At 36.0% G+C, this 116,498-nt stretch overlaps 1 protein-coding gene across 4 annotated transcripts; it reads left to right on the plus strand.

The window, feature by feature from the left end:
• The first annotated feature begins 10,694 nt into the window (after positions 1-10,694).
• LOC126964532 (FMRFamide receptor-like) lies at positions 10,695-106,359 on the plus strand. 4 transcript variants are annotated; one of them, XM_050807720.1, is made up of 4 exons: positions 10,695-10,855; positions 12,058-12,161; positions 89,328-89,445; positions 102,431-106,359. In XM_050807720.1, the coding sequence occupies exon 4, from the start codon at positions 102,493-102,495 to the stop codon at positions 103,741-103,743; it is 1,251 nt and encodes a 416-aa protein (XP_050663677.1). In that variant the 5' UTR covers positions 10,695-10,855; positions 12,058-12,161; positions 89,328-89,445; positions 102,431-102,492; the 3' UTR covers positions 103,744-106,359. The 4 variants fall into 4 exon arrangements, with proteins under 4 accessions (XP_050663677.1, XP_050663675.1, XP_050663678.1 ...); XM_050807718.1 differs by lacking the exon at positions 12,058-12,161; XM_050807721.1 differs by lacking the exons at positions 10,695-10,855; positions 12,058-12,161 and adding an exon at positions 68,479-68,628.
• The last annotated feature ends 10,139 nt before the right edge of the window (positions 106,360-116,498 follow it).

The raw sequence follows: 116,498 nt of genomic DNA on the forward strand, positions 1-116,498 counted from the left end.
AATTCTTTTGAATAACGTTATACTTTTGTTTTGAACATTTTCTGGGATCTTGTTGTAAAAGCATATACATCGCCCCACAAAAGACTTACTAACTCTACTTAGCCGAGCAGTAGGCATCATCAGTTAATGTCTGTTCCTGGTGTTAACATTATGGTTATGACAGTTTCTGGCAAATTCACTTATGAAGTGCGTAATTTCCAAAGTATCACGTCAATTATATTCCGGGTCAGCACCGCACGGTGAGGGCTGCGGGGAGAGAGCACACGTCACTCCCACATATGAACAACACAGTACGCATCAGTTAGTGACAAATTGAGTAAATTGATAGTGACTACGATTAATATGAACCACAATAGCATTCCGATATGCCGCGTGAAATTATATTGTACATAAAATATAATATAGTATGCTTTCGGGTTACACTGGGTTTAAATAAAAAAAAAGTGTGTGTGTTATACGCAAGAAGTTATACTTCTTTGGCGTAACAAAGCAAAAATCTTTAAAATTATTTATTTATTTTATTATTTATTATTATTTTTAGAAAGAACAATTTTGTAAAAATCTTGCAAAGATGGCTTTCACAATTAATTATTAAACAACGAATACGGCTGTATGGGTCAAGCCCATTGCTTGTCCTAGTAATGGACGAAGAAACAAAAAAAAAATTACAAATGTCGCAAACGCCAGAAAATTTTAGGAACCAACTTCACCCTGTTACTTTTGTGTTACAGTGATGCTCGCTCATCTTAAAACTTCACTCTTCTATTCACTATTCTTCTTCTTCTCCACTCGATATTCAATCAGAAATAAGGAGATCCCTAGGAGAACGAAAGTTACCGACATAGGCCAGATGATTGCGAAACTGAAGAGGCTGTGGGCAGGACACAAAGCTCGACGGACATCTGTCGGTTGTGCAGTAAATTCCTCGAATGTTGTCATTGTAACCTAATGTAGTATATTACATTCAATTGTCATTTGTTTTTGTGAATTGGCGGTAAATCTTAAACTCTTGTTACACTTGAAAATGAACCTTTTCGGTCAATTATTTATTATGACTTTCGTTGTGGCCTTACTCAACAACAAAGCTATGATCCGCCATATCCACATCCGCCATACAGTCCTGACCTGCGACTTTTATTTATTCCCAAGAACTAAAGATAAGAGTCGAGCTATTCGCTTTACAAGCCCTGAAGATGCGGTGAAAACGTACGAAAATGCCATAGAAGAGACACCTAAGGAAGAATGGGCCCACTGCTTTTCTCAGTGGTTGCATCGAATGTGACGATGTGTAGAGAGGAACGGAGATTACCTCGAAAAACAATAAAAGTATTGGCAACTTTCTACATTAAGACGTTTTTCATTTTCTAAAGTTTCGGCATTCCATTCTAAGTCCTTGTCAGGAATTCTTCTTTCAGACCAAAACGCGCTCGTGTTATTCGGTATTCTATCAATCAGTCTCACCTCACACACGCAGCGATCGCATCTCAACTGCGTTAATTCTGCTTTTCTTATTTTTCAATATTTTATTATTTAGTTTCTTCAATATTACATAATTATTACAGTAGACAACTAACGGCCGTTTCCAAACACTTATCAACAGATAGCATTTTGTATTGAAGTTCTACTGAAGTCTATCTATCTTTGGGAGGACGGATAGTCTACTAGAGATAGGAACTCACATACACATCTGGGGGCACGGCAGTACCCCCGCCAATTCGAGCAGAAATAAGCGGCTCGGCCGTACATCCTTTTCTCGATGCAGTACAGGCATACATACCTACTTCTACCCAACAAGAAGGCTTTCATTAAATTTAGTCACCTTACATATTCTACCAGGACCTGGTGTGCAAATTGTTAGTGACTCGTTGGTATTTTAACTATGTTAGTTTGTTACATAATAAAATTAGAATTTTAAACATTGTTCATCATCAGCCGGAAGATGTCCACTGCTGGACAAAGGCCTCCCCCAAATATTCCACGACGATCGGTCCGTCTTGTGGGGGGGGGGGGGGCATGAAAACACTATGTCTTCCGGTCCTGGTCGCCATTTGAGGACTTTACTGCCCCAGTTTCGCATTCATTTGGGCTATGTCAGTGAATTTGGTTCTCCTACGGGTGTCCTCATTTCTGATTTAATCTCGCATGGAAACTCCGAGCACAGCCCTCTCCATTGCCCTCTGACCGACCAAAAGCTTTCTCATAAGGCCCATAGTTAGCGACCACGTCTGCGTACCGCAAGTCTTTGTTTGTGGTAGCATTGCCGCACCCGGGGATTCTTAGTAATCCCTGCCCTGTTGCTGCCACCGTGGCCATCACGAGCGGGGCCGCCGTTGACTGGGGGCCAGGGCCTTATAGTGTCTGTCATATTTGGGGTCGTTTGCATTAATCGGCATGCGGATTGGCGATCGCAGTAGATGTTGTGCTCGTGTACTTTAACGAAAGGTGATGCTGCCCATCCTCCGTTGTTTGTATCCCTTAGTCGCCTCTTACGACACCCACGGTAGGAGATGGGGTGGTGCTATTCTGGTGCGACACCACACACACAACAAACATTGTTCAATTAGATAATATTCGTTACATAATTATTTTCAAAATTGGTTCATCAGATCCAGAGATTACCCCGTCATCTTACAACCTCACAAGCTCTTAAACTTTACCTTCTCTAGTACTAGCTACTACTAACAGAAATGTGACAAAACAGATTTAAGACCTCCGTTTGTTATCCGTAGGTAAGACCGTAACGCGAACAATATAATAAATATCGCAGAATTTCGTTACAGCCACTCAACTCTATTAAAATCTCCGGTGTCTGTTTTTAATAAAAAAGCCGTGAATAGCTGCAGCGTATTCAACGAATAAATATTAAATGTTAACGAGAATAACAGCTGCTTATTAAAGTTTCCTGAACGTTGAAAATGTTTCAATTCATTTTGATAGTTTTATACATATGTCTACTGTGGTTTTATGCAGCGTGACTTCTATATATTTAAATTTATTGAAGTTAAAACTTCTATAGCATCATTCTGATTTGAAAGTCGATGAAACGAAAAAGCGCGACAGTAAAAAGAGACAGACACGTAAATTCATAAGATTTAACGTGGGAGAAAATGAGATAGGAAGCATTATACAGTGTTTTGGTACCAGGCGATCATAGTTGAAGAAGAGATTGTCGCATGTATGACGCGAGTATACCTTAATATATTCTGACGTCATGCGCTTGACGTCTAACAATGTCGTATGGATGACGCGAGTATACCTTAATATATTCTGACGTGATGCGTTCGACGTATAGACATAAACACCTGCAGAACATAAACATGGTAGCGATGGTAATAATGTCTTTCATAGCGGTTGAAATCATGTGTCATCCAGCAACATGTACCAGGACTTCATATGCAGTTTAGAGGTTCATGCACAATGCAGGTTTCACTTCTGACATGTGTACTTTGTACGCACGCAATTTTTTAATATTTTTATTATTTATAATTACTTGAAGTATCTTTCGCACCGAACACTTACTATTTTTTATTTGGCTGTTAGCAAAATGCAACTTTCTTGGTCGTGAAAATCAACAAAATACTAAAAAAAGGCACACTTGAGGGACGTTCAATAAATAGCGAGAATCTGGTGCAAACTTTGAAACCAAACACTAAATACTGGCTAGTCAAGCTGCAACATTGATTGGATCTTTTGTTTTTAAAAATTGAAGCCGTTTGTTTGTTTTCAGTTTGTCGGAGGTATATTGTTTTTAAATACCGCCATAGTTTATTATAGTTTAACAAGAAGACACAAGTTGCGTATTAACCGCTAAAAAGTCTCCCTGAGTCCCTTCGATTAGAGATCACTCCCGCAGCCTGTATCGACATACTCAGCGACGTATTATCGAACGACGTTCAGTTCCGTGGTCTTTAGGAAGGGGAGACCATGTTAAACAGCACTTCGAAACACCCCCGTGATAAATGTATAAGAAAACAAGCAATGGAGCGACGTCACTACAGAACACCAAGTAATCTAGCCGCTGATTTAGTTAAATGGTTAATGGCAATCCATATGTAGCCGTGCCTACGCTTTGTAGAGCGCTAGAATGTGGGCTGGCTTGAAGTATCGCCGTGCTTTATTTATGACGCCCAGCTTCATTGAAGCCATTTCTTCCAAACTTTGGAATCGGAATCGCTCGAGATCCACCCATCCAGACCCAGTTTTGAATACTAGATGAGACATTAAGGATAGTGTTGTTGAAGAGCGGTGATACGACAAATGTGGCTTGTTGTGGTTAAAGCCTAAATTTCAGTCTGATTCTTGAATGAAGACGGTCACCTTTTTGCGCTCTTAATAGTGATTTTTATTATAATAACACTAGAAATAAAGGATTGCTTGTAACTAATTCTAGTAGGCTTCATAAGATACATAAAAGCTTTAAGGATAAATCTGTACACTTTTATAATAAAATCGCAGCCACTGTTCATTATCTATACTAATATTATAAAGCTGCAGTGTTTGTTTGTTTGTTTGAACGCGCTAATCTCTGGTACTACTGGTCCGATTTGAATGATTCTTTCAGTGTTGGGTAGTCCATTTATCGAGGAAGGCTATAGACTATGTTTTTTTTTTTCAAAATTAGGTATCCGTAATAAAATTGCTATTTTGTAACACAAGGTGTAAAATCGAAAACCTATTTTTGCGTGCGCTGCAAAAACTATTGACAATAGAACAAAATGATGTTGAGGCTATAATATAGGCAATATTTTATTACTTATAAAACTATCGCGTGAATTATACTTTATATGGCAAAACAACGTTCGTCGGGTCAACTAGTCGTACATAACATTTATCGTACTACAATAATATTGTATTCGAATGCCGTCTTGCAATCCTATTGTGGATCTGTGGATGGAACTGAATAATATAATAAATAGTTTACTAGTGGGAGGCTCCTTTGCACGATGGCGGCTAGATTATGGGCACCACAACGGCGCCTATTTCTGCCGTGAAGCAATAATTTGTAAGCATTACTGTGTCTTGGTCTGAAGGGCGCCTTAGCTAGTGAAATTACTGGGCAAATGAGAGAGAGATGATTAACAACATATGTCTCAAAGTGACGAGCGCAGTTGTAATGCCGCTCAGTATTTTTGGGTCTTTCAGGAATCCAGAGTGGCATTGCATTGTAATGTGCAGGGCGTATCAATTACCATCAGCTGAACGTCTGGCTCGTCTCGTCCCTTATTTTCATAAAAAAAAGATCGTAATTATAAAACAGGGGTTGATTGTACAAAGGTTGAAAGTTTGAAGTTTAATTTATTTTTTTATGATGAATCATAATAAAATATACCCGATATGCAAACAAAATTTTATACAAATCGGTTCAGCCGTTTTGGAGGATTTTGGTAACAAACACCGCGACACGAGAATTTAATATATTAGATAGTATAGTTTTCATTGAGATAGTTATTCAGTGTACGGCAAGCTGATAATAGAAATAGATTTTAAGTAAAGAATATTAGTATTTTTTTGATTAACGAGTGGTACACATATCGTATCGTATCTAGCACCTGGGATCGAATAATATCCAAATTAAAACCCACTACTACATATACCAAAAAAGAAGAAGATACTGTTAAGTAAATTTTCCCAAAAACCATCTGTATGTGTGTATCAGCAAATACTATCTACGAGACATTAAAAGGCGCTAAACTTCATAATGACAACTATGACAAATATTATCTTTGACTCATATCATCTAAAGTCCCCCTGAAAATCAGATCTGAAAAGATCTTGAAACGTCGGGTTGACAAAAATAAAAATGTAACTTTTACGCAAAAATCCAATGAAATTCCATACATATGGACATATCAATCGCAGTCTGATAACGGAACGGCTAAAGTGTGCTTAAATACAATGTAACACACTTTTCTCCTTAGTCGTGTGTCAATCAACAAGCGTAAGTGTGCAATAAAAAGTGTAAGTTAACGACTCAAAAAAAGATGGTGTGACTTATCACCGGTAAGGTTTTTTTATTTATATTAGATTGATTTGCAAAAAGCGTTAGTACTTTATTAAAATGGTACAATTACTAAAAAGTCCCCAGACATGACCCGCTTGTCAGAATGGGACAGATGAAAGGACTCAGTCAGAAATGAAAACTATAGAGTCGCTCTTATTTTTAAAGGCCTAGATTAGCAATATTGTATTCCTTGTAATGTGAACGGCTTACAAGAACGTGAACAACTACATACTATACATCATCATCATCATCAGCCGGAAAACGTCCACTGCTGGACAAAGTCGGTTACTTTGGTTCTTCTACGGATCTCTTCATTTTTGATTCGATCTCGCAGGGAAACTCCGAGCAAAGCTCTCTCCATTGCCCTCTGAGCGACCATGAGCTTTCTCATAAGGCCCATAGTTAGCGACCACGTCTGTGTACTGTAAGTCATCACTGGCAACACACACTGGTTGAAAACCTTCGTCTTTAGACACTGCGCTATTTGGGACGAGAAGATTTTACGGAGCTTCCCGAACGCTGCCCATCCGAGTTGGATTCGACGAGTAATCCTTCTCAAAATTGGACCTGCCTAACTGGATTGTTTGTGGGTGATGATGAGGTGAGTGATGTATTCGCCGTTGATGTTGATGCCCAGTCCGTTCCAGTCCAGAAGCTTAAAGACATCTTCCAACGCAGCGGTGAACAGCTTGGGCGATATAACATCGCCTTGTCTGAGTCCCCGCTGAGTCGGATAGGCTTCGAGATCTGATCCTGGAGACGGACTGACATGGTGGCGTTTCTATACAAACACTTTAACGCTTCGATATATCGGTAATCAATGTGGCACCTCTGGAGAGACTGAAGCACCGCCCAGATCTCGATCGAATCAAAGGCTTTCTCATAGTTCACGAATGCCAAGCATAGTGGCTGGTTATACTCTTCTGTCTTCTGTATAACCTGCCGCAGCGTATGTATGTGGTCTATGGTGCTACAGCCTTTCCGGAATCCGGCTTGTTCGGGAGGCTGGAAGTCGTCGAGCCTACGCACGAGACGATTCGTGATAACCCTAGAAAAAAGCTTATATACATGGCTCAGAAGTGATACGGACCTATAGTTCTTCAAAAGCATTTTATCGCCCTTTTTGAAGAACAGCACCACTATACTTCTGTGCCATGCTTGCGGCGTTTTGCCCTCGAGGATGACGGAATTGAATAGTTTCTGGAGGGTCTTAAGTACAGGGGTACCACCAGCTCTTAGAAGCTCAGTTGTAATTCCATCACCACCCGGCGCCTTGATGTTTTTAAGCTGTTTTAGGGCCATACTAATCTCGTACAGGCAGACGTCTGGGATATAATGTCGGGTTAATTACATAAATACTATACATACTAATTATATACTAGTGCTATTTACACGTTCTCACGGAAGTATCGTAACCTAGTTATAATTGATACTTATTTACACTGAAAATATGTAAAAGCTAATATTTTTCAGTTTTCCCATACAGAAGATAATGAAAGAGAATTGGTGCCAGTTGGTAGCAAGAGAGAGATTTACAAACCAAATAAGTCGAGTGTCATTGGCTCGATACATTCCCTCGAGGCATATTTATATTTCACCACTAAAGGAATTAAGTGTTTTTTTAAATTCATGCTCAAAAAGTATGATAAAACTTTTTTAACATTAATAATATTCAAATCTCTTCTTGCACTCACAAAAGCCTAATTCAACCACATTTATAATTTGACCAATTCAGCTGTCATACAAATATATGTTGATGTTCGCTTACACTACTTAAGCCAAAAAGAAACCCTGGAAAAAGATATCTAAGTCTAAAAGAGAAATTTTATTTAATTCAGGAAACTTAACATTTTTATAACCAGTTTAACTAAATGTTTTATGTAAATAAAAATATGATATGTTGGAGTGTTACTTTCTCTCATTAAAGGTTACCTTAACTTATTAAATCTAAATCCCTTTGGAACGTAAAGAAGTAACAATATACACACACACCAATAAATAAACATACAAACTTTCCCCTTTATAATATGAGTGTGATTTTGATTAAAAACGTGTAAAACCTCCGACTGTACAGATCTTGATCTGACAAACGTAAAACTTAAAGCAATTTTTTTTTGTCAGGGCTTAAGGAAATACCCGATTGCTACTCCACTGATGTCGCTGTCCAAATCGGGTTCTAAATTCAAAATACGCAGCTTAAACAAAATGTTTACATTGCTGTCTATTGACCAATAATATTTTAAATAACTGGAGTAAACGCGGAAATGTATAGAAATGTCAGTTGAAGATTATTATAGTGTAATTTGTGGCATGTGCCATATTTCAGCTTTGTTTTTGTGTGACGTGAATTGTCTATATGTATAAAACTTCTTTGCAAAAATCTAATGTAAAAACACAGTTACAATTACTCGCGTTTTAATCCTTTATAAGTATTTTATTTAAAGATTATTAATTGCTCTCACAGTTTCTGGGTCGCTCTACACCTGATGCTGATGGGGCAACACTAAACAGACCGACACTCTCTCATCACTCCACATGTACCGCCTACTGTTGAAGCGAGTTATTACAGCGTTACAAAAACTCAAGCGGCCTTACAAATAAAATTGGCATAAAGTTATAACTAAGCATAAACCAAGAATATGTAAAATGTTTATAAATAGACATTTTGCTTACGAATGGTTTGTTCGGACGTATAACGTTTCCCGCGTTTATTTGCAAGGCAGCTTGTCATTCGGAAAACTTCAGAATTATCATTGCATTGACAGTGTTGTCAACGATTTTGTAAACATTGTGCATTTTCTTTGTTTATCATTTTATTCTATATCAACATTTTATTCCATAAATTTTTTATTTATTCCTTCATGCTCACTAATATTATAATTGTGAATGTAAGTTTGTTTGTTACGCTTTCACGCCTAAACCACTGAAAAGCTTTTTGATGTAATTAAATACAGAGATAGACTAGAACTTGGAAAAGGATATAAGCTACCTTTTATCGCGAATAAGAGGTGTGGAGGGGATGAAATAAGGGTAGGAGTTTGTATGGAAGTTCGTTAGTATCAAAGCTGATACCATGAAACTTTGTATTTAGGCAATTGATAAGAAATAAATAGGGGATGAAGGTTGAAATATGGAAGTCCAAGCAAGCAAAAATTACAGAAATACTTTAAGAAAGAAATGTTTTTCCCATAGGAAACTATATTATTTGTCGTGCTTACGAATATCAAACACGCAGAATGTTTTGGCAAAGAATGCAAAAACAAAATAAAATAGTTTATAAAAGTGTATTAAAATAGGGAATTTATAGTTAACCGCAGCAGTTTGTATTACTGGCAAAGTATTAAAAAAGTGTGTGTGTACTTATGTATGGTTATATAACACCAGAGGAATCACAGGAGCGTTGCCGGCCTATAAGGAAGGTGTACGCGCTTTTTTTGAAGGTACCCATGTCGCATTGTCCCGGAAACACCGCACAAGGAAGCTCATTCCACAGCTTTGTAGCGGTCAATAAAATTATAATACATATTATAGATAATAATAGTAATATTAAAGATCTCATATAAAACTGTATACAGTATGTACGAAACAAGTTATACTGCTTTGGCCTAACGAAGCAAAAATCATTAAAATGATTTATTCCTCGTGCTATTCTACGTTTTTAGAAAGAACAATTTTATAAAATCTTCCAAAGATGGCTTGACAATTAATTATAAGATAATGAATACGGCTATATGGGCTTGAACCCTTTGCCTGTCCTAATAATGGACGAAGAAACCAAAAAAAAAATAACGAATTTTCGACAAAAACGAACGAGAAAATTTTAGGAACCAACTTCAACCTGTTAGTTTTGTGTTATAGTGATGCGCGCGCATCTAAAATTTCACTCTTATAATTTTATCATAACGCGCCTAAAGAAGTATAACTTAAAAAAAAATAACATATGCTGCCTAAAGTAACCATTCCACGTGGGCGAGGACGCGGGTAAAAGCTAGTGTTACAACGTCAAGTAGAGCTAATATTTAGTAGAGCTTCAACATGAGTGTAGTGGCTCAAAGGAGTTTGTTACAGAAAATGATATTCGCGAGGGAATAAAATGTAGGTTGCGTCTTAATTTGATGTGAATTTCTTTTGAAAGTTGTGTCTTCATTCATACCCGGGTACATAGGTCCCGGGTGTACGAGATCGCTCGTATCTAAATATTAACTATAACTTTTACCAGTGGAAGGCTCCTTTGCACATGATGCCGGCTAGATTATGGGTACTTCGGTCTGAATGGGTGCCGTAGCTAGTGAAATTATTGAGACTGACAATAATGAGACTTAACATCTTATGTCTGAAAGTGACGAGCGCAATCGTAGTGCCGCTCAGAATGTTTGAGGTTTTTCAAGAATCCTGAGCAGCATTGCATTGTGATGGGCAGGGCGTATCAATTACCATCAGCTGAACGTCCTGCTCTCTCGTCCCATGGCGCCACAATCGATGGAAAACTGCTAGTGTGGGGTCAGCTACAGGTTTGCATATTTCTCCCTAGTATTTTGGAACAGAAACTGTAACACACGACAAATCAATAACTATTCGTCTGTTAGCCATTACTTTGCATAATTTTTCATGTTGATAATTTGGTAAGCGGGTGTCTTAGAGCGTACGTTAGTTTTTCCCGCGCCGGGTCCTCGCCAGCCGGCAGTCAACGGACAGAGCGCACCGCAAGCGGACGCGAGTTGCGACCAGCGGTGACGGCTGCCCCGACATACGCGATCAACTCCCAGTGACACGTGCTCAGTGCTCGAGTGTTGTGAACAGTGCGGAGTGGACGTGGGTTGAGGGTTCTGAGTGACTCTAGAAACTGACTTGTTGGTGAGTTGTAACTTACACTTGTTTCATGTTTTTTATAATCACCTACCATTGAATTTATTATGATATTTGTGATTGTTAAGTTTGTCAAGTCATCCATTCTTTTTGAGGACAAACGAGCGTAAGGGTCACCTGGTGCTAAGTGATCACCGCTTCCCACATGCTCTTGCAACACCAGAGCAATCACAGCGTAGCCGGCCTTAAAGGAAGGTGTTCGCGCTTTTTTTTGAAGGTACCCATGTCGTATTGTCCCGGAAACACCGCACAAGGTAGCTTATTCCATAGCTTTGATGCTGTCAATAAAATTATAATAGATATTATTGTAATGTTAAAGAAATATATAAAACAGGTGACGCACGAGTACTAGTTGATAAAGCTGACAAAAGTTTTGGATTCATAAAAAATCACAGAGTTTATACAATTTGCGTAAATTGGAAAAACTCTACGATAAATAAAGCTTAATTGATAATAAGTGATTTAAGAACTCACGTCACTCATTTAAATCTTTATTTATAAGTTTATAATTACCAAAATACTTATACAATGTATTCAAAGTGATACAACAAAAACACTTAATTGTTTCGACTTAGGTTTTTGAGTATATAAATCATAAAAACAAGTCAAGAGTAGGTATCTACAGCAGATGTATCCAATACTATTTAGAAACAATATACATTTTAATAAAGGTTTTATGCGAACATTTCAAGTAATGAAATAATTTAATTCATAATTATTAAGAAGTATAGAACACTATTATTTATTACTTTTACCAGTGAGAAGCTCCTTTTGCACATAATGCCGGCTAGATTATCAAGTACAACAATGCCTATCTCTGCCGTGAAGTAGTGATATGTAAGCATTACTGTGTTTCAGTCTGAAGGGCGCCGTAGCTAGTGAAATTACTGGACACATGATATTTAACACCTTTTGTTCACAGTTTTTGGGTTTTTCAAGAATCATGAGCGGCACTGCATTGTAATGAGCGTAAAAGGCGTATTAATTAAGATCAGCTGAAGGTCCTGCTCGTCTTGTCCCTTATTTTCATAAAAAAAATATTATTTTGAACCTGAAGCATGAACTGAACTTATTATTGAATATATATATATATATATATATTTATCTTACTGTAGAAATGGTAATGCGCAATTCTCGATGATGCTATCAGCAATTGCATTTTTAATAGCCAGTATTCCCTTTTTTATTAGGGTTCAAGCCGATTGGAGATGACTTGATCGTCGATGATTCGAACCGCTCTTCGTTGTATGCGGTCAAATGGAAGAAGCTGGTACTGGGGAGCACCCGCCCAGAGGTGAGAACAGTACTCCATGTGAGGCCGAATTTCCGCCTTACAAAGTTGCAGGCGGTGGCTTTTAGTGAAGTACTGTCTCGCCTTACTGAGCTACACCAAGCTTTTTAGAGGCCAGTTTGGCCTTCTCTTCCAAGTGACCACGGAACTGAACGTCGTTCGATATATCGACGCCAAGTATTCCAATACAGGCTGTGGCAGTTAGAGAAGTGATCTTGAATCGAGGGGATACGACAAAGGGAAAATTTTTTGTGGTGATCGCACAAATTTCTGTCTTCTTGTGGTTGGTTAGCTATATCGCTATCATTTTATTTTATACAATCAGCCAAAAACTTGGTGTATCACACTGCTTCTATTGAGCAGTCTAAATTTGACATTGATAATAAAAATAAAACTTTGGAAATTATTCCAAACAATTTAAATTAATTTATAAGACAAAAGGGAATACCTCTTGCCATGAACCATGTTATAGTATAGTATCAAACAAATCAAAATTTATTTGTTGTAATAATGTTGTTAATCTGGTACACCAAAATATTCAGGGTATGTTAAATAACGAACTTGAAATTGAAATATACATGAATTGCAATAACATACATATACTCTGTATTACTGAACACTGGCTTAAATCACATCACATCATGTTTAACTTCACTAATCACCGAGTTGGTAGTTCATTTAGCCGAGTTAATTCAATACATGGTGGCTCATTAATATTAATTAATAAAAATATTAAATTCAAGGAACGAAAGGATATTGTGAGCCTCTCTGTGGAACTAGTGGCCGAGATAGCTTGTATACAATTAGATCAGTTCATTATTATAAGTGTGTATAGACCTCCATCAGCACCATATGAGGATTTTGAAAATGTGATGGATGCAGTCTTGTCTAGAGTTTGTAAGGGCAACAAAAGGATTCTGATTTGTGGAGATTTTAATATTAATCTATTAGAACATTCCTCCATGTGTACTAAGTTTAAAAGTCTGTTCATGTCATATAATCTCAGTAACTTGTTTATAGAGCCAACTAGAATAACACTAACCACAGCTACTTGTCTAGATAACATTTTTACAAATATAAAGCCTAACAGCAAAAGTATAATAAATCAACTAGAATCAGATCACTGTGGACAACTTATTAGTTTTGATTGGCCGACAAAGAAAACTATAACTAAAGACATCACTGTTGTACCAATTACACAGGGCCGTCTGAATTTATTTAAATCTTACCTATTTAATAAATTGCAAGTAATGCCTTTAGAGGAAAATAACCCCAATGTTCTATATAATAATTTTTTAAATTTATTTAATACTGAATTTAAAAAAATATTTACATCGAAGACCATTACAATTAATATTAATACCAAATTTAGTGAATGGGCTACAACTGGAATTCATAAGAGTAGAATGAGGCTCTACAGCCTCTATGATGAAAAAACTTTCAACCATAATCCACTCTTTCTGGAATATGTAAAAAAATATTCAAAAACATTTAAACATGTTTGTCAAGCAGCAAAATCTTTATACTTAAGAAATAAAATAAGACATTCTAACGATAAAATCAAAACTACTTGGAAAATTATTAATAATGAAACTGGTAAAACAAAAGATCAAAACTCTGAGTTTAATCTAAATATTAATAATGTAATTGTAAAATCAAACTTAGATGTTGCTAGAGCTTTTGAAAATTTCTTTACCAATGTTCCCATATCTACCACTAAACATTTAAACTTGTCCAACCAGGGCAATATCATTACTTTCTGCAAATGTTACTAAATGTTCAAATAATTTCCAATTTAAGTATGTTAATATCTCGGATATCATAAAGTCATTTAAAGAGATTAATGTTAAAAAGACAGCTGACCTCTGGGGTATATCTGTTAAAGTAATAGGCTCTCTGATTGATATAATAGCGCCTGATCTAGCCCTAATATTTAACAAATGTATAGACTGTGGCACATTTCCAGACCTCATGAAGCATAGCAAAATAATACCTTTATTCAAGTCGGGTTGCTCATCAGATCCCTCTAATTATAGGCCTATCTCAATTTTGCCTACCCTGAGTAAAATATTTGAAAAACTAATACTGTGTCAACTACGCGCTCATTTTAACATAAATAAAATTATACATGATAAACAATTTGGATTCACTCGGGGACGTTCAACTGTTGACGCAGGTGTTGCATTAATGGAACATATTTTTAGTGCTTGGGAGGATTCACAAGATTCTTTAGGAATCTTTTGCGACCTTTCCAAAGCGTTTGATTGCGTCCAACATGAAATTCTAATCAGGAAATTGCAACACTATGGCATAAGAGGAAGTGCATTAAATTTATTAATCTCATATTTGAATAACAGGATACAGTATGTTGAAGTTAATAGTGTAAGGTCTTCAGGCTCCGTGTTAGGAATGGGTGTCCCGCAGGGTTCAATTCTCGGACCATTTCTGTTTTTAGTTTATATCAATGACCTACCCTATCTTATAAAGAACACACATGATATAGTATTGTTTGCGGATGATACATCACTATTATTTAAAGTTAATCGACATGCAACTACTATTGAACATGTAAATAATGCTATTTCTAAGGTAGAACAATGGTTCAAAGTAAACAATCTTCTTTTGAATGGTAAGAAAACGAAATGCTTAAAATTCATATTACCAAATGTAAAAAAGATTAACACACATATTAAATTAAATGGAGAAATGTTGGATCTTGTAAATAAGACAGTGTTCTTGGACTCTAGATGAGAAGCTTCAGTGGGGTGACCATATATCTGCCTTAGCAAACAGATTAAGCTCTGCAGCATATGCGGTTAAGAAGATAAGAGAACTGACTGACATAGATACGGCCAGAATAGTATATTTTAGTTACTTCCACAGCATTATGAGCTATGGTATCCTTTTATGGTGTAATGCTGCTGAGATCGATACGATATTTGTGCTGCAGAAGAGAGCCGTTAGAGCCATTTATAACATGGGATCTAGAATTTCGTTAAAGAATAAGTTTAAAGAAATAGGTATTATGACAGTGGCCTCACAATACATTTACGAGAATTTGATGTTTGTACAAAAGAATAAAAATAAGTTCACAAAACTAAGTGACTTACATAGTATTAATACTAGAAATAGGGGTAGACTTGTCATGCCTGCCACAAGTCTCCATAAAGTCAGTAACTCCTTTAGGTGTCAGTGTGTTCGCTTCTATAATAAACTCCCCGAACATATAGCAAATATGTCTATAAATAAATTCAAAGCCTACACAAAAAGTAAATTAAGCAGCAAAGGCTATTACAATATCCAAGATTATTTAAATGATAAAGCAGCCTGGAATTGAATTGATCTACTTAAAGTGTGATTTTAATTGTTTGATGTTATTTATATTACTTATTTGATTTGTTTGATTTTAATTTTATCTGTTTGATATTATTTATTTATTATTATGAAATTTAGTGTATGACTGAACTTAAGCCATTGTAAATCAATGTTATGAGTTCAATAAACGTTTTGATTTTGATTTTGATTTTGATTTTGAATTGGACTAAATGTTCTCGGCCCCATTCCGAGACTTTGCAAAGCATAGTCTCGATTTCAGAAACATGTATGTTCCGCTTCTCGTCGACGCTATCCCGGGACATGTTGGCACGGCCGGTGTAGGAAGCATACCCTGTGCTGTCGTCTGCATAGCAATGAATACTGCTAATTTGCAGCATATCATTGATATGCAGAAGAAACAGTGTAGGGGATAGCACGCAGCCTTGCGGGACACCAGCGTTTATAGGTTTTTTAAGTCGGAGCATGCACCGTTGACAACAACCTTGATCCTCCGATCGGCTAAAAAGCTTGCGACCAATTTGCACAACTTCTCGGGAAGCCCATACGATGACAGTTTCGCTATAAGCGCTTTAGTCGGGAGAGTTTAGATCGGGAGTGGCACTCCCGATCGAAGGCCTTCGCTATGTCCAAACTCACTGCCAACGCCTCTCCTTTCGACTCCACCGCTTGCGCCCATTTATGGGTGAGGTATGCAAGAAGATCACCAGCTGAGCGACCCTGACGGAAACCGTACTGCCAGTCACTGATCAGCTGGTGCTCCTCTAGGTGTTCCAAGAGCTGGCAGTTGATGATCGACTCCATTACTTTGGAGAAAATGGAGGTAATGGCAATGTCGCGGTAGTTGGACGGATCCGAGCGTACACCTTTCTTAGGGATCGGGTGCATTAAAGCTGCCTTCCATAATTTCGGGATTACGCCTGATGAGTAGGAGAGCCGGAAAAGTCGGGTAAGGACCGGCGCCAGTTCCGGAGCACATGTCCGCAGCACTATCGGGGGAATGCCATCGGGCCCGCTCGATTTGTGAATGTCCAAGGTGAGAAGCGCCTTAAGCACGGCGCCATGCCGAATTTTTACCTCCGGCATGTATGACTCACACTGCGGAATATGCGGTGGTGGTGCACCTTGGTCATCTAGAATCGAGTAGGACGCGAAGAGGGAGCCCAGGAGACCAGCTTTCTCTTTCGCGTCATGGGCCAGCGAGTTATCTTCCCTGTGCAGTGGCGGAATGGCTGGCTGGCAGAAGTTTTCTTGTACAGCCTTGGCGAGCGACCAGAACACACGAGTTCCCGAAGGAAGGCGTGCAAGTCTCTCGCCAATTCTGCCAATGTGCTTCGACTTCCGTCAGCAATAACTCTTTTGACGGACCTGGAGGCATGATTGAAGTGTTTATATGATGAATTTTTATATGATGAATATGGATGTTTGTTTCCGAGTTTGTATGTATTTATGTATGTTTTACACAGGCTATAGAATATGCCTAATTTGGTGCAAGTTAATTTGTGTAAAATGTGTGTCAATATCATTATTATTATTTGGAAACAAGTACAGATACATCCGTAGACAGAAAATACACGGAATGAAAAAGAAATAAAATCATAAGCATGTCTCCTCTCCTCTCTCTCACACTCAATTTACATATAATATCATAATATGTTCCCAAATTTACTAAATACGATAAAATATGTTTATGTAATTGTGTCCGTATATAATTATTATTTATAATTATAAATAATAATATTATAATTTCTATAGTTTCAAGGAATTTATGGACAAGAAATTCTCATGTTACTTGTACTAAGTTAAACATTTGCATGCTAAGTATAGTGATAGCAAAACTCATTATTTTAATATCACACAAATGTATACCTTGTTTTATGCAAATAAAAATATTATTATTTTTAATAGCAATCAACCAGTAAACAAAATAGTTCAACATTAAATTTACAGTATTTCATAGTTATTTATGCAACTGTTGTGTAGGGGTATTAGGGGTATTAGGGGTATTAAGGGGTATTAAAACACGAATGTGGACTCGGCTTCGCCTCGTGTGATAATAGCATCACATGAGTGTTTTAATACCTAATTATCAACAGTTGCATACAAGACTTTATCTACACCCATAATATGAATCCTCTAAAAGATTCTGAAACAGTTAGTTCTAGTAATAACCTAATATCATCCCTTACTGATTATATACAAACAAACTAAGTATTAATGAAAAAAATATTTATTTTAGTAGTAATTTACAGTTTGTATAGTGCAATAATTAAAATTCACTTGAATATTATGTTATTTTGCAGCGTTTAATATGAATCGCTCATTTTTTGTAAACAAAACAATAAAAATATCGAAGAAAATGGCGGGGATTCGAATAACCTACTTTTTTTACGGCGCGCGACGTTCTGGTAGTGTGGAACGCGCGTAAACGAAAATGTTCTTTTTTTGAAAATCATACAGATACCACGCATCGTGCAATAAGAATGTGGCTGTCTGTTCAAACTCTTTGAGCATAAAAGGATTGAAAAAAAAATTGGAGTGTTGTTATAAAATTCAGTACAACATTACAACACTCGTTTGGATGATGTAATGGTTATTAGAACATTGGGTGTTTTAATGTTGGCAATAAGCGTTTCAGAATCTTTAATAGAGAATTTAAAGCATCGGTGTAGATAAAATTATAAATAAATCTGACAAAATTCCACATACGTTACTATCAATGTTACTATAGTAAATTTACAACTAATATGTATAAATATTAAACACGGAAATTGTAAATTAATATTAACTTTTAACTAAATAAGTATAAGTCAAGATTTGTTTTGTTGAGACTTTACAAATATAAGAGCAACATGAAAACATAACTAAATTATTAAATTTTGAGTTTTGAAGAGCAATCATTTTGTGCGGTGGCGCATTTTGTACCAGTATATGTCACGATTTGTTTAGCCCACGCTGGTGTATGAAAATCTATTACATTAAGGAATTCTGAGGTTACAGTAAATTTACTCTCACTTATTTTTCTCCAAGAGACACAGTCAATTCAACTGCGTCGCTGGCTATTGTATTATTTTAAAAGTTTCTGTTAGTGGCCTCGAGATCCACTTAAGCGAACATTTACAATGTGTGCAGGAATTCCTTTGTATCATTTCCACATGATATTTATAATCTTATAAATAGATTCCATATTGGAGTGATATATTCCTGTTGCGACTGCACAAGTGCTCAATACAGACAAATGTTTGCATCTTTGTCTTTAAACGACTTAGAAACAGTTATGATAAAGCCTAACATAATATGTATTTGATGTGATAATTGAGTGTCCACTTGGTATAAAGGTACACCACGATCACGAACATAGGTAACTGATTTAAGTTCATAATCGTCTTGTGTAAGTCTCGTAGTAACTTTGTTTTTTATAACGTTAAAAATAGAAATCTAACCTATTGAAGTCGTTACACATAAACACATCAATAAAATCAACGATGTGGGAATACATTTGCAGATCAGGTGCATAATTATATAATTTATTTATTAAAACTAACCATAAATATAAAGATATAAGATATCTCACTGAATAAAATTAAAAGAATTGGGCCAAATATGGAGCCCTAGGGTATACCTGACGTTACGTTAACTAACTATAGGATTTGAAACCGATAATAGCTACAGATTGTACATGGATACTTAATAAAGCAGCAAGCCATCGCAGCAAACCCTCAATACCGTTGAATGAATTTATTTTATAACAGTAGGTGGTGTATCATCTCAAATGCTTTTTCGAAGTCTATATAAATTGTTTGAATTCGTTTTTATCATCAAGTCCTTTAATAAATAATCAGTGAAAACAATAATCTTTGACAAGGTAGACCTGCCAGCCATGAAACCGTGTTGCTGTTCTATAAAAGCTCGAAATAGAGGAGAAAATCAAAATAATGATAGATGTCTCGGAAACGTTGCACTATATTGCTATAATACTAGTTAAGAACGTCATATAAACTAGGATTCTCGATGCATAAGTTTTTTAGCATTAATATAATTGAAAATAAGAGATCGAAGCGCAGAATAGGACAGCTCAGAATACAGTTTTATCTATCACAATATACTCTTGAATGAGTAAAATTTAGGTATTTTGTTTTCAGATTTCATTTTTATTTTTCATTCTAATATAGTATATATAGCTTAGTATTCTAATATTTAAAGATTTTAGTTTTTAAATTATTAAAATTTTAATGTCTCAAACCGCAGTTAAAATTATGATGATGTGGGAACTTATAATTGAATTAACTTCTATTCATAATATTACTATATATGAGTATGCATGCAAAGAGTAATACATGCAATACATATATGAAAACCTTGTTTATGTAAAAAAAATATACATTCGTTTAAAAAAATTAGTGACACTCATAATGTCAATACTAGAAATAGGGATAGGCTTGCTGTTCATGTAAGTCGACTCCAAAAAGTCACAAATTAATTCAGAGGTCTGTGTATACGTTATTATAAGGAGGTCCCTATTGACATTCAGAACTTACCTTTAAATGAATATAAATCAGTGCTAAAGAAAAAGTTGTATACAAAAGGGTACTATAAAATATCTGAATATCTGGATCTAAAGAACCCTTGGGACTGAGCTGCTGGGCTGTTACATGTCTGTCTTAGTTTGATAAATGTCATTATAGTTATATAATTTAAATATTAATATTGTTTCTGTTTTTTAATTAATTTTAATAATCATTATCATGAGTTATGTAATTTGAAACAAAATTGTAAGTAGAGGGATTTAGTAAGTATTGCATAATATGTAGATGAACTTGAATTGTTTTGTTATTCAGTAGATTTCTCGTGACAGGTATCGTCATGCTCGCTTAAATGCCTCTGCTTGTGGCGGCGACGTGGGGCGGGTCGTTCCCTTCCCTAAAATATGGTCGAGGGAGGCGATGGCTGGTCCATGCGTCATGCTCGTGAACGCGTGCTACTCGTGGGGGCTGGATGATCTTGTTACCGGGAGGTCTGCTTGATGTGTTTTTTTATTATTATTTCCTTTAAAGTTAAAGTTATTACATATTTTATTTTATGAAATGCTCACATAATGCCTCTATTTATTTACGGTGTGTGTGGATTGATGCATCTACTATACTCAATAACTCTTGTGTTTATAAGTTTTAATTTACTTTTTTTTTCTTTTTTTGACTTCCTCATGTAAGCCTTTAAGTTTTTGACATTTGAGTATTTTTGTTGCGTCACTTTGCATATATTGTAATTGAAATGATTTGTAAAACAACTAAATTGTAAATCTTGACTTATAAGAGTGGCAATGAGTTTCTTGCTACTTCTTCTCATTAGCTCAACCCTTTACGAAGTAGCGGTAAATTCAATAAGAAACAATATTTTTATATTTTTTTTTTGACATTCATAAGTGTCATTTCTGTGACCTACATGAATAAAATGTTATTGAATTTGAATTTGAATTTGAGTGTAATTTGTTAAAGTCATGTCAAAGTCAAATAAACTTTAGACAATTACCCTTAAACTAAGCGATTCTCGTATCGTTTATTGCTTGTAGTGTTTGGTATTTTAAGATATACAAGTAAACATTATCTGAGTTATACATCAGCATTACGCGTCGGACTAAACAACTTATCAGGAGACCGAGCACCACTCTCAGGTTATTTTTGTCTACAATATAATATTAATGAAAATAGTTATTATTTGATACGTTAGCTGTATTATGTTTTATCTTATCAGGGGTCGTGTCTCCCACGCACCACCATCGTACACACGCTCCAACCATGTGTTAATGTCCAATCCACACACAACTTGAGTTGTTTCAATATCATCTGTCAATGTATCCTCTCATACAACTAAACAAAAGACATAAAAGGCATTTATTTTCTCAAAATTGATTCCTTTAGAATTTTTTTTGATGTCATTTCTAATATACTAGATACTACTACCGCTTCGGAAACAAATAGCGCTCTCAGAGATAAGAACCGGGGCAAGAAACGCTCCCAGCATTTTGTTTTGCGCTCTTTTTAAATCAAATTTACAATATTGTATTGTCATTGCTATTGCTATGAAATAATCATTATCTTATCCCGGGCTGTCCGATCACTTAGATATTCAGCTGTTGAGTAGTGGGGCTTACGATAGAGCAAAATTAAAAAATTAATAAAACGTTTAATTTTATTTATAGATAATGCTTGAACAGTGACTGTGACTTTATTATTAAAGTGTATACATTTACACTTAAAGCTATTATGTATCTTATGAAGCCTACTAGAATTACTTACAAGCAATCCCTTATTTCTAGTGTTAAAACTACATTATTTACCCATCTTTCTTTTCAAATTTAATAATAAAAGTTTAGTTACTTTACAAATTGCTATACGATTTATATCTGAATTTAAATTTTTACTAAGACAGTTCCGCCTCTTATTGCGTAGTATTTAAATCCTCTTTCTTCAGTACATAATGCAACATCATGTGAGTAATACATGAAACTGTTTCATTAAGGCGACACTAAATGCCAGCGACCTTGAGCGATATGAGTTCACGGCTGCCGGCCCGCCATCTATGTAACAAAGCCCATATTTTCAAAATTCTTGGGTGGAAAACAGTTTATATGCTTACAATCCTCGTTATTCACTACTTATCTGAATAAATGAACCTATACAAAAAAGTACAAGCTATAAGAATAACTTTTCTGAGAGAAGTAGGGGAGACCGGGGTTCGACGTTCCGATTTTGTAGTCGGAGGCAATATAAATGTAATAGAAATGTTTAAATCAACGATTCCTATATAAAATGGTGCATAATTTATCCTTGTTTCAAATTGTAAACTTAAGTTCTTTGAAATAAGCATATATTATTTCTCAGGATATTTTTTCTGTAAAAAGTCGACAAGGAACAACTCGCCCCACAAAGGGGCTGGTTGTTCCTCAGCTGAGGTAAGTTGTTCCGCTTATCAACTCCAGTCCCTAATAATGTAGTATTAGTTGGAAAGGTATTATATAAAATAAATTAGGTATATGTAATTGAATATTTATTAGAGTTTTATTTAGAAAAGTACAAAATCATAATGTTTTTTACAAACTTTTCAACAAAATTAAAAAATGTAATGAACATAACTGCAAACATAAAATAATAACAAGCATTAACTACCAGTTAATGGTGTAGTACAACCTAATTAATAGATTTAAGAATAATAAACATTTTTAATATTACTCAATCAACTTTGACAAACGTTTGCTTGTCAAAAAAAAACAAAATTATTTCTTTTAATGAAAACACAAAAAATAACAAATTTTAACATTTCGAGTTATAGTTTCTTAATTCAGTCTTATAGCAATGACTTTAGTGAGATCAATAATCTAAACTTATAACCGACTCTGTAAAAACAGATTCATTTCAGTAACTTAAAAAAAAAATATGCAGAGTCGTCGTCAGAATTACAATTTTGACAAACATAAGAATGAACATCTTCAGATTTCAGGCATTTTGAATGAGCCCAATTCTTACACATGACGCATTCAATCCATTGTTCACCTGGTCGTGAGTTGGAATATAAATCGCAACATATTAGACAATACCGTTCCATGGTCTCTTCTTCACTATCACTTCCATGATTATCTTCTTGCAGTAGTTTCCAATCAGCCCAGCATACCTAATAAGGCATGTCAAATTTGACAGCGCAACTATATGAAAACTTCCTTACTTCTTCTGGCAAAAGACCGAAGTAAATTGATGAACATTTTAATAAATAATCCGCCAATGTCTTCTCTTGGTCTTGGTTGAACACCTGTCTAGAATATTAACCCACAGTAGGTGTTACACCAGCTTTCAACTTTTTGACAAAGCGAAACAATGTCATATGACATATCACTAATTCCCGAGCTACCGTCTTAAGTTTACGACCGTCTTTAATAACGGCATCAGCAGCCCGCTGCAAAAGCTCAATTGAAACCTTGCCCCGTTCGGTTTCTCATCCTAAAACAAAGTTTTAATTTTATTATTCACGTGTTCGCTACGGGGCAGGTTGTTCCACGGAACAACTAGCCCCCCACCAGAGGAACTTGGAACCCCAAATTCCATTTTCTAAAGTAACATCCAATTATGATAGAATACGTTTGAAAAAGCTAAAAACGATATTAAAAAGTTAATCACTGTAGTTTGCTCGACAGATAATAGCAAGTAACACACAAATAGCTAGAAAATTGATTGAAATAGACCAAAAAGTATGATGACGAAAAAATTTACTTACGTGATGTTTGAGTGTCACCAATCGACTACCACGCTAACACGCGGGCAGACCGTCACTAAAATGACTGACGCAATGGCGCGATGATATGACGTTTCGCGATGCACTTCACACTTATTGCTATCTCTTTTCTTCGCGGAGCTATTTCAATCGGAACAACCTGCCCCTGGCACTTTGAACCCCGGCCTCCCCTACCAAAAAAATGCGTCACGCCAAGCCAAAAAACTTGTTTAACTTCAAAGAAAGGTGGTAGTTCAAAAAGGCTCGGCAGTGTTAACTATAACCAACAGCAAGCATTAGCAACCTACAAATAAGACATAAGGATATGTGTAACAGGATTAAGTAGTGTTCATAGCTCGAAATGCTATATTTTCACCACAAAACTTGTCTAAAAACACCATGTTTGCGTGTTTTCTGCTTACTCTTCGCCTTAATACCAATAATGGGTAATCATAAATCAGACACTTTATAAAATAACTATTGAAAGCTCAAAAACGAGCATCTATTTCTTTTCCCTCTTATCGAGACGATAAATTATAGAAACAACAGGGAAGTGACGTAGCTATGACGTCACGCGCAACAGATTAAGCCTGGAATAGATAGATTTGGCAGTGGCTCCCCCCACCCCGCCGCCTAACCCTTCGGATTACCGCCGCTCCAAGTAAATGGAATTTATTTCGAAAGTTCGCGGGCTTTGTTCGTTAACAATCAGTGTTGTTATTGTAGATATTCACAACAATGTGGAGTGAAGCTCGACTTATTTATTTTTAGTTTTAAATTGAACCGTTACGACCGTACGCTGCCCACCACTTATAGAAGCTTCGGAACTGATCCGGAAATACAGCGAGTTACAATCGAGTTTCGTTCAACGTTTGTTTTATCAAACGGAATGATTGGTCGGGCGCATCTTGAATCAATATAACGTTTAGGCCTCTATCCCAAGAAATATAAATAATATTCGCATAATTGAAACCATTTCTTGACGATTTATATAAAGCCTTTATTTATACAAAAAATAATTAGATACCTACAGAATATGAGAAGTAAATTCATTTTCTCTTTTCCTTTCTATTTTTTATAGACAGTGCGAAATTATCTATGGTTTGACCCATGCTAATCATTCAGTCTAGATAAAAATTGTACGAAAATTTATTAATTGTTCACCAAAACTATATAACATAACATAGTTTTGTTAGTTTTGTAAAGAAAATTGTATTATTTTTGTAACAAATTAAAAATGCTTCTAATTCTGATTTAAAACTATGGCGATCTTGTGCGAGAGAGGTAACCTAGATCCACTCAATTCCTCAAGGCCATCAGCTCAGTTCCCAGCCTTAACGGCTGTTATGATCACCTGGCGGCGGGTGTGCAATTCCATAATTTGGTTGAACTGGGAGAAAGTGTTGTGAAAACTGCACTGAAGAGAGAGGAATGGACATCCATATTGGAGGGATGGGAGATCCATGGGGAGGATGTTGTTCAAGTCAGTGTCGTGTCATGTGATTTTAAGGACCTTCATCGTTTTTCTGATGTAGGTGGACCAGTGTTTTTTTTTTCTGTTTTGACAAATCTTAATGCGGTTCACAGATTACATCTACTTATGAAGTTTCAACAGTATTGTTCTTATACTTTTACGAGAGGGAGCCTCCTTTGCACAGGATGCCGGCTAGATTATGGGTACCACAACGGCGCCTATTTCTGCAGTGAAGTAGTAATGTGTAAGCGTTATTGTGTTTCTTTCTGAAGGTAACTAGTGAAATTACTGGGCAAATGAGACTTAACATCTTATGTCTCAAGGTGACGAGCGCAGTTGTAGTGCCGCTCTGAATTTTTGGGGTTTTTCAAGAATCCTGAGCGCAACTGCATTGTATGGGCAGGGCGTATCAATTACCACCAGCTGAACGTCCTGCTCGTCTCATCCCTTATTTTCATATTTTAAAAAATAGGTAGTGAGGCTCGGCACTGAGGCACGAAGACATATTATATTATGTTATGGTGGTGGCTGGATGATCTTGTTACCGGAAGGTCTGCTTGATGTGTTTTTTATTAGATATTATTTCCTTTAAAGTTTTTATATATTTTATTTTATGAAATGCTGGCATAATTACTCTCTTTATTTACGGTATGTGTGGATTGATGCATCTGCTATACTCAATAACTCTTGTGTTAATTATAAGTATTAATTTAATTTTTTTTTTCTTTTTTTGACTTACTCGTGTAAGCTAGTGTAAGTTTTTGACATTTGAGTATTTTTGTTGCGTCACTTTGCATATATTGTAATTGAAATGATTTGTAAAACAATTGAAATGTAAATCTTGACATAAAAGAGTGGCAATGAGTTCCTTGCTACTTCTCCTCATTAGCTCAACCCCTTACGAAGTAGCGGTAAATTCAATAAGAAACTATATTTTTATTTTTTTATTGACATTCATAAGTGTCATTTCCGTGACCTACATGATTAAGTGTTTTTGAATTTGAATTTTTCAACCAATGCGTAATACGACCGAACAAACACATCCAACGACAACACAACATAATATAGGTATGTATCATACGTCCGCTACCGACCTGTGGGCGACTTGCATGAATTAGCGGAACATTAAATGTGCCGAAACTAGTTTGTATAAAAATAAATATATTAACATAATTGTGCGTAGTATATGTTGTTATGCTGACTGACCCTCGCTACGTATGCTGGGTCGTGCTCTAGACGTCGTCGTCCGGGGCAGGAGGTTTACTCGCAAAATCGACAACGATACATTCGGAACGATACTACTCCGAATATATCGCAACTATCCTACTCTAACAAATGTTCGGATTCCTTATCGTTTATCGTTACCATAGACTAATATTTAGATTTTTTTACGATGTTAGTGTGAATGAAATATGTTCAAACCTAAACATTATCTGTGCTATGTCGCTGTTAAGTGTCGAAAGTCAAAACATAGTTTAGGCGCTAAGGACCATGCCAGACTCTGCACCACCAATTTGGTATCATTAACACATAATGTAAATGTTAAAAAAATATGTGATGAATATAATATTAACATTTAAAATTGAATAAATAATACAAAACTTGCGGATAATAAAATGTAAAAAAAGTAACTCAACCCTTCTCGTCGACTTCCTATTTCTCAGGCGGCCATTTGCATTATTTCTTCGCATAAACGATCAACAAAATGACTTAAATGACTTAGTGGAAAAAAAAATCTGTTGAATAGTAAATCACATATAATTATTTCAAAAATATTTATTAAGTATGTATATTGTATGGGAAATATATATATACAACTTGGAACGATAATAGCATCGACAGCCTAGAAGGTGTCGTTGAGATTATCGTAAAAGTGACGTTTGATTATTTGCGAAAATAGAATATTCGTCTCTCACATTTTCAACAAAGAGTAGGGCTAGGACCGATAATATCGAATAATGTTTCGTTCGTTCAATCATCGTTTCGACATTGATTACGATGTAACTAAGAGTAGGACTCGACACGACTAAAGCCACGATTTATCGAATATCGATTTTAAAAGTAGGCCCCCTGTATCGTCCACTGCGTGATCATTAATTAATGTTCGATGTAGACTACTGTCGCCTGCCTCTCACCGACAGACATACGCTTCATGTTAAGTTACTCCGAACGATTCTCTTATCTATCTCCTCGTGACAACAGCAAATTGTCTTCACACTGGCCTCTACTACATACCACTCGACTGGCGGCTGTCAAAGTGCTTTTGTGCCTGTTTGATATTCGCCATGTAGCGAGAGTCTGCGGTACTAAAACTAGTGATGACAACCTCAGCAAACATCAATAGATGGTGGGAAACTATTTACAAAAAAAAATTGTGTACTCTATTATGTTTATTCTTTAAGTATAAATAACACGAAAAACGAACGAAATTAATTCAACATGCAAAAATACTTCAGAGTATTATAGGTACGTTCCTTCGCAGCCATTTGTATTTTACGTCAAAACTAGTCCATGGACGATCGCGAGTGGCGCTTCAAATAGGCACAAAAAATTTGCTTTCAAACATATGGAAAAGCGTGTCCAGTGGTATTTTTATAGATCAGTATCTTCACACCACCTGTCTCTCAATGATTTCATGTCACACTTTGGTCCATCGATTGCAACAAGTTGACATGACAAACGATAAAATTTTCAAAAACTGACTTCAATTGAAAGTGACGCCATAAATTATTACAGTATGACCTTCTATCATCTTTATATGAACACATAACTCTTTCCTCAGTGGTGGTGATCTTGTACACAATTTGTCAACGGTTCAGCCTTGACACATATCCCACTCATTACAAAAGAGATCATTAAAATTGGTTCACTTGTCGCAAAGATGTCGGATAGCACATAAAAACAACACAATGAAACACAAATATAAACGAATAATGACCTATTTGAAATCTTGTACTTAAAAACACTTACAAATTAAAATATTTTTATATAAAATAGGATGTACTATCACTCATTAAAAGTCAAAAACTACCACCCATTCTAAAAGGTATGCCTCAGACCTGAGAAGCACGGGCGCAACAAACACAGCGGGCTTTTCCTTATAAAAATATAGTTACAATGTAATATCGTACTTTATATACGTAAAATTTATTGTTTAATAGCCCGAGGGCGCTCCATTCCCATCTGTGGTATCATTAAGAAAGACATTTATGTTATAGCAACATTTACCACACAAACGTTTTTTCAATTCAAGCAATTCTTTTGAATTTCGTAATACATGTGTTTTAGTTATTTAGTTTTGGTTATTGTAAAAGCATAACATATACAACGCGGCACAAAAGACTAACTGATTTGACTACATAGTACTAGTACAATTGTTATATTAAATGATGTTCTATCTTTTATTTTTTTGTGACATGTTGTGTTCGCTATAATAGAATAATATTGTCAACTGGTACAAAAAGAATATTCGAGCTGGAACAAGCTGTGTGGAGTATTTTTTATGGCAATAAGGTACGAGACGAGCAGGACTTATAGTAATTGTTACGCCCTGCCCATTACAATGTAGTGCCGCTCAGGATTCTTGAAAAGCCCAAAAATTCTGAGTGGCACTACAACTGCGCTCATCACCTTGAGACATACGATGTTAAGTCTCATTTGCCCAGTAATTTCACTAGCTACGGCGTCCTTCAGAACGAAACACAAAAATACTTACACATTTCTGATTCACGGCAGAAATAGGCGCCGTTGTGGTACCCATAATCTAGTCGGCATCCTGTGCAAAGGAGCCTCCCACTGGAAAAACTGGAGTGAGGCGTGGGTTTCGAGGAAGAGAGCAGAAGTAACATAAGGGGATGTTGTTGCTTCAGGTCATCTATAAATAATAACTGCGAGTATTGTACATTAATAAGAATCAATGAATGGGGTAAAATGCACAGATGTAATTTTGATAATTGTGAAAGTTTTTCCTTGGTCTAGGAGTCTTAGGAGCGATACTTAGTTGTCAAATTAAAAAAGCTCCTTATGGTCTATTTAGTCTTTATTTTTTTTTGACGTGATAAATTACCTTGATGCATTTAGGAAATAAACATAAATGTTTTGGTTGCTTATAAATTTATTGAAGTGAAAACTTCTTTACCGGCTTTGAACATTTTTCTTGGGATGGGTATAAAATGTTAAACTCGCGTCAGGAAGGCCTGATCGAAAATTCGTAAGACAGGCGTTGAAATTATGGATGAAAGAATATTTTTCTGAGAGATAATCTTTTTAATTAAAAAAAAAAAATGTACTAGTTCTGAAGTGTAAAATTTTTTATGAAATATAAATTGTCATTTATGTGTACGATAGCACAATAAATCAATATTGTATTTTACCACATATATGATAGTACTTTTACACTGATAAATAATTATTCCTTAACCATTCCAAAATATTCAAAAATGTTAATGTTCAAGTTTTCACTTCTGCCGGCACTCCCGGGGTGGAACCCGTATTTTTTTTAGTTAATTTTGAAACACAGTTATGAATTCAACCATAAAGCATTTGCAAGCAAAGCAATAATATTTTATATTCTGTTTGTGTACGTTGTTCAAGGAGCTACTATAACTTAAACAGCCAACAGTAAAGTTCTAACCTCCAGCGACACTTATTACCCGCTCGTACGCGACTCAAAAAGCGTCTCTAAAATATATATAAACCACTAATCCTGATATAAAGTTTGAGTTTAGATAAGTTTTCTATTCACATTTGAGACAATAGAATAAATAAATGAAGTTGAGTGTCTATTGTCAGTAATGGTAAATATTTATTTATTGCCAGGTGCTATAGAAGTTAACAAAATATCGATAAAATCATTAAAGTGTGTAGAAATAAAGTAAAAATATTTGTGTTAGTCCCTTTAGCTCACCACTGCTACCTATATTGTGCTACTGCCACTCCTGTAAGTACACGCACAACCCTTCCGTTTCTCTTGCATGGCTGCACCGGCTTTTTCTCTTTCATTTTATATCTTTCGTTCGCGGTCGTCCATCATATACCGACCCGGCTTTATGAAAAGGACGGAGGTTTCATTCGGTTTGGTTGGAAGAGAGCTGAATGTTATGTAAATGACGCGAGTACCGACCCTACTCTGTGGTATGATTCACTCGAATGGAAACAGGAACCGACTGTAGTGCAATAATTTATAGGGCACGGAAAATACGAACCCTTCAAGAATGAGTGTTTGTGAATACTTAGTATAAATCTTGCATTTTATATTAAGAATAATATTCTATTCTTTTGTTTCTATTCTCTATCTAACAAATCAGGTGGTCTCTTGTCATTTAATGATTGGGCAACAGCTGGCATTCATAGGAGCAGACAAAGACTATAATATGAACTGTAGTGTAGAGTAGTAGTAACTGAGAGATCATTATATAATTATAAGTATTTAAAAAAATACTCTACCTATTATATATTTTTATAGTGTTTGTTCTATTGCAAAGTTGCTGGGAATCTGGAAGAGTGAAAGACTGCAACATTGTACAATCTAACAACAGAATACAATCTATCAATAAACGATGCCATAATTCAATCTCAGCAGGAGGATTGCTAATGCTTTTGAGATTTCTTTTTCTGACATTCCAGTTTCTATCTCAAGCACTCTTGTCTCCTCCGCCAGTGTTGCTGAGTCACTTCTTCTGGAAAATGTTAGAGAATGTCAACAAATTTTCAATTTTAGTTTTGTTAGCCCTGGAGAAATAATTAAAACTTTTAATTCTCTAGACATGAAAAAGTTGCTAATATATGGGGCATTTCTGTTAAAATAATAAGTTCAATAATTGTTGTCAAACCAACATATAGTCTTTAATATTTTTTTTAATCGTGACGTTTTTCCTGACCTTCTTAAACATAGTAAAATTACACCAATATTTAAGTCGGGATGCTCTTCTGACCCGAATAACTATCGTCCTTGGTAACTCTCGTAAGTTACTTCATTTGTAACAACTTGGCTTTACTAGGGGACGTTCAATAACGGATGCAGGTGTTGAGCTAATGAAGAATATTTTTTATGCCTGGGAGGAATCGCAGAATGCACGTGGCATCGTCTGTGATTTATCTAAGGCTTTTGATTGTGTTCAACACTCAACGCGGGTCAGGAAGCTAGGTCACTATGGCATAAAAGAAACTGCGCTCGATCTTCTGATTTCATATCTATACAATGGAATTCAGAAGGTCGATGTAACTGGCAGGAGATCTCCTGGGGGTACGACAAGGGTCTATTCTCGAACCATTCCTCTTCCTTATCTATATAAATGATCTTCCTAATCTTATAAAGAAAAAACATAATTAGGCAGTATTGTTTGCGGACGACACATCACTGATTTTCAAAGTGAAAAGAAACCATGCTATGTATGACAAAGTGAACGATATTCTATCGGACATCCTGTACTGGTTTAGCGCTAATAACCTATTGTTAAATAGCTAGAAAACGAAATATGTAAAATGTACTATACCAAATGTCAAAAGTGAAGATGCAAGTGTGTTCTTAAATGGAGAGGTGATAAAACCGGTGGAATCAGCTATATTTCTTGGCATTACTCTGGATTCCAAATTACAATGGGGCCCTCATATTGAAGGATTGGCGAATTGACTTATTTCTGCAGCATACACGGTTAAAAAGATTAGACAAATAACTGACATAGATACGGCGCGACTAGTATACTTTAGTTATTTCCATAGTATTATGTCCTATGGTATAGTGCTATGGGGCAACGCTGCCGATATTAATACAATATTGTATGCTGCAGAAGAGGGCTATTCGCGCTATTTATAACCTAGATCTTAAAGAATTAATGAGAGCAAAATTCAAAGAAATTAACATCTTGACTGTTGCTTCTCAATATATTCTTGATAATGTAATGTATGTTCATAGGCACATAAGTGTATTTGCTAGAAACTGTCGTAACCATACCAATGTTAACAACAGGAACAAACAAACTTATAATGCCTACTACTAAAAGAGTTAGTAAGATCCCAGATAATGTTCAAAACAAATGTATTACGAAATTCAAAAGAATAAATAAAAAACGTTCCTTTGGTAAAGGTTACTATAACATAAATGAATTTCATAATGATTGGGAATTGAGCGACCGCTCATAGGCTATTAAATAATATATTTTATTGTACGATTTTACATTGTTATCATATTATTATATAAAAAAAGAAGCCCGCTGAGTTTGTTGCGCCCGTTCTTCTCAGGTCTAATCCGTACCTTTTGGTGGTAGTTTTTTACTTTCAATAAGTGGTTTTATATCCAATTTATAATAAAAATATTTGAAATTGAATATATCTGATTTCAAACGAGATAAATAAAGAGTACTTACGGACTTTCAAAAAAGAGTATCACTTATTTCATATTTTTAAAAACGTATTTCTTTTGTTCTCTTTGCAGCACATAACATTCTTTTTAAATGAAATGTATAAAAAATGTATTTTAGCATAAACTATTAATGTTATAGATTATAGTGTACGCCTACATAATAAAAAGAGTACAATACTCATTTTAGAGTTAGGTTGACAACCCTATCTCCATCGTATGACGAAGCCATTGCCTGCTCGAGTCGTTTGCAGCACGTAATTAGATCCTGCGAAAACCTCCAAAATTTTCAGACCTCTTTCAGTTTTTGGTTTATAATTTCTATAGTTAAATTCATTCTACGGAAAGAAGACAATATTTGCTTAAATAAATTTTAACAAAAAAACAACCGACTTCAAAACACTATTCCAGGCCAATAGATATAATATGCACTAAAAGGTATGAAAATAATTGCGTATTTTTATACAAACTAATTAATTGATCTAATTCTACGATTATTGTTGTTTTTGGAATCGGTGTCATCCAAGATAGGTTTGTAACTACATACTGTATAGTTGTAGGTGAGATTTGCTTGAGTCGTGAGGAGGCGAGAGCGGGTCGCGGCGGAAGGACACCGATTCCAAAAACAACAATAATCGTAGAATTAGATCAATTAATTAGTTTGTATAAAAATACGCAATTATTTTCATACCTTTTAGTGCATATTATATCTATTGGCCTGGAATAGTGTTTTGAAGTCGGTTGTTTTTTTGTTAAAATTTATTTAAGCAAATATTGTCTTCTTTCCGTAGAATGAATTTAACTATAGAAATTATAAACCAAAAACTGAAAGAGGTCTGAAAATTTTGGAGGTTTTCGCAGGATCTAATTACGTGCTGCAAACGACTCGAGCAGGCAATGGCTTCGTCATACGATGGAGATAGGGTTGTCAACCTAACTCTAAAATGAGTATTGTACTCTTTTTATTATGTAGGCGTACACTATAATCTATAACATTAATAGTTTATGCTAAAATACATTTTTTATACATTTCATTTAAAAAGAATGTTATGTGCTGCAAAGAGAACAAAAGAAATACGTTTTTAAAAATATGAAATAAGTGATACTCTTTTTTGAAAGTCCGTAAGTACTCTTTATTTATCTCGTTTGAAATCAGATATATTCAATTTCAAATATTTTTATTATAAATTGGATATAAAACCACTTATTGAAAGTAAAAAACTACCACCAAAAGGTACGGATTAGACCTGAGAAGAACGGGCGCAACAAACTCAGCGGGCTTCTTTTTTTATATAATAATATGATAACAATGTAAAATCGTACAATAAAATATATTATTTAATAGCCTATGAGCGGTCGCTCAATTCCCAATCATTATGAAATTCATTTATGTTATAGTAACCTTTACCAAAGGAACGTTTTTTATTTATTCTTTTGAATTTCGTAATACATTTGTTTTGAACATTATCTGGGATCTTACTAACTCTTTTAGTAGTAGGCATTATAAGTTTGTTTGTTCCTGTTGTTAACATTGGTATGGTTACGACAGTTTCTAGCAAATACACTTATGTGCCTATGTACATACATAACATTATCAAGAATATATTGAGAGGCAACAGTTAAGATGTATATTAAGCTATTGCATAGCTTCTATCGCGGGCCTTGAGCGTGGAGACCGAATCCAGAAATTCCGTAACGAAAATAACCTAACACTTACTAGATCTATATAGATATTTCGCTACGGTTGCCGTGGAAAAGCGGTTATCACGTATGCTTTTTGTGCAGAAGGTCTCAGGTTCGAGCCTTTATTTTAATTTGTTTATTTTATTTATCACGTTTTTTAATTTTAATTATCATGACAAGAATTTTTATTTAGTTTCACCTGCCCCGTTGTCTGTCTGTAATCAAATCTTGCTAGTTAAATTTTACTCACTTCCCGTTTGCTTTTTTTAAATTAATTTTATCAAAGAAAAAATACTGCATAAATAAAATAAATAATTATTTATAATTGCATAAATTGATTAAAAATGCTATGCAATTTTTTAAATTTTAAAAAATTTACCGCGGCAGTCCCCGAGTGCCACACGTCTTTTTTTTTTTTAATATTATAGTTGGCAACCCTAGATGTAGGGCTGTGTGCGACGAGTTTGTAATGACATGCAACAGGGACAATAGCTGAGTAACATGCATATCGCATACATTATACTATCACGGTGTTATTTAGTGAGGACAACATTAATTAAGTTTTTTGTAAAGCGACTTGTTTGATGAGCCGCGGTATAACCCCCCGGCCCCCGCCCGCCGGATTCTTCCTCCATCGTAATATATACAAAATGTATTCAGCGACTTTATTGCTCGCGCTTGTATAACGCGCTATAAATTATCATTTTAATAGTTTCACATATTTAAATGATTTTAATAGATTCGCAATTTTGATAAAATATTATTAGTTTAATGTGCCGCCTTTTTTAATGATATTAAGGGGCAAGACGAGCAGGACGTTCAGTGTTCCATTACATTACAGGATTTTTGAAAAATACAAAAAATAAAATCTAGTCTATCTATCGAGGGGCACTACAATTGAGCTCGTCTCCTTGATACATAAGGTGTTAAATCTCATTTGCCCAATAATTTCAATAGTTACGGCACCCTAAAGACCGAAATACAGTAATGCTTACACATAACTGCTTCATTGCAGAAATAGGCGCCGTTATAGTATCCATAATCTAGCCGGCATCCTGTGCAAAGGAGCCTCCCACTAGTAGTATGTTAGATAAACGCCGAAGCTTTATTAAACGACTCATTAGAGGCGAACTTATTATATATGCCCGCGATTTCGCGCGTGGGTTTTTAAAAATAATAAGCAAATTTTGAATCTGGATCCTCCTGGAGCTCCTTTTCAAGGAGCTTTCTTCCTCGTACTACAAAGCTGTGGAAAGAGCTTCCTTTTGCGATGTTTCCGGGACGATACAACATGGGTACCTTCAAAAAAAGCGCGTACACCTCCCTTAAAGGCCGGCCACGCTCTTGTGATTCCTCTGGTGTTGCAAGAGAATGTGGGCGGCGGTGATCACTTAACACCAGGTGACCCGTACGCTCGTTTGTCCTCCTAAACAATAAAAAAAAAAATTCAATGAAGATTATCTCATGTCTTTTCCAGTTCCGGTTCCCGTTTTCGCTCACAAAATATTATATGAATATTATTTATATATAAATAAGGATAAAATTTCGTCCTATGTCCTTTCCCAAGCTCTAGTCTATCGCTGTACCAAATTTCATCAAAATCGGTTCAATAGCTCCGGCGTAAGAGTTATGCGCTAAAGAAACTTACATTCACATTTATAATATTAGTAGGGATTATTAAATGGTCTTATAGTGACCGAAACACAGTAATGTTTACACATTACTGCTTCACGGCGGAAATAGGCGCCGTTATGATACCCATAATCTAGCCGGCATCCTGTGCAAAGGAGCTTCCCACTGGACTCCAATATACGCTCTTAGATGGACACACCTCACACCGCACCGATGTGTTAGTGCGGACGTGACGTCAGCTAGAAGGTGTGAGGAAGTTAGTTTGAGTGAGTTAAACGCGCTAACAGGGACCGCACCCGCAACAGTAATTTGGTACAAGTTACGAACTTACTATAATTGATGCACTGACAACTTCTACTATTGTGATACGTGGACTACTAGTAGAAAAGCGTTCCAAGTTTATTATCCGTGGGCGTCACCGCACCACCCCACGCCCCACCACGTCGCCACCATACAACCACAACACTCGCCTCAAAACAGTTACATACAGAGCTCCCTTTCAACTTATTAACGCGACAGAGGACATTCTATTGTGGAATACAATATTATGTTATAATAGGTGTTAAAGTATGAAATATGTACTTCAAATTGACATACAACCTTCATGGTTTGAGATTTTTGAGTGAAACTTTTATCACATTGTACCTATGTAGTTATTTTTTTTTAAATCTGCAACATTCGACTATCGATATTCAGTTGTTTTTTTTATTCAGCTTAGACAAGAAAGATGGATACTTCGAAAATTTGTGTGATTTTGTAAAACGAGTTCTGACGCGGAACTAACGCGCCAGAAACAGCTCGCAATATCAATATTGCGTTTGGAGAGAGGACTGCTAATGAATGCACCGTGCGATTTTGGTTTTAACATTTTCGTGATGGAAACTTTGATTTGAAGAAGGAACCAGGTGGAAGTCCGCCCAAACAGGTGAATAACAATGTATTAAAAGAGATCGTGGAAGCTGATCCGAGCCAAACTACCCAGGATTTAGTAGCATAGTTACTTTACCAACACTTTTGACTCATTTGCGTCAAATCAATAAAAAGATAGGAAAATATTAAGAAATGTGAAAAATGGATGCCTCATGATTTGACTGATCTGCAGAACATTTTGATAAAATTAATATGTTAAATAAAAAAAAAAACAATTCAATTTTTCAGTACAAATCGGCAATTTCATACTATAACCCGTAATAAAATATTTTACGCCGGGTTCACATAATATAACAAGCAGAATGAAAGCCAGGCCATATTCAAATGTTTCGACTTACTTGTGTAAGGTAAGGAAATAATAGATGAAAAATTTGAAAAACTACAAAAAACATGAGTATTGAAGATGCACACACACAACACACACATACTCACGCCTTATTCCCGTCGGGGTAGGCAGAAACAATAGAAGGCCACTTGTTTCTATCCTTACAAACCTCACGCGCTTCCTCTACATCCATTACTCTTTTCATACATGCTTGTGCTGTTTGAAAACGTCCCTCAATTTGGTGGATTAATGTTATACGAGGTCTCCCGCGACCGACTTGCCCACACACACTCACATCATGTTCATGAAGCATCCTTATACAAACAATGAGTTCAAGGTCTAAAGATTGATTCATCGAGTATATGATAATTTATATTTATAGATTTAACTCTTTATTACTTTTCATGAAATAATTTATATTATTTCATCACGACTCATATATTGGATGCAGCACCTTACAAACTAATTCGTTATGGATATTACAGCCATTATAAATACTCTATTTGATTAAAAAGAGTGGCCATTGAGTTTCTTATATGTTCTTCTAACGAGCTCAACTTTTTATGAGCATACGGTTAATTCAGTAATTTATGAGAAATATGAATAGTGACGATTCAAAAGCGCTCAGTTTTAGCCTATTTGAATAATGTTCATTTGACTTTGACTTTGAGAGGTCGCTGACTCGGTACTCATGCTATTTATTCGATAACGCAACAGAAGAACAGACAGAAAACATACGCCGATATATTTCACCAACTCACTCGGTCAATTACATTTTTTGGTAACGAAGTTGTAGAGTAGCGGAGGAAACACAATTAATAAACGTCTGACGTCAAGGAATACGAGGAAAGTTAAATTTGTTGGTTGAATGTGTCGATTCATTTCGATGTCATTATTTACCGAGTCTTATTAACTTAGTCGTATTACTTGTTTTGATACACAACAGAATTTCAGAATTTGAAATCAAATATACTTCAAACGGTGTCATGATGACAATATTATCCCACATGTAAGCCCAGTTGAGACCACTCTGCTCTAGCTGAGAGCATGGTCACATAATAACGCTGTAGGAATAATCTGTGATTTTTCTAGAGCATTTGATTGCGTAGATCATACTAGACTTATTCGTAAACTTCATTATTATGATATTAAGTTGAACACATAATCTTATAATTATTACTTCACATATATTTAATTAAACTCAGAAAGTAGTAATTAACAATGAACATTGATCCGGAACTATGACTGCGAGTGGGCATACAGTATCATACAGGGTTCAATCCTTGTGTCTATCATATTCATCGTTTACATCAATGATTTGAAATATAGAAAGGTTAGCCTAGTCTCGAAAGATTGTGAAATTGTTATTTTTGCTGACGTTACTTTATAAGTGTAGATATTTATTGTAAGCCACACATAATAAACATTTTTTTTAAAGAATTTGTAATTTTTTTCTCACTTTTTGTTAAGAATTATATTAAGTAAAACTTCTTTACGCACGCTTGACTTGGGGAGTAAACTGGTGAAAGAATGACGAGAGCGTTATGAAAAGTGTGATCAGGCGAGGCGAATAGAAGTTGAGGTTGAACATAATTTTTTTGTAATATGGATATTTAAAATAAAATATAATTTCTTAAATATTTTCCTGTCATAGGTATATCTTTTGAAATATTTTTTGTTGATAAGTATAATATATTCTTTTACTCAAATATTATTATTCGAAACATATTTATATTATATAATGAAATATTTATTTATAATATTTTTCCTTTTTCTGCAACTTTTGTATGCTTTTGGCACGTTTGCGAAATATGATGAAGTGTGAATTTTTACGTTGCGCGCGCTCCGGTCATCTTAAAATAGCATAATGAAATGGGTTTTTAAGTGTCTCTTAAATTATCTTGTTAACTATTATGAATACTAGTAATAAACTTGAATAATAATATATTATGAATGTTTGTCATAAAGTGGTCTATCTATTATAAACTTTAGTATTATTTTTTTTCAATTTAATTGTATATAATATATTTGAGGTATTAATATCGGAATGAATAGGTAATTATCGGAAAGTAGTCTTTTTATTTATTTACATTATTACATAAAAACTTGTTTATTAAATAAATGTTGAAATTCGTTATAATTAATATTTTATTTTTTATGGACTGTAGATAAATAAAATGATTTTTATCGAAAATTTTATCATTTTTGCTACTTTAAAGGTTTTACGCACACCGTTTTTTCATTCCATACACGAATCGAAATTTGATCTCATGTTTCTAGAGGTCTATCTCTTACCCCTAATCAATCCGTCTGATAGCGTATGATTCATTCGTATATCTTGGTACGTTTGTTCAAATGTTTAATATGCATATGTCTGCTATAGCGTTAGCCGCAATTAATTATTGGTTTCGGTAATTTAAATGTAATCAATAACTTTTAAATTCAGCGAGCGATACGGAGATCACGCTTGGCCGGTCACTAGCTGCAGTAAAGTTAGGAAGGTCGCTTTGTGATATTACTGACGACCAATTCATTCTCTCGAGAAGGAAATCCAAGGACAAAAAAATTAAAATTTAGGCTACGCATCATGGTTTTCTGGAAGTCCATGGGGGCTTGCTTCATCACTTTCTATCACCTCTTTCTATAATCTATTTCTATCACCTCTTTCTATCGTCTTTACATATCACCACTTTCTATTAGATTTTTCTATCACCTTTGTATATCACCTTTTATATCACAATTTTCTATAACCTCTTTCTATCACCACTTTAAATCACCACTTCCTATCATCTCTTCCTATCACCTCTATCTATCAAATCTTTGTATCACCTTTTTTATCACCTTTTTCTATCACCACTTTCTATCACGCCTTTATAACGCCTCTTTCTATCACCTCTTTCTAACGCGTCTTTCTATCACCACTTTCTGTCGCCTCTTTCTATCACCACTTTCTACCACGTATTTCTACCATATCATCTATTTATATCACCTCTTTCTATCACTTATATAATTTATTTATTTATTTATTTTGATTAAAACTGTTACAACACCAATTACAATAATTAAGTACATTAAACTATAAATGTTAGACGCTATTATGCGAGGACTCACAAAGTTGGAGCAGTAACTGCACCAACACTTCAAGTCTATTAGTAAATAGATCACAATCAGGGCGGGCTTCTACGAGGTGATTAAACAATATCAAGACTCGTGGCACGGGCGCCGCAGTGCGTGCTACCGTGTGACACGCGGGTACCGCCAACAGACGGTGACTTCTACAACGAATATAATAATTGTCAGGTGTATACAATCGAATCAGCTCATTATGAATATCAGGGGCATCTATTAAGCCCCGGCTAACTTTCAGCAAGGTAGTTGCCTGGTCGAGAGCCCTTCTGGTTTCCAGAGTGTTGTATCCAAGGCAACCGACGAGATACGCCGTCGGGTACAAGTACGGGTAGTAACCTAGTTTCCGCTTATGCAGGAAACGCAAAAATGCTTTTTGTACTTTCTCCAGCATAAGGGAGTAGGTTACTTCGTAGGGATTCCATACGCACGAGCTCGCTTCTAGCTTACTAGTTCCTTACGTAAAGCAGTTGTATAATATTGACGCTGTGGACATCGCGCGCATTCCGTACGAAACCCAGTCTCATAAAGGACTCTTGAGTGACTGTTATTATATGGTCGTGAAAGAAATCACGTGAGTCTCTTGCCTGTTTGCCCCCTCTTATAAAACTAATTAATTAATTGTATTTATTACAAGTTCACAAATACATTTTTGTTCCATTTTTACAAACACAGACGGAGCACAGTCTGCCGGGTCAGCTAATGTTAGGTATATATACCTAGCTCGATTGTGATAGTAAACAGACATCGTCAAGGTACGGACCGGGGTTACGATATTATCCAACTCCACTTTGATCGAACACTGAGTCAATAAGTTAGTCAATTATGATGTCCCTTCCAACCGCACTGTGTGTCAAGTGGGCTGCGAGACAGTCAGTACCCTCGAGCCAGTTACAAGTAATATTCATTGTCAACTGTAGAATTCGGAGTCTCAGGTCAAATTCAAATAAGCTTTATTCAAATAAATTCAACAAGAAACTCAACGGCCACTCTTTATATCAAGTAGATTATTTTACAATATACATAACAAATTAGTTTTGTGAGGAGCATCGAGTAAAAGTATATGAATTATATTCAAAGTTAAGCGTATTTAATATCAAATCTATATATAAAATATAAAAATGAATTGCTGTTCGTTAGTCTCGCTAAAACTCGAGAACGGCTGGACCGATTTAAATAATTTTGGTCTTGAATTATTTGTGGAAGTCCAGAGAAGGTTTAAAAGGTGAATAAATATGAAAATTTTCGGAATTAAATAAAAACAACAATTTTGTTTTTCCAATGTGTCCCCCGTCGTTCAGAAATCAAATTGAAATAATAGTTTAAAATTAATAACTAATTAGAATCTTTGTTTCTTTCTTACTTTCTCGGGATCTAAAAAACATACTTAATTTTAGCTACCTATACTTGGTAGATTTACTACAGTTGTTAACTATGATGGCAATACATCGTTTGCTGGGTCAGCTAGTATTAGTAATTCATAAAAAGTTATAAAGAATGAACTGTATAAATATAAATTATCGTATATTGCATCAATCTGTAGAGCTTCAATTCATTGTTTGTGTAAGGATGCTTCGTGAATTTGATGGTCGTGATTACTGTCATAATTAGTAATCGCATCCAACAAATACACTGATTTTTTAACAAAAATAGTTCGAATAGGTACAACAAATATTACTAGTTTAAGACATCGTTTCCGTCGGACATATTTGAGAGAAGTAGACGACCAGGCACACGAAGTCGCCACAAGGAATATTACTTACAACAGAAGCAGTTTTCCGAACTGCTTTAAATCGTACTGAAAATATCGCCATGCTTTATAAAATAAACTAAATTTACAAAACTTTATCAAAATTTAATTTAGATTGAGAAGACAAAGATAGAATACATTTATTGTTAAAATGTTCACTACCTTCAGCAATTTAACATGAAGTCGGAGGCTCCTTTGTACAGGATGCCGGCTAGATGGTGGGTAGCACAATGGCGCCTAATTCTGCCGTGAAGCAGTAATGTGTAAGCATGACTATGTTTCGGTCTGAAGGGCGCCGTAGCTAGTCTAGACATTACTGATCAAATGCGACTTAACATCTTATGCCTCAAACGAGCTAACTATTACGATTATTGTAGGGCCGCTCAGAGGTTTTGGGTTTTTTAAGAATTCTGAGCGGCACTGCACTGTAATAGGCAGGACGTATCAATCGACGGAACGTCCAGCTCATCTCGTCCCTTATTGTCATAAAAAAAGTTTAATTAAACTGAAATTATTTAATTGTGCGTGATGCTTCATGCACCCGATGATGGGGTTGTGATGATCTCTTTTCTATAGGATCCGTGCACTCACCACCAGACTACATCACACAGGTGAAAAAACCCTGAGCGGCACTACAATTGCGCTCGTCTCCTTGACATAAGATGTTAAATCTCATTTGCCCAGTTATTTCACTAGCTACGGCGCCCTTCAGACCGAAACACAATAATGCTTACACATTACTGCTTCACAAAATAGGCGCGGCTGTGGTAACCCATAATCTAGCCGGCATCCTGTGCAAAGGAGCCTCCCACTGGTAGTTAATATAGTAACTGTTATAACTCGCAGTTTCGCTATAAGTCACAGTTGATATTAATTTGTCGTTCCTCAGCGGACCTCCAGTGAGCCGTCAGCCATTACACCGCGATATATCTTGGCGACACATTTATCAGCTTCTTAGGTGGGAACGAACATGTGTTTAACGAACGCTGCCATCGGTCCATAGCATTGACACACTTTAATTGTCTCAATTGGCAAAAGTCCATCTCTCTCGGACTTGGAACTAGTTATAAAGAAAAATGTGTTGAAAATTGTGCGACATTATCACGACATTGTACCGGCTGACGTGTCATATGTATATTATGTTTAAGAATAACATTTAACGACTTTATAATGATAATAATATGTACAGTCAGTGTCAAAAAGATAGAGTCACCCATTGTATTCAATAACATTGCAACAGCATCGTTACCATATACATCGATTCACCGAAAGTGACCAAATTGATAACGTCATCCAAAGTAGTCAAATATATCTGACACCATAATTAATATCATAAACATATCTAAATTCCACCCAAAGTGTTTAAAAATATGGAAACATTTGTGGAAAATGATCATTGGGTAATATTATAGGATTATAAATATATTTTTATTATGAAAATGAGGGACTAGACATTCCCATGCATTACAATGCTCCGCTCAGGATTCTTGAAATACCCAAAAATTCTGAGCAGCACTATAACTGCGCTCGTCACCTTGAAACAGAAAATGTTAAGTCTAAGTTATCATTTGCCCAATAATTTCACTAGCTACGGCGCCTTCAGACGGAAACACAGTACTACTTACACATTGCAGCTTCACGGCAGAAATAGGCGCTGTTGTGGCACCCATAATCTAGCCGGCTTCCTGTGTAAAGGAGTCGGACTGGTAAAATATATGCTTTCTTTTTGACGCTGATTGTACACTAGCATAGATTTAATGGTGACGATCGCCAGATTAGTTAATATGTCTGGTTACTGAACTAGATTCATATCTAGTGGAAGCTACTGTTGTTACGTGTACTGTGAAAAAAACATTCAGAGTTAAATTAAGGCTAGGGATCGAGCCAACAGCCTTGAGGAATCCCGCGGAGCTAGGTTACCTCTATCGCACAAGAGCCATAGTTTTAATTCAGAATTAGAAGCATTTTTATTTTATTACAAGCAGAATACAAATTTATTTACAAAACTATGTCATGTTAAATAGTATTGGTGTACAATTAATAAATTTTCGTACAATTTTATCTGGGTTGAATTATAAGCATGGCTCCAACTGTAAAAGTTAGGGGTATTTTGGTGAATTTTTTTCGCACTTTCTATAAAAAATAGAAATGTAAAGTAAAAAGGAATTTTCTTTTTATATTCTGTCGTTATATAATTATTTTTTGTTAAAAAAGCTTTATATAAACCATCAAGAAATGTTTTCAATTATGTGCTATTGTAGCGATTTCTTGGGATAGGTCTTAAATTTGTAGCCAAAATTATGAGGCCTTATCTTCCTCATAAGTCGCTCAGCGGGCAATGGAGAGGGCTATGCTCGAAGTTTCCCTACGAGATCGAATCAGAAATGAGGAGATCCGTAGGCAAAAGTCGCCGACATAGCCTAGGTGGTTGCAAAAGTGAAGTGGCAGTGGGCAGCGCACATAGCTCGACGGACATATGGCCGTTGGGGTAGTAAAGTTCTCAAATGGCGACCTCGCACCGGAAGACGTAGTGTTGGTAGGCCGACGATCTGGTTAAGAGCGCCGGAATACGTTGGATGAGGGCAGCGCAGGGCCGATCGTCTAGGCGATCTTTGGGGGAGGCCTTTGTCCAACAGTGGACGTCTTGAATGAAGCCACAACCTGGGAGTTAAACAAAGCATACAAGAATTTATCAACGATACGTCACTTGAACGATTGGCTCAGTTGGAAACAGAGCACGGAACGCGAGAGGGAACGGGTTCGAGTCCCGCATCGGACATAAAATTATGTTATCAGTTTTATTTGTGTTATTAATCCCAGAAGTGAGGGTTATCACTTTGAAAACATAACAAATTACTTAATAAATGTTTATTTGAATTATGTTCCTTCTTTTATCGAAATTGAGGAATAAATGTAGAGTTTGTAATCGGGTCAGAGGTATATTTAATTGTCGTTTTACTTTATAAATCAGTTGGTATTAATTTACAAATGTTTTCATGGACTACATCCGTCAATCACTTCTGCTATTTACAGATATTTCACATATTATTTGACGGCATCAGTTGAGCCGTTTTGCTCTTAATAGTGATTTTCATTATTATAACACTAGAAATAAGGGATTGTTTGTAACTTATTCTAGTAGGCTTCATAGGATTCATAATAGCTTTAAGGGTAAATGTATACACTCCTATAATAAAGTCATAGCCACTGTTCAGGCATTATCTATAAATAAATTTAAATGTTTTATAAAAAAATGGCTCTGTCGTAAATCCTATTACTCCACTGCTGAATATCTAAATGATCGGACAGCCTGGGACTAGATTGTGATTATTTTATAGCGATAGAAATGATTGTACAATATTGTATATTTTTATTGAAAAAACGCAAAAAAAGAATGCTGGGAGAGTTTCTTGCGCCGCTTCTTCTCTCTCAGAGCGCCATTTGTTTCCGAAGCGGTAGTGGTATCTCGTAGTTATTAGAAATGACATCAAAAATAATTCTAAAGGAATCAATTTTGAGAAAATAAATGCCTTTTATGCCTTTTTGGCACATGGCGGCCGCTACTTCCACGGCGTCTGTGTTCAATACATTATCAGAAGGAGGGGTGTCAGGAGCAGGGTCATCCATCGTCCATCCGACACTATCTTGATTAGCTGTTCATTACGCGGGTCTTGCGAACTGATTGATGGATGTCGATGTGTGACGTGGGGAGGGTGAGAAGAGGCTCTGAGGGATGGTGGAGGGTGGAGGGGGTGAGATGAACTAGAATCACATCCAAGTGACTCGTAACGCTGAGAGCGACACATTACATGAAATGAGGATCAGTGAGCATCCATTTATCACAAATGTATTTCATTAGCCCGCATAGAAGGTATTGGAGGGCATTTGAGGACCAGTTCGAGGTTCAACCTTAAATCGGCGGCTGATAAAAGGCATAAAAGGCAATTATTTTCTCAAAATTTATTTCTTTACGGCCGTTCCCAATATTCAGTCTATCTCTTACTTGAGATAAAAATCGTAACTATGGTTGACTTTTTTGTCCCAATAAACTTATCGATGGTAACTCACCTTATCCGTACACGCTGTCTGTCGATGGGACAACGTATAGCTTACCAGCGATAGAAGTTTGTATGGAAATTTCAAATCACGCGTCCCAATATAAGGCGATAAGAATGATTTAAAATATACCTACCCATATTGGAACAGCTTCAGGTTATTGACTGCTAATTACTGACAGTAGTAGGTAGTAATTTATCTCTATCTGTAGATAGTATATTGGGAACGGCTGTTAGAATTCTGTTTGATTTCTAATATACTAGATACTACATCCGCTTCGGAAACAAATGGCGCTCTGAGAAGAAGTAGCGGCGTAGAGAAGTAGAATTTTGTTATATGGCGGTGATTGATCGACTTAGAATTATTTACTACACAAATAAAACTGAAAACAAAATTTTATGAACGATGTGGGCCTTGACTCCGCAACCTCTCGCGTTCCGTGCGAGTGTTCTTTCCAACTGAGCCAACCGTTCCAGTGACGTATCGTTTTTAAAATCTTGTATGATTTGTTCAACTCTCAGGTTGTGGCTTCATCTGCAGGCTCTACTTTACACTTGATAACCTGCTCAACCCCAATATTTGCATATTAGGAAATTGACTTGAGATTTCGCTCTTGCTAATCTAAACAATTTGTAATGTTTTTTAAAGTGATACAGAAGAAGTGAGGGTTATCACTTTAAAAAACATAACAAATTGTTTAAATTATTCATTAATTGCAGTTCGTATGTTACGTGAGGGATCGTCTCTATTGACGTGATCAAGGAGAGTGGAAATATGAAATGACTTGCAGGTAGTTCTAGAAATCGTCGCTTCCGATATCGTAACGACGAGAACGACACGACATGCTAAATTTATTGTCGCACAGGCGCCCAAATCTTACATAATACTAATTCTATAACATTTTCTTGTTCAAACAATGGTCACATAAATCTGTTGTGGCCTAAAGGGATGTCCGAATGTTTACACTATCAATAATTCACACGAGATTGACCGCGACGTGACGTCACGTACCGGTTCCCTCGACACGGATACGCGTGAAGCTCTTTTCATACTACTGTTGTGATATATGGCAAATAAGGACCTAATGCTATATAGCAGTCCTTCTCAAAGTGGGCGATAACGCGCCCACAAGGGGGTCTTTAATGGGCTCAGAAAAAAAATGGGGGCCATTGGTGTGGTTTAGGGGAGCGATGGTTGATTTGTAATGACATTTAGAATTTTTTATATTTAAAATTTCGAATAAGGTGTTTGTGCACTCAACCGTGATTTTACGGATCCATGAAAAAAGATACGATTTTTTTATATTTATATATTTAAAAAAATCGTATTTGTCCTTTATCTTCATAAGAAAATAAGTAAAACAATGCAGTGCTCAGGATTATTGAAAAACCCAAAAATTCCGAGCGGTACTAAAACTGTGCTTGTCACTTTGAGACATAAGATGTTAAGTCTCAGTAATTTCACTAGCTACGGCGCCCTTCAGACCGAAACACTGTAATGATTACACATTACTGTTTCATGGCAAAAATAGGCGCCGTTGTGGTACCCATAATCTAGGCGGCATCCTATGCAAAGGAGCTTCCCACTGGTTAAATGTTCGTTTTTGTATGACGGCCATATTGTAGAATCACGGATTCGAATTGAATACGCACAGTTTATATTTCTGCCCTGTATGATGTTATAAAACTAGGAATACATGAACTATCAGTGTATAAAAATTGGGTGCTCTGAAAAATAGTTGATTTTAGACAGGGCGGTAATAGAATTAAGTTTTATAATCTCTGCTATGCATGGCGTTCTCATTACGCGTTATAATCGCAATTAGTGTTAATATTATAAGGCAAGCTCAGTTGACCACCATCTTTGATAAGTGTGTACACGATCAACTCCATTGTGATTTAATACTGGATAGTCTTGCAAGAGAAGAGAAGTATTCTTAATGTGAAAAGATCAGACAGACTAAAAAACCGCGTCATCAGAAGTAAAACAAAAGTCATTGATGTCAAATCTAAAATTAGAAGACTCAAATGGAGATAGTTTGGGCACATGGTAAGAGGGCATGACAAATGAAGTAAGAAAGTGACAAGATGGTATCCCAGGGAAGGGAAAAGGAAAAGAGGTAGACCCCAGAAAAGATGGGAGGACGATATCAGGGAAGTGGCAGGAGTAACTTGGAACAGAGTGGCTCAAGAAAGACACGAATGGAAACGGTTGGAGGAGGCCTTTGCCGATTGGCAAACAGATCCACAAAAAATTAAAATAATACAAATACTAGAATAAGTTATTTTGTTTCTAATATTTTATGTTTGCTTTAGAGTATTGTTAGTTATCTATGTTAGTTAAGATTTGAATAAAGACTATATTATTGTTATTATTAGTCTTGCAAGCTTATCGAATAATGATGAAAATGCGGAATTTGACACTATCTTGTCATCAATGCTACGAAAGAAGAAAAATGCCAGAATATGGATATCAAATCATATAAAGTAAAACAGAACGTGGTTATTGGAAACTTTTTGAAAATAATAAACAAATAAATAATAATATTGACACAGTTTTACACAAATTGTCTTGCCGCAAACTAGGCATAGCCTGTACTATGGGCACAAGACAGCGATAGCTACTACTAGCTGACCCAGCAAACGTTGTATTGCCGATATAAAAACCGCGATACAAAAGTAACTGTTGATCGTAGATGGATGAAAATTTGGAGTTGTATGTATTTTTTAATGCTGACTCATAATAAAATAAATTAAAAAAAAAATGTCAAAAAAATAAAAAAAAAATCGTGTGGACCACCCTTAACATTTAGGGGGATGAAAATTAGATGTCCGATTCTCAGACCTACCAATATGCACTCAAAATTTCATGAGAATCGGTCAAGCCGTTTCGGAGGAGTTCAAAGTTTAACACCATGACACGAGAATTCTATATATTAGATAAATTATACATATAAACAGCCAAGACTCGGAAACAACCTATTATATTCTTATATCAGGAATATTCATCGTATAAATGATTGCACCTACCGGGATTCGAACCCGGGACCTCTAGCTTAGTAGTCAGGGTCACTAACCATTCGGCTATATGAGTCGTCGATGGAAGAAGGAAGAAGAGGGTGCCGCACGATATAGTACAGCATGAACTCACGAAGCACACACTCAATTTTATTGCGTAGCGTAGTTAATATTAATATTAATATTAATATTAACATGAATTATTATGACAGTATACTGCCAGTACATATACGAGAACCTCCTATACGCCCATAAATATATTAGCCAATTTAAAAAGAATAGTGATGTGCACAGTGTCAACACTCGAAACAAACATAAACTCGCAATTCCATCTACTAGGCTCCGTAAAATTGCTAAATCTTTTAAAGTGGATTGTATTATATTTTATAATAAACTCCCAAATGAAATTAAAATATTACCTATTAAAAAAATTTATGTATCGTAAAAAAAAAATAACATCTAAGGCCTATTATAATGTGAAAGATTATTTGAATGATAAAGATATTTGGAATTAATGTTCTAAATTTTGTTAATGAATATTGTTATACTCATTTGAATGCTATTGCAACTTTTGTACTTCATCCTGACTTGCACTAAATAACTTATAAAGTTTTACAGTGAATAAAGATTTTTTGACTTTGACTTTGACTTAATGTATTGTGCGCGATATTGTTGTTCTATGAACCACACCACCATCAGTGGGAGGCCCTTTTGGGTAATTTCACTAGCTAGGCCAGCTCCAGACCGAAACATAGTAATGCTTACACATTACTGGTTCGAGGCAGAAATAGGCGCCGTTGTGGTACCCCATAATCTAGGCGACATCCGGTGAAAAAAAAAGAGCGCATAAAAAGAATGCTGAGAGAGTTTCTTGCGCCACTTCTTCTCTCTCAGAGCGCCATTTGTTTCCGAAGCGGTAGTAGTATCTAGTAGTTATTAGAAATGACAGCAAAAATAATTGTTAAGGAATCAATTTTGAGAAAATAAACGCCTTTTATGCCTTTTAAAGGAGCCACTGGTAAAATTGCAAATTGAAACATTTAATTTTGTTTATATGAGATTCACGAAATGTTTATTGTATAATATAATGTCTCTGTATAACCAAGACGTTCACTACACTTGGCATATGATCGGCCGCCGCCCGACACTCAACTCGAAACTAATTTAAATGACATTCAACTGAGGTCATACCTGCGCGTGGTGGTTGAATGACAAGAGCTGAATGACCTCCTATTACCCATCAGAGCTAATGACCATTAGCAGTTGAAATTCAATTTTAAATATTTTATTCAAAATGGGATTTATAATCATTAATTGAACGTCAAGAACTATCCAATAGCGTGCAAAAGCGTGCTTCAAACCTGAGGAAAATGGTGCAAGAAATTATTAAAACATTACTGTGTTTCGGTCTGAAGGTCGCCGTAGCTAGTAAAATTACTGGGCAAATGAGACTTAACATCTTATGTCTCAAGGTGACGAGCGCAATTATAATACCGCTCAGAATTTTTGGGTTTTTCAAGAATCCTGAGTGGTACTGCATTGTATCAATTCAATCAGGGCGTATCAATTACCATCAGTTGAACGTCCTGCTTGTCTCGTCCCTTATTTTGATAAAAAAAATGCGGGCTTCTTTTTTTATGGTTACGATCTTAGATTAAGGATTGGTCCACGCTGCGCTCCAACTAGATACCGCAGGCATAGTCGCAAAGTATGCCCTACTTTTACTACGCCCAAGTGGGCGTACTTAAGCCAGCCAACAATGTGTGACGTTGACGTGCCACATGTTCAGTTAAACTTAGCTAATAATTGAAACTAAAATGCCGTGCGTAGTAAAACTTTGTAAAAATAATACTACAAGAAAGATGAAAGACACTGGGATCACGTATCATCAGTAAGTATTTTGTATTTTATTAATTTCAATGTGTTAACACGAAGCGTATGTTACAAAATTAAAATCCTATATATAGATAACTAATTAATTACGGCAAATGATTGTAATCTTCGTTTTCATTATTCTTTGTATTATGCTGCCGCATTGTAAATTTTATATAAAAATATGATCTATTGCTAACTTTTTGTACATAAAACAATTTATATCCTTTCGTGTAATAATACCCTTCACAAGTAAATCGATTGTATCGGCAAATTATGTAAACTTGATATGCTCATTTTTCGGTTTATGTAAATCGGTCTAATATAAGTATTTTAGTTGATAGCTATTTCGAGCACTACACAATTTATAATTTCTGTTACAAAATTTGGAACTCTAGGTCTATTTGTTTTCATATATTTATTGTCATATTTGTTTAAGACTGTATGTTTCCCAATAAATGAAAAAGAAAAAAAATATTGAAAGATGCCATTGAGTGTCAAAATGCCACGCACACAAGCATCTAATAGTTGCCGTATTTTAGAAGCTATTGTCCAGCAGTGGACGTCTTCCGGCTGATGATGATGATGAGAAGCTATTGTTTTAGGTACTACCTAAAACAATAGTACTGGTATCTAGTTGTAGCGGAGCGGAGACCAATCCTTAATCTAAGGTTGCAATGTAATACCGTACCTTAATAGTATATTGTGATCTCATTACACTCGAGGCTGTGGTTTGCAGTAATCGTAAATCAGCCGAGTGTCTAGTGAGTAAGTTGCTCGCGAGTTTCATACGCACTTTTTCAACACACTTGCAAGGAAACAACAAACACGTATTGCATACATTTTTAAATTATCGTAGGAATTATCGTAAGAAGCTAAGTACTTTTCATTTTTCTCGCGGGGTTAAATCTATCAATTGTTCATCTTCTCTACTAAAATTGTCGTACAAAGAGGATGTAAATCTATAAATATAAAAATGAATTTCTGTTCGTTAGTCTCGCTAAAACTCGAGAACGGCTGGACCGATTTGGCTTACTTTGGTGTTGAATTATTTGTGGAAGTCCAGGGAAGGTTTAAAAGGTGAATAAATATGAAAATTCTCGAAAAAAATTTTTGTTTTTCCTTTGATGTGTCCCCCGTCGTTCAGAAATCAAATTGAAAGCGTAATCTATATATTATATAAAAATGAATTTCTGTTCGTTAGTCTCGCTAAAACTCGAGAATGGCTGGTCCAATTTGGCTAATTTTGGTCTTGAATTATTTGTGGAAGCCCAGGGAAGGTTTAAAAGGTAAATAAATGTGAAAACATGTTCGGAATTAAATAAAAACAACAATTTTGTTTTTCCTTTGATGTGTCCATACATAATTTCTATGAGATAATTTATTGACGCACGGTTTGACAGTTCTGCTGTGAATCAATTTCATTACAACAACAGAGAGCATATTTTACGAAATAATTCTTGATGTTATGATATATTATTGGCAAATTAATAAAAAACATTATTTTTTTTATTATATACAGAACAACGTCTGTCGGGTTAACTAGTCTAAAATAAATAACTAATTCCATTTTATATATCTTTCTTTCTAAATAATACAAAGCACTTCTTGGCCAACATTCAGAAATATAAAAGCTGTTTCCAGATGACATCTATTTTGCACACCCGTAAATGATTAGCCTAGATAATTATAAAATAACTATATAACCTAAATTATATAGTTTGAGATTCGGTCGTCATCTATTTTTTATACCTCAAAAATTTTAATTATTAATTTTCTTATTACTTTATATAGCAATACAACGTTTGCCGGGTCAGCTAGTTATGTTATATAATTACTGTATGGCGATTGCCGACGAACGTATAATCCGGCTAAGTTTGAAAGCGAACAGTAGTTTACAACGTAGTGGAATTCGACTATCTCTGCTTTTTACAAGACCATGCCGCAAATTCCTGGGTAGTTTGGCTCGGATCGGCTTCCACTATCTCTTTCAATTAAATGTTGTTAACCTGTATGGGTGGTCCTCCACGTGGTTCTTTAAAATAAAATATAAAAAATTAAACTCAACTTACAACTGAAAGTCGGTAATCGAATGTTGCACATTTCTTAATAGAAGAACTAAATAATCTCAAACCATAAAGGTTCTATGTCCATTCGAAGTACCAATTACAATAAACATGGCAATTTCATATTTTAACCCCTATTATTTATACTAGCTGACCCGACTGACTGTACAATATAATAAATAAAATACTGTTTTTTTTTTTGTGAATTTGTCAATCATATTTGATAACATCAAGAATTATTTCGTAACATATGCAAGGAGCATTGAAGTTGTTATAATGAAATTGTTTCATAGCAGAACTGTCAAACCGTGCGTCAATAAATTCTCTCATAGAAAATATGTCCATACAAAACAAATACTGGAAATAAAAATAATTATGGGTCCCAAATCGAAATAAAAACTATCCTATCTCTCAAGTTGGACCAAACTGCTCTGCATGAAGTAATCCCCATTAAAATTCGTTTATTAGTTTAGGGGTCCATCGCGGACAAACAACGTGTCACGTAATTTATATATATTAAGATAATAATATAATGTTATACATGAACATGTTGGTATATTAGAAATAAATACACAGGGAAACGAAAATAAATAATTTGATCCCATATTTAATTTGTCCTACTTACAAGTATAACAAACACACATAAACAAAGACACACACACACACACACACACACACACACACTGAAACACACATTACTAACACATGTTTTTACTTTCTTTTAAATTAAGTATTAATAAATTTGTAGTTATTTTATGATAAAAGAAATTTTTGAGGAGTTGTTATCATTCAAATTCAAATTCAAATATTTTTATTCAAAATAGGATTTAAAATCACTTATTGAACGTCAAAATCTACCACCCATTCAAAAGAGACTGCCTCAGACCTGAGAGGAATGGGCGCAAGAAACTCAGCGGGCTTTTTTTTTATATAAAATATGGATTATAATGTAATATCGTACAATAAACATTTATAATTAAAGAGCCTGAGGGTGTTCGCTTTATTCCCAGTCCGTGGTGTCATTAAGAAAATCGTTTATGCTAAAATAACCCTTACAACACTAACGTTTTTTAACAATTCTTTTAAATTTCGTAACACATTAATTGTTTTGTACATTTTCTGGGATCATATTGTAGAAGCATATACATCGCCCAACAAAAGACTTACTAACTCGACCCAACTGAGTAGTAGGCATAACAAGTTTATGTTTGTTCCTCGTGTTAACATTATGAATGTCACAGTTTAAAGAAAATTCTTCGATGTGCTTATGAACATACAGAACATTAATTTTAAACCATAGATATTCAAAATAGCAATACAACATTCCTTTTCTCACTCAAAAAAAACAAAATGAAGAGATTGGTTTTCAGCTAACTTCCTGACAATGGTCAAGAATTCAACGAAAAAAAAAACAAAATGCGTGTTCATTGTTCAACGTCAATCAAGCACTGGATTGACCGTTCGCACTATTCCAGTGGCACTGGAATGGGCGAGCTGGAATGCAAAATAGATCGTCAATCCAGTCAACCTGACAGGATTGATCATTGAAATAGTACGTTCCAGTGCAGGTTCACATTATTCCAGTAGCATTCCAGCGATGGACATGAATAATGTGAATCGAACATTATTTCGTGAAATATTTTTTTCTCTTAATGATGCTCTAGGTTAGGTTATAATTAACGTGAATAACCCTCTTCTGCAGCTCAAAGATGGTATTGATATCGGCAGCATTGCCTCCAACTAAATAGTCGCCCCGTATCTATGTTATTAATAATTCTCTCATCTTTTTAACTGCATGCTGTAGAAGCCTATTAGCCAATCCTTCAATAACATCAAAAATTGAAATTCAAAATTCAAATATTTTTAATCAAAATGTGTTCGCTTCATTTCCAGTCTGTGGTCTCATTAAGAAAATCGTTTGTGCTATAGTAACCTTTACCACACAAACGTTTTTTTTTTACAATTCTTTTAAATTTCGTAACACATTTGTTTTGTAAATTTTCTGGGATCATAGTGTAGAAGCATATACATCGTCCATTAAAAGACTTACTAACTCGATTTAACCGAGTAGTAGGCATAACAAGTTAATGTTTGTTCCTGGTTCATGGGGATAGATTCAGTGAAACCCAACTAGGCTCAGCGTGGTGGACGCTGGAGTTGTAAACAGAACGGTCCCCTCTACCATGTCGCTACGTCAGCGAATCTTCCAATTGTATTTAACAGCCCTCTCCCCCTACACTCTACCTTCCCCCCGTAGCATTTTCCTCCCACCATCAATCACAAATATAATCTGTCGCCTCACAATCGACGTTCGTGGAGCAATATATCTGATATGAAGAAGCCATTACATTACAATACGTTACTCCGCGCGTATCTGAAGACCCGCCATCACTAATGGCTATACTTAATATCGGTATCTTCCTCAGCTCCGTCTGATTTACTGGATCTGTTTATTCCATCCTTGACTTTTCTATTAACAAGTTCAAGAGTATCATTACTCACGTTGTTGTACAAATATCTGGGTGTAACAATATTAATTTATCTCTTATGTGTTACTATATTATATTTTACCTTGGTCGACTTATGTAGGACAGATATCAAAGTATTGTAAGTAGTATGTAGTTTGAAGCTGAGGATTTTCTTATACAAGTCTATTGCTCCCGCTGAGACCTTCGTCAGAATCCACAAAGTGTCACACAGACCCGACATTGTAATCAAGAATATCAAATTTACATGATTACGATATATACCAATTTCCATAATTTTGTAACATTTATGTACCTGTAGTATGTTTCATTTAAAAGAAATATGAAGCACGCGAGTAATTGACACAAACATAATTTTCACCATACAAAAAATAATTCAATGTTTTTTCTCTTAAACTAATGCATATCTCAGAAAAACTACATCAGTAAAAGTAATAGTTTCAGCAGTCTACCAAAAAAAAAATCTGTTCGATTCCTTGACCTTCAAAGTGACCTCACCCCAAGCCCACGATTTCGTGATATGAAACCAGTGTGCGGCGCCTATTTCTGCCGTGAAGCAGTTATGTGTAAACATTACTGTGTTTCAGTCTGAAAGGCTGCGTAGCTAGTGAAATAACTGGGCAAATGGTACTTAACATCGTATGTCTCAAGGTGACGAGCGCAATTGTACTGCCGGTCAAAATTTTTGGGTTTTTCAAGAATCCTGAGCAGCACTGCATTGTAATGGGCAAGGCATATCAATTACCCTTATTTTCATAAAAAACAGCACTAACTGATGTTCTAGAGACAAGACTCACTAATATGGAGCGCGGTGCACAGAATTAACTTTATACCGCGCTTGTACAAAGTGAATGAGCTGCAACACTGACAGTAATTACAGTGTATGAATAGGGGGTGATTGTGATGTCGGTGAGGGATTGTGCACTATACGAGTATTAACATAAGACTAAAAGTTGAATGGTGTAACTAAATACAACCTGGGGTCTACTTGTTAGATACGTTGTGCAAAACCGCCTCATACCCGGCTTGTGAAGTACCACGTATAGCGGGCTTATTACGCATATTACCAAAGATTAAATAATAGTACAAGTACGGAAGTCTCAATCTGCGAAATCAATTAAAGAAAAGGGATTCTTGCCGTCAATAAATAAGGTGTAATTCAGATCGCACAACGCTATTAAACTACATTTTTATTCACATAGAGGTTGCCTCTCTTTCTATCGCATGATTCTTACCTCTTCTGACGACATTAGGGTTGACTTCTTTACCTAAACTGTACCTACCTAGTATATGGTCATCTTATAAAAATAGCTAAGTTTTTCTATATTATAAATGGGTATGTAATCGTAATTTTAAATCAGTATTCTTTCGTTGTCAAACTACATTATTTGCAGATACAGATAGTTATGTATATGTTGGAAGAGATAGAAATAAATTTAAATTTTTATCGCAATAACCTTAAAATATGCTTTGCTATTTTATGTTTCTCCATTTTAAATGATCGGTCGGTGAAGTATGTGACAACAAAGCCCGCCCGTGCTTCAGTCCCTACTAGCTGGCTTACTGTGTAGAGGTGTACTTACGATTTCGATACCTACGCGGGGAGTGAGACAGGATTGATATTACTTGCGTTCCTGAAACTTTAACGTGGCTAATGTGTGGTGTGATCCGTCCCATACTCTCTGGTGTCGTTTTACGTTATGTACGCGTGATTTTCCGTATTACATTTAAAGTAAAGCTGCAGTAAAAAATAAATCCCTTTTACGTCTAATCCACTGAAACAATTTTGATAAAATTTAGACTAGAGCATGAAAAAGGACGTAAAGGCTAGGCTACCTTTTATTGCAAAAAAATTAATGGAGGGATTCAAATAGGTAATGTGCAGTTTGTATAGTAATTCGTCATTATTGAAAATAAAAGCATAAATCTTTGTATTTAGGCACTTGAAAATAATAATTTATAAACATTTGTTCGAGGATTTTGAAAACTTTGACCTACATGGGGATGAAATGAGAGATAAAAGTTCACAAGGTAATACAATTAAAGTGACTGTCCACGATGACAAGGGATATTCGCTGTATCATGGAAGAGCGCTGCCAGCAGCGGAAAGAGCAGTTTGTATTTGTATTATTTGAAAAGCTTCTTAAAAAATAAAAAAAATTGCCCAATGTAACTATTCAGCACGGACGTTGTGAGTTAAAGCTAGTATTAAAATAATTAAATGGAGATTGCAGATACAGTACAATGAAATGAATACGAACAAAAGCTCGGATCAGGCTGACATTACTTCAGTCAGTGTACGTGACATATCAGTCGCAACAATGTGACAAGTCTGAAAAAAAAACTAACCGCACATTTCTGTTCGTAAATAATAATAATATGTTAGTTGATATTCAAACAAACTATTTCTTCGTTATATTGTATCTATTGTTGTTAGTAATTTGCTTAAAATCCTTGTTAAATTTGTAGGTCGAACTGTATTTTGTATTTAAATTAATGTCTTGCAATGAGAGTGGTGTATGCACCAGTAACTGGCATTCATACCAGATTATAAACCTATTAGACCATAATTATTTTTAATGTTTTGTATGTAATGCTGTTGGTGTGTCAATAAATAAATAAATAAACAAAGCCCAACATGTCAGAGACTTGGTTCAAATCTGTAGAACAATCAGTGTTACGCCAAATGTGTTTAACTTAATGTTTACATACAGTGTGGATATTTGGCGTTCTTGTTAGAGATACCGCTGCAATTAATTGAATTTAAGATAAGTAAACCTTGTTTGTAACGATTGTAAATAACAGAATTAATTGTATACTCGACTCTTCGTTCAGCTGATGATAATTGATACGCCCTGCCCATTACAATGCAGTGTCGCTACAACTGCGCTCGTCACCTTGAGACATAAGATGTTTAGTCTCATTTGCCCAGTAATTTCACTAGCTAAGGCTCGACCGAACACAGTAATGCTTACACATTACTGCTTGACGGTAGAAATAGGCGTCGTTGTGGTACCCATAATCCAGCCGGCATCCTGTGCAAGGGAGCCCTTAAACATATCCCGGGTGTGCCAGGGTTTAGCTGGGTGTTACCTGGTTCAGACTCAGTCAGTACGTTCCTCAACTAGAATCCAAATCTGTCGAGCGGCAACATGGCGTCGATAATTGTCTACAGAGTTATTGAATGGTTCGCTAGTAAGGATATTTATTATAATAATATTGACAATAATATAATAATAATATTGACACACTTTTTACACAAATTATCTTGCCCCAAGTTAAGCATATATAGCCTGTGTTATGGGTTACAAGACAATGATATATTTAATGCAATATACTTACTTAAACATACATAAATTCATATAAACATACATAAATACATTTAAACATCCATGACTTGGAAACAAACATTCATATTCATCATATAAATGCCTGCACCTACCGGGATTCGAACCCGGGACCTTTAGCTTAGTAGGTAGGATCGCTAACCACTCGGCTATACAGTCGTATTATATATTATATGAACTAACTAGCTGACCCGACCAACATTCGGGAATATGTACTTTGTGCCATCGGAAATATGTAATAAAATTTATTGAGTTAAAAATGAAACAAAAACGTATTTCTGAACGATTTCATACTATGTAGTAAATGGTTATAAAATGGATACAGTATGTTATCCTAAAGAGATGGACATATATCATCGGGGACATTTTTGTAGACCTATATAAGATACACAAGGGCTTACACAGCATTTTTGTTGAAAGCTCCCAGACGGCTTATTTTTACGACACCTACAAATATCGTGAATGTATACGAAACTTAACATATTATATACTAAAACCTTCCTCGACAACCAATATCCATTGAAATAGTGAAAACAGCATAAAAATCTGTGCAGAGGTTTTTGAGCTTATCGCGAACAGACAGACAGACAGACGCGGCAGAGGACTGTTTTATAATATGTAGTGATACATAGAGCCTACCAGATTTTTGTAATGCACTTTTATTTTAAAAAAAGTCCCGCTATTTTTCTTGCGCACGTTCTTCTCAGATCTGAGGTATAAGCCTTTTGAATATGTTTACGTTTAATAAGAGATTTAAAAATCTTTTTTTTTTATTTTTTCAAAATACTATAGTTCAATTTAATTGCTCTAAAGTACAGACAGCATAATAATGCATCGATAAGAAACAATAATTTAAAAAGTCAACCGCGTAATGATGTACGTAACTCACTAATACTAAGCCCCTCGAAGCCAACGTCCATTTTTTGAACTAGTGGAAGTTAATACAAACCTGGGTACAAATTCTCCAATCGAGCGAATGTCAAGAGCATAATATAATGAGTATCTAAATAAAATACCAGACTTGGACATTGGTGCAGATGGGCTTACAACATTTATAAATAAATGTACCAAAATTCATTATTGTTGTTTTGTATTGGACTTAAATTTAAGTTTAGCATAATATTTGCCGTTCCGCCCGATTCGCTGGGCGAATTTGAAAGGAAATAAATTTAATTTTATTCATTTTATTTCAATTACAATAAAAAATTAAGTAGCCGTAAACCATCTAGGATAAATTTCGCATCGAATGGTGATAGTTTCATGTCGATACGATCAGTGGTTTAGGCGAGAAAGAGCCTCAAACAAAGACCATTTTCACTATATATATAGATTTAAAAATCTTTATATATACGTATATTGTATGTAATTTATGTATTAGTGTACGATTCTTGGCTTTCCGAATAAATAAATAAATTTCGTAGTAGTTCCACGTACTAACAAAATGCGACTTGTAAAAGAATACGGCAGCACTGACATGACAATATAATAAAACTTTACTTCAGCAAGTTGCCAAGTTGTTACTTCCCCACTCTCCCCCCACGTGATACATGTCCACCTCGGAAAACTTCAACTGAGTGTTACTTCCAGCGAAACTTAATATTGAATTGAGATTGAGACATGTCGCCATCCGAGTGTTTGTCCGAGTATGTATCGGAACTGGCGCGTGACGCTTCATGTACTCCGTGACAAATACAGGTGGTGCCTTCTCTAATATATTATATATTTAGACTGGCGATAAATACTGTTACAATTAAAAATAAACAAAATCTTACGTTTGAATTTGGAATCTGTCATTTTTATATGATTGTTCATTGAGTTTTACCAGTGGGAGGCTCCTTTGCACAGGAAGCCGGCTAGATTATGGGTACCACAACGGCGCCTATTTCTGCCGTGAAGCAGTAATGTGTAAGAATTACTGTGTTTCGGTCTGAAGGGCGCCGTAGCTAGTGAAATTACTGGGCAAATGAGGCTTAACATCATATGTCTCTAGGTGGCGAGCGCAATTGTAGTGCTGCTCAGATTTTTTGGGTTTTTTGAGAATCCTGAGCGGCACTGCGTTGTAATGTGCATGTCGTATCAATTACCATCGACTGAACGTCCTGCTCGTCTCGTCCCTTACTACCATAAAAAAAAAGTTTTCTCATTTTGGCGCCAATATATTGTACAATATTCTGCGATATTAAAATGACGTTGGGTTATAAAGAGAACCAAATCGCTGTGATTGCATTAGACGAGGTATGGAGCCAAATGAAATTTTTAAAACTCTCCATACGCTTGGAATTAGTGAAATGTTTATGTACCGGGCTATTAATAGGTACAATGAGACCTCCTCTGTTTGTGACAGAAAAAGATCTGGCCGTCCACGTAGTGTTCGTACGAAAACGGTGGTCAATGTAGTAAGGGAAAGAATTGGAACAAATCCTGTCCGAAAGCAAAAGATTTTATCTCGGGAGATGAAGATCCCTTAAAATACGCGACATGGCACCTTTCTAGGTGCCTTAGTACTTGCAGCCTACTAGAATTTACTAGCATTTCTTAACTTATACTTAAAAAAGAATAGGGTGGTAAAATCGAAACAACTGCTGCAGTGGTACGCAAAGGGAGGTCAAGGAAAAATTTTGTTTATGGGTGAGAATTATTTTACAATTGAGCAACATTTTAACAAACAAAATGACCGTATTTATGCTCAAAGCTCCAAGGAAGCTTCCCAATTAGTCAACAGAGTGCAACGTGGGCACTATCCGACTTCAGTGATGGTTTGGTGGGGTATTAGCTATGAATGAGTGACTGCTACATACTTTTGTGAAAAAGGTATCAAAACATCGGCACAAGTGTCTCAAAATACCATTCTTGGGACGGTAGTGAAGCCCTTTTAACAACACCATGTCCAATAACCAAGAATGGTCCTTCCAGCAAGACTCGGTGTCGGGTCATAAAGGGTCTATGTAGACTTGGTTGAAAACGAACGTTTCGGACTTCACCAGAGCTGAAGACTGGCCGTCGTCTAATCCCGATCTTAATCCGCTGGATTATGATTTATGGTAAGTTTTAGAGAGAACGGCTTGCTCTAAGTGCCATGATAATTTGGAGTCACTAAAACAATCTGTACGATAAGCAGTAAAGGATATTTCCATGGAAAGAGTGCGTGCTTCTATTGATATCTGGCCTCAACGTTTAAAGGACTGTATTGCAGCCAATGGAGACCACATCAAAAAAGCTTTTTATATTTTAAAGTGTCTTATAGGTTTTTATGTATTAAACTAACATACTGTAAAAGTAATTAATGGAAAGTTTAGGTAATCGTACAATCAAACACTCATTCAATTTTATAATAATAACTAGCTGACCCAGCAAACGTTATATTGCCGATATTAAAATCGCGATACAAAATTAAGTGTTGATCGTAGATGGGTGAAAATTTGAAGTTGTATGTATTTTTTAATGCTGACTCATAATCAAACAAATTAAAAAAAAATGTCAATAAAATTTAAAAAAAAATTGGCGTGGACCACCTTTAACATTTAGGGGGATAAAAATAGATGTTGTCCGATTCTCAGACCACAACCTTGAGTGCATTTTGATGCACTCAAAGTTTCATGAGAATCGATCAAGCCGTTTCAAAGGAGTTTAACTACAAACACCGCGACATGAGAATTTTATATATTAGATGTGAATGTCGATGAGAGTCATTGAAGAATCGTGTTTTTCTTAATTAAACTATATTAAAAAATAATTATAAGCTGTTAATTTATTAATACTATGTTAATTGAACATTCGGGAGCCTCGTCCGGTCATCATCACAATCTTACGACTTGATGTCGGCCATGACGTCACGCTCCAACAAGAAACACAACATTTATAATTGACCGCGAACACAATAACCATTAATTATATTTTTATTTCGGAGCCGTCATTATAAATTAACAAAAAAGTATAAAATATATTAATATTATAGTCAGAACAACAACTTACCTGCGTTACCGGTAGCAACGAGCGGGCCGCGGGGTCCTGTCGGTGGTGGGTCCGGCTGGTCACGTAAGACGTCACACAAACCGCAAATGCTGCAAAAGAGGGCTATACGAGCTGTTTATAGGTTAAAAATATAGGTCCTAAAGAATCATTGAGGGCAACATTTCAAAAAATTAACATCTTGACTGTTGCTTCTCAATATATTCTTGATAAAAACGTTGTTTCGCAAAAATGTAAAAAAATGTATTGTAAATAAATAATTTATAAGTATTCTTGATTTGTTTAATACGTTTATCTTGACTTGTTTAGTAGATTTTGTTAATTTCTTAATTTCATTACATTATAGAATGGTTGTTTTATAACTTATATTTATTTTATGTAACTATTTCACATATAATTTAGCACGCAGTATTCACCTTAAAATGTAATGCATTTAGTAAGACCCTTTTAAATGAGCATAATAATTATAAATGTATTATTGTAATTACCACTAGTGAATCTAAATAAATAAATAATGGTATGTATTGAAATTGTCATAACCATAATGTAGAAGTACTTCGATCGTGTGCATATTCAAAGTCAAAGTCAAATAAACTTTATTCAAATAGGGTTAAACTAACCGCTTCTGAAACCTCACTATAAATATTTCTTTTAATTTACTGAATTTACCATATTATGTTCGTAAAAAGTTGAGCTCGTGACAAGAACATATGAGAAACTTTTACCAGTAGGAGGCTCCTTTGCACAGGATGCCGGCTAGATTATGGGTACCACAACGGCGCCTATTTCTTTCATGAAGCAGTAATGTGTAAGAATTACTGTGTTTCGGTCTGAAGGGCGCCGTAGCTAGTGAAATTACTGGGCAAATGAGACTTAACATCTTGTCTCAAGGTGACAAGCGCAGTTATAGTGACGCTCAGAATTTTTGGGGTTTCAAGAATCCTGAGCGGCACTGCATTGTAATGGGCAGGGCGTATCAATTACCATCAGCTGAACGTTCTGCTCGTCTTGTCCCTTATTATCATAAAAAAAAAACTCAACGGCCACTCTTTTCAATCAAATAGAGTATTTTACAATGGCTGTAATATACATAACAAATTAGTTTATAATTAGATTAGATTAGATTTAGAGTCTTGTTTAAATAATATAAATTATTTCACAAAAAGTAATAGGATAAACTAAATTACTATTTACTTAATTACTAATTATAAATTATCGTATATTCGATGCTCAACCTTTAGATCTTGAATTCAATGTTCGTGTAATGATGCTTCCTGAACATGGTGGTCGTGATTACTGTCATAAATAGTAATTGAATCCAACAACGACGCTGTTAGCAATGCCATTTCAGTGTGAATGACGAACCATGTTAAAGCACCTACGCATGATAATGAATGTCTCATTCATTCATTCATTATAAGTTTTTTTTTAATTAAGAAGATGTTAGACATTTAATGTTATTTGAAATTTTAATAAAAGCCTTGCACACTGAGCCAAACAAACGAATTTTGTATTTTACTGAGTCTCGTTTTTGGAAAAGCGATTTTTTTTATTTCTTGTATTGATGTTATGTATCTCTTTATTTTGAATGTATTCATTCCTTCTATAATAAACTAATATCCGGACGACCGAGCCTTGCTCGGATTTTTAAGAATGTACAAACTTGAACAGAAAAATACTAAAAGGACATCTGGATTCGAACCGGAGTCTTCTGCTTTCCTATAGCTTTCCATCTGAGCTGAGTCTTGTATGTAGTGGCGGAATTTACCTTTGTATTGTAATGTTATTGCAGCTGTTTCTCATTAAAACACGGATAAAACTACATTTAAAATTGAAACCTAGCTAGATCGATTTATCGCCCCCGAAATATACTAGTAATCCCTAATTATATGAAAATCGTTGGAGCCGTTTCCGAGGTTCAGATTATATATATAGATTATATTTAAAGATATAAGATATATATTATTATAAATGAATTGGGATGCTATTGTTAGAATACCTCTATACATAAAGTGATTTGTAAGGGATTCTCTAGAATTCAGATTATAGATGGCCCTAATCGCCTTTTTTGGCAAAACAAATATCAGCTGCTTTCCCATATAGCCAAATTTCATATTATATACACGGACTAGTATAAAAATAAGGACTCCGTGTCACCTTACATTAGTATAAATACATAGACCCACGCACACACTTACACTACTACAGGCCGATAGGCGTTCACTGTGAGAATTGTCATCATCAGTGACAGATAACTTTGCGCCTCAATAAAATATTTTATAAATGCCGTCGTGTGTTGTGAAAAAGTGTTAAAACAATAACATTAAAGTATTTGTGGATATATGATTATTTAAGGGAGAAAAAATTGTGTTACTGGTATACCCCGTAACCGCACACATACTAGCATAACGGTGCTTCACTTGCTAATATCACGGCGCGGAGTCCTTCTTTTTTTACTCGTCCGTGATTACATAATGCATTGGCAATAACTTAAATAGATCAATCTCGCTGTATATTTTAATGTTGTGCTGAATAAACATTTTGTTGTGTCAGTCAGTCAATACAATTATATTTTGAATACAGACGAAACATTCTTAATTTAATCGACAATTAATACAGTTATTAATTATTATAGTGCCAACACAGAGTTGTTAGTGGTGCGGGGTATTTCTACAAAATGTGTGCTAATAACATTTTCATGAATATGTTATAAGTTGCACCTTCTTAATTATAATTAAGACACATTAAATATTATCAAATTATTTAATATTTTACAATAATATACGTAATAAATACTAAATTTAACTCTATTATATTTTTATATGAGCTGTGTGTTTACTTTGCAATTAGTAAGTTATGTCAAGTTGGCCGCCAGATTACTCAGCCAGAGGAAATACTAAAAAAAAATTGTGTGCGTACAAAGTACACACATGTCAGAAGTGAAACCTGAATTGTGCATGAACCTCTAAGCTGCATATGAAGTCCTGGTACATGCTGCTAGTATGACACATTCATCATTTCAACCGCTATGAAAGACATTACTATCACCGCTTCTATATTTATGTTCTCCTGTTGTCTATGTAGTAATACGTCGTGCGCATGACGCCAGAATATATTAAGGTATACTCGCGTCATCTCCTATCTCATTTTCCCACACGCTAAATCTAATGAATGTATGTGTCTGTCTCTTTTTGTCATCCTTTTTTGTTACATTGACTTTCAAATCACCACAATGCTAGAGAAGTAACTAAGGAAAATACTTTGATAGTTACTTCATTGAGGCAGTAGTTTAAAAGCTAGACGAGAATTAGCCGTGAATAATAGATTCGATATTTTTTTTTAACAAAAATCAATTGACTTCAACAACACTATTCCAAAACAATAAATATAATATGCACAAAAAAGTATAAAAATAATTGCGTATTTTTATACAATCTAATTAATAAACGTAACTAGAATTAGAACTAGAATTAGTTTTGAGGTAACAAATATAAAAAAAAAACATTCCGACGAATTGAGAACCTCCTTCTTTTTTGAAGTCGGTTAAAACTAGTATTTAATCAAATATTTGATGTAACGCTTTTAACTTTGAACACATTTCATGTACTGACATGTTTCATGTGTAATGACATCTGGATTTGAACCGGGGTCTTCTGCTTTCCGGATCACCCGATGTCCCATCTGAGATATAATCTTGTAGATAGTGGGGTAAATTATCTTTGTATTTTAATGTTATGGTAGCTGTTTCTCAAAACATAACTAAATTTTTTAAAATTGAAAGCTCTCTAGATCGATTTATCGCCCCCGTAATCCAGGGGGTATACTAAATTTTATAAAAAACGTTAGAGCATATATATCTATATATATTTATATACAAGAATTGCTCGTTTAAAGATATAAGATAAGGGGTTATCATACTAATATAATAATATCATAATCAAGACGAGAGAATGTCTCTGAATCCAGAGTGAGGCGAATGATTCTAGAGTGCATCCCTCGGGATTCTAAAAAGCGTCACATGGACTTATAATGAAAGTGTTGCCCCCCACGTGAACACTCTACTCTGTGGGAGAATAAGAAAATGTAATTTATGAATGAGAACATAAATTTTTCTACTTTTAAAACTTTATTTGGGCTATAAAAAAAGGATCACGACCGATTCTCAGATCTACCAAATACTTATATCGTACATAAAATTTATCGTACTACAATAATTATTATATTCGATTGCCATCTAACGGATCTGTGGATGAAACAGAATAATATTAAAGTCGCTACAAAAATAGGTGTTGATCGAAGACGGGTGAAAATTTGAAGTTGTATGTATTAAATGCTGAATCATAATAAAAATATTCATTCAGGGGTATTAAAAAATTTTTTAACAAAAAAACAACCAAATTCAAAACAATAGATATCGTATGCACTAAAAAGTATCAAAATAATTGCGTATTTTTATACATTCTAATTAATTCATCTAATTCTAGTTAAGATTATTGTAATTTTTGGAGTCGGTGTCATCCAAGATAGGTGAGAGTATTACGAGAGGCGAGATCGGCGGAAGGATTTTTTTTTGAGAATATTTATTTATTTTTTAATTTTTTGTGAATTTGAAGTACACTTACTAACAATTTGTCTAAATATGTGAAGATATACTAAATTTTTCAATGCAGCAATGAACGAAGGCGCTTTGCAATTTGATTACAGACAGTTAAAAAATCTGCCACAGATCGCACTTTTACTGTAAGTCGTTAAGTTTGATTCATCATCATATTCGTCTACGACAATAACTTGACCATAGCTATGTTATGGTAGACTTAAATATCCGGATAGGATAAAAAAGATACAGCCGAGTATCGTTAATTTGCTCCTAAGAATTGAAGAGTTCCGTTACTTTATCATGGATTCCGTAATCAGAACCTAACCAAACTCTCACCAAACTATTTTTGAAGTATATCCTTTCCATTAAAAAAAGAATCATCGAAATCGGTTAGCACGATATTGAGTTATTCGTAAATTTATCATCCACTTTGCTATACGTATGTATAGCAAATTTAAGACTTTTATGGTTTTCTCATGGATGCCATCGTCAGATTTCGGTCTGGTCTCGGGAAGCACCAGCTTTCAAATAAAAAAAGAATTATCAAAATCGGTTCATCCAGTCGAAGGGTTTTGAAGTAATAAAAAAAAATATACCGACGAATTGAGAACCTCCTCCTTTTTGAAGTCGGTTAAAAATAGATGTTGGCCGTTTCTCAGACCTACCCGAGATGCACACAAAATTTCATACAAATCGGTTCAGCCGTTTCGGAGAAGTTTGGTAACAAACACCGAGACACGAGAATGTGAAGAATTTTATATTAGAAGATCATACTGCAACAATGACATATTTTTCTATAGCATTAGTGAGTTACTTGTACATTTAACGCATGTGCAACCACAGAACAGAAAAATTCAGTTCCGTGAGTGCAACTCACCACAAAATTTAGTGTTGTCATTGTTGTAACATCGATGACATGTATCGATATTATCGCGACGTGTTCAGTAGATGTATGTGTGTGTGTTGGTGAGTGCTGGCTGCTGAGTGCTGGCACCTCGTCAACAGTTCCCCAGACCGCCCAGTCGCGTTGCGCTGCACGTAAACTTCGCCGCGTTCCTGGTGCCGACCGCTCGGACCACCAGCTTGTCAGGAGCCGAGTGTTTGAGGGTGTGTTGTGTGAGGGTGGGTTATGTGTGCATTACAGTAATTGTGTCGTATTTAAATACTACTTTAAACTTAACACTCTGTGTAAGTCATTATACATATATATTACGTAAGCAATTATTTATATTTCGGTTACGTTTTCATTTAAATAGTCGTTGACATTTGACCAAATATATGAAGCAACAGATAAACCTTAACGATTTCACATCTCTCACCTGTATCACATTGAACCACGCAGACTCCATATTCACACGCTCGACAGTCGGCTCGACTACTACTAGCGTATACAGTGCTCTGTGAACGGCTGGATCACTTGGTGTTGCGCAGAGACGTCGCTTCATTGTGTGTCTTCTACCGCATTTATCACGGGGAGAGTTTCACCTGATTCCTGCCGCCGAATTCCACCTTCGCACGATACACCACAAATTAGTATATCATCCCCACCATCTAGATGTGTGGTGGTCCTCCACAGTGCGGTTTTCAAGGAGCTTTCTTCCACGTACTACAAAGCTGTGGAAGGACTTCCTTATCCGGTGTTTCCGGGACGATACGACATGGTTACCTTCAAAAAAAGCACGTACAATTTCCTTAAAGGCCGGTAATGCTCATGTGATTCCTCTGGTGTTGCAAGAGAATGTGGGAGGCGGTTATCACTTAACACCAGGTGACCCTTCCACTCACTTGTCCTCCTTTTCCATAAAAAAAATATATCCGATGCTTGTCATCATACTGGTTTCCCGCCCCCACCTACTTCAAGCCGGCCCCGACGCTGACTGCTACCTACAGCCAGTCCCATTATATTTTTTCTTATTGACTGAACCCATCACAGCCCTCCCCTCCTCTCATCCTCTTATAAATCTATTTCGTTGACTTGCTGGCGTGCTCCCAGCTGGACGCTCGAGACAATCAACATTATTTGCAATGAATATTTCCATATAATAATAATGACGAGTAATATTTGGCAGCCGCACCCATCTTACACTACTCACACATATAACACGTCACGTGAAAAGTGTAATATGGTGATGAATCATCCGCATGACGCCCATATTTTATTTTCTTCTCAGATTATTGTCAGTCTAAACTAAATATACTTCAGGTCATCGTTAACGTTAGCCTAGCGAAACTCTCTGAGAAAAAAGCAGTTCACTCGTTTGTATGAATCGTGCAGATTGAAAGATGACGGCTACAATCTTTTAAAAATCGGAGATAGCCGCAATCCACTGCGTTTAACGGCCGTTTTCAATTACCTATCTACCCTTAGTTTAACTTACGGATACGTTGCTGTCACCGTTTAATGACAAGATCTTAACTATCCATAGTTATGTCCAATACAGTTATAGTCCAATGCTATCTGTCAATTGGGTTATTGAAATGTAAGTAAGCGTAAAAGGTTGGATTTGTCTACGTCTAGTAAGTTGAACTAAGGATAGATAGGTTATTGAAAACGGCCGTTAAGCAACTGATCGCTTTCAAACGGCTAGGGCTACTATAGATGCGAGACGAAAATTTGTTCTGACGACAAGGCGTTTACACTGTGCACGTTTTCTGTTTTTCTGATAGTCAGTTCGTCTCTGCCGTCCAGCGAAGATGGACGAATTTGATGAATTTGATTTTCTTGAAAGTCCATTATTTAAATTATTATTGTTAAAGGAGAATTTAAAAAATTATTGGAAAGACAGAGCATGTCAACGAGTTATTTTCTATAAGAGATGACAAAGGAGAGTTCCAAATGTAGAGTGTTGAGTTCTGTAGCAACTTTCTCCCACTTTTGCCGTGAAATATATCTGTTGTGGTAATTTTGTATCTCATATCCCACAAACACCTGTTCTCGTACACGAGACTGATCAATTTATCGTTATCTATGGGGGAAACCAAATCACTCAAAATTCGCAGGCCCAGGTCATGCGACAAAATTCAAACTCGTTTGAACGCTCGAGTGGTAGAAGAATTATACTTAGTCGCCAATTGCGATACTGTAATTACTACTATTTCAAACTTATGTCAAATGACTGCACGTTTCATACTAAATTAAATTAATTTTTTTAAGTTAGGCAGTCCCGCCTCATAAAACATATTACCTAGGTAACACTGAAAATATTTAAAAAATGAATATCGGCGTATTAATGTAGAAAGTTGCCAATACTTTTATTGTTTTTCGAAGTAATCGCCGTTCCTCTCTACACATCGTCGCATTCGATGGAACCACTGAGAAAAGCAGTGGGCCCATTCTTCCTTAGGGGTCTCTTCTATGGCATTTTCGTACGCTTTCACCGCATCTTCAGTGCTCGTAAAGCGAATACCTCGAGTCTTATCTTTAGTTCTCGGGAATAAATAAATTATTATAATTAATTTATTAACATTACTTCCAATAAATTCTAATTACCTGCCAAAACGGATAAATGCTCACCAAATTGTGTTTTATGAATTATTGCAGGAATGAAGCTAATTTCCTTTTTATTGCAAGCCATAAAAATCAAATATTTTATGTTATCTCTAAATAGATGTTACCAATATTTCATTTTATGACATGCATTTAATGGCAAAAAATATAACGATCGAGCTTAATTTTTTTATCCCACATAAAATGTTGCTTAAATCAAACACAAGAATCGTGTATTCGTTTCTAAAAGAGATTGACAGATCTGGATCAAATGATTACACGAAGAGATACATAAAAAAATATCCACGTGTTCATTTGGTACCTTTTTCACTTACCTACTCCCTAGTCTAGAACCAAACTCGCTAAATGGCCGCTGTATAAAGATAAGATATTATATGAGAATAACGATGATGTGGTTGACGATTTATTATTAAAATGTTTACATGAGGCTTAACGTAGACAATCATTTATAATGTTGTAAACCTATGTAACGAATAAATAATTGATTGATTGAATGTCCACCCGTAACTAAGTGTTTTAACAATTTTATATTATTAAAACAACAGTTAGTTTGCCATTGTTTACATTCTACCGTCTTTTATTCTAGTTTATGGTTACTATTAATGGTTACGATTTTACGTCAATGTAAAAACTATGAATTAGATTTCTATTTCTCGGATAGATTCTATATCGCTTTTGGTTACAGACTAGTATTAGTCTAAGGAACATTATTCACTTATGATTCAATGTTGGGCAGCACGTGTCAATCATAAAAATTTGGCCAATCTCTTTTAATTAAAATATGATAAAGTTTTTAAATACATATTTCATTCACAATTACTGCAACATATAGTTACTAAGGTACCCGTAATAAAACGTTAAAAATCACATTGATTATTTGCTTTTGGTTTTTGCTGGTTGTTCTCACTTTTTCTTCTCTTTCTCTTCTCACAGATAGGGATATTCCTGGCTTCAGAAGTTTGCTCAACCTTCGCCTTAACCTTTAGCCTTATAGCTAAGCCCAGCAAATGTTTGCAGACATATCTACAGGTCAGCCAATCATCACTGCTGATGTTGGTGACATTACTTCCCATTCACTGAAAAACTGTTGCTTAAAATCGTTAAAATTTTCCGTGTCAAAATCGGAAGTTGTCGCTGATAGCTGAATCAGCGACAACTCGTCTGTTTTCTGGTATTCCTTTAGGCAAAATTGGGTTTACCATTCGGACACTCCAGTCTATGGTTTGAGAGTTATGTTGTTGTTGGGCTACGGACACCATTTCTTTCGATAACACCAGCAATTTCGTCTTTTATGGTTCGATTCATAGTTACTAATAGGTATATTTTGGATTTTGAAGTAATGCTGCCGATAACAATACCATCTTTGTGCTGCAAAATAGGGCTATTCGCGATATTTATAACCAAGGTCCTAAATAATTATTGATAGCCAAATTTAAAGAAATAAACATCTTGACTGTTGCCTCTCAATATATTCTTGAAATGTTTGTAGAATTTGCTAGAAACTGTGTTAACCATAATGTTAACAAAAGCAACATAAACTTACAATGCTAACCATACAACTCCGATTTGAAAGAAATATTTAAGGTACAAAAAGAATAATAAAACTTATCCCTAACAAAAAATATATTCACTGTTCTGAAACTGAACTTTTTAAATATTGTAAAATTTTACCGGTGCGGTAAATATTCAATTTTAAAAGAAAACTTTTTCAATAATAATTAATACTGGGATAAAGTACAACAACCTGTTTGCATGCGGGCCGTCGCTCGGGGTCGTTTATGCACTCCGAGAGCGCTCAATGGATATGGCGAACTACACACATCAAACAAGTCTAAGCATCATGCATGATATTACAAATTTACCATCTATATTAATTAATTTCTAAGTTTTTATTTACTCAATGTGCATAGGTATGTAAACTTTTTTGTTATTGATGACATACTGGTTGGTTGTAAAACAAAAAAATCGATTATGTTTTGTTTTTTTCATAAAATTAAATGAAAGGGAATTTGATTGAATTTAAGTGCGTTTTTATTGCTACGTTTAGTCTTGATTTTATAATTTTACCAACCATTTAAATAATGTTAGCGAAAAAATTGAATTGTTAGATATTCTTTACGTCATGGAGCGACGTCATTTGACGGCAAATGAAATGCAAAGAGCGGTAGGGATGTTGCAAGCGGGAAGTAATCATTCTCAGGTATCTCGGCATATTGACATTCATAGAAGTATTATTTGTTGTCTTTGGCAGCGCTACAATATAGCATTCAGGCCGTAAAATGGAGTACAACCACTCGGTAAGACCGGTACATACAACTGACTGCAAGACGCCAGCCGATGTTAACCGCTCGAGAGATAAGTTTAAGGCTACAAAATTCAAGTGGTGTTGATGTAAGTCCCGAAACTGTGCGACATCGACTGCAAGAGTACGGCCTACGAGCTCGACGCCCAATTGGGTGCTCACGGATACGTCACGGGAATCGCGCTCGTCGAAATGAATGGTGTAGAGAACGCAGAACATGGACCCAGGAACATTGGGATAAAATTAGGTTTCCCGATGAGTCGCGATTCGGGTTTAGGCCTGATACAAGAAGGGTGCGAGTGTACCGTCGGCCCGGAAATACTGAAAGGCTCAAGTGCATTCAGGAAGTTCATCCATACAGCGGCTCAACAGTTAAGGTGTATGAAGAACAGGCGAACTGAGCTCGTTTTTTTAAATGGAAACATGAACGCTGAAAATTACGTTAAGGATATTCTCAGACCTTATGTCCATCTATTTGCACAAACCTTTGGCTCCGATTTTACGTTAATGCATGACAATGCGCGTTCAGATACAGCTCGGCGAACCAGTCAATACTTGGCAATGGAGAACGTCCGGGTATTGCCCTGGCCTGCACAATCGCCAGACCTCAACCCCATCGAGCACGCATGGGACATGCTCCAGAGACGTGTTTTGAAGGACTTAGAGCGAGTGACAACAACCCAACAGCTGAAGGATTTGCTACAATTCCACTGGGAGCGAATACCGAAAAATGACATAAACAGTCTCATTAATTCAATGAATAATCGTTGCCGACAAGTTCTCAATAGCAGAGGAGGCCATACATTGTATTAAATTATCGTATTCTTTCACAATTAAATCATTTTCTTTAGAAATTTCATTTCGTTAAAAAAATGTTTTGTTGCCTATGTACCTTAGTTTCTGCAGTATATTCTAATATTGTTAATTTCTGTTATTAAAAGAACTAATAAAGACAACAGCTGTTATGTTTTACATCATAGGACCCTAAAAAATTTATTTTAAGAACCAACCAACCAAAAAAATACAACCTTATAATGTGAATAACCATCCTAAAATTTAAAGTAGTACATGTTGCTTAGACTTTTTTGATGTGTGTACTTTATTTAGATTTCTTTAAAATAACACGCGGTTTTTTATTATTGAAAAATTCCTTACATTCCCACGTTGGCCGCATATTGACCTTAGCGAGCTAGATTACGGCCTCTCCGAACTCGCCTATAATGATGAGGTGGTCAACAAAAAAAAATTAAGATTTAAGTATGGGCGGCCGCAAACTAACAGTAGTGCTCTCGTCACGCCACAATATTAATAATATATTCATAATCAAGACTTTAATTGTATTATGTGTAAGAAAAAAGACAAATTATTTATCACCCAAGATATCAGTTAACCGACCACCCGGCCACAAAATAAAATATCTACATAATCCGTGTATAAGTATGCGACTACGTTGCTTTTTAGATATTTATTTATATTATTCACTAAATAAATGCAAAAACGTATAAACTAAGCACTATAGACATTGCAAAAACTATAATGACTCGCAAAAGTAGAAAAGTAAGGAAAATACTCACTTCGAAAAGAGCATTTTATTCTATCTAATTCTTATGCCGCTCAGGATTATTGAAAAACCCAAAAATTCTCAGCGGCACTACAACTGCGCTTGTCACCTTGTGACATAAGATGTCAAGTCTCATTTGCCCAGCAGTTTCACTAGCTACGGCGCCCTTCAGGCCGAAACAATAATGTTTACACATTAGTGCTTCACAGCAGAAAACGAAAATGTTCTTTTTTGAAATTCATACAGATACCACGTATCGAGCAATAAGAATGTGGCTGTCTGTTGAAACTCTTTGCGCATGAAGGGATCGAAAAAAAAACCAAGGAGTGCTATTATTATTATATTATTTGTTAGGACGTTTGGTGTTTTAATGTTGGCAATAAGCTAAATATTTCGGAATCTTTAAAAGAGGATTTAGTATAGTAGAAGTATGTGTGTAGATAAAGGTCATAGGAATTCTTTTTTAATTAGACAGCCATTTTGTTACCATCACGACGCGCAGACAATAATCAACGAGAAGCCCCAGCAGACGCGGCGCCGGGCGACACTGACTCACTATCACTCTCGGAACAGCTTGAACTAGTAATTAATTTGTAAGTGGAAGGATTAATGAGTTTAGTGATTTGTGTCAACAGCTCACCAACTACGTAATATTGTTAGTGTACCTCGTTCCTAACTCAATTTGTAACAATTTACTGCCTGAGTTCAGATTACGTGACTCCTGGCCGCACCGGGGGGGCACGGGGCGCGGTAGGAGATTTTCTTATATTATTATGACTATCATCATAAATCTAGTATATTACTATATTTATAATGGTATCATATCAACCTCAGAGGGTAATGGAGAGGGCTATGCTCGAAAGTTTCCCTGCGAAATCGAATCGAGTTACCGACATATCCCGATGATTGCGAAACTGAAGTGGCAGTGGGCAGGGCACATAGCTCGACGGACAGATGATGGCCGTTGGGGCAGAAAAGTTCTCGAATGGTGACCACGTACCGGAACACGCAGTATTGGTAGGCCCCCCACAAGGTGGACCGACGATCTGGTCAAGATCGCCGGAATACGTTGGATGAGGGCGGCGCAGGTCGGATCGTCATGGAGGTGTTTGGGGGAGGCCTTTGTCCATAAGTGGACGTTTTCCAACTGATGTGATTAAAAATGATATTAACCAGATGTAAAGGGTTTTCCAATAAGGACTTGACAACTTTTTTTCAAAATAAAATTCCAAATATTTATGAATGGAACTCGACTTCGCTCATGTGGCCACCGCGGACACGTTTGCAGCAATCGATTCGTTGGACCCAGATCACACAACTTGTTACTGCCTGCCTACTAGGGCGAGAAATACGACCTAAAATCGGAGTTAACGCTCTTAAAGTAGCGCCCACTGATGATGATTAATGAAAAGGTTATGTCTACTGAATAAACTGACAGAGACAGTTCGATGCTAAGTGAAAAGGTGCGTTCACAAACTAAATTCAAAATTGTCAAGTCCTTATTGGAAAATCCCGTATATCTAAAACATATTTTACCTACATTACGACCAATAAATCTTACTAAATCTAATCGTATCCAAGAAACTAAACGAGAAAATGAATAAAACTCATTATTGTTACGTGTGGTTATGGTTGATAAAGCTGCTTTAGTCACTCTTATACTTTTATTAATATTAAATTCGCCACATATTAAATTTATTTACGAATGAGATAGATAACCTATTGAGATAGATTGATTTCGACAGGACTAGTCCACATAAAGCGAACGACGGAGAAATAAGTCTCATGAACAGAAGCAAAAGATCGTGTGGATGGTTCACCGAACGCGATGAACGGGAGCCAGTAGGAGGCTCCTTTGCACAGGATGTCGGCTAGGTTATGGGTACAACAATGGCGTCTATTCCTGCCGTGAAGCAGTAATGTGTAAGCATTATTGTGTTTTGTCTGAAGGGCACCGTGGCTAGTGTAATTACTGGGCAAATGAGACTTAACATCTTATGTCTCAAGGAGACGAGCGCAATTGTAGTTCTGATCAGAATTTTCGGATATTTCAAGAATCCTGATCCGTTATTTTCAAATTTCGTGAGTTACGTATGTTCGATTTTCGCATTTTTTTTTATGTTATGTTGGTAGACATGTCTGTTATATATGTTGGCAATATTAGCCACTTTGAATTTTTAGTTTGTTTTTGACAGATAAAAAGGTTAGTCGTGTTTTGGTATGCTCTTCGATTTTTTACTATTCTAAAAAAATCGAAACGTGCGCCAACGAAGATTGTTCCAAAATTGCAAAATTTTGAGCAAAAACAACGTCGCATGGACATCGCTGAGGAGCTGTTGCACATCGTCAACGACGATCCAGATTTCCTCAAAAAGGTCATAACTGGTGACGAATCATGGGTGTATGGCTGACATTGAAAGCAAAGCCCAATCATCAATCAGCAAAGTCCAGAAGAGCGTTTTGCTACGATTGAGGAGATAAAAGAAAAATCGAAACAGGAGCTGTTGGCGATACCAAAAAGTGCTTTTCAGAAGTGTTTCGAGGATTGGAAAAATCGCTGGCATAAGTGAGAGGGTACAAGATAGTTATTGATGAGGGGGTACAAGATAGTTATTGATGAATAAATAAATACTTTTTGAAAAAATTTAAAATAACGTTTATTTTTTATCAGACCTCGTATATTGTAATGGGCAAGGCGTTTCACTTACCATCAACTAAACGTCCTATTCGTCTCGACACTTATTTTCATATAAAAAAAACTGTACTCCTGCAGTGGTCACTTTTGACTCCAAGCCGAATTAAGTGACAACCGCAAAGAGTGAACGAAAGAAAGTGGATGAAATGTGTTTGCCGATGGAGACCACAGCTACGATAATACTGGGCGGCTTTTCCATCCATAGACTAATTACTAATAACTAAATGACAGAGAGTATCTCTTTATGAAATGTTGGCTAATTGCGTGCAAGAATAAAACCAACAAAATATGATTCATAATATACTGAATTACTAGTTGTAGTTATATACTGAATTTAATAATAAAAATATTAGTGTAGCAATTCAAAAATATATACATAGTCGGTTAATGGTAGGCCCCCCACAACATGGACCAACGATCTGGTCAAGATCGCCGGAATAGGTTGGATGAGTGCAGCGCGGGATATGTTGATCTTTGGGGGAGGTCTTTGTCCAGCAGTGAACGTCTTCCAGCTGAAATGATAATGATTATGAGGAATTATAATCAAAGATGAAATAAACGCCAAATTAAATCTACGTTCTATCTAATCTATATCAATCTACGAGATCTCAATCTACTAGACGCGGTACAAGTAAACACTTATTTGATTAGCTATCTGGTTATAGGTATTTAATGATTTCTAATCCTTGGTAATTGTTTCATATTTTTTTTTTATGGAAAGGGATGAAAAACGAGCGTACGGGTCACCTGCTGTTAAGCGATCACCGACGCCCACATTAGCCGGCCTTTACGGAAGGTATACGCGCTTTTTTTTAAGGTACACGTGTCCTATCGTCCCGGGAACACCGCACATGGAAGCTCATTCCACAGCTTTGTAGTACATGGAAAAAAGCTACTTGAAAACTGCACTGTGGAGGACCACCACACATCCAGATGGTGGGGATACTATCGTATATTCCAAGATCTATCACAGCGAAATACACAATTTTTATTGCACAATGAACTTATAGTCGCAAAAGCTGCGTTTATATCTATGATAATAATATTAATATTGACACACTTTTACACAAATTATCTCGCTCCAAATTAGGCATAGTATGTGCTATGGGTTGCAGGATAACGATATATATATACTTACCTATACATGCATAAAATACATAAAATAAACATACACGAGTCGGAATAAAACATCCATATTCATCATATAAATGTTTGCACCTACCGAGACTCGAACCCGTGATATGTTATATCTGAACAATTTCATTGTGTATATTTCTCCTATATTTAATAAATGCTGCTAAAGTAGCATGAAATCTACTGTATTATCTGATCACACAACATTCGTTCATATGCGTCACACCGTGTACGCTAAATCATCAATTTTTATTGATGACTATACACGCGATGGCCGACATTAAAAGTCTGCCTGCAGTGACACTGTGACGTCACTCCTATTCATCGGAACGTCCACACCGATCGTTCGATCTATCGTTGACTTTTCTGTTGTCTGTACTTACAAGAAAATCGACAAATTATTTATTTGGCCCGTCCGTGATAATCCTGGGTTTCGTTACAACTGAACACGGCAACACACAATTTTTTTTCAGTAAAACTAAGAATCAATAAACTATAATCTACATCATGCATTGGATTAGTTAAACAATATGTAATTTCATAGCTTTCTCTAAAAGAGCAATGGAATGTTATTCTTATGTGGTATCGTCTCCGAGGTTCTCGACGGTGCAGAGAACGAATTTAGGATCTTTTTGAAATCCAAGATGGTCGCCGCGCAAAATTCCTCAAGTTAATTATTATTATGTTTTACTTTAATAATTACAATCGGCCACTCATTATTAAATAGATACTTTTTATCTTTATACTTGTCAAACAAAAATATTATTGAATTTTCCATATTAAATATTCTCTCGTCCAATAATAATTCCATATAAAATTTGTCCAGAAAGACGGTCAGTGAACAAACGAGCCGGCGGTCAACCTTTCACAAATGTACGAGCATCACCAGTGTGACCGTATTATATCAAATCTCGTTTCGGGCGAATATCTCGCACACAAAAGAATATCCGCAAGGAAAGGCCTTTGTGAGGATTTAATAATATAATAATAATGTGGTGCGTGAACTGTAAAGCTTCACTGGAATGGCCGATCGTCCGAGGATTACTTGTTTGATATAAACTATTGGCTGTAGATCAAATAATAAAAACCGGCCAAGTGCCAGTCGGACTCACCTTTGAAGGGTTCCGTAGTAAAATATATTTGAGTTCATTGAATGAAAGGTAAATTGCGGTTTACGATTTATGACGTTTTAAAAATCTACGTACTAGATCACGTTCAAACCAATTTTCGGTGGAAGTTTTGCATGGTAGTGTACATCATATATATTTTTATTACTATCGTTCTCTTATTTTAGAAGTAACAGGGGGGGGGGCACATATTACCACTTTGGAAGTGTCTCTCGCGCAAACTATTCAGTTTAGAACAAATGGTATTAGAAGCCTTAATATCACTTTTAAAGACCTATCCACAAATAGTTAAATACCCCACATATATTTATTATTGGTATGGGTTTGATGACAAAATAATTTGAGTTTCAGTTATATATATCCCCCATTTTTTTTTTCTATTTTTGTGTAATAATCTTAATGCGGTTCACAGAATACTTCTACTTACCAGGATGCAACAGTAATAGTTCTTATAGTTTCGGAAAAAAATGGCTGTGACATACACGGACAGACAGACAGACATGACGATTCCATAAGGGTTCCGTTTTTTGCCATTTGGCTACGGAACCCTAAAAACTGTTATAACAGATTTCGACGGTTAAATAAAACTAGCTTATCATGCTATCAACTATAAGGTATGATATGAGGTAGCTTGTTATATAATAGTTGCATCTCAATATATTCTTGATAATGTTTTATATCATGTTCATAAGCACATTATGGAATTTGCTAGAAACTGTGACAATCATATTAACACGAGAAACAAACATAAACTTATAATGCTTACTACTCGGTTAAGGCTTTTATTGGGGGATGTTTATGCTTTTACAATGATATGATCCCATACAATGTACAAAACAAATGTGTTACGAAATTTAAAAGAATTGCTAAGAAACGTTTGTGTGGCAAAAGGTTATTATAATAATATAAATGATTTTCTAAATGATAGCACAGACTGGGAATGAAGACAAAACCCTCAGGCTCTTTAATTATAAATGTCTATTGTACGATATTACATTTTAATCTATATTTTTGTAAAAAAAGCCCGCTGAGTTTGTTGCGCCCGTTCTTCTCAGGTCTCGGCAATCGGTGTCATTGGCAAGTAAATAAAAGGAAATGCGTGTAGTTGGGGGCACTCCCATCGCCTGAATCGCCGATGTTAAGAGGCGCCATCAAAGTTTCGGAATATAGACGTTGGAAAGTATTAAGATTGTATATAATTCTGTGGTAGCAGCACAGTAGCAGAGCGTCACAGATCATTAATCCTTCAAGCAGTTTTCGCCGCGGATCGTGGACCGGTGCTGCAATAAAACTCGAGAAGAACAATGACGTAGTGGGAATATAATATGAAGCAAAGTAAAATTTGACATAAACAAACTAAACAAAAACCCGATATTTACATTACAACTAGCTGACCCAACAAACGTTGTATTGCCAATATTAAAATCGCGATACAAAAGTAACTGTTGATCGTAGATGGGTGAAAATTTGAAGTTGTATGTATTTTTTAATGTAATAATCAAACAAATTTAAAAAACAATGTCAAAAAATTAAAAAAAAATTGGCGTGGACCACCCTAAACATTTAGGGGGATAAAAATTTATGTTGTCCGATTCTCAGACCTACCCAATATGCACTCAAAATTTCATGAGAATCGGTCAAGCCGTTTCGAAGGAGTTTAACTACAAACACCGCGACATGAGAATTTTATATATAACAATATATAAAATAGACAAAGTGACCACATAACGTTTACCAGCGGGAGACTCATTTGGGTACCACAACGACGCCTATTTGTGCCGTGATGCAGTAATGTGTAAGCATTACTGTGTTTCAATCTGAAGGTCGCCTTAGCAAGTGAAATTCCTGGGCAAATGAGACTGAACATCTTATGTCTCAAGGGGACGACCGCAGTTGTAGTGCCGTTTAGAAAATTTTTAGGTTTTTCAACAATCCTGAGTGGCACTGCATTGTAATGGGCAGGGCGTCAATCAATTACCATCAGCTGAACGTCCTCCTCGTCTCATCCCTTTTTGTCATGAAAAAAGTCGATTTTATTTTGTATATCTATCTATATATATATATATATATATATATATATATATACACATAAGAGATTTCCACGTATATAGTCACGCATCACGATATCTCTGGAACCATTACAGCTAAAGACTTGAAATTTAGTAGGAATATTCATTTCACCGAGTAGAGGTCAGCTAAGAACGGATTTTCCAAAATTCCATTCGCAAGAGTTTTTTATTTATTATTAACAGAACAACGTCTGTCGGGTCAGCTAGTATATATATAATGAAAATGTTGTTTGTTTGAGGCTTTCACACGCCTAAACCACTGATCATATCAAAATGAAACTACCACCATTCGATGCGAAATTTATCCTAGATGGTTTATTATATATCCTTTTAGATATAAAAATACATAATATAAAATATTAATGGTGTATAGACAGGCATGTCGAATTATAATGTTCCTTTCACCTTAATATTAATTAATTATCACTCATCTCCATTATAACGCTAGAAAGCATTTAATTATTTTAAATGTAATTAAGGTTCACACGATTCAATTAAGCTCAGCGTCTATTGACATAGAATTTGAATGTGTGTGTTTGTGTGTGTGTGTGCGCGTGTACTGAAACACGTTTAGTCACTGTTTCGTACATTTTTTAATGACAATAAGGGACGAGACGAACAGGACGTTCAACTGATGGTAATTGATACGCCTTCCCATGACAATGCAGTGCCGCTCAGAATTATTGAAAAACCCAAAAATTCTTAGTGGCACTCTTCACCTTGAGACATGAGATGTTAAGTCTGATTTTCCCATTAATTTCACTAGCTTCAGTGTCCTTCAGACCGAAACACAATAATGTTTACACATTACTGCTTCACGGCAGAAATAAGCGCCGTTATGGTACCCATAATCCAGCCGGCATCCTGTGCAAAGGAGCCTCCCACGGGTGTACATTTTCTGTGATCATGTTGTGAAATAATATATTATCATCATTCAGCATCATTTCAGCCGTAAGACGTCCTGTGCTGGACAAAGGTCTCCCCCAAAGATCGCCAAGATCGTTTTGTGCTGCCCTCATCCAACGTATTCCGTAAATCTTGACCAGAACGTCGGTCCATCTTGTGGGGGGCCTACCAACACTGCGTCTTCCAGTACGTGGTCGCCATTCGAAGACTCTACTACCCCAACGGCCATCTGTCCGTCGAGCTATGTGCCTTTCCCACTGCTACTTCAGTTTCGCAACAATCTGGGCTATATCGATAGCTTTGGTTTACCTACGGATCTCCTCACTTCTGATGCGATCGCGCAATATAATACAAAGTCTGGCCATAAATACTGTTACAATTAAAAATAAACAAAATTTTACATTTGAATTTGGAATCTATCATTTTATATGATTGTTCATTATCTTGTTCCTTAGTCTTATATATAATTAAAAAATGGCTCTTTCATAAATCCTTCTCCACAGCTGAATATCTAAGTGATCGGACAGCCTGGGACTAGATTATGATTGTTTTATGGCAATAACAACGACAGTACAATATTGTATATTTTATTAAATAGAGCGCAAAAAAAAGAATGCTGGGAGCGTTTCTTGCGCCTAATCAGAACCTAACCAAACTCTCACCAAACTTCCTTTGAAGTATATCCTTTCCAATAAAAAAATAATTATCCAATTTGGTTTGCGCGATATTGAGTTATTCGTAAATTTGTCGCGCACATACTTATAGCAAATTAAAGACTTTTATGGTTTTCTCATGGTTGCCATTGTTATATCTGGATCAAATTGGGACTACACGGGAAGCACCATCTTTCAAATTAAATAAGAATTATCAAAATCGGGTCACCCAGTCGAATGTTCTGAGTTATCAAACATTAAAAAAATCATACCGACGAATTGAGAACCTCCTCCTTTCTTGCAGTCGGTTAAAAATAATCTATGCTAGAGAATTCACTACACGGAACTAAATTTTGCTGGCCCCATTCCGAGAATTGCAAAGCATTATCTCGATTTCAGAAACAAGTTTGTTCCGGTTCTTGTCTAGATATTCTTATATTTGACATTTCTATTGATATACTAGCTGACCCAGCAAACGTTGTATTGGCAATTAAAGTAAAAAAAATAATCTTTAAAATATAGATGACGTACAGACCTATGAAATATATCGTAGGTACATAAAATTTATCGTACTACAATTATTATTATATTCAATTGCCATCTTGCAACCCTATTGCGGATCTGAGGATGGAACCGAATAATATGAAAATCGCGATAAAAAATTGGTGTTGATTTTAGACGGGTGAAAATTTGAAGTTGTGTTTTAATGCTGAATCATAATAAAATAAATTTAAAAGATTTTTGTCAAAAAAAATATATAGGAGTGGGTCACCCTTATCAATTAGGAGTATGAAAAATAAATGTTGGCCGATTCTCAGACCTACCCAATATTTATTTAATTATTTGTATAAAGAAACTTACAGCTATTTATATTACATAAAGGTATGATAATAGATAAATATTACACTAGCCAAAATAGTTCCTAACGATGCTTATTACATTGTGAAGTTTTAAGACTTATTAAAAATAATTACTAAAAAAAATACAAAAGTTTAAAGAGCCAATACTTTCACTGATACAAATATAACCTTTAGGTACCAATTTTTTTAACAAAAAATAAAAGATAAGATAAAAGATATATAGATAGATAAGATAAGATAATATGCACACAAAATTTCATACAAATCAGTTTATACAAACCGTTTCGGAGGAGTTTGGTAACAAACACCGCGACACGAGGATTATATGTATTAGATAGACTCGCATAAACAGAAAGTTGTTTTCAGTTCTTACGGATTTTCTTGATTCCACAATATTGTGTTTCTAATGCAATCTCGGTTAGGGAGGAATGCGATATCGTGGGCCCGGGGGATGATGGGGGGAGGGGGGAAGGGAGACAAATTAATAAAATCGACAATATTGGCGTGGTTACGTAGCATTCTATTTATCAAGCTTATTGTAAATAATATGGCGGAACGATGAGAAATGTACTTTTCGATTCAAACATATTTTGATTAACTAACCTATACTGTATTAGATTAAGGATTGGTCTCCATTGTGCTGCAACTAGACTACCTTAGAACAATAGTTAGAATAAGAATAATTTATTGAAGTACCATATTAGTTGCATAGATTTACGAAATATCTCTTACAAAGTATACGTTGGTTTAAAGTAACTTTAATTTTACAAGTATTCTGGCCTCACATTCCCTGTGTCGTTAGGTCCAGTCTCTTCCCCTAAATTTACGTGTATGTGTGTGTATGGAAGTATATGTGTGTATGGATGTGTGTGTATGTATGGATGTGTGTGTATGTGTTAAAGTGAAACTTTTATTACATCGTCTCAAACTTTTTCGTCTGTGTGTTGCTTGCCGCGCGAAGGTCGGCCGGCGCCTATAGTTCGCAGCAGCTGACCGTGTAGTGTATAGACTATTACTCATTTGTGCCAGTGCTCCACGCTATTTTGTTTGTTTTTCTCAGTGTTTAATGTAAATGTTGTTTTTTATTAATATGTGTATATAATCTAAATAATTGTTAAGTTTTATGTATGTCGTACTCTCCCTGATTAAAAATATTGATTGAAAAGAATTGGGAATCAGTCACCCCATGTAAACTGTACATCTATATATACATGAAAAAGAATTAAAAGTATTCAAATTTCATCATTTTTAATCCTTTTCAATCAATATTTTAACCAGGGCTAAGACAAAGAGTTCAATAAAAATATTAGTTGGAGACTTAGTCTACTTTTATTATTTCTTAAGATTGATAATGCGATTTTAAGCCCTTAATGGAATATTATTCCAAAAATTTTTAGTTAAAGTTAAGTTTCATTTTTACCGTGGTTTCTTAAAACCACACAATCCTTTTTTTTGGTACGGCCAGCCAACACTACACTGTTTCTACTTGCTACTTGTACTTTTATTAAAATAAGTCTAATGTACATTTTTTGTATTTATATTTACAAAAATAAAGACCAGTTTCTTTGAGTTTGTTGTCTAATAAACGTCACTAGAACACTTCTGTGAGCAGACGTTGCGGAACACGTCTGTGAATAAATAATAATGACGGGCGGAATGTCTTTCGTATCTTAGCTTTTTAATATTCGTGAACATTTCTCTGTTTGTTAATTGCCTTCTGTTTGTGTTACAGCTTCGGTAGTTATTATTCACAAACCTTCAAGAACATTGTTGTTTATATACAGTCCATCTTATTGTATTATTTTGAATGTTTTTGATTTATTTATTATTCAGAGCTGGTGTCGTTGTGTAACGGCCGTTCCCAATATACTATCTACAGATAGAGACACATTACTACCTTCTACTGTCAGTAATTAGCTGTCAATAATCTGAAGATGTCCCAATATACCCGATAAGTCATTCTTATCGCCTTATATAGGGACGCGTGAATTGCAATTTCCATACAAACTTCTAACGCTTGTAAGCTATATATCGTCCCATTGACAGACAGCGTGTACGTATAAGATTAGTTACCGTCGATAAGTTTCTTGGGACAGAAAGGTCAACGAGAGTTACGATTTTTATCTCAAGTAAGAGATAGACTCAATATAGGGAACGGCCGTAAGAGAGGTTGTTGAGAGGTAGTTGTGGGTTGTAATAATCTCTTAATTGACCTACAACCTACAACTACACATACCAAAAAAGAAGAGGACACAGTCACAGAGTGTCTATAATATTGCCAAAAACCATCTGTCTACAGCAAATTACACCTCCAAGGCAATAAATGGTGCTAAACTTCATAATGACAGCTACCTATTACAAATACTATCTGGACTCATTTCATCTGCAGTCCCCCTAAAAACGAGATCTGGAAAGGTCTAATAATAAAAAAAAAATTTCGCAAAAATCTGGGCTATGTCGGTAGCTTTGGTTTACCTACGGATCTCCTCACTTCTGATGCGATCGCGTAATATAATACTTGTCTGGCCACTGTAACAATAAAAAAATATATACGTTTCAATTTTAAATCTATTATTTAATATTATCGTCAGTCTTATATATTATTAAAAAATGGCTCTTTCATAAATCCTTCTCCACAGCTGAATATCTAAGTGATCGGACAGCCTGGGACTAGATTATGATTATTTTATGGCAATAACAACGACATTACAATATTGTATATTTTATTAAATAGAGCGCAAAGTGAAGTTTTAAGACTTATTAAAAATAATTACTAAAAAAAATACAAAAGTTTAAAGAGCCAATAATTTCACTGATACAAATATAACCTTTAGGTACCAATTTTTTTAACAAAAGATAAAAGATAAGATAAAAGATAGATAAGAGATATAGATAGATAAGATAAGATAATATGCACACAAAATTTCATACAAATCAGTTTATACAAACCGTTTCGGAGGAGTTTGGTAACAAACACCGCGACACGAGAATTATATATATTAGAATTTTACAAGTGATCTTGGACAGCTTGGGACTAGATTATGATTATTTTATGGCAATAACAACGACAGTACAATATTGTATATTTTATTAAATAGAGCGCAAACAAAGAATGCTGGGAGCGTTTCTTGCGCCGAATCAGAACCTAACCAAACTCTCACCAAACTTCCTTTGAAGTATATCCTTTCCAATAAAAAAATAATTATCCGATTTGGTTTGCGCGATATTCAGTTATTTGTAAATAAGTCGCGCACATACTTTTAGCAAATCCCTCCCCTAAAAACGAGATCTGGAAAGGTCTAATAATAAAAAAGTAACTTTTACGCAAAAACCTAATTATAAACAAAGTTACAATTACACGCGTTTTAATTCCTTAAAAAGTGTTTTATTTAGATAATAGTGTCACTACACATTATAATAAAATGAACATTAATATCCTGAATTGTATTTCAAATCTTGACTTGGGATTACCGCGTCACGAACCCGCGCTGTGATTTATCGACACTCGAAATAGCCGAAAGGCCATTTAATATTTGAATATATCTCCTTACCTACCTTTCAGCCAATTACGATAATGGCTGAGCTCTCTTTAATTCATAATGTGTGAATGGCAAACATTTATAACCGGCAGACCATCGAATGAATTTTCAAAGATGAATTTCATAAGATTTCATTCATCAATAGATTTCGATCTCGACTTACTGATGAAAATCTCCAGAATTTAATGTCAACAGCTTGTACCATTTTTCTCTAAAATTTGGACAGATAGTGCACCACAAAAATGACATATGAATATATGTAAAAAATACCATTCAAATCCTGAAACTGTCTGAAAAATAGATACAGATATATCGTTTCTCCAGAAAACGAGGGCAGCTTTGTGTTATTTCAAATGTCTATGTGTTAGAGCCTCTGCTGGAACGGCCTGAATCATGTTTAAGCTCGCTGACAATGATTGAACTTCTAGAAAAGTCGAGAAAATGTTTCCTTAGATAATATATAAATTATATATATATCTAATTATATATATATATAGATAATATTAGAAATATAGTATTATAAATATAGCGTTACAGCGGTGTTATAAATATAGCGTTACAGCTGTGTTATAAATATAGCGTTACAGTGGTGTTATAAATATAGCGTTACTGCCGTGTTATAAATATAGCGTTACTGCCGTGTTATAAATATAGCGTTACAGCTGTGTTATAAATATAGCGTTACAGCGGTGTTATAAATATAGCGTTACTGCCGTGTTATAAATATAGCGTTACAGCGGTATTATAAATATAGCGTTACAGCGGTGTTATAAATATAGCGTTACAGCTGTGTTATAAATATATCGTTACAGCGGTGTTATAAATATATCGATACAGCGGGATTATAAATATATCGTATCAGCTGTGTTATAAATATATCGTTACAGCGGTATTATAAATATATCGTTACAGCGGGATTATAAATATATCGTTACAGCTGTGTTATAAATATATCGTTAAAGCTGTGTTATAAATATAGCGTTACAGCAGTGTTATAAATATAGCGTTACAGCTGTGTTATAAATATATCGTTACAGCTGTGTTATAAATATATCGTTACAGCGGGATTATAAATATATCGTTACAGCAGTGTTATAAATATAGCGTTACAGCTGTGTTATAAATATAGCGTTACAGCTGTGTTATAAATATAGCGTTACAGCGGTGTTATTAATATGGCATTACAGAGGTGGCTGAAGTTATGGTTATATATTGATTTAAAAAAGTGGCAACGTGATTCATTTATTTTAAGTGTTCATGGTTTAATTTATGTTTTTTTTTTTTTAATTAAACGAGTAATAACATATTTATGTTTCTGTTGTTTTAGCATTTTCTGTTGAAGCTTTCTTTTGCCGAATTCGTTTTATGTGGACCGGCCTAACAACGACTAACATAATTATTTCCTGCTACTTAATACTCCTTAAATATAAACTCCTAATGATTAACAAAATATGCTTATAGTATCTTTATATTTTGATTTAGTTTTCCTACACTACCATGTATATGGTAATAAATAATTTCTTTTGCTTTCAGATCGCAAGCCTTCAGTAACCAGCCGTAACTCTCACCTCGCCTACGAAAGTCTAAGACATTAGTGTCGCCGACACTCATCACGACATTGGCAACACTTGAACTGCAGGCGCCGACGACGGTAAGGCTATATTAATTAATTTTTGTTTTCAAATTTAATTTGTGTTTATAATCCCATAAGTAAGGGGTTGGGGTTGAGCAGGTTATGATATGAAATAAATTACATTGTTTACTTAAATTTGACATTTAAATGTATTTGTTGTATTTTAAATGACTGTACATTCATCACCGGCAAAATTACTTCTTGTGACGACACGGATCTAAATAAGATTCTAGCAATACTGGTTTTAGGAATATTTCATCAGTGAATTAGTTTATGGTTGATTAATAAATTGAAGGACGAGACCCAGATGGCTTTACAGATGGTTCGTCGTGCCAATTTATTTATTTATTACAAGATACGCCATCAAGCTATTCTAGACTTTACAAAAATAAAAAGCGGCCAGCGGCGAGTCGGACTCGCCCATAAGGGTTCCCATAACAGCAAGTAAAATATATTTGAGTTGATTGAATGAAAGGTAAATTGTGGTTTAAGATTTATGACGTTTTAAAAATTAACGTACTAGATCTCATTCAAACCTATTTTCGGTGGAAGTTTTGCATGGTAATTGAACATCATAATGTATATATATTTTAGATTTATCATTCTCTTATTTTAGAAGTAACAGGGGGGGGGCACAGTTTACCACTCTGGAAGTGTCTCTCGCGCAAACTATTCAGTTTAGAAAAAAAATATATTAGAAATCTCAACATAATTTTTGAAGACCTATCCTATCCTATCTAGACCTATCCTATACGTATGGGTTTGATGAAAAAAAATTCTTGAGTTTCAGTTCTAAGTATGGGGAACACTCTAATTTTTTTTCTATTTTTGTGTGAAAATCTTAATGTGGTTCACATAATACATCTACTTACCAAGTTTCAATAGTATAGTTTCGGAAAAAGTGGCTGTGACATACGGATGGACAGACAGGCAGTCAGCCATGACGAATCCATAAGGGTTCCGTTTTTTACAATTTGGCTAGGGAACCATAATAAGAAAAATATAAATGGAAAATTATGAACAGAATAGCTTTCTTACAAGTATGTACATCTTTGTTGTATTAATAAAAATATTTTAACAAAAAAACAACCGACTGTCCAACAAAACAATCGGTGTCCTTCCGCCGCGACCCGCTCTCGCCTCTCGCCTCCTCACGACTCAAGCACATCTCACCTATAACTACATATAGGTGAAATGTGCTTATATATGTCGTTACAAACCTATCTTGGATAACACGGACTCCAAAAATTACAATAGTCGTAACTAGAATTAGATGAATTAATTAGATTGTATGTAAATACGCAATTATTTTTATACTTTTTAGCGCATATTATATCTATTGTTTTGGAATAGTGTTTTTGAAGTCGGTTGTTTTTTTGTTAAAATATTTTTGATTTTTTGATTTTTAGTGAATTTGAAATACCCTAACTAACAATTTATCTAAATATGTGTAGATATACAAAATTTTTCAATGCAGCAATGAATGTAAGCGCTTCCGTTACTTTATCATAGATTCCGTAATCAGAACCTAACCAAACTCTCACCAAACTAACTTTGAAGTATATCCTTTCTAATAAAAAAAATCATAGAAATCGGTTAGATATTGAGTTGTTCGTAAATTTATCATCCACTTTGCTATACGTATGTACAGGAAATGTAAGACTTTTATGGTTTTCTCTTGGATGCCATTGTCAGATCTGGACCAAATTACAATGAGACCACAAGGGAAGCACCAGCTTTCAAATAAAAAAATAATTATCAAACATTTTTGAGGTAACAATCATAAAAAAAAAACATACCGACGAATTGAGAACCTCCTCCTTTTTTGAAGTCGGCGAATTTATATTAAATAAACTAATTATTTCTTAAACTATTGTTATTGCACTGTTGTAAAGTCTTTTAAATTATAGCAACGACATCCCAAACACATCCATTGAGTCAAAATTATTATTAAGTAGCTCAATAAATAGTCTCAGAGCGCTGCAATGGTCAAGACCAAAATTAGTTCTTGGAAGATGAAGGAATTCACGATTAATAAGCCTTGCTCGAGGGCGTGGTGAATTGAAATCAATTTGTTGTAATATTTCTGGGGTACTGGCGTTACCATTACATAATTAAATAAAAATAGCAAGTCTCGAAGTCTCCTGCTTCGAGGGCGCTGCTGTCGAATTTTTTCCAAGACAACAGGCAAACAGCGATTGACATACCAGTCTGCAATAACTGTCCTTCCATCTTCTAGTACTGTCGCGAAATGACCTTTCAGACCAAAGAATGAGGCAATCGCCGATCCTTAAAAGGATACACCCACTGAGCTGATTGTCTTTTGGTTTCGGATTCGTAGCAATATATCCAGCTTTCATCACCTGTGACGATGTCAAATACAGCATTTGAGTCACTGCCGTTGAACTTATCTAACTTTTTTGAACTTGACTCATACCAATGCCTGGGCTTGCCCGTATCTGCTAATAGGTCACTCTCCTATCTTCCTCTATCATGCGTCGAACAACACTAATGCTATCTTCAGTAGACGCTGTTATAAGAAGTCCCCCACGCGGATCATCATTGAGATTGCTACGTCCACGCTTAAACTCGTTATACCAATAATTGTAAATAGTGGCACGAGATGGGGCTTCATTAAGAAATGCTAATCGCAGCCTATCATAGCTTTGTTGTTGAGTAAGCCCACAACGAAAGTCATAATTAATCATTGACCGAAAATTTCCTCGCATTAGGTTCATTTTCACATGTAACAAGAGTTTTAGATATGCCGCCAATTCACTGCATTAGGTTACCAAAGGGTTCTAAAATTGAAATTCAAAAAAAGTTTTCATTAGCAGTGTTTCTAACTGGCCATTTGTAAACATTTTCAGTGTTAGCCACGTATTATATATCTTGGGGCTAGCTGTACCAGCACAGCGGATGCATATGAAGGAAGAACGGCGGCTCGTTCTGGATTGTACTGTAATACATAGGTTAAGACTATTTCACTAACATTTATATATGGACCTATTGTTGTCAAAAATAAATAAATAAATAGTAAATAATACAACTCGAGTATTTTGTGGATGGTAATATTAAATAAATTAATTCTGACGGTCAACATAAATTCAAATATTTTTTATTTAAAATAGGATTCAAATTCACTTATTTGACGTCCAAAATTAACACCCATTCAAAACAGACTGCCTCAGACCTGAGGGCTGATAAGAACGACCGCAAGATAGGTACTCATGAGTTTTTTGGAGTTTAAAAAAAATACGACAATGTAGTATAGCAGGGCCCAACCTGGCGTACTGCCCGCGTTCCTGAGTTATGTTCGTACTAATACTATATATTCTTTGGTATCGTACGAGTACTGTGACCCGGAGACCAATTCAATAATTATCTTTAATTAGAATGACGAATACACGGAATATCTCTAAACCTTTATTCAATTTCATTTTGTTTTAAGTTTGACGCACATTTTGTTTTATTTATAACGTAGTATTAAACGTAATATAACATTTCTTCCTTTTACCAGTGGGAAGTTCTTTTGCACGGGATGCCGGCTAGATTATGGGTACCACAATGGCGTCTTTTTCTGCCGTGAAGCAGTAATGTGTAAGCATTATTGTGTTTCGGTTTGAAGAGCGTCGTAGCTAGTGAAATTACTTGACAAGTCTCAAGGTGACGAGCGCAATAAATGTAGTGCCGCTCAGAAGCGGCTTACCTTTACGATGAAGGCACCGCCACCTGAAGAGGAACAGCGGTAGACCGGCGAAGTGCAAGTTCGTGGAAGTGAACGCAAATAAAGACTTGTCCCTTTAAGCTGTGTAATACTTTCCAATCCCTGACCCACTCTCGTGCCAGTAATATTACTTGTTGGCCGTCTCTACGATATTACTAAACTTTAAATCATATCACATAGCAAACAGCGATCTAAGTTGGATTAAACCTTACAATAACTTAACGTGATGTTATTAATAATCACAATAACACGTTTATTTTGATTTAAATTTATTATTATCTTTTGATAAATGTTTGATTATGAAACGGATGTAACTTTTAGTCAGCCTAGCGAAACTCTCTAAGAAAAAAGCGATTCACGCGATTGTATGAAACGTGCAGTTATTGATAGATTAAAAGATTACGACGCTCGCTTTCAAACTCAGCCGGATTATACTTCGTCGCCAATCGCCATACTGCAATTACTACTATTTCAAACTTATGTCAAATCACTGCTCGTTTCATAGTAAACTAAATTTCTATTTTTACTTAGGCAGTCCAGCCTCGTATTACGTAGTATTTACATCCTCTTTGCTGCCGTGTATCATAAGGTGAGTTATGTTGTGGTGATGTAGCGGGAGAGACACGCGACTTTCAGCAGACTCATAAAATTCAATCTCAGATGTTTTTTATTCAAGAAGTTCTGCATCAGTTGCTCTGAATCTTCGCTTTCTGAAGGACATGTTTGATCCAGAACAAATTAAGATTAAATCGATCTACTACGAGATACGTTTTAGCTTCTTTATTTATCCACAGTCATGATTCCAATCATCAGCTATTTCCTTCCAAGTCGATAACATCGCTATGTCATGTTTCAAACAATTCGTTTGTGTTTCAGCCAATATTTTGTTCAATTCCTTTTTGTTTGCGCTTATATCGTGAGTACATGTTGGTTTAGCACATTTCTGACCGACTTCAAAAAAGGAGGAGGTTCTTATTCGTTGGTATGTTTTTTTATGTTTGTTACCTCAGAACTTACGACTGGGTGAACAGATTTTGATAATTCTTTTTTTATTTGAAAGCTGGTCCTTCCCGTGTGGTCCCATTGCATTGGTCTAGGTCTGACAATGGCATCCATGAGAAAGCCATAAAAGTCTTAAATTTGCTATAAGTAGGTCCGCGACAAATGGACAAATAACTCAATATCGCGGCAACCAATTTCGATGATTCTTTTTTTATTGGAAAGGATTATAAGTAGGATAAGGGATAAAGGTAGTTTGGTGGGCAATCGGTTAGGTTCTGATTATGGGTTGCATGAGAAAGTAACGAAACTCTTCAATTCTTAGGAGCAAATTAACGATACTTGGCCGAACCGTTTTATGCTATCCGGATATTTTAGTCACCTACCGTAACGTCGTTATGGTCAAGTAATTGTCGTAGTTGAAAATGATGATCAATGGAACTCCTTAACGACTTACAGTAAAGGTGCGATCTGTGGCAAAATTTCTAACTATTCTTAATCAAATTGCAAAGCGCTTACGTCCATTGTTGCATTGCAAAATTTAGTAGGTCTACACATATTCAGATATATTATTAGTTAGTGTACTTCAGATTCACAAAAAATAACAAAAAAACAACCGACTTCAAAAAAACTGTTCCAAAACATATATATATATATATAATGTGTATTAAAGAGTGATCACTTGCCAGGTGTTCACTTGCTCAACCATTTCTCTTTCTTTTCACGACAAGTGTAATAAATTTCTTTATATAATGATATTTCTGCAGACCATGATATAAGAGTTATCTGACAGATAGACCTCATAGACCAGGAGGCGGCGCCGTCGTAACGATATTTCCCAATTTATATTCATCTTGCGAACTGAAAAGCCCACTTCTTGAAGCATTTTATTGTTATTGTGTAGTTACGGAGGTAGAGTAGGGGGCAGTAGGTAAGGGGGTACTCTTTGTCTGCTCTGCAGCACGAGAGGGTGGGATTATCCGGAACGATAATATCGTAATTACAAGACAATTCCAGAGATAGGTGCCGCGTGAGTGACACCGGAGTGACGAGTGTCACGCAACACGCGTCATCAACACAATCATTTGGACAGACAGACTTTCATAAATATAAGTGTTATTTTTAAATAGGTGTCGGATTCTGATCCAATTTGATTGAATAACATAATATAATTTGAACTTGAATAATAATAATTATTTAGTTTATTCTTTATGTATATACTATGTTTTATACATAAAGATAATATACTAGCTGATCCGACAGATGTTGTTCTGTACATCTATATATATAAAAATGAATTGCTGTTCGTTAGTCTCGCTAAAACTCGGGAACGGCTGGACCGATTTGGCTAATTCTGGTCTTGAATTATTTGTGGAAGTCCAGGGAAGGTTTAAAAGGTGAATAAATATGAAAATGTAGATACATCTTCTCGATCATCGATTTTGACCCACTTTAAACGGACAGATTTCGTTCAAACAATTATTTTTATTTCCAATTCTGTATGGACATATTTTCTATGATAGAAATTATTGGCGTACGGTTTGACAGTTCTGCTGTGAAACAATTTCACTACAGCAACAGGCTGTATATTTTACGAAATAATTCCTGATGTTATGATATATTATTGACACATTCATAAAAAAAAACATTATTTTATTTATTATATGCAGAACAACGTCTGTCGGGTCAGCTAGTAATTATTAAAATACAGTTTTTTTATGAATTCGTCAATAATATTTCATAACATCAAGAATTATTTCGTGAAATATGCACCCTATTGATATAATGAAATTGTTTCACAACAGAACTGTCAAACGGTGCGTCAATAAATTCTCTCATAGAAAATATGTCCATACAAAACAAATATTGGAAATAAAAATAATTATTGGTCAAAAATCGAAATAAACCATACTACAGATGAAGATCACCTCACCGCGTCGGTCCACAAGGTTCAACTACTACCAATTTATATATAATTATGATCCTTATATATAAATTATCCCGACTTTAGCTGACGTTACCCGAACGAGGGTTAAAAAATGGCCCTTGATCTGATTTAAAAGGAGTCTCATAAAAAAGTTTGTTCAAAAAAAAATTTAAAGCTTTCCTATCTGGTACTCACATTCTAATACTTTTTAGAAGATTTTTTTATAACAGTCTGGGACAAGACGAGCAGGATGTTCAGCTGATGATCTAAAAATTCAGAGTGGCATTGAATTTGCGCTCGTCACCTTGAGACAAAAGATGTTAAGTCTCATTTGCTCAGTAATTTCACTTGCTACGACACCCTTCAGACCGAAATACAATAATGGTTTTACACATTACTGCTTCACGGCAGACAAAGGCGCCGTTGTGGTACACATAATCTAGCTGGCATCCTGTGCAAAGGAGCCTCCCACTGGTAAATATATATTAAAATTCATGTTAATAAATAGAATGTGGCGTAATTTAGAAATGGACGGATTGCGGTTGCTGGAAATATTGTCACGTTAGTTGGAGAGAGAATTATATTGCCAATTCTCCAAAGTCAATTTGGTCCAACATGAACACCAAATTCTATTAGAACTCCACGTCTAGTAATATGGCCTTGTAAAATAAATATGTGACTACCGGTGATTCAGTCTATGAGGCTTTTATTTCCACTTGGATTTTCTCAATAACAACCACAGTAATCTTGTGACAATCTGACAAACAAACAAATCCGTGGAATGAGCTTCCTTGTGCGGTGTTTCCGGGACGATACGATATGGGTACCTTCAAAAACAAGCGCGTACACCTTCCTTAAAGCAGCTCTCCTGTGATTCCTCTGAGAATGTGGTCGGCGGTCATCACACCACCAGGTGATCCGTACGCTCGTTTGTCCTCCGTTTCATAAAAAAAAATCTTTGTCGCAAGTCGCGCAATGTATTTTACAGTGTCGTTAATGTGGTTCAAAAGAATAGACTCCTTCATGAACGATTTAGTTTTTAGTCATGTTTCCTCAATGATATCATCACGTTCTCCATGGACCAAGGTCACCAGGTGATGAGGTTGACATGTAGCTTACACAGATATGGCACTACGTCCTCAATCATTTCATCTCACTTCAGAAAGACGAAGAAAGAAGAAATTGTACGGCTTATGAGTAAGCGGACGCGATTCTGCAGCTGGAGGCCCCCGCTAGTCCTTAAGGAACTCCTGGTGGTAAAATGTGAGTCTAACTTCTTTGGAGACGCGTAGAAAAAGGTTTTTGCGATGCGTTACACCGAGAACTTTTGATTATATATTTGACTTGCTATGTAGTTCTGAAGAACTCGTGTAATTATATTGAGGGTTGACCTCAGGTTGTGGCTTTTTATTAGTGTAATTAATCCCAGAAGTGTGAGGGTTATCACTTTAAAAAGTAACAAATTGTTTCATTTAAACTTTTTGATCAATAAAGTGGTCGTAAATGTAGATGCTATTAAAACTTTTTCAATGTTCGTACAATTCGTACAACTAGTTTGAGTTGCAAATAAACATATAATCTCACATGTCCTCATTTATAACTTGAGTTAGGATGTGCAATATTCCCCAAAACTGTCTCCTCTCGTGAGTAACATAAGTAATAAACATGAATATTAAGTACAACCACAGCCCGCGGCCACTGAATACTAAATGAATTCACTGGCGTTTTATGAATGAACATTAATTACAATATACTTTAAGCTATTCGTTGTTCGTACTTCGTACACATAAAAGGGCTTTTCCTATGAAATTGCCGCTCTGCAGTACCGGCCATTTCAAATCAAAATAATTTTTGTTTGGCTAAGAATTCTAATTTCAAATTAATTCTATTTTAAGAACATGGAATTGTTTTTCCAAAAGTAGTCATTTGTTTATTGACTTGTGTTACATTTTCATCGTTTTCGTCATCATGGATACGTTAAAAATTCGAGTAATTATGGAATATGAGTACCGTCGTGGCAGCAACGCGGCACAAGCGGCACGCAACATCAACGACGTTTACGGAGCTAACATTACAAACCAACGCACCACCTGTTATTGTTTGCTTGCTTCCGTTCTGGAAATTTCGACCTGAAAAAATAACCTCGCGGTCGTCCGAAGACTTTGGTCGACAATAACGAATTAAAGGCGATTGTGGAAGCTGATGATACACAATCTACGGCTGAATTAGCAGCAGCTTTCGACGATAGCGTCAATACAATATTGGTCCATTTGCATCAAATTGGCAAAGTAAAAAAGCTTGACAAATTCGTGCCCCACGAACACAATGATCGCCAGCGCGAAGTCGCGCGTCGATACTTGCCTTGCACTGCTCAACAGACACACAAATGAAAGAATTTTGAACCGCATTGTTACCTGCGATGAAAAATGGATTCTGTTTGATAACCGCAAGCGCTCAGCATGTTGGTTGGATCCTGGTTAATAAGTTTTGTTAAAAATGGGCCAAAATAAAAGTTTGGAGGGTTCAACTAGACAAATAATTGTTAATTTACATTTCGATCAAAAGTGGACATAGAGGAGAATAGCTGACCTTTTGAAATGTTCTTTAAGGAAAGTTTTTAATGCTATTGGCCATTATAGAATATACGGAACTATTGAAAACATTTTTAGAATGACACGACCGTAAAGATATGCTAATCGTACGTGTTACTAAACAAGACCCATTTAAAGGCTCCAACCAGATTAAACATGAAGGTTTTTCGCCTGATGACGTCAAAACTGGTAGACAGCCTACCGTAGGCTGAAGCCTAGTGGAAGCTAAATTGTTTGGGGTGGTTTTTTGAAAGGTACGGCTTCTTATCAAGCAACACCGAAAGAAGCGTTTATTTTTGTTATGTTATATAAAAATTCAGACAGAAAGCACTTTGTTAGACGTCTACTAAACCATAATTTGAATCATAAATACACAAGGAGCAGAGTTAAGCACGGTGGCTACAATATCTAAGTATGGGGATTTTTTTCGGATGTGGAGTTGCACCTGTTCGAAAGATGGAAGGTACAATGGAACAATTTCAGTTCCAAAACATATTAGACGTGGAACTTTCATCGTAATGACCCTAAACACGAGGCCAATGGTGTCAAATGCCTTATTAGGGAACAGTGTATTTCCTTTTTAGACTTGCGTGGAAATAGTCTGGGTTTAAACCCTTTTGAAAATAATTGGTAATTCGTAAAAAAAAAAGTTTCAAGCAAACGCAACTCCAGTCAAAAGAACTCTACGAAGCTTTTGTCGAAGCATGGTACTCAATCCCCAATCGAAAAATGTCTGACATTGCTTGAATCAATACCGTGTCGTTGCAGAGCTGTCATGAACAATAAAGGCTACGCAATTAAATATTAATTATAACAAAAAATATTAGCCTTTGAACAGTATTACGTAAAAAATATATTACTGATTACTTATTCTTATAAATTATAGAATTTTTTAATGGATTTTTCTGTTGTTTCTAATTAGTTGTCCACCACTGTTGATACCTTAAAAGACATTTAGTTGTTTTTACCAAATTTTATGTGTAAACGGCAGTTGTTATGTAGTATTTTGTTGTTTTTCCAATAAGTAATTGACATAATATTTTATGCAATTTGTTTTTTCATTTTCATTTCCAAATAAAAAAATGTTGCTGCAAAGTATCTTGTATAATGTTTAAGATGTGGATGTGTGGCGGTCCTCCACAGTGCGGTTTTCAAGGAGCTTTCTTCCACGTACTACAAAGCTGTGGAATGAGCTTCCTTGTGGGATGTTTCCGGGACGATACGACATGGGTACCTTCAAAAAAAGCGCGTACACCTTCCTTAAAGGGCGGCAACGCTCTTGTGATTCCTCTGGTGTTGCAAGAGAGTGTGGGCGGCGGTGATCACTTAACACCAGGTGACCCGTGTGCTCGTTTATTAATTTTTTTTATTCCATAAAAAAAAGATAGTGTTTTTCTAATTATGTGTCCACCACTGTATGTACATACATGAACATACTGATGCTTCTGTTTAACGTTGTAATAAATCACAAGCCATCTTATTTACCTCTTTATGATCTCAAAATATGGTAATATTATTACTTGTGGTAACGTCGTAACGCGAGTCGTTGTCATCTCTAAACGATGAGATGACTCGATTTTCTTTCATCGAGAATTCTGCTTCATGATGTGAAATCTTAAAGTTAAATGTTTCTATTAATTTTAGATTCCTACTGTTAGAAATAAAAATTATGCTAACTCACATATTTATATATTACACTTTACAAAAATAGTTTGTTTTGAATACTCGTTAATAGAAATACTCATAGAAACTCTATTCAAATTCAAAACCAAATATTTTTACTCAAAATAGGATGTGACATCACTTATTGAAAGTCAAAAACTACCACCCATTCCAAAATGAATGCCTCAGACCTGAGAAGGAACTCAGCGGGCTTTTTTTTCACCGAATAAATATGTTTACAAAGTAATATTGTACAATTAAACTTATTATTTAATAGCCTGACACTCCATTCCCAATCTGTGGTATCATTAAGAAAGTCATTTATGTTATAGTAACCTTTACCACACAAACGTTTTTTAACAATTCTTTTGAATAACGTAATACTTTTGTTTTGAACATTTTCTGGGATCTTGATGTAAAAGCATAAACATCACCTCACAAAAGACTTACTAACTCGACTTAGTCGAGTAGTAGGCATCATAAGTTTATGTCTGTTCCTGGTGTTAACATTATGGTTATGACAGTTTCTGGCAAATTCACTTATGTGCCTATGAACATACATTACATTATCAAGAATATATTGAGAAGCAACAGTCAAGATGTTAATTTCTTTGAATTTTGCTCTCAAAGATTCTTAAGGACCTAGGTTATAAATAGCGCGAATAGCCCTCTTCTGCAGCACAAATATTGTATTAATATCGGCAGCGTTATCCCATAGCAAAATACCATAGGACATAATACTATGGAAATAACTAAAGTATACTAGTCGCGCCGTATCTATGTCAGTTAATTGTCTAATCTTTTTAACCGCGTATGCTGCAGAACTAAGTCTGTTCCCCAATCCTTCAATATTATTCCCATTGTTATTTGGAATCAAGAGTTATGCCAGGAAATATAGCAGATTCCACCGGTTCTATCACCTCTCCGTTTAACAAAACATTTGCATTTACATTTTTGACATTTGGTACGGTAAATTTAATGTATTTAGTTTTCTTGCTATTTAACAATAGGTTATTGGCGCTAAACCAGTACACGATGTCAGATAAAATATCGTTCACTTTGTCATACATAGCTTGGTTTCTTTTTACTTTGAAAATCAGTGAAGTATTGCACGTCATATTTAAAAAAATATAATTCTTAAACTAAACACTACCTGCCTTACTTATAAACGCGAAGTAAAGTTATTCCAAATTTAAAATTACTTCTCCCTGTCATGTAATTCTGTAGTGACAAAGGTTAGATAAAGACAAAAACTTGGAATAACTTTACTGCGCGTTTATACATACATATTATTCAGCAAACGCTGGTTTGATTTCGACTATATATCTATTATATATATCTACATTACATACAGCCATACGCTCCAAATGACATGTCGTGTATCAAAACAGTGCCTGCATTCAATTTAGTTACAGAAACATCAAGTTTGCTCGAAGATTATATAATAAGTTTCATTCTGCTTTGGATTGAATGCAATGTGTTCGCTCCACGAGGTAACTGTGGAGTCTGGAAGCCACAATGCTTCGTTCACTTTGGACCGTGAAATAAGCTCGCTCTTACTGAAATATTTGTGTCACAGCCGTTCATGTCCGGATTAAGTTGTAACTGTTCTTATATCTTGGAATATTATATTCCTTTCACTAGCAAAATCTTTATTACTGTGCCGTTACCAAGTAGTAATAATATATGCGCTGATTTGTTACAAACAACAAAGCAATACAGTCCAACTGAAAACCTTCTACTGTGTAAAAAACGAACTCTCGAACAGTTTTCTGTCTAAACTTTGCTTCTTTGTAATTGTCCTTAAGCCACGAGATCGGAATTCTCCTTTGCCGGATGAGTAAGGGAGTCATATACTATATATACTGTGTCTATAAACAAGACTATAATAGCTCAGATGGGACATTGGGTGATCCAGAAAGCAGAAGACCCCGAATCCAGATGTCTTATTAGTTTTTTTTGGTTCAAGTTTTGTACATTCTTTAAAATCTGAGCAAGGCTCGGTCGTCCGGATATTAAATAAATAAATAAAATATGGTCAAGTCCGGCTGTTTTGTCTGGGTCAAGTTTTGATAATAATTTGATAAATTGTTACAGATGCGTGGCGCCGCAGCTGCGACGGGCGCGGGGAGCGCGGGGGACGCCCGCTAGGATGCGACATGAACGGCTCGGCCGCGCTCGAGTGCTACACGGAGCTGGGGGTGTCTCCGGGAGACAAGGCGTTCCGGTTCGTGGTGCACGGCGTGTTGTTGAACGGCATCGGCGCCGCGGGGCTGCTGGGCAACGCCCTAGCCGTGCTGGTGCTGTCGCGGCCGCAGATGCGCTCCTCCATCAATTGCCTGCTGGTGGGGCTAGCAGCCTGCGACACACTCCTCATCCTCACCTCGCTGCTGCTGTTCGGACTCACGGCAGTCTACCCCTACACCGGCCACCTGCGCTACTACTACTACCACATCTGCCCCCACATCACGCCCTACGTGTACCCGCTGGCGAACGCCGCGCAGACCATGTCGGTTTACCTGACGCTGATCGTGACGGTGGAGCGCTGGGTCGCCGTGTGCCATCCTTTCCGCGCCAAGTCGCTGTGCACGTCGTCGAGGGCGCGTTGGTACGTGCTGGGCACGGCGCTGTTCGCGCTAGTATACAACGCGCCGAAGCTGTTCGAGGCCGAGGTGGTGGCCGAGGGTGCGCCGGGTGGCGAGGTGGTGTACTGCGTGCAGGCCGACATGAGCTTCCGCACGGACACGTACGTTGCGATCTACATCCACTGGATGTACCTGCTGGTTATGTACATCGTGCCGTTCTCCGCACTGGCGGCGCTAAACGCCTGCATCGTGCGCCAGGTGCGGCGCGCACAGGCGGAGCGTGCCCGCCTGTCGCGTGTTCAGCGCCGCGAGTTGGGTCTGGCCACCATGCTGCTCGTCGTAGTGCTCGTTTTCTTCATCTGCAACCTGCTGCCGCTTGTCACCAACGCGTTCGAGGTGTTCCTCGGCGACGAGTTCGATCACCTCGACCCGCTCGTCAAGACTAGCAACTTGATGGTGACCATCAACAGTAGCGTCAACTTCTTGATATATGTCATATTCGGAGAGAAGTTCAAGCGGGTGTTCCTGAAGATGTTCTGCGCGGGTCGGGTGCGCCGTGGCTGGACGCGCGGTTCGCCCGACCAGACGCGCGATGACTCGTTCGCGTCGTGCGGCGAGCGCATGTCTCTTCGCCTGGTGCGAGACGGCACGTTGCGGCGGTCGGACGCGCGTCCCAACCGCACCCGCCCGCGCGTCCCGCCCGCTCCCGCGCCCACTGTGTACTACCCCGCACCCCCCACCCCCTCCACCGACGTGTCCGTAACATCGCTGGCGCCGGACGTCGCACACCACGTCGCCAATGGTAACTCTCGGATACACTTCTGACGAAGGCAGAACATTGTGTAGGTGTGAACCTTTTGCTCGAATGTCGAAAGTTTTTTCCGCGGCTTTCAGTAGAGTGAACTATTCGATATCGCCACTTAAAGAAAGACGGATTTTGGACTCCTTATAAATCAGCTTGGCCTTAAAGCCCACACAATACGCGGGTAACGGTATATGGTTCCCGTGGTGTCGCACGGGAGTGTCGTCGGTACTGAATGCATCAAACGTAAGTCGGTTTTTTATCCCCTTACATAAATAAATATTGTATCGACGGTATTGGTTGATAGTAATAGTAATTGTTTCGCAGGGCACATAATCTTTTTATATTTTCGGTTTTTTTTAATCCAATTTATAATTCTCTATTTTCTTTATACTTGTAAGAGTTGATTTTTTTATAAATAATGCAAAGTATCGATGGATTGGCGATAATATTTCACGTACGGACAGTACCGACGTGTTGAGTGCGGGCGATTCACTCTACTATTAGCCAGGTAAAAGATCAGTTCTGCAAGGAAACACGTTTGTAACAGGGCTTGCGAAGGTCTGTGGTGACAGATGACCTTACATGGTCTTGTTTAAAAGACACTACTTTACTACGTGTAGAAGAATTGGACGGATCATTTTTGTAACTTTTACGAATTATGATTTTGACTGTAAGACGTGTTGGTGAAATATAAAGTCGCGTCATCACCATTCTGTTTAACTTGTAGATTGCGTTGCAATGTCCGGGAAATAATCGTCTCTATTGTTCTACTTACAAGTTTAAAACAATGAATGTGTATGAAAGTGAATGATAGTATTTTCTTTGATTTACGCAAATGTGACACATTTAAATAAAACACTTTAACGTGTTTTGCGTAAAAGGTTACATTTTTTATTATTATTTTAGTTCACCCGACATTTCAAGACCTTTCCAGATCTCGTTTTCAAGGGGGACTTCGGATGAAATGAGCCAAGATAGTATTTGTCAAAGGTAGTTGTAATTATGAAGTTTTGCGCCATATATTGCCTCGAAGGTGGTATTTGCTGTAGACAGATAGTTTTTGGCAAAAACCATCTGCTAAACTTCATAATACTACCTAACAAATACTATCTTGAGTCATTACATCTGAAGTCGTCTTTAAAACGAACGAGATCTGGAAAGGTCTTGAAATGTCGGGTTACATAAATAAAATAGTATTAAAATTGAAACTCAAAAATCGAATGTAAAATCAAATTTACAATTATACGCGATTTTACCCTTTATAAAGTATTTTTATTTAAAAGTGAATCTCCTTGTTCAAGTTGGTCCATGTAAAACGTTTCTGTATCGTGAGTAACATTTGTAGTTACTGGGGGTGTCTCCGGGAGACAAGGCGTTCCGGTTCGTGGTGCACGGCGTGTTGTTGAACGGCATCCGCGCCGCGGGGCTGCTGGGCAACGCCCTAGCCGTGCTGGTGCTGTCGCGGCCGCAGATGCGCTCCTCCATCAATTGCCTGCTGGTGGGGCTAGCAATAACAATCAGGTTTACCGAAAGTAAACCTGATTGTAGATTGTTCATAAGAATCGGTAGTAAATCCAACAATTGCTCTTTTAACAAATATATAAACTTAATACAAAAGTCTTAGATTATTAAGGATTGGTCTCCGCTGCACTCAAGTCAACTTACACTACGCCCAAGTGGGTACTCGAGCCAGTTTCGAGCAATGTGTGACATTAATGTGCCACATGTTCTGTTAAACTTTACTACTAATTGAAGCAAATATTTTCGTACTAAAACTTTATAAAAATAATAAATACTACAAAAAATAAGAAAGACACTGCGATCACATATCATCAATAAGTATTTTGTATTTTATTCAAATATTCAAATTCAAATATTTTTATTCAAAATAGGATGTGACTAATAAGTGATTTATTGAAAGTCAAAAACTACCATCCATTCCAAAATTAATGCATCAGACCTGAGAAGAACAGGCGCAACAAACTCAGCGGGCTTTTTTTCATCGAAAAATATGCTTACAAAGTAATATTGTACAATTAAACTTAAATTTATTTAATAGCCTAAGGGCGGTCACTCCATTCCCAATCTGTGGTATCATTAAGAAAGTAATTTATGTTATAGTAACCTTTACTGCACAAACGTTTTTTAACAATTCTTTTGAATAATTTCAATGTAAAATAACACGAAGCGTATGTTACAAAATTTGAAAAATGCCATTGAGTGTCAAATGCACACAAATATCTAAGGCAGTGCGATATCCATGACCAATCCTTAATCTGTGTCTACTTTTGGACTTAAAGACTTAAGAATATTATATTATAGAAAATACCGTAATAATGACATGATATTTGTATATAATGTTGTACATAGTATTTAGATATACAATAGGGGTAAAGACAAGTCGAGAAACAGCGGGCGTCGTGTTACGTAGTGACACTCACCGCTCGAGACAGTCCGAGCTGAGAACACGAGCGTCACATTGAGTATTGATTGTTAATTGTAGTTAGATAAGCTATGACATTATATTATTAGTTGTAGTTTAAGAAACTATGTAAGTTTATTATGTTATAATTTATTGATTATTGATAAATATCTACATGTTCGACATGATATTTAAATATAAACCTATTGATGTACTTATTTGTTTCATTTTATTGCATTTATATTAAGTTATTTTCTACTTGTCCCTGTAATGAGAGCTCGTCGTCAGATATCTGTTGAACTAATTTTTTTTTTATTGGAATATGAGGACAAACTAGCGTACGGGTCATCTGGTGTTAAGTGATCACCGCCGACGACATTCTCTTGCAACACCAGAGGAATCAGAGGAGCGTTGCCGAAAACACCGTACAAGGAAGTTCGTTCCACAGCTTTGTATTACGTGGAAGAAAGCTCCTTGAAAACCGCACTGTGGAGTATCACCGCACATGCAGATGGTGGGGATGATATCCTAACTTGTAGCGTGTCCTGCGAAGGTGGAATTTGATCTCTTCGGAACACTCCCCGTGATATATGCGATAGAAGACACACAATGAAGCGACGTCTCTACGCAACGCCAAGTGTTCCAACCGTTCACAGAGCTCTGGGTCCCCGTCAATTAGAGCTGCTGGTAATTGATAGTAATTGATAAGCCCTACCCATTACAATGCAGTGCCGCTCAGGATTCTTGAAAAACTCAAAAATTCTGAACTGCACGAGATTTGCACTCGTCGCCTTGAGACGTAAGATGTTAAGTCTCATTTGCCAAGTAATTAATAAAAGCTACGTCGCCCATCAGACCGAAACACAGTAATGTTTACACATTACTGCTTCACGGCGAGAAATAGGCGCCGTTGTGGTGCCCATAATCTAGCCCGGCATATAAGTCCGTAAAGGAACATAGTGGAGTTGCTTGCAAATATAACGAATCCAGTTATAACGCGTACTTAAGTTCTTCGGACACGTCTCCCGGCGCGAGAGCGAGTCTATTAAGCACCTTGTCGTTCAGGACAGAGTGGAGAGCACCAGAGGGCGAGGAAGGTCGACCTTGCAATGGACTGACCAATTAAGTCTGCTGTTGGCGGTCCATTGAACCGCACATGGGGATGATATCCTAACTTGTAGCGTGTCCTGCGAAGGTGGAATTTGATGGCAGGAATCAGGTGTGAAACAGCTCTTCGGAACACTCCCCGTGATATATGCGATAGAAGACACACAATGAAGCGACGTCTCTACGCAACGCCAAGTGTTCCAACCGTTTACAGAGCACTGGGTCCCTGGCAATTAGAGCTGCTCTGCGTTGCACGCGGTCAAATGGATCTGAGCTGAGCTGATAATGGGGTGCGCCAGACCAGAGATGACAGTAATACTCCATGTGTGGCCGGACCTGCGCTTTGCAGAGCGCTAGAATGTGGACTGGCTTGAAGTATTGCCGTGCTCTATTAATCACGCCTAGCTTCGAAGCCAATTTGGCTTTGCCCTCCAGATGGCCACGGAATTGACAATTGCTCGAGATTTCGAGAACCCACTCGCGGGCGAGTGCGAAGTCTCTTCAAACTTAGTATATGGATACTAAGTTAGTCTAATGGTAGACTAATAGATATATTAGATAGTTAGTGATCTTCTCTCCATATAGTCTTGCGAGCAGGCGGTCCGTGGTTTGAGTCTCCTTCCGAGACGCCCCGCGCCTGTGAGCTACATTTTTAGCCTCCAAGGCCCCCGTCCGCCTTCTCTATTATAGCCATCAGAATAGAGAAGGTTTTTAGTCGAAATGGGGTGTTGACGCCCGATCCTGACATGTGGGCCCCGCTTTGGGGTCTTCAAAAAAGCCGTCATCGTCCGCGCCGTCATAAACTATTGTTTATTCGACTCACGTTCCTAATAAACGTCTATTATCTTTGAACGGCAGGCATTGCAGATTAAATAAAGAGCCTCAACTATCATAGACACCTCTGTAATATGTCGGTAAGTATTATTATTACCTCTAATGAAACGTCAACGACAATTTGACAACCAATATCGAGATTGTTTAGTATGACCATAATGTTTTGATACTTTGTTAAAAGTATGTGCGTTTACCATAAAACTGTTTTGTTCATTTTTATTCATATAAATTCCATTTCACGTATATTCAATTGAATTAATTATGGGCATACGTTTATTTTTTTATAACAAATTCTATCTTCAATAACGCTCACTAAATAATTGGAATTATCTTATTAATAAAGTACTAACATTATAATTAACTTGACAATAATTATTGATATCTGTATCTTAACCTTTTATAGATAAGTAGCTCGCGACATTTTAAAAATAAAATTGATTTTATTTTCTTTTCTCGACGTTCTGAGATCCTAGCTTCCCTTCTTCCTTCAAGAACTACTCTTGCGAGTGTGTCACTATGTACGAATGTGTGTGTGTGTGTGTGTGTAAATATGTAAATGTCCTATAACTTTTGAATATAGATGCACCGCTATACTATATTGAGGTAGATTTTGAAAACTCTCAAAAAAACTAACTATACAAAATTTCTAGAAATGTGTTTTTTTTTGGATTAACTTTGAAATGGCTAATCCGGTCGAAATCGGTTGATTCATTCGAGGGATATTCTCCGAAATTCCTAGTTCCTAGATTAATCAAAACTAAAAGATCCTTTATAACGCTCAAAAAACTGCGTTGTACCAACAAACCACGTAAAAATCGGTTTATCCATTCAAAACTTATTGCAGTTTGAAATTTTAAAAAATAGTATTTTTTAAACTTTCATTAGAATTTTGAGCTGGAAAAGCTCAAAAACGACGGATTAAATAAAATTTAAGCGCTTAGCGGGAAGTTGCACGGATGGTCCTTGAGTTAACTGTTTTCCTAAATTTTTTATGAGTAATTGACAGCCTCGACAGTTTCATTTAGTTTAATCTAAAAAGTTTGATGAAATTTGATGTAGTTTATATCCGTGAGTCAATATATCGGGTAGTAGTTACCCAGCTTTAAAATGTTGCAAAGAATATTTATATTTTAACTTAAAGTACAAGCTAAGTAACTTGTATTAATATTGCTACGAACTGGTCTTTTTTTAATGAAAATAAGGGACGTGGCGAGCAGGACATTCAGATGATGGTAATTGATAAGCCCTACCCATTACAATGCAGTGCCGCTCAGGATTCTTGAAAAACTCAAAAATTCTGAACTGCACGAGATTTGCGCTCGTCGCCTTGAGACGTAAGATGTTAACTCTCATTTGCCAAGTAATTAATAAAAGCTACGTCGCCCATCAGACCGAAACACAGTAATGCTTACAAATTACTGCTTCACGGCGAGAAATAGGCGCCGTTGTGGTACCCATAATCTAGCCCGGCATCTAAGTCCGTAAAGGAACATAGTGGAGTTACTTGCAAATATAACGAATCCAGTTATAACGCGTACTTAAGTTCTTCGGACACGTCTCCCGGCGCGAGAGCGAGTCTATTAAGCACCTTGTCGTTCAGGACAGAGCGGAGAACACCAGAGGGCGAGGAAGGTCGACCATGCAATGGACCGACCAATTAAGTCTGCTGTTGGCGGTCCATTGAACGAGTGTACCAGACTGACGGCCAGCAGGGAAAAGTGGCGAATGCTCGTGGGGAGAATCACATGTACCCCAAAAGATGTCACTTCGTGATGACCACGACCGCTCTGACAAGAGTGTCACGGAGAAGAAGAACAATAGGGGTTACATTGAAAATCAGTGTTGTGCTCAATATGTATATATGGACACAACTATAACTGAGTGGACTCCAGTTTTGGAAGACCAGTTCCACATTTAGTTTTTTAGCGGCATTTTTTTCATTCTTAGGTATTAAATAAGTTAAGTATTAAGATTAAGCATATACTTTATTTTCATTATCTTTTTTGTGTGAATGTATCAGTTTTTATTCAAAAATAAAATCATTTTCATTTTAATTTCATAATAACGAATCAATCAGTTATAAAGCATAATTTTTGTAAAAAAGAGCAAGGAGGGATTAGTACCACCTACAACTGAAGATATAATTGGTTTATTATATTCTGTTTGATGTTAACAATGGATTGTAATAAGTTAATCGTCCCTCTGGACCTTCACAAAGTTAAATGATGTAATTATCGAGCAACTTTCATAAAATAATTCTTGGCTGCGAATATTCTCTCATTTCTCAAATAATGGAACAGCTCCCAACAATGTATCAACTTTATTAATCTAAATTACTTTTCAGCAAACTTAGGAACTTTGTTTCTTTTTATGAATTTTCACATAGGATTAGTAGATTGATATTTTATCGTTTTGTTTTTCACTTGTAGTGACGCTCAGCCTGAAAATTTGATATCTGCTGTATGAACATATAGATACATATATCGCCCAGATGCTTTTTGCGAATTTAAGAGAAATTTAAGGTTAGTTAATATGTAATAATTAATGTTACTATAACAAATCGTAGGGTCTTTTACATCAATTATTATAAATAGTTTATGTATAATTATCATAAAAATATCTTATAGAACGCCCTGCATTCATTGATGTTTCAAAGTTCCATGAGAAAAATAATCCTTATAATAAATTGATCGTTATAATATACCTATGTTGTTCGTAATTTTTGGAATTTATTCCTTAAGAATCGATTTTCATATAAGGCGCACGGTATGAGAAAAATATTATGGAGAGTAAAACCTACTCATCAAATGGGATAGTAACGTTTTTGGTGCGCATCATTTCACGCACACCTTTCACTTTTCAGTTGTGTGTGTGTGTGTGTTATAATTAATTATTATAATTAATGTTATATTTAATACATTAATTTTATACATAACCTACTAATAGGCTAATGGTATACACAAATGTGTATATGTGCACATATTATTCCAGGAATGCAGCAGCCGGTGAGGAATTAGTTAAATTAACATCGAATAAGATCTTGCATCCGCTGTCACTTGAAACTTGGAACACCAAGGTTATTAACACTCAATATAATAATTACTTTAAAAATGGTTTTGATACATATTATTAAGTAAGCATTATAGGTTTTCAAACCATATTGTACTTACCTTTTAGGTTCAAACTATAATAAATAATTACTCGCGAAAATTGTACAATGAAATCTGAACCTGGCGAGTGTAGGTAACTTGCGATAAAACAATTGTTACATTTTTAACTGACTTCAAAAGGAGGAGGTTCGCAATTCGATTGGATTTTTTTTAATGCATGATTACGCTGAGATTTATGATCTGATTTACATGATTCATCTTTAATTAGATGCAGAATGTTTGCCATTTCATCCTATAAAAAAATTATATAGTTTGGCCCAGAAGTTTTTATTTTATGAATATTTTTGTTTACGTGGATGATATAATTTGTGTACTGCATTTTTAGGACTCTTCATTTAGATTATATATTATTGTGAACCCGTGTCCCGATAAGTGGGTCTCAGGCTACTGCTGTCATTAATATCTAACAAACGTTCTTCACAATATTTTTCATTATCTCACATGAACCTGAAATACGAGTTTCAATCAGCATTTTTCCGGAGTTGATTCCTTTTTCCGTTCCCGATTCTTGGGGTTTATATTGTTTAAGGCGCGCGGCACCTTTCGTAGGCATTCCCATAGTTACATTACAAAATTATATTTAATATATGACAATAAAAAGCAACGAAAGCTTATAGTTTACCTGATGTAATCTAAAAAAATCCTACTGTAGTTTACAAAACAACCTGTTGCAACCACTAAAAAGTTAAAAGTTAAAAAAAAAACTACGCTTAAAATAACCGACTTCAAAAACTGAAAAGTATACAATAATTCATTAAGATTTCATTTAAAACAAGCGAAATGTAATAGCTGTTACCTTCCCCTTGTAATGCGTAACTAAAAGTAAAAACGTACGAAGTGGAAACTAATACATTTGGTTTGTGGGGGAAAATCCATAAAACCGGGCAAACCTGGCTATTACTTAACCTAACTTATGACTAGTGACTAGAACTTAAAACTAAAGTAAATAAATACTTACGGGTTTAAATGGGGATAACTTCATGGAGTGCAGCTTAGTCCAACTTGAGAGATAGGATAGTTTTATTTCGATTTGTGACCCATAATTAGTTTTATTTCCAATATTGGTTTTGTATGGACATATTTTCTGTGAAAGAATTTATTGACGCACGGTTTGACAGTTCCGCTGTGAAACAATTTCATTATAACAACAGGGAGCATTTTTTACGAAATAATTCTTGATGTTCTGAAATATTATTGGCAAATTCCTATGAATAAGTTTTTTTCTTTATTATCTACAGAACAACGTCTGTAGAGTTAGCTAGTTTTAATATACATAAATAACGTGAGACGTTGTTTGTCCTCGATGCACTCCTAAACTAATAAACGGATTTTAATGGGGATTACTTCATGGAGTGTAGTTTAGTCCAACTTGAGAGATAGGATAGTTTTTATTTCGATTAGGGACCCATAATTATTTTTATTTTCAATATTTGTTTTGTATGGACATTATTTCTATGAGAGAATTTAGTGACGCACGGTTTGACAGTTCCACTGTGAAACAATTTTATTCTAACAACAGGGAGCATTTTTTACGAAATAATTCTTGATGTTATGAAATATTAATGCAAATTCCTATAAAACAGTATTTTATTATCTACAGAACAAGGTCTGTCGGGTCAGCTAGTATATTATAAATATAAAAGGGGTGTTGGGTTAGGTTCGCGGTATGGTATGGAATGAAGGGAGAGGAAATAGGAGTCCAGTTTTCACCGATTTGTAATACTTAAAACTAAAACCAATACACAATATTGGTTTTACATTGATTTGAGCCTAACGAGAACTGTGTGCGCGTGTGTGTGTGTGTGTGTGAGATGTGGTAATGCATGTAACGCTTTATCCTGAGGCAGTACTCTGTGAATGACTTACAACTGCAAGTCGATCGTAGGGCGGGGTTTATTTCGTCCTTCAGTCGCCCTTGCCCTCTGTAGAAACTCCCAGATACCTCGTGTATGTGTTGTTTGCTTTTGCTTCTTTCGTTATTACGGCCTTATAGGCGCTGGTGATGTTACCACAGCGTAGTCGGTTGCGACCCACTGGAGCATACGCGACCCGTGCGCGTCACTGACCTCTTTGTTAACGATCATTCGATATTTATTAGTTATATATACAATTATTAGTTTTAATAGTCTAATTTGAATTTTTTCAATCTCGTTTAAGTAAGTCTTAAACGTTTTACCGTAAATATTTAGACCATAGCTTAAGACTGAATCAGCTAGTGCATAATATACTACCAGTTTTGTATGTTTGTTCAGCACGGGCTCGATGATAGAACTGCCCTAGAACCGATCGTAGTTTATTGCATACCGCTGTCACATGTGTTTTGAAATTGAAATCACAATCGATATGCAATCCCAAATACTTATAATTTTCTACATATTGAAGATAGCCACATGCGCACGCATATTTATCTCTGTGTAGGCAGTCGTAGCTATGCCCCACTATACCTATATCCTTGTATTGGACTGTCAGATTGTTAGCGCGTCTGTTATATGGCGAGTAAATATGCATGCATTTTGTTTTCTCCATATTAATAATAATGCCATTATCGTGTGCCCATTCAGTTAGGCTTTCAAAATCTATTTGGATATTATCACGCGCCTCTTTCACGTCGTTAGACGCGTATAGCGAGCACATGTGATCTGCATACATAAATACTCGACATGTCTTAATCACATTAACTGCACTATTAACAAGCATTAAATAGCCCACTGTACCATATATCGAGCCAGTCGGTACTCCTAAGGTTACCTGACACTCGTCACCCACAGTCCCGTCAATACACGTGCGTATTGTTCGGTCTGATAGGTATTAACAGTTAATTAAATGACGGAACCAGTTATTAGTCGAGCCCTCAATGCCACACTCTTTCATTGCCATTAATAAGACGTCTTTTTCCAGGGTGTCAAAGGCCTTCTTATAATCAATAAAGAGATACGCCATGCCCGTTACAATGCAGTGACGGATTCATGAAAGACCCAGAAATTCTGAGCGGCACTACAATTGCGCTCATCACCTTGAGCCATAAGATGTTAAGTCTCATTTGTCCAGTAATTTCGCTAGCTACTGCTTCACGGCAGAAATAGGCACCGTTGTGGTACCCATAATCTAGCCGGCATCCTGTGACAGGACACACAAAACAAAATTGAAAGTAAATTATTTTTTTAAGCTTATCACAGATGTCTGTCACTTATAAGCCAATTTGGAATTTATTTTCAGATTGGTCCTGTTAATATAAAAATATAGTTTTGAAGATGAAATCAGGAGTTGAAGGAACTCCTATTCCCTACAATACATACTACAATTATTTATAATCCTATCTGGATACAGATTAATTGAATTTGATAATATAAAATAGGATACTGGGCAAAAATTTGTGCTCTAAATTTACTGCAACTAAGTGTCGCCTCACCGTACGACACTGTTAATAAAAATGCAAATATATTCTAGAGTAATTTCACTGTTGTTCTACGAATACGCGTTAAGGCACGTTAAGTATTTTGTATTTGCATGTGAAGCTATTGTTGCAGGATGTTTGAGATTTGTAAAACTATACCCTTGCTTCTAGAATCTAAATTAAACTGACGGAAAATACATGATATGATATTTAATTAAGCTCCTTACGGCATTACAAAAAACACGGATATTTTGAGTCAAATATGAAACAAGGTTCCCCTCCGTACTCCACGGTCCTATCCTATTTTACTTTTTCCGCACCCAACTCACAGTACCAATCTCAGTCATCATTCCCTAATACCCGGATTATGTAGACTAAACAATGAATTTATTATTAGAGCTAAGTCCGTCGATCTATTCAGCGATAATATAACAAAATTTAAAGATAAATTAATTAAAACACTCGATTCTGCAGCAGTACTCGTATGTGTCACATAGATATTAAGATGAGGATATTTTTTTTATTCTTGTATTTTTATTTCTTATATACCTTGCATTAGATAAATTTAATATTTATGTAACTTTATTTTGCATTAACTTATTATGTAAATTTTAACCTTTTGTACGACTTGCATTTATGTAAATGCTGTTACTGCCTATAAATGTAATTATATGTATCCGTAGCACCTAAGACTTGTTTCATGTTAATGTATCTCATGTAATTCTGTTGGTAGTTCTTAAATAAATAAATCTAGAAAACTTGAGTTACCAAAGTCCATCAGGATGGACTCTAGGCTTCACAACAGACGCAGCGGAGTCATAACATACTGACAGCGTACTACTTAAACGTTGGTCCATGAGCGGACGGAGTGGAACAACAGCGCAACGCTGGCGGGACGCTAGTGTTGCATTATTTTACAAAATGTACGGGAAAAGCTATGATTCGAGGCCACATCTAATATATAAAATTCTCATGTCGCGGCGTTTGTAGTTAAACTCCCTCTAAACGGCTTGACCGAATCTCATTAAATTTTGAGTGCATATTGGTTAGGTCTGAGAATCGGACAAAATCTATTTTTCATCCCCCTAAATGTTAAGGGAGGTCCACGCCAAATTTTATTTTTAATTTTTTTGACATTTTTTTTAAATTTGTTTGATTATGAGTCAGCATTAAAAATACACACAACTTCAAATTTTCACCCATCTACGATCAACAGTTACTTTTGTATCGCGATTTTAATATCGGCAATACAACGTTTGCTGGTTCAGCTAGTCTTAATATATATATTTCTTTTGTGCGTCTGTTGCCTCTTTACCGGCTGGACCAATTTTGATGATATTTTTGTGTGTTCCAGTGAATTTGAGATTGGTTTAGATTCTCAATTCCGTCAATATAATATAATCCTCCTGCTCATGTGTATGTAAGTGAATACCTCCTAACAGCTGGACCGGTTCCATGTCTGGATCGGTAGTCTTCATCTTTGGAAATGGTCTAGAAATCGCGAAACCGGATGCGAAACGTGGGCTGACGTGATGCTATCGAGATCACCACGTCCTCCATGTGAATTTGTCGCCGCACGACGCCTTCTAGCTAGCGTCACGTCGCCGTCCCACCCCGGCCACTGTTTGACCAAATTTTTACCGATTACGTATTTAGCATCGCTTAGCATCTGCCAGCGAATTCTACCTTCGCACGACACGCCACAAATTAGGATATCGTCCCCACCATCTGGATGTGTGACGGTCCTCCACTGTGCGCTTTTCAAGGAGCTTTCTTCCACGTACTACAAAGCTGTAGAATGAAGCTCATTGTGCTTGAGCGGTGTTTCCGAGACGATACGACATACCT

The sequence above is a fragment of the Leptidea sinapis genome, chromosome 5 (genome assembly GCF_905404315.1).
Source record: "Leptidea sinapis chromosome 5, ilLepSina1.1, whole genome shotgun sequence".
Lineage (NCBI taxonomy): Eukaryota > Metazoa > Arthropoda > Insecta > Lepidoptera > Pieridae > Leptidea > Leptidea sinapis.

Excerpts from the sequence above, each read along its gene's own strand:
- LOC126964532 (XM_050807720.1), top strand. The coding sequence starts at position 102,493 with ATGAACGGCTCGGCCGCGCTCGAGTGCTACACGGAGCTGGGGGTGTCT.